At 36.8% G+C, this 127334-nt stretch overlaps 6 protein-coding genes and 1 long non-coding RNA gene across 8 annotated transcripts in view; 4 read left to right on the top strand and 3 right to left on the bottom strand.

The window, feature by feature from the left end:
- LOC138319042 (protein FAM98A-like) overlaps window positions 1-2782 on the bottom strand; it is a 14855-nt gene extending 12073 nt beyond the window's left edge. Inside the window, exons 1-2 of the mRNA XM_069261927.1 lie at window positions 2703-2782; window positions 1-146 (exon numbers count right to left, since the gene is read on the bottom strand). The exon at window positions 1-146 is cut by the window's left edge and continues 3 nt beyond it. Of these exons, the coding sequence (XP_069118028.1) occupies window positions 1-146; window positions 2703-2740 (184 nt within the window). The 5' untranslated portion in view covers window positions 2741-2782. The remainder of the gene's footprint in view (window positions 147-2702) is intronic.
- Window positions 2783-6805: 4023 nt separating this feature from the next.
- On the top strand, window positions 6806-17334 carry LOC138319041 (26S proteasome non-ATPase regulatory subunit 8-like). Its single transcript, XM_069261926.1, has 8 exons — window positions 6806-6961; window positions 11278-11350; window positions 11569-11671; window positions 13654-13747; window positions 14040-14138; window positions 14518-14591; window positions 16351-16462; window positions 16806-17334. The coding sequence occupies exons 1-8, from the start codon at window positions 6854-6856 to the stop codon at window positions 16941-16943; spliced, it is 801 nt and encodes a 266-aa protein (XP_069118027.1). The 5' UTR covers window positions 6806-6853; the 3' UTR covers window positions 16944-17334.
- A 3936-nt stretch (window positions 17335-21270) lies between these two features.
- LOC138319040 (microtubule-associated proteins 1A/1B light chain 3C-like) lies at window positions 21271-33474 on the top strand. Its single transcript, XM_069261925.1, has 4 exons — window positions 21271-21468; window positions 29960-30015; window positions 31258-31364; window positions 32705-33474. Exons 1-4 carry the CDS (start codon window positions 21423-21425, stop codon window positions 32862-32864), a joined length of 369 nt encoding a protein of 122 aa, XP_069118026.1. The 5' UTR covers window positions 21271-21422; the 3' UTR covers window positions 32865-33474.
- A 4793-nt stretch (window positions 33475-38267) lies between these two features.
- LOC138319039 (uncharacterized) lies at window positions 38268-41777 on the top strand. The gene is made up of 2 exons (XM_069261924.1): window positions 38268-38483; window positions 38865-41777. Exon 2 carries the CDS (start codon window positions 38875-38877, stop codon window positions 40393-40395), a length of 1521 nt encoding a protein of 506 aa, XP_069118025.1. The 5' UTR covers window positions 38268-38483; window positions 38865-38874; the 3' UTR covers window positions 40396-41777.
- A 10987-nt stretch (window positions 41778-52764) lies between these two features.
- On the bottom strand, window positions 52765-126500 carry LOC138319035 (TALPID3 protein-like). 2 transcript variants are annotated; one of them, XM_069261921.1, is made up of 30 exons: window positions 126383-126500; window positions 123103-124076; window positions 122516-122718; window positions 120010-120152; window positions 119619-119793; window positions 119103-119315; window positions 117991-118249; window positions 117109-117199; window positions 80460-80568; window positions 79943-79984; window positions 71137-71205; window positions 69306-69532; window positions 68697-68769; window positions 67248-67538; window positions 66714-66894; window positions 66285-66395; window positions 65707-65936; window positions 64642-64803; window positions 63737-63951; window positions 62768-62904; window positions 62265-62512; window positions 61690-61915; window positions 60148-60317; window positions 59469-59653; window positions 58943-59175; window positions 58653-58735; window positions 56331-56721; window positions 55835-56062; window positions 55459-55584; window positions 52765-55169 (listed from the first exon to the last, which is right to left on the bottom strand). In XM_069261921.1, the coding sequence occupies exons 2-30, from the start codon at window positions 124067-124069 to the stop codon at window positions 54715-54717; spliced, it is 6243 nt and encodes a 2080-aa protein (XP_069118022.1). In that variant the 5' UTR covers window positions 124070-124076; window positions 126383-126500; the 3' UTR covers window positions 52765-54714. The 2 variants fall into 2 exon arrangements, with proteins under 2 accessions (XP_069118022.1, XP_069118021.1); XM_069261920.1 differs by having other exon boundaries at window positions 126335-126479.
- LOC138319038 (uncharacterized) lies at window positions 70475-91481 on the top strand. Its single transcript, XR_011207944.1, has 3 exons — window positions 70475-70828; window positions 71140-71265; window positions 91134-91481. It is a non-coding gene; the product is annotated as an uncharacterized lncRNA (long non-coding RNA).
- Window positions 97223-102396, bottom strand: LOC138319037 (probable E3 ubiquitin-protein ligase IRF2BPL). The gene has a single exon (XM_069261922.1). It carries the CDS (start codon window positions 101905-101907, stop codon window positions 100042-100044), a length of 1866 nt encoding a protein of 621 aa, XP_069118023.1. The 5' UTR covers window positions 101908-102396; the 3' UTR covers window positions 97223-100041.
- Window positions 126501-127334: the final 834 nt, after the last annotated feature.

The following is a 127334-nucleotide window of genomic DNA, read 5'->3' as shown; positions in this document are numbered from 1 at the left end:
TGATTGGATTAGCACACTCCTCCAGACCACAGAAGTCACGGAGTTGTCCTGTTAGCCAGGCCACCAGCTTAGTGTATTCCACTGAAGCAGGGCCATCATCAACAGCGTCGTTGAAAGCCTGTTCTTCTAATAACGCTCCATCATACCTATGGTTTTTCAGAGGATCACTGTCAGTACAAACTCAAACAAAGACTTCAAATCTACATAACGTAACAATACAATGTTAGTAATCGACTAGATCCAAAACCATTACATTCTTCCCTTACTTTTTAAAGTCTCCACCCTGAAGAGTAGACTCAACACAAAATGCAAACCAGGTGATTAAGTATGTAAAATGTTTATATTGTACCTCACCTGAAACAAAGTTTGGTGAGGATACCAGATGTTAGAGGAGTGGAAAGATGCATGGTCAGTGCCAGCTACAAATGTAGGATTCAAACCCAGAGACAACACTATCTGGATGTTAACAATGATTAGGTTACCCGGGTGGTGCCAGCTAGGGTTCAAACCCAAGACCTTTCAGGCTTATAGCTAGAAGTCTATAGCAAGATGATCAGAAAATTTAGAATACCGTACTCGGACCCAACCAGTTGTCAGACGGAATAGCAGTAAATAACCTTTGTTGGCAAATACTTCATGATGGTGTTGTTTTGTTTATGTGGAAATAAAATGTTTTTTTTATTTTTTTTCCTTTTACGTGTCGGTAAACCTGGGAAATTCTAAACCTGTGGTTGGACCTAGTTGTTCGTTTATGAATTAAAGACGGACCTCGTGATTTTGTATCGTTTTCGGACGAGCCTTGACAAAGCCCTCACAGGCCTGTGTCATGAACTGCAGGTCCAACAGGATTATACTTGAAATATGACTTTTACAAATGGTCGAACCGGTTGTTCCGAATAAACGAAAACGGTTCTATTTACCACACCGACCCGCTCCTTTTACTTGTACTATAACTATAAAAGTTCTTATCAAAATACTGAAATAATTCGTAATTAACGTTTCAAATGAGTAAATCAAATACAAGTTTGTAACAAAACATCAACCTCAGAATCTTTCCAACGAGTCTAGTATATCGTTTTCCATGTTGTCAGCACGTTCATTACACCGGCTCCCAACAAAAACAATTCATAACACCTACTTCCGGTGAAGTTATCGACTTGTTTAGACTTTCGATCGTTAAGGAGTCAGGTGCCGAGTGTTCGTTCATTCGGAACAACCGTCCTTCCGTCCCGTAAACATCAAGGACGTACATATGAGAAGGATAAGTCACACTGGGTTTTTGGGAAATACAAGGCAGGAGCTTTTGTGTTAGGTTTGGGCACTGACCGTGACGTTGGGTGACGACTGATTTTCGTTTGATATTCACTGGCGCAGCCTTTGATGTAGCTTGCGGGTGCGAGGGTCACCGTCTTACTTTCTGAAGCGGGCCGTCATTTCATGAGCTGTCGTATTTTTCTAACGTAAATTTAAGGCATATCCTCTCAATATTCCGTTCTTAAAGCAAGTAATAAACGTTGTGAAATTTAAAAAAAAACACTTTACATTGGTGTTTCGATTTACTCGATAAGACAAGTATTTGTTGAGAAAAATGGTTTATATTCCCGGTTCATAGGCGTCTCGCGTTGTGTTTAGTAATGTAAAGAGACCGTCACGAATCCTTCTCACTTATAAATCATTGGTTATTATTTATTGTTTCTGCAATTCCTCAGAAAGTACTGAAGGAATCTGTCTCAAATTTCATATACAGGTTCCCCTTGGGCCCTACTGATCACAGGGATCTGGCACGATTTTTTTTAACTAACAGTATACATATATATATATATTATAGTATCAAGGGTATGAACTCGGCGGTCGAGAAAAACGGACCTATTTTCTTGAAACCGTGATTATTTTAATAAATGGGTTCTATACAACATTGACGGATATATCTTACCTTAAAGAGAAATAATTTATCTTTCCATTGAGTGCTTGATGAATAAAATTGGCCAAGTATTGACGAAGTTATGGCTTGATTAATCGGGAAATTTGCTAAAAATATGCTAGGTAGACATTTCCCTGTCCGGTCGAAATGTCGTCTCGGCTCTAATGGGTACCTCAAAAAAGCCAAGCCAAAATCACAAACGAGGTACACATCTACGTGGTGGGCTAATAAAATTCGCCCATAATCCCATCATATCATATACCATAGTGACCAGTAAGGAATTGTCTTCAATGTAAGCTAAAAAATATTCAGATCGGATGATGTTTATGGTGTTCAGAGCATTTAAAAATTAATTACCAAATTTTCTGGAAATGGGATACAGGGCTAAGTAAACAACCTTTCAGGATTTTGTAGTATTTTTTTTTTTTCTTTTGCGCGTCGTAAACCTGGGAAATTCTAAACCTGTGGTTGGACCTAGTTGTTCGTTTATGAATTAAAGACGGACCTGGTGATTTTATATCGTTTTCAGACGAGCCTTGACAAAGCCCTCACAGGCCTGTGTCATGAACTGCAGGTCCAACAGGATTTATACTTGAAATATGACTTTTACAAATGGTCGAACCGGTTGTTCCAAATAAACGAAAACGGTCCTATTTACCACACCGACCCGCTCCTTTTACTTGTACTATAACTATAAAAGTTCTTATCAAAATACTGAAATAATTCGTAATTAACGTTTCAAATGAGTAAATCAAATACAAGTTTGTAACAAAATATCAACCTCAAATCTTCCAACGAATCTAGTATATCGTTTTCCATGTTGTCAGCACGTTCATTACACCGGCTCCCAACAAAACAATTCATAACACCTACTTCCGGTGAAGTTATCGACTTGTTTAGACTTTCGATCGTTAAGGAGTCAGGTGCCGTGTTCGTTCATTCGGAACAACCGTCCTTCCGTCCGTTAACATCAAGGACGTACATATGAGAAGGATAAGTCACACTGGGTTTTTGGGAAATACAAGGCAGGAGCTTTTGTGTTAGGTTTGGGCACTGACCGTGACGTTGGGTGACGACTGATTTTCGTTTGATATTCACTGGCGCAGCCTTTGATGTAGCTTGCGGGTGCGAGGGTCACCGTCTTACTTTCTGAAGCGGGCCGTCATTTCATGAGCTGTCGTATTTTTCTAACGTAAATTTAAGGCATATCCTCTCAATATTCCGTTCTTAAAGCAAGTAATAAACGTTGTGAAATTAAAAAAAAACAAACACTTTACATTGGTGTTTCGATTTACTCGATAAGACAAGTATTTGTTGAGAAAAATGGTTTATATTCCCGGTTCATAGGCGTCTCGCGTTGTGTTTAGTAATGTAAAGAGACCGTCACGAATCTTTCTCACTTATAAATCATTGGTTATTATTTATTGTTTCTGCAATTCCTCAGAAAGTACTGAAGGAATCTGTCTCAAATTTCATATACAGGTTCCCCTTGGGCCCTACTGATCGGTCGATAAGATGGCTGCCAGGCAGCCATCTTGGATTTTGATAGTTAAATTTTGTTACCGCTATTTCTCAGAAAGTACTGAAAGTATCTTTCTCAAATTTCATGTAGTTAAAGTTTCAAAAGCAGAGAAAAGATCCCTCCTTCCGTTGTCAGACGCAGATCATTCTTTGGTGGGCGCAAAGATACCACGCCAAGATCCCTCTGGGATCTCTTGTTTTATATAGGCATGTGAGGGCCTTACCAAGGCTCGTCTAAAACAATATAAAATTACCTGGTTCGTCTTTAATTCATAAACGAACAACTAGGTCCAACCGCAGGGATCTGAGAATTTGTAACAGATAATTATGGACCAAACAGAATGCCAAGACCATTTTTTGGCGTTTTACATGTCTAAATAAAAAAACTAGGTAAAAATTATACTCTACATAGTACTATATATACGTACATAATTATCTGTAACTAACTCTAAGATCCGTGTGAATCCAACCAGAAACATTGGCTTTTGGTCAAACCAGTCAAACCGTATACTGGGCCGTTTTTTTTATTATACCAGAAGCATATATAATACATAGAGATTGGAAACTCCTTCTTTGTCTTTGTTGATAGGCAGAGGGACCTCCGGTTTATAAGCATTTTGCCTTGGCTAACTACTTTTAAGTGCATTCTTTTAAACATGATATTTTTGCATCAACACAAAGTTTAAACATTATATCATGGTTTGATGTGATCAGTTTTTCCGATTGATGTTATTTAATATGATTTTTGAAAGCACGAAAATAAGCAATTTTACCTGGTTTTATTGAAAATCAGGCATTCAAAACCGGAAGTGCGTTTTGTTTTATTAATAAATAAGTTAAAATATTATTTTTTTCTATCCAAAATCGTACTCAAACCAACTGAAAATTACTGAACTTTTACAACATATCAAAGTTATTCTTTTATATTCAACTATTTAAGAGTTTATCTAAAAAACCCTAAGCACATACAGAGGTACGTCTGCCGATCGTAAAATTGGAGGAGTTGCCAATCTCTATGTATATATGTTTCTGATTATACGTCAACAGGTCTGTCTTTAATCAAAGTTGTATTTCTTGTAAATTTCACCATCACAAACTCTCATAAAGCATACAATGTGTGAATATGAATGCTTATATATGATTGTTCAGATCCATGAAAACACCAATATACTATTGACATGGCGGTAAATGTCGCATGAAATATCACACGTTTTGAAAGAACCGTCACAGTCAACGCCATGTTTCAAACTTTCGGGTAATATCGGAAAACCGAGTTGGTTGCATCACGTGACCGACATCGGCGATATCCGTATAGATCGGAACCTCCCGAGCCGTATCACGTGCTCAATGTCGGCAATACCGGTACAGATCGGAAAAGATCGGAACAGTTAGGATATTTCCGAGCTATTTTAAACGTGTACACGTTAAAAAGATTTTTCACTTTTAAAATTAAAAATACTTCCAGTGCTGCAACTTTATAAAAAGTGGTAAAAGTAGAAAGTTTAAACCTCGGACAGACGGAGAAAAATGTGTATAACACTTAAAGAGTTTTCACTATGACAAAAAGAGCGAAAGTGATAGACCATACAACTTTAATAAACTAACAACTAGGTCCAACCTGTCAAACCGTATAATCGAAAACGGCCCTAGTTGTTACTGTGGGTACCCATACACCGGATATTGGTATCGACGAGGCGGCGGCCTGTCACTACAAGGTTAAGTTTTGCAATATACTCACAGTTTCAATGTAATTAATGTATCTATAACTATTGGCCATTTCAAGTTTATTATTTATCGCGTCCGTATGCGATCTGTCAACCCCAAGCGTCATATATTTATTGAGGAATAGACAGGAATTGTTAAAGATACATTAATTACATTAAAACTGTGAATGTTAAATTGCAAAACTTACCCTTGTTGTAACAGGCCACCGCCTCGTCGATACCATTATCCGGTGTACGGGTACACACAGTAATGAATTAAACACGGAGCTGGTGGTTTTATATTGTTTTTAGACGGGCCTTGACAAAGCCATCCTTGATACTCCTTTCAATCTCTACACCCCTGCACTATCTCTAATAGTAAAACTGGAGACAACAGAACAGAACATGTAATTTAGTGCTTTGGTGCACATCAAAGGAACCGTACAACGGTACACTGTGGTCGACCGTATGGCTCATCGCTCTCTCTGTAGTCTTCAAAGGCTATTTTTGCCGGCCTGTGATTGGTTCAGATTTGTCCCTCTGATCTCTGAGCTGCCTACAGTTTTACTATGAGATACATGTAGTCCATGGGTATCGAGGATGTGACAAAGCCCTCAAAGACCTGTAAAAATATGCGTGATTGTCTCCCTTTCTAATGCAATGCTAAAAGGAATAATTGGGTAAATATATTTTTCATTTGGTACATTTAAATTTTTCATATACTTTTTAAGTCCGTGATACTGCTATAAAAAAACACAGTTGTATATGTTTGAATAGTAACGGCGAAATCCATTATATAGATGTACAACGTCCCGAGAATAGAGACTTTTTATAGCCGGCCAATGAGATTGCAGCCGAAGCCCCGCTCATGCATGTTATATCGGCCACACAGACAGTATGAATTTTAATTAGATGATTTTCAGGATGTTTGTCATAAGGGCCTTATACCGTCTTAATGACGGCATCTTGTATATATGTGTAGGATGATTTTGAAATGAAAATTATCGCTCTTTCCAACGGTAATAACCGTTTTATGACGATATACTAGAAATGTGTTTTTATAGCCGCTAAAGGTAGGCAGGTTAGAAATTTGGAGTCTGTGTGTTTCCACCCTTCTCGTATACAGTGCCATGTAGAGTACATGATTTTTTATCGGTTTTTTTTTATCTAGACCTCTGAAACGTCTAACAATGGTCTTAGGGCACTCTGGTGGATCCATGATTACATTGTAGATAATCTGTACCGTAACTAATTCTCAGATCCCTGTGTTCGCTAAATGAAGAAAATTAACTTTAGAATTTAGAATCATAAGCCATTTACCATTAAATCTAAACATTTGTTCTCATTCAATATTTTCTAATGAATCTATAAAGGCTGCGAGATTGATAATTTTTAACCCTCGACCATTCTTGACCATCTACATGTATATAATGTCTACATTTAATATTTTTTGTTATTTCTAATACAAATAGCTAAAACGTCAGCACCAAGGACGTAGATGAGAATAGATATTGATATTCCTTGTGCACTTTTCCATGTGTCATTTCTAATCCTTGCTGTACATAGCAAACTATGAAGCTTTAACATTCACGCTAAAGGCACAAATAATCGATAAAAATAATAATCGCAATGTATAGATTTCCAGGTGAAAGAATTTTAACCAATCAGAACATGTCAATTAAATTTCTTCGGGTCAGCGAGAGACAACATGTCTTCCTTGAAAGAAATTGTTATGATGTACCAAAGTTTGAAGAGAGAATGGGACAAGAAGCCTCCGAATTTAGACCGATGTGGAGAATTGCTGGCAAAATTGAAGGTTATTTTTTGTTATTCGACTGCATGGAAGTGACTTATCGGATGACCTTGTAGCTGTATAGAGCACATGCCGGTTGTATTGCTTTTCAATTTTTTGCCACTTGCTAAAAATATTTGCAAGCGCGAGACTTTTCCGCAGCATCATGGCGGTTACAAGTGATAAAAATATATTTTTTCGTGTCGGATGTAACTGTCATTATTCTAAAAGTGCTTTAATTCAAAACATCTAATTTAGACATGTGAACAGATTGGGTAAATAAAAAATCATTTTTGAATAACGCCGCCATCCTTTGTTTTTTGATATTCACTCACTCGTAAATTTAATAATTAGAAAGCTTTTAAATTAACATGACACATATGAAAACTGAACAAATGTAAGACGCAAACATTTTCAAGTTCATTTAAAAACTTGTAGGATGTTTCGTCAACACTGTAAGCACTATCCTCCATAATAAGGTAGCTAGGTGCCAAAATGGGAGGCGAATCGTAAGCTCTGACGATGGACCATGCCTCCACTCCGGTTCCCGGCAGGGTATGAATTCCACCCCGTTGCCGCTAGTGTTGCAAGCCCCGATGTGATCCACATCGGGCACTTTGAGACTGATAAAAAAATATATTTTTCGGGTATTATCCTTATGTAACTGTATTGTTCTGACAACTATGATCAATATTCAATTCACAAACCTTTCGATTATAATCTTTCATCAACTATTAGTGGTAAAATCCAAGGCAAACACAACACATATATAATTCTGTTCAAATACGCCGCCATGTTTGATTTACCGGAAACCGTGACGAAATGAAACACTCAACAGGTAAAATATGTTTAAAAGTATTAAAAAGCCAACAAACTAAGAATAAATATGGTGAAAGTGAACAAATGTAAGTATTAATAAGAATTAAGCAAAAAAGAATTTTAAAAACTTTGTAACATTTATTTCTTTCGTAGTGAAAATTTGTAGGTCATTCCATATATGGTACTAGGTGCCATATTTGGAGCGCGAGACTTTCTAACGAGAAGCATCATGGCGGCCAAGTGAGCCGTGTCGGAGATGTGAGCCATTCAAAAGTGCTTCAAAACATAATTTAGACATGGAGGTGGGTAAATAAATAACCATTTTATGTTAAAAATCTTTGATATTGTTGAATTTAATTAAAAAATTACATGACACACATGAAATGCAACATTTTAACCGCTGGATGTTTTGCAACACTACGGGCAATGGGACGGAATCGTAGCTCTGACGACGACCATCTGTCAGAAATCTTCCGTCCGTCGTTCAGAGCTACGTCATCGCAGCTATATAAATATCAACAACATTACTGTAAGAACTGGGCCCTCACAATCATTATGCCATTTTTACAGTTGTCCCTGATAAAAACCACTTGCTAAAATAAGCAAGTGCATATTTTTTTCACTTGCTATTCTGGTATATCTACTGGCAAAAAGCAAGTAAAACAGCCTGAAATTCGAGCCCTGTAGTTACGAACTACACAGAATTTACCATAGTGACTTTAGTCGGAAGGTATCAGCCTCGGGTAGAAAATCAAGTTCGTCTGTGTGATTTTCAAAAAAATCAGAAAGATATTAATAGACACAAGGAACATTGAAATATATCTCGAATAATTGTATATCCATATACTCAGTAGAGTTAATGAACAATGAATTCAAAATTTTCCGATAGGCCGATGCAAAACCCAGTTTTTGTTATAAGCTTAATATGAATTTAAGACAAAGCCTCAGAAGAGCGTAGCTACATGTAAATAAAAATAAATATTATATTTAAGATTATAAGTATATTTATAATGGTTAACCTCAGAACAAGATTTAAATTATTTAAACTTGTAGTCCGTTCACTGAATTAAAATTTTCAAATGCAATTCTACAACCCTATTGATGGATGAAAGAAATTTATTCAATTGGAATTCTACCATAGGCGGATTGATTGTTTGAGTTTTATGGCCCATCAACAACTAAGGTCATTTAGGGGCAAACTACACAAGACCAAAGGCAGAAACCTTTGCAACATGCCATATCAAAAATGTGCAGGAATATGTGCAGTCATCTTTGGCATCAAGATTCATGATGTCACTACTGCTGTTTTTGTATATAGTTATCTAAAACTACTTACAGTAAAGTGCATCCTTATGACACATTTTCATTTTGTCTATACAGAAAATTTTAAATCTCATTGTGCTGATTAAGAGAATTAAAACATGTATATGTCTGCCTACATTGAAGCACAAGACTTTTCTCGCAGGACACAATTTCAAAGTCCAATGGGGTACTAGATCATGTATTTGAATCTATATGCTTACACAGGTTAAGGTTAGTAGACCTTTGCTCTACACCCGTTTGCATGGTTGCCTATGCGGCCTTTGATCGCATAGAGAGCTGCGCTCATAATAAATGTATATTAATAACCAATTTGTTTAATAAAAACTCATATTTTACAGTCAAAATTGCCTTAGCGACCGTCTGAATTAAGCGACCGCCTGTTTTAAACGACCATAATTTTTCCTCCCGACGTAATTACCTATATAAATCACTCCAATTAAGAAATAGTGATTTCACAAGTAATAGTGATTTCACAAGTGTTTAATTTTTGTGGAATATCCCAGGTGCTGGCATTGCTAAGGGCTTCAGCCAGAATTCACAACTAGTTAAACTATATAAACTAAATAGTTTTATTGTTCTTTTAAATTTCAATACTACACTGAAAAAAGCTAAAAATAAATCACTGTAAATTAACTCCACTAAATCATAAATCATCAGTCTTGACGATATCAAATTATAGGATTGAAAAAGTTTATATAACCGCGTCCAAATTGCAATCCTTTAGTTATTCAACATTAAAATATGTTTCAACACATATCGCAAAAGTTAAGAAATATGGCCAGACATTAGGACCGGCAAGGACTATGAACAAGCCAGACCGAACAAGATTTTGCCGGACCGGACATTAATGTGAATTTTTGAAGTAAACATAACTTCTTGCTATTAATATCCAGGCAGCTGTTTTCATGATTATCTTAAATGCATTTTACGTTTTTGCCAGGTTCGGCACCTGCGTAATACTTCAGAAGCCATTTCTACCAACTTTCGGTTCTATGATGCATTATTAAGTTCATAGGTCTTCAAAGGCTGTTAGAGGCAAGCTTTGCTGTTTGAAATTACCATGCAGCTTTTGTTATAATGTTATTTCCACATTTCAATATATAGTTTCGACCCAACATCAATACGCCAATTCCGGGATACAAGGAACTCTTCTGGGTAGGAGGTAGAAAACATTGATTCGATCATGTGACTGCGAAAAATTTAGGGCACATTTTTCCGTCATGGCGGTGACACTTATAGGCAGAGCATACCAATATCCGAGTAAAGGTCATTATCGATAACACTTGCTCGATAACTAAGATAAATTGTTATATTTTGTGTTTTTTATTTGTTATTGATTTTTGGAAAAAAGTAGCCAGGTGAGTGATGAAATATTTGTGAGTGAGATATGTCAGATATGCTGATTTCCAACTACTAGGCGACAGCTCCATTTGATGCCGTAATTTACATGTCATTTCCTTGTAAAGTGTCTAAATTCAATTTTCGTGCATATTTAGATTATATTTGATACAATATGCTTTGATAATTAATTTTAAGCGTTCTGTCATAATATGACAGAATAAATATGTAATTTTCCACCCATGTACAATCATTACATATATGTCGCCATTTTGTTTCAAATGTGCCCTAAATAAAGTCACATGGTAATGAAAGTCACATGATTGTGACTGAATGTTGTATTCAGGAAAACGGCATATTTAAGCCAAAAATCATTTATTCAAAGCTTCTCTGAAAATTAAGTTTCTGAAATATTACAAGTTTTGGAAATGAGACATGTGCAAGCCACATTACCTATAAACACTGTAGATTGAATTTCCTTATATTTATGAATTCTTATTCTACTGGTTGTTTCTTCTATAAACATTGTTTCGATGTGAAATAATAGAATCTTAAGTTCATAGGGTTATTTCAATTTTAGTGCAATATTTTGATTTGGCAATATGAGGCTTTAATTGCTGAGTGTTGAACAGCCTAAATTATTACATGCAGTAATATACCCACGTTGAAATATCCCCTGTCCTTTGACTGTCCCATGGTTGATTATTTTCCCCCGTTCTTGATAAAAAAAGATTAAATTTTAGTTGTTTATAAGAATTTTTACCATACCTTTATTTGTTTTACAGGATTAAGTAAGCAATTACCACTGCATGCACTACATTTTGTACTGTCTTACACCTTTGACTTATTCTGATTTACAGGTTGCCTTGACAGGTGTGATGTTTCTCCCTACAGATGATTCAGCCCCTACCAAACAGGAGCTGCTTGTTGCACGTACGTCAATCCTTTTTATTTATATGGTAGTAAATCTACTAAATTTTAATAAAACTACTAACAGAGCCTGTTCCTTTTAATAATGATAACTATTTAAGTGTTATAGGTAAAGTTTATACCTGTTGTTTCTAGATTTTTATTGTGGCTATAATATATTTGTATGTGCGCCATAATTTACAGTACACATATTTTATGTACACTTTATTTTTTCATTTTAGGTGATATATTAGAAATCGGAGCACAGTGGGCTATCTGTAAACATGATATACCATCTTTTGAGAGATATATGGCACAGCTTAAATGTTACTATATGGACTACAAGTAAGTTATTTTCCTTTGATAAAATCAAACTCGCTGTCAATTTAAATTACTTATAAAATACTTGGTATCTGTAAACAAGAAAAGAAAAAGACCATGAAAAAGTGTAATTCACTCCCTAGTTATCATATGAAATAGTCACTCTGACCTATGTATGTTTGACTTTTGATACTTATTTAAGGAAAGGCTTGTACATACTACAAGCTCTTCCTGATCCACTACATGAGGAGGCTGTGATTAATTGGCCAGTATTGTTTTGTGTATCTGATTTTGTATATCAAGATATATTTCTAAATCAAAATTGTTTCTTTTTGAATTTTGAAAATTTTTATGATCCCCTAATAAAATAATGTCTAAATTAACTTACTTCAAATATCTTTCAAGTTTGTCAATCATTCATATTACAAGTTACAGACCAAATACTGGAATCCAACTTTAAATGACTCTGTAAACATGAAAAACAACAAAATATATGATGAGATAGAAAAAACTATCCATGTATTATTGACGGTTCATCATTGGTTAATCAAATCACCACATGACTTTGCATTGTGTATGCTCTGACATGTACATATTTGCGTGCAAGCATAGGGCGTGGCTAAATAGTTAAATACTGTCTGCTGAATGGTCAATTCACGGTTTATGCCATCACAATGTTTTTTTAGCTCACCTGGCCCGAAGTTCCGGTGAGCTTATGTCATGGCGCGTCGTCCGTCAACATTTCCTTTAAATCGCTATCAGTCATAGAGTCCTGCATGGATTGTAACAAAATATGGCCTCTAACATCCTTGGGGGAAGGGGAACAGAACTTGTATAGATTTTGGCTCTAACCCCCGGGGCAGGAGGGGTGGGATCCAACAGGGGAAATAGAGGTAAATCCTATAAATCGCTACTTGTCCTAGAGTTCTGCATGGATTGTAACCAAATTTGGCCAGAAATATCCTTGGAGCAAGGGGAACAGAACTTGTATAAATTTTGGCTCTAACCCCCGGGGCAGGAGGGGCGGGGCCCAACAGGGGAAATAGAGGTAAATCCTATAAATCGCTACTTGTCCTAGAGTTCTCCATGGATTGTAACCAAATTTGGCCACAAAGATCCTTTGAGGAAGGGGAACAGAACTTGTATAAATTTTGGCTCAGACTCCCTGGGGACAGGAGGGGCTGGGCCCAATAGGGGAAATAGAGGTAAATCCTATAAATCGCTACTTGTCCTAGAGTTTTGCATGGATTGTAACCAAATTTGGCCACAAAAATCCTTGGGGGAAGGGAAACAGAGCTTGTATAAATTTTGGCTCTAACCCCCGGGGCAGGAGGGGCGGGGCCCAATATTGAGAATAGAGGTAAATCCTATAAATTGCTACTTGTGTTAGAGTTCTGCATGGATTGTTACCAAATTTGGCCAGAAACATCCTTGGAGCAAGGGGAACAGAACTTGTTTAATTTTGGCTCGGACTCCCTGGGGACAGGAGGGGCAGGGCCCAATAGGGGAAATAGAGGTAAATCCTATAAATTGCTACTTGTGTTAGAGTTCTTCATGGATTGTAACCAAATTTGGCCACAAGCGTCCTTTGAGGAAGGGGAACAGAGCTTGTATAAATTTTGGCTCTAACCCCCGGGGCAGGAGGGGTGGGGCCCAACAGGGGAAATAGAGGTAAATCCTATAAATCGCTACTTGTCCTAGAGTTCTGCATGGATTGTAACCAAATTTGGCCATAAACATCCTTGGGGGAAGGGGAACAGAACTTGTATAAATTTTGGCTTTTAACCCCCCAGGGGCAGAAGGCAGGCCCAATAGGGGAAATAGAGGTAAATATTCAAATTCCTACAGAAAAAACCCCAATGAAACTGTATTCATAACAGTACGTGGCATTACAAATCAGGTGAGCGAAACAGGCCCTCTGGGCCTCTTGTTTCAAATGTCTGTGAGAAATTTGTTACGACAACTTTAAACTGCTTCTGAATAATTTTATTGTTAATGTTTAACAGAGACAACCTGCCAGAATCCACCTATAAATATCAGTTACTTGGCCTAAATCTCCTCTGTCTACTAGCTCAGAACAGGGTAGCAGAATTCCACACAGTAAGTCTGACCATTATCTGATTATCTCCCTTTGTACAGCAGTATATCTTCACGATATTGCAGGGTATCACCAGCACTGTCATAACATAAATTTGACCTGTGAAATATTAAGAAATGATTGAATTATAAATAATCCTATAGCCTGAAATATTGATTACCGTAGCTAAGATTGAATTTCTTCCTTGGTGAATGTCACCAAAAAATTTATTTGCCAAATTAACTGGCTATGGTAATTTAAAGAAAGAAAGATGCTAACTTGAAATAAACAGAGAGTTTGTGTGTTGTGATTCAGGAGCTGGAGTTATTACCTGTAAAAGAACTACAGAACAACATCTATATAAAGCACCCAGTGTCTATGGAGCAGTATCTGATGGAAGGCTGTTACAACAAGGTGGGTTCTATTATTGTGGACAAAGTTTAGAGCTCTTATCGTTACTATAGAATCATAATTCAACCTTTGAATTACACAACTATGCACTATATGTTTATTCTTTAACATTATCATACAAAATAAGTTATTTTTCAAAGACAACTTTAGTAATTTGCTTATTATATGGTCAACAAAACTTGCTAAAAAATTGTTTTACCTATATAATGTCACTCACTCTTGCTGACCCAGATGAAATGTGCAGCTTTTCACTACAGTATACATTCCATTGTATGATCTTTGAATTTCTTCCATCTTGATAAGACCACAGTGTCATAAGACTTCTTAATACTTCTATATACTATCTGATGCAGTGCTAATATGTATGATTTCTCTTTCACAGGTATTTTTAGCCAAAGGAAATGTACCAGCAGAAAACTACACATTCTTTATTGATATTTTATTGAACACTATCAGGTATGCTACAGTTGACTCTATTATATGGAATACAGTTTTTAGGTCATCTGACCCGAAGGGTTAGGATGACCTATAGTCGTCATATTTCGTCTGTCGTCGTCCGCCGTGCGCCGTGCGCCGTGCGCCGTGCGTTAACTTTTCACATTTTGAACTTCTTCTCAAGTTCTACCAGTGCGATTTGGCTGAAACTTGCATGAAATGATCCTGACATGGTCCCGACAAAGTGTTGTTATTTTTCGGGTCGATCCGAAATCCAAGATGGCCGCCAAAGCCGCCATCTTGAAAACACATTTTGAACTTCTTCTCAAGTTCTACCGGTGCGATTTGGCTGAAACTTGCATGAAATGATCCTGACATGGTCCCGACAAAGTGTTGTTATTTTTTGGGTCGATCCGAAAAATCCAAGATGGCCGCCAAAGCCGCCATCTTGAAAACACATTTTGAAATTCTTCTCAAGTTCTACCGGTGCGATTTGGCTGATACTTGCATGAAATGATCCTGACATGGTCCTGACAAAATGTTGTTATTTTTCGGGTCGATCCGAAAACCAAGATGGCCGCCACAGCCGCCATCTTTAAAACACATTTTGAACTTCTTCTCAAGTTCTACCGGTTCGATTTGGCTGAAACTTGTATGAAATGATCCTGACATGGTCCCGACAAAGTGTTGTTATTTTTCGGGTCGATCGAAAATCCAAGATGGCCGCCACAGCCGCCATCTTTAAAACACATTTTTAACTTCTTCTCAAGTTCTACCAGTGCGATTTGGCTGTGAAACTTGCATGAAATGATCCTGACATGGTCCTGACAAAGTGTTGTTATTTTTCGGGTCGATCCGAAAACCAAGATGGCCGCCACAGCCGCCATCTTTAAAACACATTTTGAACTTCTTTTCAAGTTCTACCGGTTCGATTTGGCTGAAACTTGTATGAAATGATCCTGACATGGTCCCGACAAAGTGTTGTTATTTTTCGGGTCGATCAGAAATCCAAGATGGCCGCCACAGCCGCCATCTTGAAAACACATTTTGAACTTCTTCTCAAGTTCTACCGGTGCGATTTGGCTGAAACTTGCATGCAATGATCCTGACATGGTCCCGACAAAATGTTGTTACATCTCTGGTTGATCCCGAATCGAAGATGGCTACCATGACACTATATCTAATTAATTTCCTACATGTTAAGGCCCTTTGGCCTCTTGTTTGAAATAAAATTTGTTGAAAGAAATTGAAAATGATCCTGACATGGTCCTGACAAAGTGACACCATATGAAATTAATTTTACTATTGCCAAGGTAGTCAGATGACCGTTAAGGCCCTTTGGGCCTCTTGTTGTATGAGTATGGTATTTATTCCAATAGTCTGTCAACTAGCTAGTTTAAATGTAGATAAACATATTTGTTTTTGGAACAGATTCTCTTTTCCATATTGATTGAAACTTTGATTACTTTATAATGTGAATAATGTCAATAATAATTAGGGGTTTATTTGAATTAATATGGTATGCCGTTTATCTAGTAAATTAAAGATATATCTATTTGGTTTAAAATGTCTTTCAACAACAACCTGCAATGGGAATTTGAAATATAATTTCTCTACTAATTTGGAACTTAATATTAATGCATTCTGTGGTGTTTGTTATTGAATTTTACTCTTATTGGGAAAGTGTAGAATGATTTACAGGAACAGCTATTAATATTATTCTATCTTCTCCTCTACAAATTGAATTTATGATATTTTAGTTGTATTTGCTCTTTTGTAGAAATGAGATCGCCAGCTGTATAGAAAAGGCCTATGAGAGAATAGCTTTGGGAGAAGCTGCCAGAATGTTGTTTTTTGAGTCACAAAAACCAATGAAAGAGTATGCTATTAAGGTTAGTTATGACAAAAGAATTAAAATTGAAAAACAGAACATATAAACAAAGTCTCATCAAAATAAACAAAAAAAAGTTAGATTTATTTACCATGATTCTTTGTAATGATTGAAAATGTATTGTTTTTTCCTCTGATCCTCAGAGTTTGATCCAAACATACAAGTGAATGAGCTGTTGTATAGAGCTAAGGTATTAACACAGTAAGGAATTTCTGATGTAGGTTTTCTTTACATGATAACATGTGTTGAGTAGAAAATATAACTACACTACATGTATGATTTGCAGTGCCAATAGCGTAATGTGACTAAAGCTATTTGCATCATTTGAATTTATTTTTTTCCAGAGAGGTTGGACTGTCTCCTCAGACAACTTCTTCCATTTCGCAGTATATGAACAGAAAGAGGCAGATGAATCTATACCGGCCATGCAGCTTGCGGAACAGACGATAGAATATGCACGTGAACTAGAAATGATTGTATAGTGACTTCTGTTGGCAAATAACAAACATGTATCAATGAAAATCTGTGTTCGACATTATACTGGTGTCGTTGCGGGTACATTTAAAGAAGAAAGCAGGTCCACCATCACAGCAGGCTAAAATCACTTGTTCCCTGTCCTGCCCGAACTGTCTGTAGCAGCTACGGCCAACCATTGTGATTTTACAATGTACCTGTGTTAACTGATGGAAACTGATAATCTCAATGTGGTAGCATGATAAAATACAACAGACAAAGGCATTTTAAATGACTTACTTTCTCTGATAGAAGAGTAAAAAGAATTGGAAATAGTAGTTGTGTATGTGAAATGTTTATATCATATAAATGTATGTGTACGAGAGAGACAGAGAGAGAGAACAGAGAGAACGAGAGAGCGAGAAAGACAGCTAAGAAAAGAATAGTGATAGGAAAAGTATGTTCTTTGTATTTACAACTTGTACTAGACAGTTGTTCATATTTGATTGCACTGAAATGCAGTCTGAAAAAAATATTGTAATATTCTGATGTTAATGTATGACATGTGCACTTTAAATGATTGTAAACTACAATGTCAACTGAAAAGTGATATGAAGTTATAAAAATAATCTGAAAGTGCTAATAATGCATGTCCTGTTTGGTGCATTGTTGTCAACTGTTTGCACTTCATCAATTAAAAGTATTTCTAAGATATGTGTTTTGTTCTGTATGAAGAATGTCCAACTTTACTTCATCAGGTCATCTTGGTTTCCAATTGTTTACAGATTATTTCTATAATATAAACACATGGTACCCCTGAACAAAAACTGGTACTAGAACAATATACAATTATGGCCCTCTATGGAGGGATATATCTAGAATTGTCTCCCTGGAAAGTTATTTTTCTTGAGGGCGAAGCCCAAGAGAAAATAACTTTTTCCAGGGAGACAATTCTAGATGTATCCCGACACATAGGGACATAATTATTTTATTATGCCGAACAAAAAAGAAATAATATTTGGTAAAAGAACTCGTGAAGATATTTCCCAACATTGCTAAATTTGTTGGGCTGCAAAAAATAAGTAACAGCCTGCCATTGTTGGCTGACGTTATAGATGACATCAACTTCCAGTCACGTGCTGAGCTTCCAAGGGGATATTTCCCTGAGGGGTTATTTTCCTCGCCTTCCAATTCCAGGGAAATATTTAACTTTTTCAATGTCACGTGATCGAGTTTAATCCAATCAGAACATTCTAAATGAAAGCGAGGTATAATAATAGAATTTACTGGAGTAGCTGTAACAACTACACCTTTATCTACAATTATAGTCAATGATTTTTTCTAGCCTTCGGCGCCCCCAAAAAAATGTCTGTTTAGGAATACCCGACCGACCCTAATTTTTTTTTTTCCACTTTTCTACGAAAAAATATTAAAAAGTCAGGATTTCGATATCATACTCCGGTTCCGGCCATCATTTTAGAGTGAAAAACATTGAAAAAAATCCTCCCGACCGACCGACCCTAATTTTTTGCCAATGTAACCCTAATAGTAAACAGACAAAAAAAATTTGCCTTATGAATCAGGTAAATATGGAAAGGGGAAGCCATTCATGATTCTACACCGAAATTCAGAATAGTTCCTGTCAAAAAGAGTGATCTCCCTTACACTAGTGACGAGCCTGACAATTATGTTAGCTTCCATAATACATTTCTAGCTGTCCTAGTGTTCATTGGTCCTACCAATTGGTGCTATAGATCTAATATTGAATGTTATCATGATCAGATAATGTTATCCCTATCCATTGTGGGTCATTGAAGATCTTATACATTTGACAGTTTGTATCTATTACATTATTGTATGAATTCGGTCCCAACAAACAAATATAATTGACTTCATGAATCTTGCTTGGGACAAATGCTCAACTTGAGTTGCGTGACGGTCCCATTTTCTCGTGCTTTACTTTTACACTGATATTTTTGAAAGTGTTTTGTGAGCGAACCTTCATGTTCCAGTACTTATAATTAATGTATGTACTTACTTTCTGTTTAGTACAAAACTTAAAAAAAATGTCTCATTCTAATTAGACAGATGCAGATGTCAACTCCGTGTGCAATAAACCTACGAATAATGGTCTTATTATGACTCGAGGCCCCATAGTTAAGGGACGGGTAGTTGCCAAGTTATTGTCTTTTTAGATATTTGTGTTCTGGAAAAATAGGCAACACGGTTGATACGAAGGTGAATAAGGTGTATATCGAACATTATATCTTATCTAATTAAAGATGCTCCACCGCCGACAGAGCATAAATGATATTCATCATTTGAACAATAATTGGTGTTTAATCGTGTATATATATGCCTAATTAACACAAAAACTAACATGAAATAATTTGTTTTGCCTTTGGTGCATGCGTAATCATTACTTCATTCTATATAAGATATAGTACCACGGAATTTTTTTCGAGATGCAATTAATTATTTTTCATATTTTTAACTTGAAGTAAAATTAGAAGCTCAAACTTTTCAATGGTGGTAATGGTGTAAAATAAGTAACTTTTTTAACTGAAGAAAAATACCAAATCGTCTGCTCCTGTTTTTGATAGTGTAAAAATAACATTTGTCAGCGGTGGAGCATCTTTAACAACAACTTTAATCTATATTTGTACAGACATTTCAGGTTTACATAAAACATAAAAAACATAAATAGAACTTGATGATTAAAAAGCGTAAAGATTTCATTAGTAAAGCCTCCTTCTGAACTAGTATATTTGCTTTTCTTACTCGTGACAATGCTTTATCGTCCTTATCAACCAACTTTGTAGACTGAATCTGGTATAGTATAATGAAATAAGATGGAATGAGATTGACGGAGACGTGTATGTTATTAAGCGTGTTTTAAAGACCGAAAATGCCTATTAACGAAAATTAATAAATAGGAATACATCACATCGTTTAACGCTAAAATAATTGAATACTAAACTTATCACATTCTGATATAGAATCAGTGACGTTTATGTCCTTTGTGATACATATAAAGTACGTCCGTATAGCTATTAGATTTTAAAAGTTACAGTACACGATATAATAATCTTAATCTATTTCCTGTCGAATATACATATCACATACAAATATGTTATATACATGAAATTAAGTAAGTTATCAATTACTTGTATTTCGGCAAACAAGACAGGTAAATTTAATTAATTGCACATGTAGACTACGTACATCAGTGTTACTGTATTTAAATTAATTCTATACTGTATGAAATATTGTATACATGAGAAATTAAAATGTTGCGACTTGGCCACATCAGAAACATCCCTGAGTCGACTGTACCGAATTCCGGGCTGTATTACGCACAGGGACCTGGCACGAAAATTTTTAACCAATAGTATACATATATATATATTATAGTATCAAGGGTATGAACTCGGCGGTCGAAAAAAACGGACCTATGTTTTTAAAACCGTGATTATTTTAATAAATTGGTTCTATACAACATTGACGGATATCTTACATTTAAGAGAAATAATTTATCTTTCCATTGAGTGCTAGATGAACAAAATTGGTTTTAAAAAAATTAGGTCAGTTGTTCTAGACCGCCGAGTTCATACCCTTGATACTATAATATATATATGTATACTGTGAGTTTTAAAAAAATCGTGCCAGGTCCCTGTGGTATTACGTATAAGATTACCACAATCACTCCAAATCCCATGCGGGGCAGTTGCCAGGTACTGACCGCTGGGCGGTAGTTTTTCTCCGGGTACTCCGACTTTCCTCCATCAACATCCTTTCATGACTCTGGCTGTTAATAGGGCGTTAAAATGATACAACCAAAAACCAAGAGTATTTACCAAATTGGGTTTGGATATCAGTCATAGGCACACTTCATTTAGTTACCGGTCCACAAAGACGAAATGCTTATATTTAGAATATGCAAGAGTCACATTCTATATTTAGACATTCGTGACAATACATTTTGAAACTAAACACGTTATACTAGCTATCGCTTTGAACGAATGTTGTAATTGCGAATTAGGCCTACATACAATGTACATTACAATAGCATTTTTCTAAATTGTAAAAGACCTGGAGTTAATATAACTGTCCTAAAGGTCGATGCCAACTATAATGATGAACTCACTTTAACTGCTAATTACATATGAAGACCCCACCACTATTTGTTTTTTTGTTTTTTGTTTTTTGTTTGCACTGTATAAATTCCTAGGTTGGCACGTAGGTAGTCGCATAAACAAACATTTTAGAAGCAGTCAACCCAGGAAACACGTGGTAGTGTGTTTACAATCTGTCATGTGACATAAAAACTTTTATCCAATCAGAGCAATGTATTCAAGCTGTGACGTCACCATTAGTGCGCCGTCGAACTTCCGATGTGAGTGACAGAAAGTCAGCTGGAAAGTTGTCAGTTCTGAACAAAGATTTGAGCTGTGTAGTTGTCCGAAGATTCACCAAACTCCATCCGTACATCAGGGAACGTTATAAACATGCCGGAGAACTTATCAAAAACTTTTAAGCAGAGAAAAAGTTTCGGTAAGTATACTGTGGTTCAACAGGTGCTTGTTGAGTTGATGAGTTGTTGTTGATGATCACAGATCCACACTTTGAAGTTGGAGAAGTTAGCTGAGTAACAGTATTGTTGATTTGCGCCAAGTGTTCTGTTTTTCTCTCCATTAATTATATCAGATCAGTAAGAAAAAAGTTAATATCTTGCATTTTCTGCCGTTTTGAAAATATAGTTCTCATATGACACTAGAACGAATAATTGAATTCAGGTCGTTTCGGTACTGAGTACGTTCGGTATAATTAAGGCCATTCCAATATAATTTCTTGTTCTTCGGATTATGGAATTTTAAAATAGGAGCGAGCGATTTTTTTTTAATTCTAAAAAAATTTTGAAAGCAGAAAAAATTGGAGCGATTGAATATTTTTTTATTAGATGGTGGGCTATTCAAATCGCCTTTCGTCCGTGGTCCGTCCGTCCTTCCATCTGTCCGTCCGTCCGTCCTTCCGTCCGTTTGTTAACAATTCTTGTTACCGCTATTTCTCAGAGAGTACTGAAGGGATCTTTCTCAAATTTCATATGTCAGTTCCCTTAGGACCCTCGTTGTGCATATTGCATTTTGGGACCGATCGGTCAACAAGATGGCCGACAGGCGGCCATCTTTGATTTTGATAGTTAAAGTTTCTTACCGCTATTTCTCAAAAAGTGCTGAAGGGATCTTTCTCAAATTTCATATACAGGTTCCCCTAGGACCCTAGTTGTGCATATTACATTTTGGGACCGATCGATGAACAAGATGGCCGAGAGGCGGCCATCTTGGATTTTGATAGTTAAAGTTTGTTACCGCTATTTCTCAAAAAGTATTGAAGGGATCTTTCTCAAATTTCATATATAGGTTCCCCTAGGGCCCTAGTTGTGCATGTTGCATTTTGGGACCGATCGGTGAACAAGATGGCCGACAGGCGGCCATCTTATAATTTGATAGTTAAAGTTTGTTACCGCTATTTCTCAAAAAGTACAGAAGGGATCTTTCTCAAATTTCATATATAGGTTCCCCTAGGGCCCTAGTTGTGCATGTTGCATTTTGGTACTGATCGTTGAACAAGATGGCCGATAGGCGGCCATCTTATAATTTGATAGTTAAAGTTTGTTACTGCTATTTCTCAAAAAGTACAGAAGGGATCTTTCTCAAATCTCATATGTCGGTTCCCCTAGGACCCTTGTTGTGCATATTGCATTTTGGGACCGACTGGTCAACAAGATGGCCGACAGGCAGCCATCTTGGATTTTAATGGTTAAAGTTTGTTACCACTATTTCTCAAAAAGTGCTAAAGGGATCTTTCTCAAATTTCATATACAGGTTCCCCTAGGACCCTAATTGTGCATATTGCATTTTGGGACCGATCGGAAACAAGATGACCGACTGACGGCCATCTTGGATTTTGATAGTTAAAGTTTGTTATCAATATTTCTCAAAAAGTACTGAAGGGATCTTTCTCAAATTCCATGCATAGTTTCCCCTTGTACCCTAGTTGTGCATAGTACATTTAAGGACTGATCCATAATGCCTTTCGGCACTGATTGGTAAACAAGATGGCAAACCGGCCGCCATCTTAGATTTCATTGTTGAAGTTTGTTACCACTATTTCTTAGAAAGTACTATAGCGATCTGTTTCAAATTTTATATGTAGTGTGTTTGAACAAGTTTGAAAAGCAGGGAAAAGATCCCTCTTTCCATTGTCAGACATAGATCATTCTTTGGTGGGCGCCAAGATCCCTCTGGGATCTCTTGTTAGACTAATTGTCACTTTTATGTTTATTCGTAAAATAAAACTTATTAACCATATCAATATTCAAATTGCCTTTTGTCCGTCGTCCGTCCGTCCTTCCGTCCCTCCATTCTTCCGTCCTTCCATCCGTTAACAATTCTTGTTACCGCTATTTCTCAGAAAGTACTGAAGGGATCTGTCTCAAATTTCACATGCAGGTTCCCCTAGGTCCGTAGTTGTGCATATTGCATTTTCGGACCGATCGGTGAACAAGATGGCCGCCAGGCTGCCATCTTGGATTTTGACAATTGATATTTGTTACCGCTATTTCACAAAGTACTGAAGGGATTTGTCTCAAATATCATGTGCAGGTTCCTCTAGTGCCCTAGTTGTGCATATTGCATTTTTGAACTTATCGATGAACAAGATGGCCGACAGGATGTCATCTTGGATTTTGACAATTGATATTTGTTACCACTATTTCACAGAAAGTACTGAAGGGATCTGTCTCAAATTTCATGTGCAGGTTCCCCTTGGGCCCTAGTGGTGCATATTGCATTTTCGAACTGATCGGTGAACAAGATGGCCGACAGGACGCCATCTTGGTTTTTGACAATTGATATTTGTTACCACTATTTCTCAGAAAGTACTGAAGGGATCTGTCTTAAATTTCATGTGCAAGTTCCCCTCGGGCCCTAGTGGTGCATATTGCATTTTCAAACAGATCGGTGATCAAGATGGCCGTCAGGCCGTCATATTGAATTTTGATAGTTGAGGTTTGTAATTGCTATTTCTCAGAAAGTTCTGAAGCAATCTGTCTGAAATTGTATATGTAGATACCCCAAGGGCCCTAGTTGTGCAAATTGCATTTTTTGACCGATCGATGAACAAGATGGCCGACAGGAGGCCATCTTGGATTTTGACAATTGATGTTTGTTACCGCTATTTTTCAGAAATTACTGAAAGGTATTTGTCTCAAGTTTCATGTGCAGGTTCCCCTAGAGCTCTTGTGGTGCATATTGCATTTTTGGACTGAATGGTGATCAAGATGGCTGACAGGCCGCCATCTTGGATTTTGATAGTTGAAGGTTTGTTACTGCTATTTCACAGAAAGTACTGAAACAATCTGTCTCAAAATGTATATATAGGTTAACATTCCCTTAGGTCCCTAGTTGTGCATATTGCATTTTCGGACCGATCGATGAACAAGATGGCCACCATCTTGCATTTGGTAGTTGAAGTTTGTTACCGCTATTTCTCAGAAAGTACTGAAGGGATCTATCTTAAATTTTATGTGCAGGTTTAACGTTCCCCTAGGGGTTTAGTTGTGCATTTTTGGACCAATTGGTCAGCAAGATAATCGACAGGTAGTCATCTTGGATTTTGATAATTGATGTTTGTTACTGCTATACATCTCAGAAAGTACTGAAAGGATCTAAATTTCATATATAGTATGTACTAAATTTGAAAAGCAGAGAAAAGATCCCTCTTTCTGTTGTCAGACATAGATCATTTTTTGGTGGGCGCCACGATCCCTTTGGGATCTCTTGTTATGTTAAAATATAAGTCTTGCTGTTTTCTTCAGTGTTATCAACATTCATAACTGTATCAAAGATGTAAAAAAACAGGAAGTCTAGTGCACCCATTGAAAACATGCTCTTACACAAAATGCTTTCATTGCATGGTATATTTCAATTTTAAAGATGCTCCACCGCCGACAAATGTATTTTTTTCACTATCAAAAACAGGAGAAGACGATTTAGAATTTTTCTTCAATTAGAAAAATTACTTACTTTACACCATTACCACCATTGAAAAGTTTGAGCTTTTAATGCTACGTCAAGTTAAAAATATGAAAAATAATTACTTGCATCCCGAAAAAATTCCGACGCACTATATCCTATATGGAATGAAGTACTGATTGTGCATGCACCAGAGGCAAAATGAAAATATATATATTATTTTTGTGTTGTCAGACATAGATCATTTTTTGGTGGGCGCCACGATCCCTTTGGGATCTCTTGTTATGTTAAGATATAAGTCTTGCTGTTTTCTTCAGTGTTATCAACATTCATAACTGTATCAAAGATGTAAAAAAACAGGAAGTCTAGTGCACCCATTGAAAACATGCTCTTACACAAAATGCTTTCATTGCATGGTATATTTCAATTTTAAGACAAATCATGACAATTTTAACATTGAATAGCAATGTTTAATACTAAAAAGAAAATAGTCAAGAAAGCTTTACTTATTGTCAATGATTTCAATAATTAATCTGCTGGTGACAGAGCTATCAGCAAAAACCAACGAACTAATAGAAACAATCAGCGATTAGCATTAATGGAAAATCTTTTAAACCAATATAGCCTCATCTGACATGCGCATTCTTTTTTAGATGACACATAATATTGTATGGAAATGACTATTTTTGTTTAGCATGTTACTTATTTAGCTGATCATGCTTAAAATGAGATAATATTTATACATGCATATGTAACCACCAAAAATATTATATAATTAACACAAAAAATATTCATTTTAATATCATTTCTTAATTGTCTAGTTTTATGGTCTATCATGCACTTTCGCTCTTTTTGTCATAGTGAAATCTGTTTAAGTGTTATACACATTTTTCTCCAACTGTCTGAGGTTTAAACTTTCTAATTTTACCACTTTTTATAAAGTTGCAGCACTGGAAGTATTTTTAATTATAAAAGTAAAAAATCTTTTTAACGTTTACACATGAAAAATAGGCCTAGAAAGATATTGAATCATTCCAAACTCTTCCGAACATCGTCGCGACAATCTCGAAGGAACACAAGAGTTGTGAAACCAAGAGAAAATGTCAACAATATTTCATAAACAAAACGTGTGGTCGACCTCAGCAGACTGGATCTACAAAGAAAATGATGCTTGCACATTACAATATTTGATACACACAATATTGTACGGCATTGTGTAAATTAGATGTTTTAAATACTCATTCTGTGGACATGGACATACCAGCATGATTTGCTCATAATAGCCAGAAGTAAAACGTAAACAAACACATGTGCGCTTTTCCTAGTTACCTGGCTCACCACGTGCAGGTCGTGTCAACGTCGGTCACATGATACAATTAAGAATTCCGACAAAACACAAAGGTATATATATACTTAACATGGCGGTGATTGAAGGTGCTTTATTCAAAAACCAGTAATATATGATCCCTAGATTTCGGCTCTCTTATAGACCGACATATGCTTTTGGGGAGCTAAGTCATCAAGTTACATGTCAATGTTCAAATATCAAATGTTTAAGCGACATATATATCGTTACATTGAAATTCGCAGGAAATAGAACTTTAAAAAGTATATTTGTATAAAAAATATATGGACAGTATGGCTCAAAAGTTTCACCACATGTATATCAGCATTCATGAAAGAAATATTCTAAATTTATTTTTTATGATTTTCTCATGAAACGCTTTGGGTAAATCAAACGCAAACATACATAACCAATCAACACAAAAATGAAGGCAAATCTATGTCATATTTTTGTAGAAGTCAAGATGAAACATAAGTAATACTACGTTTGGATCCCAGTAAAGTGTGTTGTTTACTACCGATATGTGACTGAATAGCAGACGAATCGTCACTTAGCTGTTACTAAGTCACGCAGTCAAAACATGTTGGCAAATACAAGCTATGTGGGCCACCTGTCAAAATACACACTGACCGGGTCTTAAGATAGATAACTGAGGTGTTAATTAATTAGCGATTGCCATAAAATAATTGACATGCCTGATAACCATTTTTCGTTCGTTAGTCGGCCAGTCAAATCACCCGTCATGGTCGCCATTTTTAACGTGACATCGAATGCAAAGTCTTTTAAAACAGTTGCAGACATCAGCAAAAAAAGACTGAAATCGGGACACGTCCTATTAAAAAGTATGCGTCTCTATCTCTAAGTACCACTCTGTCTACACGTGATGGTGGAAAAACTTGACATTTAGGTATGTTGTTGTAAAGGTTTGTAAGACGCTTGCATGAAGCAATGCACGAATAATTCAAACATCTGGGTGACCAGGAAACGGTACTTGCAGAAGTCGTTTCGGTGCTTGCAGAAGTTGTTTCTGTACTTGTGATAATAGATTCGGTACTTGTACATTAAACATTATTAATGATTATTGACTAATAATTACCTACATAAAAAGTGTATTACATACCCTACCGTGCACTGGCATAGCAATAAAACAATGTACAATATGTATGTGTTATCAAAAGGTGTCCAAACAATATAGGACATTGAAGATACCTATATCTAGTAGGCCTATAGATAATCAGAACTCTGACAATGAACAGGACAATGCCTCAAGTGATCATGATCTGCAAATCTACATATACAGCTTCCCCATCTATATTGTAGGCCTACTCAAATTGTAGGCTACAATGTATGTACTTACAGCTCTTTAATTGTTTCTATATAAACCATTTGAAGTTTAAAGAAAACTAAATGAAATTTGATCGGTGATAAGTCTGTGCAGTGTTAGAAACAAACATGTTTTGGCAGTGTCTGAACTCATGTTTTATGCCCGGAAATGTACATGTAACCCTTATTAGAATAATTGTACCTACATGTGCACATTTTATATAAATATGCATATGTTTAATAAACAATTTATTGTTTCTATAAAAGCAAGGAGAAAACTGCAATCAGGATTGATAATTTGATATTTGTATTTGTACAGATCACCAGCTGCAGAGTCGATTTATGATTTGTTGTTAAGTAATTAATTAGATTAGTTGTTTAAACTATTTCACATATGTACATCAGTAAATGTAGTACATACGTACCAGGTTACTGTATCATGTATTGTCATGCTCCTGCTGGATGGTATCCAGAGTAGTGATTTATACTGACAGAGTGGATAAATACAGAATCGATCTTATACCAGTATGATACATTCAGTGTGGTCCCCAGTACTGTCTGCCTGTGACAGGTGTGAACCTCAGACAGACATACGACCGATCACAATACTGTGAACATATAGCATCAGTGACTAGTTCCTAGTGTCCTCCAGATTCAATCTGTTGTATTTTACAGTACATGGCAATACTACTAGTTATCACCCCTAGTTTATGGTAAATTATGGGTGAAGTCTAAAAGGTGATGAGGACAATTGAACTGTATCCATTATAGCTGTACAATATATGTTAATCTTTGACTATACATTGTAGGCTACATATTCCTTTTATTCATCTACCATAAATATATACACAACACTCTATAGTGACAACAATGGTTGACATGACAAGAGAAGCAACTTTTTGTGAAATACTGTACCTGGGTATTTTTTTTATGCCTCAAAACGGTGGCGAGACAGGGAACATATACTTTGTCTGTCCAAAAGTATTGCATTGAGTTATGTCATATCGGTCCCTTCATGATATCTGTCTGACTTTCATTTGAAAGCCGTTAGCAGGAGCATTAATACCGATGAAAACTTTAGTTCATATGAAAAAGTATGTAGATGAAGCAGAAGGAAGACAAAAGGAAACTCATGATGGAAATTTCTGACAAGTTGTCTCATATATATATATATATATATATATATATATGAATGGGCAGGGCATGAATATTAGAAATATAAATCATTATTTTTGAAACCCAATTCACAGATACCACTCAAAAACAATGCTCAGAGGTATGACTCTAAGTATGTATACGGTAATTTAAAAAAAACCAAATACATTGACCAAGTTTTAATCTATATTTATCTACTTCAGAGCTTGTCTGAGTATGATATAATATGTAAGATTATCAAACATCAATATAAACCTGTACAAGTTACATAGGGATCGACATACAGACGAAATAACAGGATGGCTCAACAACCAGGTACATCTATTATTATTAAGCTACATTCAAATTTTAGTAACTGTCATTTCTTTCATATATTTAATACTTTACTGTATTTCATGTTATATAGATCTCCTCGTAACAACACTTGAAACATTGTGTTGTGTCTATATTACTTCTGATGATATGTTGGCTAAATAGTTTTCTCTCGCGTTCTTAACCCGACATGAAGTTGGTATATATTGGAGAATAGATGTAGGATGATGGGTGTAATTATCAGACATTTAATTGTTGAATGTATTAATCAATAATAGTTGTAGAGACTTAAAGAAAAGAAATAGAAAAGTTTGTTTGCCTATTTCTTTTGCATACCTGGATGTGCCCAATGATAGTCTATAGGTTTGTTTTGCACATGTCCTCATGAGAAGTCAACTGACTAGTACGTGTTACCATCATCTTCATGTGATAATGACTTTTTTTATAAGATCAAGTCTTGGAATATTTTCAAACCTTTTAAGAATGGATTGTAATGATGTTTGGTTGAACATATTTCTATTATGAGCCATGGTCATTTCAGGATGTACCAGGTTCAGGGGTGGAGAACGAAGATATCACCTTCTCACTTAGTCAGTCAGAATTATAGAGGAACCATGTACTGACTTACACCACATGAATTTAAACTGGTGTTTGGACATCATTTAACCCCTTGGCCACCATCGCCCTTATTAAGATGGAGATAATTCTTGGTGTTAATCAGAAAGAGGTTGTCATATAAACTGTATACTTACAAATTGGAAAATTGGTTACCTGAGTAAGTCTACTCATAGTAATTATATATGACTATGTACATATATATGTGACACAACATTGAATATTTCTAATGTTTGATTTTAATTATTTATAATTATAGCGGTCAGAAAAGATGAAGTGGCCGGAATCCGGACAAAGTTCCCAACCAAAGTCCCGGTAAGTTTTAATCCCTTATGTCAATACATTGAAAAATGTACAGTTTGTAAGCACATGTAGTCATTTACACTGTAGCCTTAAACATGTATTTACTTTATAATGTAGCTTTGTGAAAAATACAAACTTTTACTTTGTCTATTATCATATTTATAAAAACTTGGAAGTAGTTTACCTGTGATTTAATGTGTATACCACCAGCGGAGGAAAATAATGTTTCAATGCTTGTATTCACTCAAATGAAAACATATTGCCTGTCCTGCATACCTAATATGCAGCATATATATGTTTTGAATGTCCTGCAATAACGTTTTATGCTTGGCCTGTAATATTACCCTGAGTGGAATAATGCATATCTCTGTTACAAATAATATGTATTGTGTTTTATTCCATGACACTTCATCTCATCCTCGCTAAGACTGTCACACTAATGATCACCTTTACACAACAGTTGTTATATTATTTATCATGTATATTTTGCATTTGGTTACCGGTACCAGTACTAATGATCTATGACTTCTGCATATTTATACACGCTTGCTGGCTTAAATATTAAAAGTTATTTGTATCTCTTAATGTTCATACTTGCTTGGTCTTTATATACCTGTTATTACTCGGAATAATATCAGAAAAAGAAATTTGTACAATACTAGAAGAAGAAACTTGACACAGTATCAAACCATACAGTACTTCTACAGATCATAATACATATATACTGCATATGGCACTAAAACATCACACTGAATTGAGAGGAAGTCGCATGTGTGCTTACTTAGATTTATGGATTTGGTATTTTCATTGACATTCTGTGTAAATGTCACTCTACCTCAGGCTACATTAAGTAGCTACTGTAGTATCTGTAGCTACATATGGTGGCGACATCTCATTATTTTTGCTGTTATCAAACATTTATTGACAACAGATAGACAGCTGTTGGGTAATCTAAAACATGAATACACCTATGTATTATTATGTTTTCATTAGAATATATGGTCAGTCATTACATGGTTTATTGACAACTTGATTTTAGATCCAAATTAAGTTAATAATGGTGCATGGAATGTGTGTCTCTTTGCTGAATTCTGATATATTTATACTAGAATCTCCACTTAGTTTGTTCTACAATCTGCTTACTTTATATATAGTTAATTAAGGATAAATTTCATTCATGTCTTGATATATTTTAGAGACTTGAACTTACATCAGAACACTGAACAAATTTGTTTGTTTACATGTATATTGCAGGTGATAGTGGAAAAATACCACAAGGAAAACCAGCTCCCTCTCTTAGACAAAACAAAGTTTCTAGTCCCACAGGAACTCACCATGTCACAGTTTGCTACAATCATCAGGTAAAGCTACACAAAATTAATGATATTTTTATTTACATATGTAAACTGTTAAATATATTTGTAGACAATAGTATTTCAGAAATCTGAGTCTGTCAGTCTGACCAAGAATGGTATGTAATAGGTCTAATAGATAGAATACTATGCTGCTCCCTTTTCTGGAGGAGAGTTGAAGTTGTATAGATGCCCCCATCCTATAGATTTAACAATGTTTTACAACATGTGATGCCTCTAAAATCAGCATTGTATCCCATATTACCGTATTTTTCCTATTAAGAGCACCTCCTCTAATAAGGGCACCTCCACGCTTTTTGCTGAAAAAAATCAACTAATTTCATACAATTTTTGTGCCAGATTGTGACGATTTGTGCAGATGCTAATAAAATACTGTTTCACATCATTTTGATGCTTAACGTATATGTGATCATTCTGTATAAGAACTAAATTTATTGCAGTGGACAACTTAGGATATCTTTGCCAAGTGTTTACTGCAGTACACATAGAAACAGTGAGAACACCATGTTCAAAACAAAATGTGTCATTTGAACGTCCCACACACGTATGTGGATGAAGACTAAATATAACTGTTAACTGGCAACAACATTTTAGCGATGTCTATACAGGTTGTATGAATACTTACTGTATATCTATGTCTGCCATTTTGTGTATGCATGGTAAACAAACAGGCTAGCATGAAATGCCAAAATTCCGTCGTGAAACAGACACATTTAATCAATGTTAAATACTTCTGGTGCATACATATCTTCATAATCATGTAATTTCAATACTTATTTGACTTCAAAACGTCAGTTGGTTATAGTAAGTTTCAGAAAAATATGAAACTAAAAGCAAGATAACTATAGTCCGTTTCAGAAAAAAAAATCCAAAAATGGTCTCAAATAACGGCGCCCCCTCGGCCAATTACCCACGCCCAGCGCCCTTATTAGGAAAAATACGGTATATGAGCATGCAAGTGTTTTACATGTGAATCATGACAAGAGAATGTGTTTCAAGGCATATGCATGTTAATGTAATAGATTAATGTACCATGAATACAGATAGATTTAAAATATGATTGACCTTTTTGGTCCACAACTTACATTTTGGTTTATTAATAAGCAGCTCCCCCCTTTTTTACAACTATTTAAGTGCCCTGGGTACTAAGTATTGCAAATGCAGTAATATATCTACCCCATTTCTAGTAGCTTCATAAGTTAAATGCAGTTATGCCATTTATATAATTATGTATTCAATACTTATCAAATTTTCAATAGATTTGTTATTATAGCTTTGTTATTATCTGAATTGAAAAAATATGACGATTTTTTATTTCTGAATTTAAGGAACAGGATGTCACTGAATGCCAATCAAGCATTTTACCTGATAGTGAATAACAAGAGTATATCAAGCATGTCAATGACCCTGGCTGAGGTATACCGGGACGATAAGGATGAGGATGGCTTTCTCTACATGACATACGCATCACAAGAAATGTTTGGTTGATCTCTATGTGGACATCTATCTCATTGTTTTACTTGACAAAATTAATTTCTGCTGTGTCAATGTATCAGCGGTCATTGCTCATAATGATTGCAATACTTTTGATTGTTGAACAGGAATAACTTCATGGCCTTTATGAACAACTTAATCGCTGATATGAAACAATGTGTGCCAAAATATAGTATGGGACTAGAAGTTAACCTTGTTTGATGGAGAGACAAGACTAGTGAGCAGAATTATACAAACTGGTATCAAGTGTAGTGATACTAATGGACATATACATGTGAAGAGCATGGATGTGAAAGGTTATTTCGCTGCTGGTACAATGTAGGATCTGAACGATTAACTGTGACCTTAACCAAAATTAAATCAAAAGGTCAGATGATAATGATTGATGTTATCAGTGATTGTATGTGCTGTGTGTGTATCGGTTGCAGGGAATGCAAGGTCTAATCTGGGTAGGAGGAACTGACATCTTCATACACAACTAAATACACATGTACCTGGTTGTATTTTATCTGCCATGTACAAAATGCTGCTGAAATTGATTTTGTTGTACTTTTGTGTATTTTGATTGTAAGCAAGCCTGTCCAATAATATTTCTACTGAAATTGATCATGTTAAAGTTCTAAACCTACCAGGTATCATATCGTACCTATTTGAATAATAGGATGCATATGTATTATGTATTACAATCTAGGATTTTGTCAAGGCTTCCCTAGAGGCTGAAGTAAGGAAAGAAATAGCTGATAGGCTGACATTTCTCTAAAGGAAAAGATCTAAATTTAGGTATTGGAGAGAGGATAAAGAGTGAGGACTTTGATCAGGGGGGATGTTAATGAATGATTTAGTTCTTGAGAGGGATCAACCGAGAGGCAAAAATTGGATACAACATTTCACAAGACTGAGGGAGAGAAGGAGGGTGACATTTCACACGAGGGAGGGAGAGAAGGAGGGTGACATTTCACACGAGGGAGGGAGAGAAGGAGGGTGACATTTCACACGAGGGAGGGAGAAAAGGAGGTAGACATTTCACACGAGGGAGGGAGAGAAGGAGGGTGACATTTCACATGAGGGAGGGAGAGAAGGAGGGTGACATTGCACATGAGAGAGGGAGAGAAGGAGGGTGACATTTCACACGAGGGAGGGAGAGAAGGAGGTAGACATTTCACACGAGGGAGGGAGAGAAGGAGGGTGACATTTCACACGAGGGAGGGAGAGAAGGAGGGTGACATTTCACACGAGGGAGGGAGAGAAGGAGGGTGACATTTCACACGAGGGAGGGAGAGAAGGAGGGTGACATTTCACACGAGGGAGGGAGAGAAGGAGGGTGACATTTCACACGAGGGAGAGAAGGAGGGTGACATTTCACACGAGGGAGGGAGAGAAGGAGGGTGACATTTCACATGAGGGAGGGAGAGAAGGAGGGTGACATTTCACACGAGGGAGAGAGGAGGGTGAGAGAGAGGGAGAGAGGTGACATTTCACACGAGGAGGGAGAGAAGGAGGGTGACATTTCACACGAGGGAGGGAGAGAAGGAGGGTGACATTTCACACGAGGGAGGAGAGAAGGAGGGTGACATTTCACACGAGGGAGGGAGAGAAGGAGGGTGACATTTCACACGAGGGAGGGAGAGAAGGAGGGTGACATTTCACATGAGAGAGGGAGAGAAGGAGGGTGACATTTCACACGAGGGAGGGAGAGAAGGAGGGTGACATTTCACACGAGGGAGGGAGAGAAGGAGGGTGACATTTCACACGAGGGAGGGAGAGAAGGAGGGTGACATTTCACACGAGGGAGGGAGAGAAGGAGGGTGACATTTCACACGAGGGAGGGAGAGAAGGAGGGTGACATTTCACACGAGGGAGGAGAGAAGGAGGGTGACATTTCACACGAGGGAGGGAGAGAAGGAGGGTGACATTTCACACGAGGGAGGGAGAGAAGGAGGGTGACATTTCACACGAGGGAGGGAGAGAAGGAGGGTGACATTTCACACGAGGGAGGGAGAGAAGGAGGGTGACATTTCACACGAGGGAGGGAGAGAAGGAGGGTGACATTTCACACGAGGGAGGGAGAGAAGGAGGGTGACATTTCACACGAGGGAGGGAGAGAAGGAGGGTGACATTTCACACGAGGGAGGGAGAGAAGGAGGGTGACATTTCACATGAGGGAGGGAGAGAGGAGGGTGACATTTCACACGAGGGAGGGAGAGAAGGAGGGTGACATTTCACACGAGGAGGGAGGGAGGGAGAGAAGGAGGGTGACATTTCACACGAGGGAGGGAGAGAAGGAGGGTGACATTTCACACGAGGGAGGGAGAGAAGGAGGGTGACATTTCACACGAGGGAGGGAGAGAAGGAGGGTGACATTTCACACGAGGGAGGGAGAGAAGGAGGGTGACATTTCACGAGAGGGAGGGAAAAAAAGTGAGAATGACATTTCACGAGAGGGAGGGGGAGAAAGTGAGATGACATTTCAAGAGAGGGAGGGGGAGAAAGTGAGTGTGACATTCATTAAATTACATGTATACGTAGCTAGGTTTAAAGTAGTGTGGATACAGGGACTTAGATAAGCACATGTTTTTTTGTATGTGATGATCCGACACAAGTTGTAGTTAATGAGCTGTCACAACAACAGAAAATTCTATACAGGTTTGAAATACTCTGTCAACATTGATCTATTCGGTTTTTTCCATGGGTCAAATTTTGGTGTGTACATGTGCACGTGTCATTGAATTGTGTATTGAAATTCACCAGCGAGATACTATTTTGAATCATTAACATGTGTGTAAAGGTTAAACTTCCACTGCCATTTTGTTCATTTTCAAACTAGATTAAATTCCTTAACTTTAGAGTCAATTGATGTGTTAAGTGCTGTTATATAGTAAATCCGGTCAGGTATTTATCATCCTATATTTTGTTTTCATAATCTTTGAGATAAAGAACGGATATCTAACAAACGTTCAATAAAACCTTATGAATATGTTTATGTTAATTATATATATATAAATAAAGAATGATTTTAGCTGTTTATTGAAATGACAAACAAATTCTAAAGAGTTTATTTCAGAATTGTTTCGAGAAGACAATCATATAACTAGAGAGCTTACATAATAGAATAGTTGTTATGCAAATTGCTCAAGGAAATTTATAGGACATAATATGGCTTTATTTTTTAATTACCACTTGTTGATTTCATATACATGGCCCAATTGTGAGTTATCATTTAGTGCTATAAACATAACAAAGTGCTTTGTTTTACACCTATCTATTGTTGAATGAACTTGTCCATTACTGTGTTATTTAACATGAACAATTTCAATTGTGGTTGTAGAAGTAAATGAAGAGTATGACATAATGTAGCTTGATTGTATGTACAATATTGTACAAAGTGATGCCTTATTGATAACAAATTTAATATGCTTTCTATAACTGTAAACATACTAATTTCATCGCAGTCGCATTTCAGCGCAAATGTAAAAAATGTAAATGATACTTTATTAGTTTTAAATTAGCTACGTTTACAGTATATGTACGTGCAATATCAAACTATCAGTATATTACTAAGAGTAGTTTGACCATCATTGTGATATTATTTAGGACTGTATTGTTTAAATTACTGTTACTAAAACTTTGTTGGTTAGTTCTACAATTTAAAAAGAACTTCTACACAATGATTAGAAGGGAAGAATGACACAGGACTATACTGTATACAGTGAAACTTGTCTATTAAGGTGGGACAAAGAGGTGTCCTTTACAATTCAAGTCTTCTTATATATAATTATAGGGTAAATTATCAGGTAATTTATCAGGACAACCAGATCTTGATAGACAGATGCTCTCTATCTGATTTAAACAATTTGACAGAATTTACAATATATAAGAATAAATATGTTGTAAACCTTTTTAAGAGAGTTTAAGTCATTTGAGATCCCTGATGTGAAGGGTTGTGATGGTATTCATACTGAAAGTTTTCTTTGATTGCTGTGCACACTTTAATACTCAAAATATAGGACTATGATGGTTCATTTAGAAACTTGATAATTAATTGATATTAAGAAAGTTGTTTTAAATTTATATACATATATAAAGCCTACACCCAGAATTGAATGTAATTTTCTGTATTGGTACCTTGTTTGAGAATGGTCATTGTCAGTGTGTACTGTTTTCTATGTATGAGAGTCTATATAAACACTTTGTAATCGTCTATAACATGTCACTATGTCCTACTGTCATACATCTTTTAGTATGATTAAAGTGTATTTTTCTACAGCATTTCATTTTGGTTGTTAATGATATAGGACGTAAGAGAAGTTTTGTGTCATTTACTTTGTTCATAATCAAACATATACAACCCCAAATCAAACATAAGTACAACCACAAAGTTGTGATTGTGATAAGTAACCGTCCAAATGATGATGGGGGCGGGAAACATTTGGTAGAGTATTGTTGGTTAGGGGCGGGTGAAAGCCAGAGTGTCCACAGGGATCTGATCTGATCTACTTTGTACATATGTAATAATATGTAGCACAGGGATCTGAGATTTAGTTACAGTTGATATAATTATGGACCCACCAGAGTGACCTAAAACCATTTTCTAGATCAAAAATCGGTAAGAATCATACTCTACATAGTACTATATACGGTTTTTGATATAGATCACTAAAACGTCTAAAAATGGCCTTAGGGCACTCTGGTGAGTCCATAATTATACAAACTAAGTAATTCTCAGATCCCTGTACTATGTAGATATGATGTTACCCGTTTTGATCTAGACCCACTAAACATCGAAAAATGGTATATAGGCATTCTGGTATGTCCATATATTGATATAAACTGTAACTTATTCTCAGATCCCTGTGCGACTGACGGACCTCGCGATTTATTATGTAGCTGTTTGGGAACTTGATAACAACCTTGCAACCAAGAAGTTAGAAATGTAGAACTCCTTGATCCGCTCTTTTGACCAAGTCGCTGGATTTACAAGGTATAGTCAGCGGGATTAAAACGCGCAATACTGCAATCATGATCTGTGCTGAATTAATTGCGACAAAAAAGTGAGGAAAAATTACGAATTATTTTGAAACGATTACATAAATTTCCCAATGAAACTTTGAAGGTAAAAAGACGTGCAATACTGCAATCTTTATCATTTCTGAATGAATTAATCGTGACAAAAAGTGGGGACAAATGAGGTAACGTTTTGTACACAAAAATCTCAATGAAACTTTGTAGTACAAAAGTAAAAAGAATCTTTTTTTTTTAGCATGAAAAATTATCTTAGTGAATTTGGAGAGGAATGTCTTCAAACATCTCAAACCATACACACGCACATCGTTTATTAATTACCATATTATCAAACTTTGTCTACACACCGTATGTACTTTCATTTTAGCACGTGAAAAAAATACCATCGGGGGAACCCCCCTTTTTAAGCGGGTTTGTCGGTAACGCGACAGGGTGCGTTAGCTGTCGCGTGTCCCTCCATACCTGTGTCTTTGGGGGGGTAAGACCTAAACCTAGACTCTTCTATTATTTTAAATCATATCGCAGAGCGTCATTGTAAGATAAAGCCACGACTTGGACCCGTCTTCATGGAGTTTGTCTTCGGCTACATTTAAGGTTAGTACTACATGTTTACTGAAAGAGTGTGTATCATGTAAGATGAATGAAAGCTTGTCTAGTACGGTATTAAATTAGGATATTTTTATCAGCAGTTTTTCATCAATCTTAAATTGATTTGAATTTATTATACATTCAAGTTAACATTGATAATGAAAGGAAACACGCCATATTGATTTCATCACGATTCAGAATAACAATATCTAATTTTAGCACCAGGCAAGAGTTTTCTTGATAAAACGAAAGTAAATTTTTACGCACACACATATTAACACCAAATGTATATGGATATATATGCGTTTATCAAAACAAAATAATCCACAAATTTCTTGTTTTATTTGATAAGTACGTAAACTTATATGGCGGTGGCGCTGATTTCAGATGCGTGGCCATGATGTCCACAAGTAGAGTGTCCGAGGACTCACCTGTACTAAACGAATCTGATATCAAAAGGTTCATTAAGGAAGCCGAAACTAAAGAGTCCATTTTCAATGAACAATTTAGAGAGATAGAACGCCAACATCGAGAGGATAGTGCCAAGTTTAATGATGCCAAAACAAGAATTAATCGGCGCAACGAAGAACTGAAGAAAGAGCACGAGCGAATTGCCAGCCGTCTACTCGCGTCCTGCGCTGAACACGAGAAAGCAAACGCTAATAAGCTAGATGAATGGAAAAAATTCTACGAGAGAAAACAACAAAACTTGAAATCAAAAATTCTACAGCTGAAGTCGATTTTAAGCTCGGGTGACTTGCAGAATGCAAAGGATATCTCCAAGAATTTGGGAGATTCTGATGAAAACCCACCTGTTTCTCCTGGGTTGATTATATCGGCAAAGCTAACGTACAGCACAGTTCCAATAGATGTACTGGAAAGATTGCACGGAGACATGTATATAACTGAGTACCGGCACCATACAGACGGTTACACCCTGGTAACTAGGACATGCGCATTACAATCCTCGAACGTACCCCAACACAGTATCAAAGACAAAGCCATTGTCACGTCCTTTTCGCTATCCTCGGAAATATCTTGCATGGCGTTGACACCAGACAGCGAGGCTTGGATAGCCTGCACGAAGAAGCCTCGTACATCACTCCTGAAGGTCAATCAAAACGGTGAGGTAACACAAACGTTACCGATAAAGTGTGACGTCATGGATATCTGTCTTTCGCCCACTACCGATAACTTGTGGATCTGTAACTCCAAGGACAAAGCGGCCATGGCTCTTCAAGACCTTTTCTTCAACACCAAGGTAAACACTTTGGACACGCCTTTTCGGCTATGCATTACCAAAGACGAAACGGTGGTAATGTGCTTCCAAAATAAGATTGAAGAGTTTCGACATCGCCAGTCTATACGAACGAATCCAGGCGGGAACAATATGAGGCCAAAAGGAAGCGTGAAGAATCCTGTTCGTATCAAGCAGTGTGGAATGACGGGAGATTTCGCCGTGTGTGATATGGATGACATTAGCCAGGGAGGTCAGGGGGTACCATCTGTTCTCGTTATGGATAAGAAGTTCGTAGAAAAGTTTAGATATTACGGTAAAAACATAGACACCAAGAGATGTCCTGGTGTTCATAGAAATACTCGGATTGAGTTTGTCCCTGTAGATGCTTGCTTTGATAACCTGGGTAATCTATTGATCGCCGACAGAATCACTAAATCCATACTGTTAGTCAACAGGGAGGGCGTTTACATTGATATTCTACACACAAGTGCCTTTCAGCCAAAAACCGTTTCTATGAGGAACGGGTACGTTTGGGTAGGGTACGAGAATAAGTCGGTGGAGATTCTAACTTATGAGTTGGTGACAACTCCACCTCTTCTTAATACCGAGACCAAGCGCTCTTGGTTTGAGGGTGTTTTTGATTTCTTTGCTGTTCTCCGTGAATACTACTCGTATTAAACCCATTGATAGAGTTTATTGTAAGAATACGTCTACCATTGCCATTCAATGTTTGATGGACGGGGGTTGACTTGATAACAAAATACAACAGATTGTGCAAAAGCACTTTATCTTGAGCAATTTGGATGGATACCAGTAGTCTTCCCAGAGATCACAACAAAGATAGGACTGAACAGTCCACTTAAAAGACCATCTCGAAACATAATAAAACTGGGGGTTGATTGTGTTGAAGTCAACGTTACCAACACTTATTAGTTTTCGCAATCCTAATTCTAAGATGGCTAATTCTAATTAGTATTTCAATTGAATATGTTCGAACAAAAACTGCAATTTCCACATAACAATCGCTGCCGATTTGTGTGATTAAATCAAAAGCTGAATTTTTTGTTTGGGAGTGGCATCTACCCTGTTATGGTCTCTCGTATTCAATAATTGGGCCGCGGTGGCCGAATGGTTTAGATGTCCCGACATATTACCACAAGCCCTCTGCCTTTGGGATGCGGGTTCGTCCCATGTGGGGCAGTTGTCAGGTACTGACCGCTGGTCGGTGGTTTTTCTCCGGGTACTCCGGCTTTCCTCCACCAACAAACCTGGCACGTACTTACATGCCCCTGGCTATTGATAGGACGTTAAACTAATAAAACCAAGCGCATTCAACAGAGTATGGAATACGTGAATGTGATGGATAAGTGTAAGGTATTTGAGCAAGGTTTTGTTCGAGAAGGCGAAAGAGGGAGGATTTTAAAACGAATATTTCAAAGTTGCCAAAAATGATAAGGTGTGTGTGAAGATATTCAAAGTTACGTATTCTTAATGTGTCAGAAAGAATTTTGACGGTAAGAGCAACTGTTTTAAAATGCCTAAATTCTTGCATCTAAGTTTAATATCCAAATGATCTACGGCACTATACAAATCCTAAGCTAGTTCTTATGTTTCTGAGCTATCTATACATACTCGCAGGCTTTGTTACTCTTGACTAACCTCCTTATTCACGAATATGTCCACCAAATCAGGATTTTATATGATAACGTTGCAATGGTACGTTTTACATTGGTAACACTATATTATTGTGTACGCATCTCTTATATCTCATATCATGAACAACCACTTTAGTGTTTATGATTTTGTATGCATTTCCACGAATTTTTATAATCTAATTAGCAATTTATCTATAAAAAACATAGAATTTTATATAATTTTAGACTAGTATATAATTTTAGACTAGTATATAATTTGATTGTTTTATGCCTTGACAATGCTTACTTACACATTCCTGTGGAGTATTACAGAGACAGTTATAGATATTAATACTCCCAGTGAAATAACCCCGCATTATATTGTAGTAATATCTAGTAATATAGAATTAAAGATAAACGTATGAACACTGTCTTTTTGTATTTATTAATCTAACGATATTAGAGTCCTGCTATTTGGTCAATGTAAATGTTCCAAGTGCAGGAGATCTAAGTGTCTCTGATGAATGCGTCAACTTGATAAGATCAAACGATGAAGATTTAAGGCATTTCGATGACAACATCATACGGTGGCTTAAGATCATAACGACGGGTTAAGGTATTTCGATGGTTGAAGATATTTCGATGACAACATTATGCGAAGGCTTCAGATAATACGATTGCTTAGATAATATGATGACACACGACCATACGATAACTTGAGATATTTAGGGGACAACATCGTATGATGGTTTAAGATCATGCATTGTAAAGACCACGACGATGTTGTACTGTGACGTATTAAGACCACAGATGGCATAAGATTGTACCATAGCTTAAGACCATATAAAGACCATACGATGACTTAAGACCATACGATGGCTTAACACCATACGATGACTTAACACCATGAGATGACTAAGGACCTTACGATGACATGAGATGACAAAAAAAAACAACATGCGATACATATAATACCGTACAATAGTGTAGGACCATACATATAATAGCATGAGGCCATACGATGGCTTACTAAGACCATACGATGACTTAACACCATACGATGACTAAGGACCTTAGGATGGCTTAAGATGACAAAAAAAACCAACATGCGATACATATAATACCGTACAATAGTGTAGGACCATACATATAATAGCATGAGGCCATACGATGGCTTACTAAGACCATACGATGGCGTAATACCATGCGATGACATCAGATTATATGATAGTATCTTAAAACCATACAATGACATAAGACAAGAGACGTTTGTAACTTGATATTTTAGAGATCTTGTTCGAACCCTCAATTATGTCTCTAATATTGTGAATACAGTTATCAACATGCGATGCAGAAATTGATATTACATGTATATATGTAAATCATTATACTGGTACATCATGAATCCATTGCGACGTCATATTATCATAATAAAATTTCGACACCAAGTATTAATAACACATGAACACGGATTTATAGAATTCGTCAGAAACAGTATAATATACAGAATGTATGATCCATAAGTTGATGGAACCTGGGAAAATAGTCCTACACTACATTGATAATACGTTTGTTAGGGATCGTTAATTTATCAGGCAAGTTGCATACAAATTATCAATGTGATACGAATGTTTCATGCAGCATGGCATTTTATTCCAACGTAACGGGATTTGGATGTTTATATAACATAAATGATCATTTAACGGAACAAAGAACAACAGGCAATGTCCTGAAGTTTATACAACTGACGACGACCTTTATATGGAGTATGGAGGATAAAATCTATCGGTTGTTTACACCCGGGGTTCACGGCCAACGATCTAGACATCTTATCGGAAGTAAACAAGTCTATAGATAGTCTGTGATTCAAACAGGTGCTTTAAAGTACAGCAAATTAAATGTCGAAGTATAGGTTACTTTAACATTACGCATCAACATGTAGATCTACATATAAATGTGAACCAGTACTATAATTAGTAATGAGTACACACTCTATACACAAAAAAACCATAAGACAATCAGCTGTAACTTAACAGAAGGCTCCAATACAACATCTCAATATTTTACAGTAAGCTTTCGTACCTACTTTCACAAACATTTTAGGACGATTCTATGACATTCAAAATAAATAAATGTTTCGGTCTCAGCAATCAGTTAAATGACCTCGATACCCCGATTCGATATCACTTCATAAAATATTTTAATATAATCGATAATTAACCAGAGTTTTGTTATTATGACCGTCCATTTATCCGCGAGGTCAGGAAACCTTGACCAAAAGGCCAGTGTACCCTACAGGTGTTTAGTAAGAGGATTGTGAAGGTCAGTATAAGATACTACATGTAGTAGTGTATAACCACCAAACACGGATAACATTTTGTTTGATCTGTACTGTTTTGTGGTCAGAGTTCTGACGTCATTATAGTATTTATAGCTACAAGAACTTCTCGTCTATATATTTCGAATTACACATCGCTTTTTGAGCCGTTCTCTTTGGTGTTTAACTAACCTTTTGCTAGTTTTTAATTGAATTTCTCAAAAATGATATCTTCTCTAGGATGCATGATTAAATTCGGTCATCACCCATAAGAGTACTCTGTATCCGCGGGATTATCATTTCTCGATTTCACGACATGATGCACAAAAGTGCTATTTCGGAAGGGTTACTTGCGACTATTCTTGTCATTTGGCAGTGTACTATTTTTTTATAAAACATGAAAAAGTTGATAACAATATACTAGTATTTCCCTTCAGTGATATTTCGCCTGGCCTACATCTTTGTTAATTTAGCAGACGGCTAGGAAAAAGAGCAACACAGAAATATACCATTGCAGTACATCAACAACATTCAGTTATTTTTTAGCTTATCAATATTATCGGGATGGTTTCGTCTCCACCATCGTGCAACCTTTACCTTTGTGAAAGTGGGCGGATCCGCGATCAGCTGTTACAGAAAAGTACGTCATAATCAATATCTCATATCTGTGGTGACGTCAACAGTAACGAATAAGGTAATAACACATGTAATACTACAGTATATCTTCAACGCAAGAGGCATTTGTCGATCGGGGCTTCTTAAAAAGGAACTAGATATAAGACGGGATGGGGACAATTGTCGCGTATAAATATCATTGGAATTAATTAAGTGTGAAGGTTGCTGAGATTTGTCCACATCTTTATACTATTCGGCCTAGTAATAGATAAGAGGAAATCTATATTGTAATAACTAATAAATACACATAAAATAATATAAATGTATGTCACAATCATACCTACCGTTCGGCATATCATCATTATCATCATTGTCGCAATCATTTGTTTTCGATGGTTTCTTTTTTCAGTCTTTACAGATACAAGGGGAGGACATTGATCAGGGGCAATATGTTTACATACAGGGGAGGACATTGATCAGGGGCAATGTGTTTACATACAGGGGAGGACATTGATCAGGGGCATATGTTTACATACAGGGGAGGACATTGATCAGGGGCAATGTGTTTACATACAGGGGAGGACATTGATCAGGGGCAATATGTTTACATACAGGGGAGGACATTGATCAGGGACAATATGTTTACATACAGGGGAGGACATTGATCAGGGGCAATATGTTTACATACAGGGGAGGACATTGATCAGGGGCAATATTTTAACATACAGGGGAGGGACATTGATCAGGGGAAATATGTTTTACATACAGGGGAGGACATTGATCAGGGCAAATATGTTTACATACAGGGGAGGACATTGATCAGGGGCAATATGTTTACATACAGGGGAGGACATTGATCAGGGGCAATGTGTTTACATACAGGGGAGGACATTGATCAGGGGCAATGTGTTTACATACAGGGGCATTGGACATATGTTTATCAGGGGAGGACATGATCAGGGGCAATGTGTTTACATACAGGGGAGGGACATTGATCAGGGGCAATATGTTTACATACAGGGGAGGACATTGATCAGGGGCAATATGTTTACATACAGGGGAGGACATTGATCAGGGGCAATATGTGTTTACATACAGGGGAGGACATTGATCAGGGGCAATATGTTTACATACAGGGGAGGACATTGATCAGGGGCAATTGTTTACATACAGGGAGGACATTGATCAGGGCAATATGTTTACATACAGGGGAGGACATTGATCAGGGGCAATGTGTTTACATACAGGGGAGGACATTGATCAGGGGCAATATGTTTACATACAGGGGAGGACATTGATCAGGGGCAATATGTTTTACATACAGGGGAGGACATTGATCAGGGGCAATATGTTTACATACAGGGGAGGACATTGATCAGGGGCAATATGTTTACATACAGGGGAGGACATTGATCAGGGGCAATATGTTTACATACAGGGGAGGACATTGATCAGGGGCAATATGTTTACATACAGGGGAGGACATTGATCAGGGGCAATATGTTTACATACAGGGGAGGACATTGATCAGGGCAATATGTTTACATACAGGGGAGGACATTGATCAGGGGCAATATGTTTACATACAGGGGAGGACATTGATCAGGGGCAATATGTTTACATACAGGGGAGGACATTGATCAGGGGCAATATGTTTACATACAGGGGAGGACATTGATCAGGGGCAATATGTTTACATACAGGGGAGGACATTGATCAGGGGCAATATGTTTACATACAGGGGAGGACATTGATCAGGGGCAATGTGTTTACATACAGGGGAGGACATTGATCAGGGGCAATATGTTTACATACAGGGGAGGACATTGATCAGGGGCAATATGTTTACATACAGGGGAGGACATTGATCAGGGGCAATGTGTTTACATACAGGGGAGGACATTGATCAGGGGCAATATGTTTACATACAGGGAGGACATTGATCAGGGGCAATATGTTTACATACAGGGGAGGACATTGATCAGGGCAATGTTTATACAGGGAGGACATTGATCAGGGCAATATGTTTACATACAGGGGAGGACATTGATCAGGGGCAATATGTTTACATACAGGGGAGGACATTGATCAGGGGCAATATGTTTACATACAGGGGAGGACATTGATCAGGGGCAATGTGTTTACATACAGGGGAGGACATTGATCAGGGGCAATGTGTTTACATACAGGGGAGGACATTGATCAGGGGCAATATGTTTACATACAGGGGAGGACATTGATCAGGGGCAATGTGTTTACATACAGGGGGGGACATTGATCAGGGGCAATGTGCTTACATACAGGGGAGGACATTGATCAGGGGCAATGTGTTTACATACAGGGGAGGACATTGATCAGGGGCAATGTGTTTACATACAGGGGAGGACATTGATCAGGGGCAATGTGTTTACATACAGGGGAGGACATTGATCAGGGGCAATATGTTTACATACAGGGGAGGACATTGATCAGGGGCAATATGTTTACATACAGGGGAGGACATTGATCAGGGGCAATATGTTTACATACAGGGGAGGACATTGATCAGGGGCAATGTGTTTACATACAGGGGAGGACATTGATCAGGGGCAATATGTTTACATACAGGGGAGGACATTGATCAGGGGCAATATGTTTACATACAGGGGAGGACATTGATCAGGGGCAATATGTTTACATACAGGGGAGGACATTGATCAGGGGCAATGTGTTTACATACAGGGGAGGACATTGATCAGGGGCAATGTGTTTACATACAGGGGAGGACATTGATCAGGGGCAATTGTTTACATACAGGGGAGGACATTGATCAGGGGCAATGTGTTTACATACAGGGGAGGACATTGATCAGGGACAATATGTTTACATACAGGGGAGGACATTGATCAGGGGCAATATGTTTACATACAGGGGAGGACATTGATCAGGGGCAATATGTTTACATACAGGGGAGGACATTGATCAGGGGCCATATGTTTACATACAGAGGAGGACATTGATCAGGGGCAATATGTTTACATACAGGGGAGGACATTGATCAGGGGCAATATGTTTACATACAGGGGAGGACATTGATCAGGGGCAATATGTTTACATACAGGGGAGGACATTGATCAGGGGCAATGTGTTTACATACAGGGGAGGACATTGATCAGGGGCAATGTGTTTACATACAGGGGAGGACATTGATCAGGGGCAATATGTTTACATACAGGGGAGGACATTGATCAGGGGCAATATGGGGCAATTTTACATACAGGGGAGGACATTGATCAGGGGCAATGTGTTTACATACAGGGGAGGACATTGATCAGGGGCAATATGTTTACATACAGGGGAGGACATTGATCAGGGGCAATATGTTTACATACAGGGGAGGACATTGATCAGGGGCAATATGTTTACATACAGGGAGACATGGACATTGATCAGGGGCAATAGCTGTTTACATACAGGGGAGGACATTGATCAGGGGCAATGTGTTTACATACAGGGGAGGACATTGATCAGGGGCAATATGTTTACATACAGGGGAGGACATTGATCAGGGGCAATATGTTTACATACAGGGGAGGACATTGATCAGGGGCAATATGTTTACATACAGGGGAGGACATTGATCAGGGGCAATATGTTTTTACATACAGGGGAGGACATTGATCAGGGGCAATATGTTTACATACAGGGGAGGACATTGATCAGGGGCAATATGTTTACATACAAGGGAGGACATTGATCAGGGGCAATATGTTTACATACAGGGGAGGACATTGATCAGGGGCAATATGTTTACATACAGGGGAGGACATTGATCAGGGGCAATGGTTTACATACAGGGGAGGACATTGATCAGGGGCAATGTGTTTACATACAGGGGAGGACATTGATCAGGGGCAATATGTTTACATACAGGGGAGGACATTGATCAGGGGCAATATGTTTACATACAGGGGAGGACATTGATCAGGGGCAATATGTTTACATACAGGGGAGGACATTGATCAGGGGCAATATGTTTACATACAGGGGAGGACATTGATCAGGGGCAATATGTTTATATACAGGGGAGGACATTGATCAGGGGCAATATGTTTACATACAGGGGAGGACATTGATCAGGGGCAATATGTTTACATACAGGGGAGGACATTGATCAGGGGCAATGTGCTTACATACAGGGGAGGACATTGATCAGGGGCAATGTGTTTACATACAGGGGAGGACATTGACCAGGGGCAATGTGTTTACATACAGGGGAGGACATTGATCAGGGGCAATATGTTTACATACAGGGGAGGACATTGATCAGGGGCAATGTGTTTACATACAGGGGAGGACATTGATCAGGGGCAATATGTTTACATACAGGGGAGGACATTGATCAGGGGCAATATGTTTACATACAGGGGAGGACATTGATCAGGGGCAATATGTTTACATACAGGGGAGGACATTGATCAGGGGCAATATGTTTACATACAGGGGAGGACATTGATCAGGGGGCAATATGTTTACATACAGGGGAGGACATTGATCAGGGGCAATGTGTTTACATACAGGGGAGGACATTGATCAGGGGCAATATGTTTACATACAGGGGAGGACATTGATCAGGGGCAATGTGTTTACATACAGGGGAGGACATTGATCAGGGGCAATATGTTTACATACAGGGGAGGACATTGATCAGGGGCAATATGTTTACATACAGGGGAGGACATTGATCAGGGGCAATATGTTTATATACAGGGGAGGACATTGATCAGGGGCAATATGTTTATATGCAGGGGAGGACATTGATCAGGGGCAATGTGTTTACATACAGGGGAGGACATTGATCAGGGGCAATATGTTTACATACAGGGGAGGACATTGATCAGGGGCAATATGTTTACATACAGGGGAGGACATTGATCAGGGGCAATATGTTTACATACAGGGGAGGACATTGATCAGGGGCAATATGTTTACATACAGGGGAGGACATTGATCAGGGGCCATATGTTTTACATACAGGGGAGGACATTGATCAGGGGCAATATGTTTACATACAGGGGAGGACATTGATCAGGGGCCATATGTTTACATACAGGGGAGGACATTGATCAGGGGCAATGTGTTTACATACAGGGGAGGACATTGATCAGGGGCAATATGTTTACATACAGGGGAGGACATTGATCAGGGCAATATGTTTACATACAGGGGAGGACATTGATCAGGGGCAATATGTTTACATACAGGGGAGGACATTGATCAGGGGCAATGTGTTTACATACAGGGGAGGACATTGATCAGGGGCAATATGTGTTTACATACAGGGGAGGACATTGATCAGGGGCAATATGTTTACATACAGGGGAGGACATTGATCAGGGGCAATATGTTTACATACAGGGGAGGACATTGATCAGGGGCAATGTGTTTACATACAGGGGAGGACATTGATCAGGGGCAATATGTTTACATACAGGGGAGGACATTGATCAGGGGCAATATGTTTACATACAGGGGAGGACATTGATCAGGGGCAATATGTTTACATACAGGGGAGGACATTGATCAGGGGCAATATGTTTATATACAAGGGAGGACATTGATCAGGGGCAATATGTTTACATACAGGGGAGGACATTGATCAGGGGCAATATGTTTACATACAGGGGAGGACATTGATCAGGGGCAATATGTTTACATACAGGGGAGGACATTGATCAGGGGCAATATGTTTACATACAGGGGAGGACATTGATCAGGGGCAATATGTTTACATACAGGGGAGGACATTGATCAGGGGCAATGTGTTTACATACAGGGGAGGACATTGATCAGGGGCAATATGTTTATATACAGGGGAGGACATTGATCAGGGGCAATATGTTTACATACAGGGGAGGACATTGATCAGGGGCAATATGTTTACATACAGGGGAGGACATTGATCAGGGGCAATATGTTTACATACAGGGGAGGACATTGATCAGGGGCAATGTGTTTACATACAGGGGAGGACATTGATCAGGGGCAATGTGTTTACATACAGGGGAGGACATTGATCAGGGGCAATGTGTTTACATACAGGGGAGGACATTGATCAGGGGCAATATGTTTACATACAGGGGAGGACATTGATCAGGGGCAATGTGTTTACATACAAGGGAGGACATTGATCAGGGGCAATATGTTTACATACAGGGGAGGACATTGATCAGGGGCAATATGTTTACATACAGGGGAGGACATTGATCAGGGCAATTTTACATACAGGGGAGGACATTGATCAGGGGCAATATGTTTACATACAGGGGAGGACATTGATCAGGGGCAATATGTGTTTACATACAGGGGAGGACATTGATCAGGGGCAATATTGTTTACATACAGGGGAGGACATTGATCAGGGGCAATATGTTTACATACAGGGGAGGACATTGATCAGGGGCAATGTGTTTACATACAGGGGAGGACATTGATCAGGGGCAATATGTTTACATACAGGGGAGGACATTGATCAGGGGCCATATGTTTACATACAGGGGAGGACATTGATCAGGGGCAATATGTTTACATACAGGGGAGGACATTGATCAGGGGCAATATGTTTACATACAGGGGAGGACATTGATCAGGGGCAATATGTTTACATACAGGGGAGGACATTGATCAGGGGCAATGTGTTTACATACAGGGGAGGACATTGATCAGGGGCAATGTGTTTACATACAGGGGAGGACATTGATCAGGGGCAATGTGTTTATATACAGGGGAGGACATTGATCAGGGGCAATGTGTTTACATACAGGGGAGGACATTGATCAGGGGCAATATGTTTACATACAGGGGAGGACATTGATCAGGGGCAATATGTTTACATACAGGGGAGGACATTGATCAGGGGCAATATGTTTTACATACAGGGGAGGACATTGATCAGGGGCAATATGTTTACATACAGGGGAGGACATTGATCAGGGGCAATATGTTTACATACAGGGGAGGACATTGATCAGGGGCAATATGTTTACATACAGGGGAGGACATTGATCAGGGGCAATGTTTACATACAGGGGAGGACATTGATCAGGGGCAATATGTTTACATACAGGGGAGGACATTGATCAGGGCAATATGTTTACATAAGGGGAGGACATTGATCAGGGGAGACATGATCAGTTGTTTACATACAGGGGAGGACATTGATCAGGGGCAATGTGTTTACATACAGGGGAGGACATTGATCAGGGGCAATGTGTTTACATACAGGGGAGGACATTGATCAGGAGCAATGTGTTTACATACAGGGGAGGACATTAATCAGGGGCCATATGTTTATATACAGGGGAGGACATTGATCAGGGGCAATATTTATTAATATGCTTATAACATTTGACAAGAGGCCCAGAAGGCCTGTATCGCTCACCTGGTTTTTTGTTAGTAATTATCACAAGACTCTGACAATTAGAAAAATAAGCAAAATTGACTCACAAAGTTTAATTTTGAATCACAACCAAACAATGATGCTAGTGATACCATACAATTATGCTATCCACTACATAGGTTCAGAGACAAAGTAATTTATATGAAAATAGTAGCCTAATTGACCTTTTTGACCACGTTTATAGTGCCGTTTAAGGCCAGGGGGTAAGCCCTATCATTTGTACAATTTCAAATCCCAACCCTATAAGGTTGCTACCATTGCATTATAAGTGCTCTTCCATTCTTAGTTGCAGAGAAGAAGTCGTTTATATGGAAATAGCTAAATTGACCCCTTTTGACCCAACCCTTCAGGCCCCCCGGGGGTCAGCCCTATCATTTGTACAATTTTGAATCCCCACCCTATAACGATACTACAATTGTTTTATGAGTGCTATCTCATGCTTAGTTTCAGAGAAGAAGTCGTTTATATGGAAATAGCCAAATTGACCCCATTTGACCCCGCCCCTCAGGCCCCCCGGGGGTCAGCCCCATCATTTGTACAATTTTGAATCCCCACCCTATAACGATACTACAATTGTTTTATGAGTGCTATCTCATGCTTAGTTTCAGAGAAGAAGTCGTTTATATGGAAATAGCCAAATTGACCCCATTTGACCCCGCCCCTCAGGCCCCCGGGGGGTCAGCCCCATCATTTGTACAATTTTGAATCCCCACCCTATAAGGATGCTACCATTGCATTATGGGTGCTATCCCATGCTTGGTTTCAGAGAAGAAGTCGTTTATATGGAAATAGCCAAATTGACCCCTTTTGGCCCCGCCCCTCAGGCCCCCGGGGGGTCAGCCCCATCATTTGTACAATTTTCAGTTAGTAGCCCATAAGGATGCTACCAGTCAAATTTTGTTGAAATCCGACCAGCGGTTATGGAGAAGAAGTCGATTGTTGATGGACGCCGGACGCCGGACGCCGGACGCTGCGGTATCCCATAAGCTCACCTCGGTCCTTTGGACCAGGTGAGCTAATAATATAATACACAGAAAGAAAAAAACATGACATATTCTTTATTCTAATAAACACCACACTACTTTATAATGCATTGTTAACATGCATGGGTATATACATGTAGTCCCCTTACATGCTTGGTGGAGGTGTTAGATAAGGGAGGTAACTCTTTCTATTATCTAACAAAGAATTCTGTAATGCTAAAACATTTGTCAATTTTCTTCATTATTATAGACCCGAGACATAAACATATATATATATGTGTTTCTGCTATATATTATTATTAGTATTTGAATATTTAACATATGAAAACATACTATACATTTCCTAAGATTTGTCATTTCAATCTACTAAAGAAAATGTATAGGGTATTGTGACAATCTGTCTTTTACACTATCATATACACAAGAGGCCCCTGGGCCTTAAAGGCCCACTACCTCGTCGGAGGAAAACATAAAGGTTTCTTAAAAACATTAACAACATCAGAAAATATATACCAATGGCCTAAGATGAGGTTACAACACCAAACATATGCAAGATTTCCTGCGTAATGTTTGATAACAGTGGAGAGTTATTTCGCTGTTTTGCCGTCTGGCGCAGTGATAGTCAACTACAGCGCGGTATTTAGGACGATGGCGGGAAACCTAAGACGACCCGCGTTATGAAAATTAACATTTTATTTGTTTAAATCAAATTGTTCAGAATGTGATGACACGTGTAGTATTAACGGTAAGTTAATAACTTTAGAGACTATACAAAAATATCGATCTCGTTTTACTTTCCCATTTTAAAAATTAAAAGCCGTTTCGGAAAGGTAGTGGGCCTTTAACGGTCACCTGAGTTCAGATACAGAATAAAACAAGGTATATAATCACTATATATTGACCCATCAGGCACTTAAAGTCAGTAAAAGTGATGATATCAATTTAACCTTTAAATCTTAATTTTGTATAAAGAGTATTTGTTTCCATTACATCCGTTACATTTCCTATGAAAATTTAGCAAATAATGCTCATAAATATGTTTTCCCTATATAAACTATAGTAAATTTGACCCCCTCCCTAGGAGAAAATCTGAGACCCCAGAAATTCACAAATTTTGGAGAGGGCCTAAAGACCTTTCAATCTATGAAAAGTATTTGATTCTACCACATCTGTGAGTGCAGAAAAAGATTTTTGAAATTTAAGCCATTTTGACCCCTTTTGGCCCCTCCCACATGTACAGCTCCTTGGGGGGTGGGGACCATATTATTCACAATTTTGATTTGCCTTATGCCTTAGAAGGTTGATGCAAAATTTCATTGAATTTGCTTCTGCAGTTTTGGAAAAGACGTCGAAAATGTAAATTGTTTACAAACACACAATGCATGACGGACAAAGTATGACGCACGACGGCGGACAAAAGGCGATTTAGAATAGGTCACCTGTTAAATAATAAATTGTTACTAGTAGATTTCCAGATGTTTTCTGTTTCTATGATGAATTACACAACAGTTATATGTGTTTTAACTTGTTCTGTAGAATTTAGAATAATGACTTCAATTGGTAAATATGTGCAAATATAAATATTGTGAAAATATATATCATGTCTAATCATTTTGAGTTGGACGGAAGATAAATGCTAAATCAAACTTTAAAAAAAAAAAATTAATATATACATTGTGCTGGTTTTTATTTAGGATCTGTCACAGATGAAACACTCTGTCAGTCAATTGGTCCAAGAGCTTGTGATTCATTTGAAATATCTATCAAACTATTTGGAAAAACAAAATTTTACAGGAGCCTACATGATTTTCTTTAAACTTGGACGGAATGTAGATTAAAATACTGCTTACCATAAAAAAAACTTTTCCATTTTGTTGTAAGCATTAAATGATTATTTATGGAAAACAAATTAATATTAGTTATCAAAATTAATAAATAGACCTAGATACACTCTGTGCATAGAAATGAGCACAAAAATATTATATATGTGTTTATATGCATATATGTCTATCACATTGTGTCTGTCATCTCAAACTCAGACTGTTTCTCACTGTCATCTTCCATGTCTCCTAGAGTAGGCATGCGTACTGACATTTTCAGAGTACCGGTGGTGGCCAGCTGTCGGAGCTCTGACTCGTCCAGGGAGTCAGTAGCAGCCAAACTTTCCTCCATCGAGTAGGTCAACCCCAGTGACTTCCCTTTGTTTATCTGGCGTGTAACATAGGAATCAGTGGAGTCCCTTGTTCCATTTCTATCGAGGCTTTGTGACATGGCACTTGATTGGTCATAACTTTGAGACAAGCGTCCTGATTGGCCAAAGCTTTGAGACATGCCACCTGATTGGCCAAACTCTCCTGACCTACTCATGGTGAGGTAACCAGACTTAATGAGGTCATCCATATTCATCTGGTCTGGTGTAAAGGTCCTAGTGCCCTGGTCACTCATGGTGGCTCCACCATCTAAACCTATACAAATACCAGAGAATAATCCATTTACATCTGGGAGGACACAAAATTCAGTGTTAATTGTGAGATTTTATGAAATAAGGTAACTTTTCCTAAAAATCTCAAGCTATTAATTTAAGCTTAATCACATTATCAATCAGACTTACATTTAGACAGATTCTTAATTTAAAGGTATTGGAAACATTCAAACCACTCAATGTCCTGTTAGTTCAAGTGAAATATTTATATATATATATATATAATTATATTTGAATTTTTAATTGTAAAAGTATACTTTGTGTACACATACTCTGTCTATTTTCCTGTTCGTCTGACTCTCTAATCTGTACACTGCGAGGAACGGTGGTAGATATAGTCTTGTTTGGAAGACCAGAAGATGGCGTCGCTGGAGGGGGTTTCTTCATGGCCGATTTACCTATACAGATAACCATAATTATATTAAGAATTTTAAATTAATTGCAAAAATAATTATAAAAGTCTGAACAAAGAAAATTTCATCTAATAGTAAAAAAATGTTTCTTTACTCTATAATTTGTCCCCACCAATCTTTTTTCTCAGTCATAAATTGCTAATGTCATCAATGATTTAATGGCGTCATACAGCAGTAAATTCTATTTCCAACAACCACTTGATGTTTAACCTCTATATCTCCATTCTGTATCTACCTGGAGAGATCCTGCCGGCTCCGAGTGATACCCCACCAGGTGTACCTCTAATCCCCGGGGACTGTCTGCCACGAGAGGATGAAGGTCGGGCATCCCTCGAGGGTGTGACTCTCTCACTCCTGGAATCGTCATGGTACAAATCGTCCCGTGGTGTGGGTTCTGGCTCCGATTCCTCCTGTATGGATTGGGACTTGAGATCTGTCATCCTCAATGGAGAACTGGAGATGTCTGGGATGTAAATAAGGTACGTAGTAATATAATCAATATATAAAATACTGATATAATCATACTGTACACAAACAATTAGCAATATTACACATATATGTGTGTGTTTGTCCTAGCTATCTCAACAGCCTTAATACGGTATTGGAATATCCTTTTCTGCAAATACAGTATAAATGAAAAGATTTTCTGTAGTTTTTGTTACCTATCAAAATTAAATACAATTGTTTGGATTTTGAAGTTTACAAATGTATAGCGAAAAAAGAACACCTACCATTAGATCGGCTAGTACCATTAGACTGGTTAAAACCATATTTAGATCGTACAGCCTGTCTGTTTGTATCTCGTGTCGGCTGGTCATAATCTGGAACTTCTCCCATGCTGCGTTGTGTCTGCATTACACGAATTACCTCCCCTTGACTCCTCTGAACAGATGCTCCATTCATGTACACCTCCCCAGTACTAAGGCCTGTGTGGTTGAGGAGGTCGTAAACCTGTTGTGAACTCATGTCATACTGACCAGCTGCTGGTATGCTGACTGGTGTCGGTTCATGGGGTTGTCGATGTAGACGAGACAACAATAGTAACATTGGATCCTTCTCTGGTTCCATATGACCTTTGTACTGAAATTCTCCCTCGCTGGCCTGCAGGTCAGTCATATCCTCCTGATAACAGAAACACAGTTAAACAGTAATGTACAAAAACAAGAGGCCCATGGGCCTTAACGGTCATCTGAGTACCTTGGCAATAATCATATAGGAAATTAATTAGATATACAACTGTAGTGTCATGCCTCATGGTTGCCATCTTCGATTGGGGATCAACCAGAGATGTAACAACACTTTGTTGGGACCATGTCAGGCTCCTTTCATGCAAGTTTCAGCCAAATCGAACCGGTAGAACTTGAGAAGAAGTTCAAAATGTGTTTTCAAGATGGCAGCTGTGGCGGCTATCTTGGATTTCAGATCAACCCGAAAAATAAGAACACTTTGTCAGGACCATGTCAGGATCATTTCAAGCATGTTTCAGCCAAATCGCACTGGTAGCACTTGAGAAGTTCAAAATGTTGTTTCAAGATGGCGGCTGTGGCAGCCATCTTGGATTTTGGATCGACCCGAAAAATAAGAACACTTTGTCAGGACCATGTCAGGATCATTTCATGCAAGTTTCAGCCAAATCGCACTAATAGAACTTGAGAAGAAGTTCAAAATGTGTTTTCAAGATGGTGGCTGTGGCGGCCATCTTGGATTTCCGATCGACTCGAAAAATAAAAACACTTTGTCGGGACCATGTCAGGATCATTTCATGCAAGTCTCAGCCAAATCGCACCGGTAGAACTTGAGAAGAAGTTCAAAATGTGTTTTCAAGATGGCGGCTGTGGCGGCCATCTTGGATTTCGGATCGACCCGAAAAATAAGAACACTTTGTCGGGACCATGTCAGGATCATTTCATGCAAGTTTCAGCCAAATCGCACTGGTAGCACTTGAGAAGTTCAAAATGTGTTTTCAAGATGGCGGCTGTGGCGGCCATCTTGGATTTTGGATCGACCCGAAAAATAAGAACACTTTGTCAGGACCATGACAGGATCATTTCATGCAAGTTTCAGCCAAATCGCACTGGTAGAACTTGAGAAGAAGTTCAAAATGTGTTTTCAAGATGGTGGCTGTGGCGGCCATCTTGGATTTCCGATCGACCCGAAAAATAAAAACACTTTGTCGGGACCATGTCAAGATCATTTCATGCAAGTCTCAGCCAAATCGCACCGGTAGAACTTGAGAAGAAGTTCAAAATGTGTTTTCAAGATGGCGGCTGTGGCGGCCATCTTTGATTTCGGATCGACCCGAAAAATAACAACACTTTGTCGGAACCATGTCAGGATCATTTCATGCAAGTTTCAGCCAAATCGCACTAGTAGAACTTGAGAAGAAGTTCAAAATGTGTTTTCAAGATGGCGGCTGTGGCGGCCATCTTGGATTTCGGATCGACCCGAAAAATAACAACACTTTGTCGGGACCATGTCAGGATCATTTCATGCAAGTCTCAGCCAAATCGCACTGGTAGAACTTGAGAAGAAGTTCAAAATGTGTTTTCAAGATGGCGGCTGTGGCGGCCATCTTGGATTTCGGATCGACCCGAAAAATAACAACACTTTGTCTGGACCATGTCAGGATCATTTCATGCAAGTCTCAGCCAAATCGCACTGGTAGAACTTGAGAAGAAGTTCAAATTGTGTTTTCAAGATGGTGGCTGTGGCGGCCATCTTGGATTTCGGATCAACCCGAAAAATAACAACACTTTGTCGGGACCATGTCAGGATCATTTCATGTAAGTTTCAGCTTAATCCCACTGGTCTAACTTGAGAAGAAGATTGAAATGTGAAAAGTTTACGGACGGCGCACGACGACGGACGAAGCATGATGACTATAGGTCATCCTGACCCTTCGGGTCAGATGACCTAAAAACAAATTCAACAGGAAAGCACATACCAGCATAAAAAGGTCATGGGGGAAATTAAGTATAGCCATAATTTCGTGAGCATTTCAAGTAGGTTGCTGAAATATCATCATGACTATATGTTTTATTGGTCTTAGGTACCTCAAGTTCGCTAGTGTCATGGACTGTACTGGCCATGCTGTCTCCTGTATGTCGGGCCTGCAGAGCCATCCTCTTCATAGCAGCTGTGTGGAAGTAAAACAGTCAAGGTGATCTTAATAAATCATTTTATTACTTTTATTTGGATATTAGGATAAATTTTAACAAGCGATTGATAAAAGAAACATTTAGAAAATTATAACTTCTAATCAACCTTAATTTTATGTCACAATTTGAAAATCTATTTAGTTATTACTTAATGTTTTTAGAACTTGTGCAGTTAAGAGTTTTACCTTCGTCAAGATTAAAATCTGCCATCTCTCCCTCAGACTTGGACAGAAGCCATTGCCCCTCGGACACACTCATGTTGTACGTATCCGATACAGACGACATGATAGAGGTTGTTTCTGTTTCGGAAGGACTGGGACTGGGAGAGCTGCGTCGTACTGGTGACTTTGGTGGTGGAGATGGAACCTGGGTCATAGGGTGGGGCAGGCTCTCATCCATAGGGGCAACCGACAGGGCACTGGTAGGGTGACAAATGAGAAACTCAGGCGTAATTTACATTTAATACACATAGACCTGGTTATCAGTTTATCAATCATAAAATAAATCTTTATATCTATGAGAATATTCTTAATATTTAAAATACAAATCTTATGTTTTATGTTGCTCTATGGTAGAAATCAGCTTGGCTTTTTGTAATGTCCAGGTCGATATGTGCCTTTTCATATAAACCTAACAAAATGTTGAGTATGAACTATAAATGTTTCATTGGTATTGGTCATTGCATTTCATTGGTCACCTAAATGTACTTACTAAGGTTTATGCTGGTTTGCTCCATCATCCATGTAGTCATCTCGGAAATCAGGGTTTTCCTCTGGGAGTGGAGAATCTGGATCACCCCAGGGCTGGGGGGTCGCCACAACAATGTCGGCCTTCTTTTCCTGTATAGGTGGTGGGACAGGTTCAGGTATTGGGGGCTCTGGTTCTGACATGGACACCTGGATAGTATGAGAAAGTAAAATAAGTTCTTCTAGTCACCAACAGATGGAAAAGGGAGGTAACTCTGAAATAATGAAGTGGTTGAATGTTTCACCAGCACTTGGTCTGGATACAGTAGAGTTTCTTTTGTTTGTGCCAGATGTATTTCACATAAATCAAATCCTCATTTCATATTTACATATCTGCTGTAAACTGCTTTAATTTTGCGGTTTTGAATCTTGAACTTATACACAGGGTCTAAAATTAGCACTACACTGGATTTTGTTATATATAAATACGCTCACTATGTATGAATTTTTGCTGGCGTTTTGAATTTGCACTTCGAAACAAATAGCAAATGTAGTAGAATATAAACTTCGGTGAAAAAAAAGAGCTTTACAGTATTTAAGTTTCAGATAATTACCAAAGTAAGTGGTTGTCCAATATAGAAATTTAACAACTCTTTAGTATATATACTCAGATAGTGTGTTATGGGCCTAGTAAATCCTGTTACCTGTAGGACAGGCTGTACTGGGGGTCTACGTGGGGAAGGCTGAGGTGGGGTCAAGGGTCGTTCCTCCTCCTTTTCCTCTTCCTGTGGCAACTCTGGAACTGGGGTAGAGATGGGAGTTTCCACATCATGTATAGTCTGATAGGGCTCCATTCCAATAGGTACAAGTTTGTCTGAAACATAACAAACAGCTGACACTCCGATAGGTACAAGTTTGTCTGAAACATAACAAACAGCTGACACTCCAATAGGTACAAGTTTGTCTGAAACATAACAAACAGCTGACACTCCAATAGGTACAAGTTTGTCTGAAACATAACAAACAGCTGACACTCCAATAGGTATACAAGTTTGTCTGAAACATAACAAACAGCTGACACTCCAATAGGTACAAGTTTGTCTGAAACATAACAAACAGCTGACACTCCAATAGGTACAAGTTTGTCTGAAACATAACAAACAGCTGACACTCCAATAGGTACAAGTTTGTCTGAAACATAACAAACAGCTGACACTCCGATAGGTACAAGTTTGTCTGAAACATAACAAACAGCTGACACTCCAATAGGTACAAGTTTGTCTGAAACATAACAAACAGCTGACACTCCAATAGGTACAAGTTTGTCTGAAACATAACAAACAGCTGACACTCCAATAGGTACAAGTTTGTCTGAAACATAACAAACAGCTGACACTCCAATAGGTACAAGTTTGTCTGAAACATAACAAAGAGCTGACACTCCGATAGGTACAAGTTTGTTTGAAACATAACAAACAGCTGACACTCCAATAGGTACAAGTTTGTCTGAAACATAACAAAGAGCTGACACTCCGATAGGTACAAGTTTGTTTGAAACATAACAAACAGCTGACACTCCGATAGGTACAAGTTTGTCTGAAACATAACAAAGAGCTGACACTCCGATAGGTACAAGTTTGTTTGAAACATAACAAACAGCTGACACTCCAATAGGTACAAGTTTGTCTGAAACATAACAAACAGCTGACACTCCGATAGGTACAAGTTTGTTTGAAACATAACAAACAGCTGACACTCCGATAGGTACAAGTTTGTCTGAAACATAACAAACAGCTGACACTCCGATAGGTACAAGTTTGTCTGAAACATAACAAACAGCTGACACTCCGATAGGTACAAGTTTGTCTGAAACATAACAAACAGCTGACACTCCGATAGGTACAAGTTTGTCTGAAACATAACAAACAGCTGACACTCCGATAGGTACAAGTTTGTCTGAAACATAACAAACAGTTGACAATGCTTCCTGTAGAGACTTTGTTAATGAAAAATACATAGGGAAAGAGAATCAAGTGCCACTTCAATCATAACTTGTGTTTCATGTTTTACACTATTGCACGACGTGAACATTTCTTTTGTTTTGTGGTTTAGAGCATTCAGTTTATTTTATGGTAACAAATTCATTCTTCATTGTATTTATGTTCAGTGTTCCTTAGTAAGAACAAGAGCAATAACAATTTCTATAAAGTTAACATTTAATGTTATACACTATAATATTAACTTACTTCTCAGTGCTCGGATTTCCTCACTGATATCCAAGGACTCGGAAATTTCCTCTGGCTCAGGCTCCGGTGGTGCCACACGTGGCTCCTGGACAAACTTCTGTGGTGAAGCCTTTACTGGTGGGGAGCTAGGAGGAGTGACAGGTGGTGACAGGATCCGAGCTGGGGACGAGATTGGGCTGGCCTTTGGGGTAGGTTCTGGGGTAGGCAGCATCCCAGCATACTCGTCCTGAACAAGGTATTTCATAATGTCAGCATATTTGTTACAAAATGTTGTATAATATTCTCACAAAATGTTTTTCTTATCTAAAGAGTATTTATGTTGTCTAGTCTTGTAGACCAAATTGAAATGTGACAATGAAACAATTTTTGAACTGAAATTCCAAATATTTTCTCCGCTATATTGGATCACTTAATTCATGTATAGTATCAGACAGACATTGTTTTTGCAATGACAGGAGACATTATTATTATTTTTGTTTTCAATTTTTCTTAGATCTCTTGAGTGAAAAAGCTTTTTCCTTTAATGTTATTATCTTTCTTCACTTTTTACATTTATACATGATACTAATCCATACCTCTGGTGAAACTCCTGTGGTCACCCGCCCAGTATCCTGACCCCTTGTTGAGGCCCCAAGTTTGGCCTCAGTCCGCCCCTCTGTTGCCTCTCTCTGTACAGTTCTCTCATCGTCTGGCCGCTGACCAAGCAGCGTAGTAACTTTCTCCAGCAGGACCTCTTTAACCAGAGCATCCACCAAGCGGCTGTCCACTGGTTGACCCATATCAACAAACATCTGAAGTCCATCTCGACCAATGGCATCCATCACTGTAGCATATAGGTGTTAGGCATCAAAAAGTTTGTACTTTATACAGTTAAATAACAAAACAGAGTTCAAAATTTTCATGTTTCCAAAAAGAATTACTGTAACATCAGTTTAGAATTTTCGCTGGTTATTCAATGTATATCTTTAATTAATAAATATTAATTTTACCCTATGAAATCAATATTTTGCTTTCAAAATAAAATATCCCATTTAAATGATGTATGTATTGTCACATATCTGTAAGCCTGATGACTTACTGAACATGGATTGTTCCCGGTCGTCAGCCAGACTGGTTTCCGATTCCTCGTACACCACATGTTCCATCTCTCGGGGTTTCTCAGGTTTAAGGGGATATAACTCTGATATGATGTGGGCCATTATCTCATGCTCTATCCTGTTACAGAATATTTAGTACAGTCACACTGTAATACTGTATAACCTCATTAAATACTATTGTAGGTTATAGTATAACTCTGGCTCTCTCTGATTACAACAGGCAAGTCAACTCTGTAAAGCTTATATTACTTATTACTTAATTACTTATTATTTTGGTTGTTTCAATGGCTTTCTTATTTTCTCTTTTTCCAAAACCAAAATATCAAACAAAGGAATGACAAGAGGCTAACCATATTGTGGTAGGTAAACTTATATATAGTAAAATATTGTATACTGTAAAACACAGTTATAACGAACCTCTGGGGACCAACAAAACTACTTTGTTGTAAACATAGTTCCATTACACACATCTTATAGTAACCTTATTGGGCAATGAGAATAACTACACTATAACCATGAATTTGTTAAGGGACATTCATTATAAACATGTTTCTGTTGTTCCTTTTATTTGCAGGGGTAAAATTTTGCTATATTGGGAGTCAAGTTAATTTCTGCAAACTTAAATACCTTTGAATACAATGGAAAGAATGATAAAAAGATAACCAGTACTACTGTTAAAACTGACAATAAGTGAAGAATTCTAACCATGACTCGTAACACAGAGAAAATCTCCCTGCAATATTAAACTATGTAGTAGTATGTTTCTAATTAACCCTTTCAAATCTGCAATTCCTATGTAAGTCTAACTCAGACATATTTCGTTTGATTTGTTTATAGGTTTTTTACTCGAAAAACTTTAACTCAGTAATACTGTACAATTCATACTATTGAATAATTCATGAGGTCAACACAGTGACAATAATATCTTGGGAGACTACTAGAATTCTTACCATTCTGAGGCCTTATTCTCCAGCAGGTCCCTACGCCTAATGTCTGCGGCAATGAGGTCAGAGGCCTGGGCCAGTTTGTCTGCCCCTGATACCATAGGAGGGAATGCTGGAATCTCTACTGGAGTTGGGGGTGGGGACGGAGCAGAGTATCCAGGTAGGGCCAGTCCGGGGGCAGTCTCCGGGGACAGGTCCTCAGAGAGATCATCCAAGGTCGCCTTGATACAGGATACGAGAACAATGGTGGTTAACAATGTAGGTATCACCCAATGGTAACCATTTACATCATAATAGTGACCCCGAACAGTCCTTAATACAAATTTCCATTAGAATCAGACAATTATTTTAATTCTGACCATTTTTGAGGCACCTGAGGTCATTTTAGTTTTCAATACCTCTTCAAAACTATAACCATAATATTCCCATAATCCCTATAAACAATGTATCAATTTTCATTGAAATAAAAAGATTCTAAGATTTAGATTTTTTTTATGGTCATGGTGACCATCTTGGATTTCTCGAGAAAAATTCAATTCCTTACTGTACATCTACATACCATCAGCTGTAACCATTTGGATTTCAATCTCTGAAAATAACTTGTGTACAGACAGACAAACAGAAAAGGTGATTACTATAAAGGGCTTCTAGCTGCATCTCTTTTGCATCCAAAACTGCATTATTACTTTGTATAAGACTATTAATAATGGTTGTTTGTTTAAATTTTTTTTCCGTCCTAAACAACCAGTCTTTAAAGAACATACCAGATTAGGATGTGGAGAAAAGATGGAGTGGCCGACCTACAGTCGGTACCTGGCAACAACCCCACATGGACTTCAAACTCTAACTTAGGTGTAGAGCTAGTCAGTTTATTATGTCAGGAAATTATATACAAGTTGTGTATGCTGTACCTGATTTCTCCAGTCCTTGGGTGTAGCTCCTGTTTGTTGGTCGTCATGGAAAGTTACCTCATAGTGAGTTTTCGAAGGTGATTTCATATGTATGTCTCCAGTCTTACTTCTGACTACCGACTGCTCCGATAGGTCTGTGTCAATATCCACAGGGGGAAGGACCTGTCAAGTGTTAAAGTCACCTCTGTAAACATTCAATCTGACACGCGAAAACTCCTGATGAATTTTCATTTTTCATTTCAACAAATTTTATTGCAAATAATATGCAAATGGATTTGGCAACAAGCAAAGCCTATATTAGCCATCTCCAAACAAATCCGGTATAGTACAATTATCATCAAAATATTATAACATTTAACATTACATTATAATTGAATATTATCATTAGTGTATCTCCAAAACCTATCATAGTAGAAAAATCTAAATAATTCTTTTAATTTCAGATATATATTCTGATATGCATTGCAATAAATATGTATTTTTTTCTTCATCACACTTGTCACAGCCATGCAGTAAAGTTTTTGTGTTAAAATGCGAGTGGGGAATATTAGAATTATGTATTTTGGTTCTGAGTGATGATTTTTGTTCATTTAATAAAGGACATATGAAAAGATAGTGTTCGGCTGTTTCATCACCAAGGCCACAAGAACATGAATTTTCATCCTAAATGAAATAAAACTGGAACAATATTAAAGTCGTAAAATAGCTATATCGATCCTGTTTAACACTAAAAGCCTTTGTTTTACCTATTCAGCCTATAAAGCCTTTGTTTTACCTATTCAGCCTATAAAGCCTTTGTTTTACCTATTCAGCCTATAAAGCCTTTGTTTTACCTATTCAGCCTATAAAGCCTTTGTTTTACCTATTCAACCTATAAAGCCTTTGTTTTACCTAGTCAGCCTAGAAAGCCTTTGTTTTACCTATTCAGCCTATAAAGCCTTTGTTTTACCTATTCAGCCTATAAAGCCTTTGTTTTACCTATTCAGCCTATTAAGCCTTTGTTTTACCTATTCAGCCTATAAAGCCTTTGTTTTACCTATTCAGCCTATAAAGCCTTTGTTTTACCTGTTTAGCTAGCTCTGGCTGAGGACTGATTTGTTCCTCCTCCTCCCCTGAAGGCACGGACACCAAGGCCACATTGTTGGAGGCCGTGACCTGTGGGCGTGACATGGGAGTAGAGGTCACAGGGCCAGAGGATGCTGGGTTAGAGGTTACCACTTCAGCTGCTAGACCTCCCTCCATACGAGGACCTCCGAGGGGGACAGCCATCGGAATCAACTGACCTTGTATAGGTGCTAAAGACAAATAATTCTTACTAAAGGAAAGCTACATAATATGATTAACATTAACAAATTCTTATTTGCATGAAATTTTTGTGTAAGGACGAAAAATGAGTGATCAGTGCTCCACATTTGTCTCAAAATATACTGTAATTAGGAACGTTACTTTAACAGTAGGTTATGATAGATTAATAATATAAATCGGCTTCAGGAATAAAGAAGCCACTGGCCCGACATTCAAGCCAACAAAACACTGACTATAGTCTGTGAGACAAAGCCTAGTGATAGGAGATGTCGTGTAGGCGATAAACCAGTAACTAACTAATTAAAGGCTAAAGTAGAACTGGGTAAGTTAATACAAACCTGCTGAAGCCACATCAGCTACAGGTATAAAGGAGCCACTGGCGGGACTGAAGTAGAACTGTTTCACACCGCCTTTTGTCTGAGATTTGGCTGATCTCACTTCTATACCTCCTACAAATAAAATATTCTTGTTATCATTTCTTTACACTCTCACTAGGGATAACAAAATAAGTAATAAACAAATATCTATATGACATATCAGGAACATATCTGTTTTTATATATTACAGAGTTATCTTTCTTGGGGATAGGTACTGATTGTGATGTCTTTGTGAGCAAAAACTACATTATTTTCTCTGAATACAGGATACTACTCGTCAAAATGTATAATTTTAAAAACAGGACATTGATTACTTTATTTTCTGTAAGATTTTCAATTAATAAGTTAAAACTAATGATATTCCAGAAATTGATTGGAATAAACTGATACCTGAAATATCTGCAGCACGTGGAGGAGAGCGCCCTGGGGATCGTGGTTTAGGGACGTTCCTGTTTTGGTAATGTAGGTATGGATCTTTTTGTGTTGTCCTCTTGTTGTCATAAACAGGCTTGCCATACACCTTGTACATGTTCTCCTCACTGACAGGAGGGGGCTGTCTTGGAGGGGGACCCTAATGTCACAAAATCTTCACTCAATTATCAAATCTTTCATAAGCTAATCAATTGTTTTGCCATTAAAATTGATGTAATTGGTGATGTTTGCCAATAAACCTTAAGTAATCAAATATTATGTTTGGAATATAAGTGTGATATTACTGTTGATAATTATATAGTAAATATTCTATACTATATACCACGTAAGTAATTTTCCTCAGATGGAATTGTTACTACAATATCATTTAAGAATTTGATTGTCTGTCTGAATAATGTTGGGAAAGCAAAAGACAAATTAAAACACACTACTTTAGTGATTATACCACATTACTCCTCAAATAATTAGGTAAAATTCAGGCGATACACTAACCTTTATTGGTGGTTTGCGTACAGTAGATGTAATTTTTGTTTCCTTCTCTGTGAATCTTGGGGCCTTGCCCATACTAGGGCCCGGAATTCGGCCTACACTAGGACCAATGGCAGATTTGGCATTGTCCCGCTTCAGTCCTGTATCTACCCTGGCCCCTTGGGTGCCTCTTGTTGCCATCCTATAGGACTTTTTAGGACCAGTGGGAGCCACATGTGGTTCCTTTATGGGAAGTGTTGGTCGTTGATGTTTCTTTTGTAGCTCCCTCAAAACCACTTCATCTGTGACCTCTCTCTGAATTTGAAAAACAATCATTCCCTCTATATCTGAACTTCATTCTGTGGTCAATGGCCATGTTACAGATAGATCAATGGCACATCTGCTGATACAGAATCACACCCTTTCTCAGGTTTCATATGCTTGAAAGTAGGTAAATGGAAATTGGTTCTATAATATATATCATGGAATCAAAATGCTGTATTGTAAATCACCACTTCATTGTGATTAAACTTATATAGGTTATAAAAGATTGGCTAAAACTGTAGTAAATCTCAGGAAATACAAAACTTACCACTCAACAAACTCTAAAGACACGCATAGTCAAAGTGAGTACATGTGTCACATACCACCAAATTGATGTATTTGGAGGAATAGGTCTATCTATTACTGACCTTTGTTGAGGTAATGTTGTTTTATACTGACCTGGTAAAATCAAATAATGACTTAGGGGAGAGTCAATATAATTATTTTAGATTCTTCTAGTTTGATTTGTATTTTAATTACAGGGGATCAGTTCACCAACAACTCCAGGAGGAATCCAAAGTTGGAACACTATGACGACATACAATACGTGTAGTACTTAGACCATTTACTCTGTATGTCACCATGGAAAATAACAGCATTTTATATATTTCTCTTTCAGAGTCCTTCTATGTGGCATTGCTCCTTTGCATTACACAATACTTCAGATTTATTTTCATTTATTTACTATGGTATATGTCTGCTTAGCCTATGGTGTAAATGATAAAGTGTTATTCTGTTTGTCACCACAACACATCAGTGTTTCACACAGTTTTCTATTTAAGCACAAGTTTCTCATGATTATAACACACACAACACAAACTCTAATTAGAAACTGTGATAAATAAAAATCCATAACTATTCGCCTGCCAACTTGACAGTTTGTTTTGAACTTTAACATTGTAATTATATCAAAAGCTACAATAACAGACATGCTCAAATGTTAAAAATTTATTCAGATGTTATACAAACGATGTCTAAAATTCCAATCAAGTATTGTTTCTCTCAATAATCTATAATTTTACAGTTCTCTAACAAAATAGATCTTAATTTTTAAAATTGTAATCGGGATATATTTCTGATTGCAACAATAGCATGTAACATGTGATTGTATGATGTAACCTGGCCAAGACCAGCACCTGATTTACTTACATCCACTTGTCTGCGGAGATCAGCTACCCAGTCATTCACCTTGTGCTGAAGTCTGGCTTTCTCTGTGTCCGAGCTGAAACACAGATATGAGTTAATGGAGGGAAAATAAAGATATCTGCAATATTGAATTTTTTTAATAATCTTTGTTGTTTTGTAGGATACCAATAATAACATTTTCTTTCTAATGGTATATAATTCCTGCATGTCTTATCTATCGTTTTAAAATGCAGAACATCATTTTGGTATATATACTTGTCGTGTACAATATACACGTAAATGTTAAATGTATTAAATATTGAAAGCTTTTGTGTATTATCTTACATTTCATAACAGTTTACTCACTGAACATTACCCTGATACCTTCAGATAATTGAAATATACTTAAATTTTTAAGAACACAATGTTGTAAAGAAGATGATAATTAAGAATGATTGGAAGACTGGATTAATTTTTAACCAAAATGCATTGCATATTCAACCCCACACTGAGTTCAGAAGAATTAATGATAAATATAACCTATGTCCCAATTCATTATAATGCAGTTGGAACTCATAGTGGATAATTGATAGAAAAAACTTTTTTGAAAAGGTAAATCAGCGCCACCCCCACCTTTCCTGGTAGAGATTTTCCAGTATGCTGTAGACCTCTGCTTCCTGTCGTGTCCGTAGCACACTTTCCAAGTTAGCTTCCAGGAACTCCTTGTTCTTCCCTACTTGTTTCAGTACTTGACGAGCATCTTGAAAGACTGTTACGGTATGGACAGGGGCGTTGACCTTATGAGAAGCAAGGTCAGGGACGTATTTGTAGGGACTTGTTGGTACCACATCAGGCAATACCTATAACATCCAAACAATTAAATCTACATTAAGACACTAAAGTATTGTCTCTCATGAAATAAGTAAAAGTTATTGTACAATGTCTATAAATAATTGTATTGAAATTATAATGACCTTTTGATTAAGCTTTAACCTTAAATGATCTCAGCTATACATAGAACCTGGTAGGTAAGGATGATCAACCTACTACCTTATCATTTCTGCTAATTATCTTACCTTCTTTTTCATCATATTGTTATTCTGTCTTTGCATATTACCTAGTTATTTGCCCTTGGAAGTAGATATTAAATGTGATGTCATCCTTTTATGAGCAAAATTACATCTATTTTTAGTAGAATAATGTGAAGTTACTTTCAAAAAAGTATGATGTAACAATAAATATCTACTCACAAGAGTAGAATATTTATAACATGTGAAATATTACACCCTACTGTTTCATATATCAGAGGATGATGTTAAAAGTGGGAACATATAAAATTTCTTTCAGTTGATTTTCATTGTGAAAATAGCTTGAATGTTAAAGTTTGAAATACATGTACTCGGAAACTACATAAATCTGTTACCACAGGTAGATTATAAATTCAGAATAACTGAGGATTGGCCTCCCCAACACCAGAACATATAGTAGATATTGCTATCAAGTTCTCCTAATGACAACCACTAACTGTGTGGTGGCTGTCTTCTAACAGTAACTACAACAATATGGAGAAACAATAAAACCCAGTGAATCCCATTGAATCTGAAGCTTCCCTAGGGAGAATAAAAGAGAAATTGATGACTGTCATCAAACTCTCCATTTCCATTTTGCATGTTATAAATTCATCAATGTGGAAACAGTAACAAAAGTGTTGGACAGCGGCAAGGTACAGGAAGTGCGTCTTCCAATAGCTAGCCTTCATTATTTGTTTACGCGTGCAATAACTGAGAATGTGCGTGATCGTGTCCCACAATGGGATGCCTGCTCACGAAATGTACAATGTCTCGACATGCAATATGATGTTTCTCAGTGGCACAGAGAAACACTGGTGAGAGCAGACGTTGATGACCATAAGACAGGGAAACGGTCCATCCCACACTCCGTCCATGGTCCCATCAGTACCAACTAAAGTGGCAATTTCCTGCCCAAGCTCTGTGCTGGTGCACAACACAGCTGGAATTGTTTTGTCTCATGCAACCTCTCAATAATAGATCTCTTACTCGGGTCCAATCGGTACTGATCACCCCAACAACTTGCCATCCTTGTAAAACTAAACGGCTGCTTCAATGCAATTGATTTCTGCACAGTTTTTAAAAGAGGTATGGAAGCCTTTAAATGTTTGATTATTTATTTCAGTTTAAGAAACGGTTTATTCTTATGTGTTTAATGTGAGTCTCCTTGTACCGGAAAAAGGGATTTGTATATGAAGCTTAATTCAATGCACATATTACAATCATCAAGTTACAGTTTGAAGTATTCGTTTTTAATAGAAAGTCGAATAGTGAAGGGGCAAGGATTAATTAAATTTGCAGGCTTTGCCTTTGAAAGTAAACTAAATATTTGTTTACAATATTCATTTCTTTTACAAAGAGCTTTTGAAACAAGTGTTGTTGAAATTATAATTTACCAGATATGGGTCGAGTGGGGATGGACCCAGGATTTCCTCGGCAGTCTTCCCGTGAGATGGTGGCTCCACCTTCAACAGCAAAATTACATAATCAGCTACCAATCAGAACTAGAATGACCATCATACAAGGTATACCTCAATACATCACATCATACAATGTTTACCTCAATACCTTATACTCATACATACAATGTATACCTCAATACATTATAAAATACATTGTATACCTCAATACATCATATCATACAATGTTTACCTCAATACATAATATCATACAATGTATACCTCAATACATTATATCATACAATGTATACCTCAATACATCATATCATACAATGTTTACCTCAATACATTATATAATACAATGTATACATCATACATTACATAATACAATGTATACCTCAATACATTATAATCATACAATGTATACGTCAATACATTACATCATACAATGTATACCTCAATAAAATAACATCATACAAGGCATACTTCAATACATAACATCATACAATGTATACCTCAATACATTATCATACAATGTTTACCTCAATACATAACATCATACAAGGCATACCTCAATACATCATTCTCAACATGTTACAATACACATTATACCAATACATTATATCATACAATGTATACCTCAATACATTATATCATACAATGTATACCTCAATTCATTACATAATACATATTAATTACAATGTATACCTCAATACATTACATCATACAATGTATACCTCAATACATTATATCATACAATATACTCAATACATTATATCATACAATGTATACCTCAATACATATATCATACAATGCTCAATTATCATAAATGTATACCTCAATACATTATATCATACAATGTATACTCAATACATTATATCATACAATGTATCCTCAATACATTAATCATACAATGTATACTCATACATATATATACAATGTTCAAATACATTACATCATACAATGTATACCTCAATACATTATATCATACAATGTATACTCAATCATTACATCAATACATTTGTATACCTCAATACATATATCATACAATGTATACCTCAATACATTACATTATACAATGTATACCTCAATACATTATATCATACAATGTATACCTCAATACATTATATCATACAATTATACCTCAATACATTACATATATATCAATGTATACCTCAATACATTATATCATACAATGTATACCTCAATACATTATATCATACAATGTATACCTCAATACATTATATCATACAATGTATACCTCAATACATTAATCATACAATGTATACCTCAATACATTATATCATACAATGTATACCTCATACATAATACATATATTAATACAATGTATACCTCAATACATTATATCATACAATGTATACTCAACATTAACTCAATGATACCTCAATACAATGTATACTCAATACATTATATCATACAATGTATACCTCAATACATTATATCATACAATGTATACCTCAATACATTATATCATACAATGTATACCTCAATACATTATATCATACAATGTATACCTCAATACATTATATCATACAATGTATACCTCAATACATTATATCATACAATGTAAACCTCAATACCTTATATCATATAATTTATACATCAATACATTATATCATACATGTATACCTCAATACATTCTATCATACAATGTATACCTAAATACATTAATAATACATTGTATACCTCAATACATTATATCATACAATGTATACCTCAATACATTATATCATACAATGTATACCTCAATAACATTATATCATACAATGTATACCTCAATACATTATATCATACAATGTATACCTCAATACATTATATCCATACAATGTATACCTCAATACATTATATCATACAATGTATACCTCAATACATTATATCATACAATGTATACCTCAATACATTATATCATACAATGTTACCTCAATACATTACATCATACAATGTTTACCTCAATACAATATATCATACAATGTATACCTCAATACATTATATCATACAATGTATACCTAAATACATTACATCATACAATGTATACCTCAATACATTACATCATACAATGTATACCTAAATACATTATATCATACAATGTATACCTCAATACATATATCATAAATGTTTACCTCAATACATTATATCATACAATGTATACCTCAATACATTATATCATACAATGTATACCTCAATACATTATATCATACAATGTATACCTCAATACATTATATCATACAATGTTATACCTCAATACATTATATCATACAATGTATACATCAATACATTATATCATACAATTTATACCTCATACATTATATCATACAATGTATACCTCAATACATTATATCAAACAATGTATACCTATCAATACATTATATCATACAATGTATACCTCAATACATTACATCATACAATGTATACCTCAATACATTATATCATACAATGTATACCTCAATACATTATACATCATACAATGTATACCTCAATACATTATATTATACAATGTATACCTCAATACATTTATATACATACAATATATCAATTCATATATCATAACAATGTTATACCTCAATACATTACATCATACAATGTATACCTCAATACATTATATCATACAATGTATACCTCAATACATTATATCATACAATGTATACTCAATACATTATATCATACAATGTATACCTCAATACATTATATCATACAATGTATACCTCAATACATTATATCATACAATGTATACCTCAATACATTATATCATACAATGTATACCTCAATACATTATATCATACAATGTTTACCTCAATACATTATATCATACAATGTATACCTCAATACATTATATCATACAATGTATACCTCAATACATTATATCATATAATGTATACCTCAATACATTATATATCATCCAATGTATACCTCAATACATTATATCATGCAATGTATACCTCAATACATTATATCATACAATGTATTACCTCAATACATATATCATACAATGTATACCTCAATACATTACATTCATACAATGTATACCTCAATACATTATATCTCATACAATGTATACCTCATACTATGTATACCTCATATCATACATATGTATACCTCAATACATTACATCATACAATGTATACCTCAATAATTATATTCATACAATGTATACCTCAATACATTACATCATACAATGTATACCTCAATACATTATATCATACAATGTATACCTCAATACAATATATCATACAATGTATACCTCTACAATACAATATATCATACAATGTATACCTCAATACAATATATCATACAATGTATATCTCAATACATTATATCATATAATGTATACCTCAATACATATATCATACAATGTATACCTCAATACATTATATCATACAATGTATACCTCAATACATTATATCATACAATGTATACCTCAATATTATATATCATACATGTATACCTCATACATAATGTATACCTCAATACATATATCATACAATGTATACCTCAATTATATCATACAATGTATATCAATACATTATGTATACCTCAATACATTATATCATACAATGTATACCTCAATACATTACATCATACAATGTATACCTCAATACATTATATCATACAATGTATACCTCAATACATTACATCATACAATGTATACCTCAATACATTATATCATACAATGTATACCTCAATACATTATATATCATACAATGTATACCTCAATACATTATATCATACAATGTATACCTCAATACATTAATCATACAATGTTACCTCAATACATATAATACATGTATACCTCAATACATTATATCATACAATGTATACCTCAATAATTATATCATACAATGTATACCTCAATACATTACATCATACAATGTATACCTCAATACATTATATCATACAATGTATACCTCAATACATTATATCATACAATGTATACCTCAATACATATATATCATACAATGTATACCTCAATACAATATATCATACAATGTATACCTCAATACAATATATCATACAATGTATATCTCAATACAATATATCATACAATGTATATCCTCAATACATTATATCATACAATGTATACCTCAATACATTTTATCATACAATGTATACCTCAATACATTATATCATACAATGTATACCTCAATACATTACATCATACAATGTATACCTCAATACATTATATCATACAATGTATACCTCAATACATTATATCATACAATGTATACCTCAATACATTATATCATACAATGTATACCTCAATACATTATATCATACAATGTATACCTCAATACATTATATCATACAATGTATACCTCAATACATTATATCATACAATGTATACCTCAATACATTATATCATACAATGTATACCTCAATACATTATATCATACAATGTATACCTCAATACATTATATCATACAATGTTTACCTCAATTCATTATTTCAAGCATTGTATACCTCAATACATTAATATCATACAATGTATACCTCAATACAAGTACATATTCATCAATGTATACCTCAATACATTATATCATACAATGTATACCTCAATACATAATATCATACAATGTATACCTCAATACATTATATCATACAATGTTATACCTCAATAACATTATACCTCAATATATATATCATACAATGTATACCTCAATACATTATATCATACAATGTATACCTCAATACATTATATCATACAATGTATACCTCAATACATTATATCATACAATGTATACCTCAATACATTATATCATACAATGTATACCTCAATACATAATATCATACAATGTATACCTCAATACATTATATCATACAATGTATAATGTATACCTCAATACATTACATCATACAATGTATACCTCAATACAATATATCATACAATGTATACCTCAATACATAATATCATACAATGTATACCTCAATACAATATATCATAGAATGTATATCTCAATACAATATATCATACAATGTATACCTCAATACATTATATCATACAATGTATACCTCAATACATTATATCATCACAATGTATACCCTACCATCAATACATTATCATATATCATACAATGTTATACCTCAATACAATATATCATACAATGTATACCTCAATACATTATATCATACAATGTATACCTCAATACATAATATCATACAATGTATACCTCAATACATTATATCATACAATGTATACCTCAATACAATATTCATTCAATGTATACAATACATTATACATCAATATATCAATACATCCATACAATGTATACCTCAATACAATTACATCATACAATGTATACCTCAATAATTTACATCATACAATGTATACCTCAATACATAATATCATACAATGTATACCTCAAATATTATATCATACAATGTATACCTCAATACAATATATCATACAATGTATACCTCAATTCATTATCTACACATTATTACAAACATCACACACAAAATGAGAGTATGAAATCAGATAAATGTCTTACTGATATAAAACCTGACTCAGTCTTTTTAACTGCTTTATTTTCTAATTTACTTTCTTATTTACTTATGGTCATACAAATTTAATAATATATAAACTATGTAAATCAGTTTTCAATAATCCCATGGTTATTTCAATGTGGTATATATATGCTGATAAAAATCATCATGTACAAACCTATCAGGAGGTTTTAGATATAGATAGGTGGAAATATTGTAGGACATCACGTAATCTCACTTAGCGACACAGATGATGTAGGAGGGGACGATAAAGCTGGTTGGACAGGTGACCTAGATATTGAACTTAGTGATGGAGATAACATGCTGTCCAACAACTGGGCTAAAATCTGAATTTCACCTCTAGGAAAACACCTATTTGGAAAACCATACTATAGTGAGTTTTTGTAAAACAAACAGTCCTACATCCTTAAAATCATGAGTTTTTGTATACTGTCAAGGTACTGACTGCTGGTTGGTGGATTTTCTCAAAGTATTCCGGTTTTCTCCACCAAGCTGGCTGTTAATAGGATGTTATTAACCTAATCAAACCAAACCAATTTTGAGCTTCTGCAGTTGTCATGTGCCCTAGCATACATATCATCATTGGATATGTCTGCAGTTGTCATGTGCCCTAGCATACATATTCTTGGATTCTTGGATATGTCTGCAGTTCTCATGTGCCCTAGCATACATTTTGTTGGATATGTTTACAGTTCTCATGTGCCCTAGCATACATATTTGATATTCTACAGTTTCTGTGCCCTAGCATACATGTTTGTTGGATAATCTACAGTTCTCATGTGCCTAGCATACATATTCTTGGATATGTCTGCAGTTCTCATGTGCCCTAGCATACATGTTTGTTGGATATGTTTACAGTTCTCATGTGCCCTAGCATACATTTCTTGAATATGTCTGCAGTTCTCATGTGCCCTAGCATACATGTTTGTTGGATATATCTACAGTTCTCATGTGCCCTAGCATACATATTCTTGGATATGTCTGCAGTTCTCATGTGCCCTAGCATAAATGTTTGTTGGATATGTTTACAGTTCCCATGTGCCCTAGCATACATATTCTTGGATATGTCTACAGTTCTCAGGTGCCCTAGCATACATATTCTTGGATATATCTACAGTCTCATGTGCCCTAGCATACATGTTTGTTGGATATGTTTACAGTTCTCATGTGCCCTGCATACATGTTCTTGGATATGTCTACAGTTTCATGTGCCCAAGCATACATATTCTTGGATATGTCTACAGTTCTCATGTGCCCTAGCATACATATTCTTGGATATGTCTACAGTTCCCATGTGCCCTAGCATACATATTCTTGGATATATTTACAGTTCTCATGTGCCCTAGCATACATATTCTTGGATATGTCTGCAGTTCTCATGTGCCCTAGCAATAATATGTTTGTTGGATATGTTTACAGTTCCCATGTGCCCTAGCATACATATTCTTGGATATGTCTGCAGTTCTCATGTGCCCTAGCATACATGTTTGTTGGATATGTTTTACAGTTCTCATGTGCCCTAGCATACATATTCTTGGATATGTCTGCAGTTCTCATGTGCCCAAGCATAATTCATGTTTGTTGGATATGTTTTACAGTTCCATGTGCCCTAGCATACATATTCTTGGATATGTCTGCAGTTCTCATGTGCCAAGCATACATATTCTTGGATATGTTTGCAGTTCTCATGTGCCCTAGCATACATATTCTTGGATATGTCTGCAGTTCTCATGTGCCCTAGCATACATATTCTTGGATATGTCTGCAGTTCTCATGTGCCCTAGCATACATGTTCTTGGATATGTCTACAGTTCTCATGTGCCCTAGCATACATATTCTTGGATATGTCTGCAGTTCTCATGTGCCCTAGCATACATATTCTTGGATATGTCTACAGTTCTCATGTGCCCTAGCATACATATTCTTGGATATGTCTGCAGTTCTCATGTGCCCTAGCATACATATTCTTGGATATGTCTGCAGTTCTCATGTGCCATAGCATACATATTCTTGGATATGTTTACAGTTCCCATGTGCCCTAGCATACATATTCTTGGATTCTTGGATATTCTGCAGTTCTCATGTGCCCTAGCATACATGTATGTCTTGGATATGTCTACAGTTCTCATGTGCCCTAGCATATATTCTTGGAAGTTAATGTCTCATGGATATGTCTGCAGTTCTCATGTGCCCTAGCATACATATTCTTGGATATGTCTGCAGTTCTCATGTGCCCTAGCATACATATTCTTGGATATGTCTGCAGTTCTCATGTGCCCTAGCATACATATTCTTGGATATGTCTACAGTTCTCATGTGCCCTTGCATACATATTCTTGGATATGTCTACAGTTCTCATGTGCCCTAGCATACATATTCTTGGATATGTCTGCAGTTCTCATGTGCCAAAGCATACATATTCTTGGATATGTTTGTAGTTCCCATGTGCCCTAGCATACATATTCTTGGTCTTGATTCAGTTCCATGTGCCCTCATACATATTCTTGGATATGTCTGCAGTTCTCATGTGCCCTAGCATACATATTCTTGGATATGTCTACAGTTCTCATGTGCCCTAGCATACATATTCTTGGATATGTCTACAGTTCTCATGTGCCCTAGCATACATATTCTTGGATATGTCTGCAGTTCTCATGTGCCAAAGCATGGATATGTCTGCAGTTCCCATGTGCCCTAGCATACATATTCTTGGATATGTCTGCAGTTCTCATGTGCCAAAGCATACATGTTTGTTGGATATGTCTACAGTTCTCATGTGCCCTAGCATACATATTCTTGGATATGTCTGCAGTTCTCATGTGCCCTAGCATACATATTCTTGGATATATCTACAGTCCCATGTGCAAGTAGCATACATATTCTTGGATATGTCTGCAGTTCTCATGTGTCCTAGCATACATATTCTTGGATATGTCTGCAGTTCTCATGTGTCAAAGCATACATATTCTTGGATATGTCTGCAGTTCTCATGTGCCCTAGCATACATATTCTTGGATATGTCTACAGTTCTCATGTGCCCTAGCATACATATTCTTGGATATGTCTGCAGTTCCCATGTGCCCTAGCATACATATTCTTGGATATGTCTGCAGTTCTCATGTGCCAAAGCATACATATTTTTGGATATGTCTGCAGTTCTCATGTGCCCTAGCATACATGTTTTTGGATATGACTACAGTTCTCATGTGCCCTAGCATGCATATTCTAAGAGTTTCCTGTCCTTTACAATGTATTATCTTCTACATTGTATTTACAACCTTACCATTGTGAGTTTGTCTTTCTTCCCAGCAGAGTTGTTGACATCCTGTGTTAAATATAAGCAGGTTGCTAAGTAACATATATGTATAGTTAAGTTACAAAATATGATTAGTGCTGGCATTCTCTTTTTCCATAATCAATATCATTTTCACACCATTACCCAAAGTATCAGAAGTAGATCTCAAATGACGGGTGTACAGAATCATGAAAAATGTTAACAGATTTTCTGCTCAGCAAGAATCTAACTATTTATAGTTATTGCACATTAATCTACTTAAAGATGCTCCATCACCGACAGACTATAAACGATACCCATCATTTGAACAATAGCTGATTTATAATCGTGTTTATATGTGTCTAATTAACACAAAAATGCATTCAGTTTGCTTTTGATGCATGCATAATCATAACTTAATTCCATATGGGGCATAGTGCCATGAACTTTTTTCAGGACGCAATTAATTATTTTAAAGAAATATCCTCATTCAGAACACTTCATCGGATCACAGCTCGATACTTACAAAAACAAGATCTGTCATCTGGTCCTTAAGTTCTGATAACTCCTGCACCAATTTCTCTGCCTTTTTGACATTAGGGGATTTTGACCTTGACCTTTCATGATGAGCTTGCCTGAAGAATACCAATCAAATCAAGATTAAGTAATTGGATAATGAATAAATGATAGTGATCACCACAACCATTACAATACCAAATCAAATAAATTTGTAACTACAAACAAGCAGCAGCAAATGGGACCCAGAGCAAGTTTATATCAAGATATATAATACACATATGTGATGCAGTGAAGTTTTTGTCCCAAGGACCATTTGTAACCATACTGCAAGATTATCAATGGTTGTTAAAGATGCTCCACCATTGACAAATGGTATTTTTTCACTATCAAAAACCGGAGCAGACGATTTAGTATTGTTCTTCTTTTACAAAAGTTATTTACTTTACACCATTACCACCATTGAAATGTTTGAGCTTCTAATTTTACTTCAAGTTAAAGATGCTCCACCGCTGACAAATGGTATTTTTTCACTATCAAAAACAGGAGCAGACGATTTAGTATTTTTCTTCAGTTACAAAAGTAACTTACTTTACACCATTATCACCATTGAAAAGTTTGAACTTCTAATTTTACTTCAAGTTAAAAATATGAAAAATAATTAATTGCATCCCGAAAAAATTCCGTGACACTATATCCTATATGGAATGAAGTACTGATTGCGCATGCACCAAAGGTGAAATAAATTATTTTATATTATTTTTTGTGTTAATTAGGCATATATGTACACGATTAAACACCAATTATTGTTCAAATGATTTATATCATTTATGCTCTGTCGGCGGTGGAGCATCTTTAAAAATATAAAAAATAATTAATTGCATCCCAAAAAAATTCCGTGCCACTATATCCTATATGGAATGAAGTCCTGATTGCGCATACACCAAAGGCGAAGTAAATTATTTTATATATTTTTTGTGTGTTAATTATACATATATATACACGATTAAACACCAATTATTGTTCAAATGATGAACATCATGTATGCTCTGTCGGCGGTGGAGCATCTTTAAGGAAAAGATGAATCTGTCATTCTCTTGATGGTCACACAGGGAGTCACAACCCAGGGATAAGATATTTTTTTCATGTATGGAGAACTAACTTGTAGTTCCAATTTTCCTTAAACTTATTTTAAAAAGGCGGGATATCATAATTGTATAATAGCAATAAAACTTCAAGGAACAAGAGAAAAATACTCTTTCATATGTGGATATGAAGGATAGGGATATTCTACCATCAAGATCACAAAAAACCATTGGAAACTTGAAGAAAACAAAATGTATTTCATGCACATGCAAACAAATTTAAAATTCATAGTTGTAATGACAATATCCATTAGTCTTCAGAGCAAAAAGTAATGTCAAGCAAGTACTTAGAAGATGGCCTATATAAAAAAAAGAAATATAAAGTGTTTGGTTTTAATTTTTTATCAACATGAAATCCATATTGGGACTGATCTTTGTTAAACCTGATATTAATATTCATACAAACATATTTGTGATAAGAACACATGTGCCTGCATATAATAAAGGTGGAGTAAACAATTAATGTCCAGTCTGTGAATTTTTTTCTGTTAAACATACCAACTCTGTGTGATAATACATAAAATAAATGACTTAAACAGAGGTGCATGACCTGGAAATAATATATTTCATTTGTTTTATTATCCTGATGGTATTTAAGAGGGAATGTTCCTTCAGAATTAACCAAAACATAATCACACACTGTACTAACTAATGTCTTATACATCTGCAGGATAAATCAGACAGCATGTAACCTACTAACTAGTAAACTTTTCAAAGTAATCATGCTGCTCTCAAAACTTCCACCTTCAGACACTCATACAAAACAGGTATTTTGTCTTGTCAAATATGCTCTTGATGGGCATTTTGGAATGCAGAAATATGTAGACCTTAAAAGTCAACCAAAATTATTGACTTATTGCAACATGCAATCTGAGTAGTATTGCTGAAGCAATGCATGTCCTTTGCAGATCCATAAAACAATTACAGTGACTATAACCTTAAGCCTTGACCATCAAACTCCAACTAGCCCCAGATCCAATGTACAATTTGCAACTACAATCTGAGCAGTGAAAATAAATTGAATAACTTGACAATCATAACATTGGTGACATCCTAGATATTTAAATACTGAAAAATATGCAATTTGGTGAAAAAATAAGAACAGAAAATGATTTGACCAGACCATGATTTTCTATAAATAGCAACAATGACATTGACCCAACAATTCTGAAACTTTTATCATAAAGTTATTTCTATGCTTTGCATGTGTTTTTTGTTTTGTTTTCAATAAGTCCATCTTCAAAGGATTTGACATACTAAATTGATTTTAGTAACAATAATCTTTGAGGTTGAACTTCTGATCTCAAATTCGATAGTTTGCGTTATCAATATGTGGGAAAACTGATATATTTTCAGTAACAGTGACCAGTGTAGTTGGCCTTAATCCCCATATTCAATCCAAAATTGTATTATCCCATACGCTAAGACTGTATGAAGTGTCTACAAATTCCATCCATCCTTTCTCAAGTTATTGTCGGGAAACCGCAGTTTGGAAAAAAAACATTTTATTTTTAGTACAACATTGACCTCTTTAACTGACTTTTTGAACCTAAATTCAATCCCAAACTATATTATTTCATAAACTACGATTGTATGAAGTTTCAATAAAATCGACGAATCCATTCTCAGGTTATTGTCTGGTCTTCAACAGACAAACAAACGGACGGACGGACGAATAGACTTCATTCCAGCATACTGCATGTGCGAAGGAATTGGTAGGCCTAGCACTTGAAACCCTAAAAGTCACAAGACTATATCTTCAAACGTGTCGCTGTCATTTATTTCAATGTCGGTTTTAAAATAACATTTCATTCAAAATATAAAATACGTAGAATATTTTGGTTGCAGCCCGACATAGGAGCGTTCTGTAATAGTTTTTTAAAGAGTCGGAGATGGAATCCATCATCTTTGATACAGACAGCATCCACTCACGTGCTGCAAATCATGACAAATGTCTAAAATAGCATCTTCACCGTGATGAAGATAGGTACTAATGTTACACATCGTTTTAACAAAGACACAAGTCGCATGGTCATTGTTCTGTTACCCGGCAACTCAAAATAGAGCGACGGAAGTGAAAGGGGTGGGACGAGAACAATAACACGGGCACGGGAAGGTGTCATCGCTTTAGATTGTAATATAACATCTAGGACAAACTGAGGAAGTCCACAAATCCGAGAGGCCAAACATCCTAGTCTGTCAGGGATCAAAATAAAGGCTCGGATGTTTGTGACAGTTCACAGAAATAATGTATCGGTCACGATCTTTCTTACGAATACCCATACAGCGCGGCTTAATAGTATTAAAAAGGTTTAAAACACAACTTATTTCAAATAGAAAATTTGTACATGAACGTGAGCGGCAATGACCATGTACAAACGTCGGCGTGACGTTACATAGGCCTATAGGACGCGTTACAACTAGCTTGGTACCCCAGCTGACCTATAATGTGCGCGAAGCATTATGGGTATACCAAGATACCAGGCTAGCGTTACAACCAACATTCATCCATTTTTTGCTGAAACACCTTGCTTGTTGCAGATATTAAATTCGGGCTACATTTTACTTCACTTGATATAAAGAAAATCACTATTTCGATATATCGCAAACACCACACTACTCATATATTGAAATATCAGCAAACCTCGCCATGATAAAACCAGACATATCGGTATACCCGCCAACATGCAATGGGACGAAATTCGTCATAGCGACATGAAACCATTGGTTCGTAAGACCTGCCGTTAGTAGTGGAAAGAATTTCGTTACAGAAACATGGAAACGCAATTAGTCAGATGGCCAGTTAGTTTTTGCTGTTGACGTATTCTTACCACCATAAAAAGTCGAATCGTGAAATAGGTACAAAAGCAAACCCAGATACACATAATAAGCATAAGGCTTAGACCTAAGTTGACCTTTCATCGAAATCATTAATAAGCTGATGAAGTAAAACAGTTTTTTCTGACTTGCGTGTTTATTACACAAAATGGTTCGCCTCATTGCATTGGCAACAAAGGATTACATAATGTACTTTTGACATATTGCCCCAAAGTGTTGCTTAACATCTCGCCATTCTCCTGGCAAACCTAGTCGTCATACGTGCCATTATAGTGACATTTTGACTTATTTCAGCAGTACTTTGATGACTTCTTTGCGCTGAAATTTGCAATTTATTTATGACTGTCAGCTTTAACAGTGTATGAAGTAAACGGCCAATGCCTTTTAAAGTCCAAAATGATACGTATCTGGTCTATCTAATCCTTGCAAAGACCCGAACGGACGTACACGTTACTGACGGACAACTGGCCCGGCGGTTAGACGTTTGGCTCCGCCTTACTACCAACCAACGGAAGTGACTATCTACTGTAAACAATAGTAAGCCATGGCTGATACCGTGTCCACTTGTACCTATAACACATAACACCTGTCCCAGATCTCAATTCAAGTATCGCCAACTGGTTGCTAGGAAAGTGCTCCGTTCATTTAGATCCTAAAATGTCTCTTTATTTGAAACTATTTATATGTTTGCTATTGACCTAACGCCCGGGGAGGTCTGGGATGGCCTTGTTGCCTGGCAGAACTAAACTCTGTGGCATGAATCACGCCAAACCGATGATAATAATACTTTATTTACGCAAGTGTCAATACCACATTTTCTTCTCGTGGCGAACAGATAACGATGCCTATATCAAAATGACCTGTAACGATAGCATAATAATTCATTGATTACAAAAATAAAACATCGATGATGAAATGGTTTTCTCGAAAGAAAGCACATATTTCCAAAAAGCGTACGTAGTTTCCTTGTTTCGTCATAAAGCAAACATCATGTAGTTTTTCTTAGCTGTGGGTTCAGAATGTGGTTATATTGAAGCGGTCAAGGGCTCAACAGTTTAATGACAGACGATAAGTACAATAAAAAATTTGTAGAAGAAAACCCATACAGGGAACAGTATGTGACTTAGTTCAGTAAAGATAAGGATTTGATGTTATTTTGTTTAAGTAGAATCTGTGTAGCTCTAATTTTGCGTCTCCTGAAATTTACCCGAACTAACCTCTATTAATAATTTTGTATATTCAGGTTATTCGTAATACTAGTGTTTCTTTGTCAAAGTGTTGTCGTCATACGGATTTCATTCATATATTCATTAAATGATTATTTTCCATCAACAATTATTGATATTGAATCGCATGTTTCAAACCAGTAACAGGATGATTTAAAGTACACGTGTACGATAGCGAGAGTGACATATGGCGCCTGTCCATGGGTGTCCGTCCCAGCTAAGATTACTGCACGTGACGTTGTTGCCCGTTACCCGGAGCGTGTATCCATGCGAACACCGCCACATCCGGGGCACGTCCTCGCCACTACGACACAGGAGACTCCGGAATCTAGCCTACAAATTCACCACCGACAACCCTGGAACGTGACAGCGCATTAAATGTTGTGCTGGCCCGAATCAGTACATCGATCGAGTGTCCCGAACTCGCGCCCTATCTATACCATGTATTGACCAATATCCGACAGCAATCAGCTGATAAAAGCCTTGGAATATTAATGATCAGTTATTTGACGGGGAAAATCCGTAACTAAACACCCGTCAAACTAGACATACCAGGGTTTCCGCGAACCCATCACACTCTCGCTTCTATTATCGCCCTCGTCGCCCGTTTGATCACGCGCACTTTGTTTATCGACAATATTAATTGCCAACTTTCTGTTTTACTGTCAATTGAACTACAAGACAAGCACGTGATTTACGGGAGGAGTTTGGAACCCTGGAAATTCTGACATCATGTTAGAGATAAGACAGAATGACAATCAGAATCATTCTGAACAAAAAGTTTCGATTCTCGATGATTTCGCTGTACTTGCACATTTAAAACTGATAATAGAGATATGCTCATTTTTATACGCACCAGACACGTACGTGTACTACAAACATAGCTTATTTTGTTAATATCAACATGGAATTCAGCATGGAATTATTCATTTACATTTTTGGTATTTTTCGATTTATATCCCAGTAATACTAATAGGTAGCAAAACCGTATTTCTGTAAATTCTGGGTATTGCCATCTCTTCACATTCCATGTGCGCTGCAATTAGCGACCAGTATAACCACGGAGTCAAGACAAAAGTAACGAAGACGAAGGTACCTTCAATGACCTATATGATATCAATGACCCAGATATCAGTCATGACCTACATAATATCGATGACCTGGATGTAACAAATGACCCAGATTACACTGATGACCCAGCGATATAACCAAATTGATAGACAATGTCATCGACTTAGAGGGATACAGTCAATAGGAAGCCTTACAAATTAACAAGGCTATAAAGGATCTCTGTAACAGGAATATTTAGCATCCAGTCAAGACAGCCTGAAGCCATTGAAACGTTCAGAGAAACGATTATTGACGCTGCCGAACAGGCTGCGAACGTGGCGCGTGGGTGGCCGTAGCACCTGCGTCCATCAGGCTCGTTCGCTTTCATGTACACATGCGTCTGTTTGACGACAATGTCAGATTCCCAGACATCCTTGACATATTTCAAGCTTTACAGACTATATCAGTAACATGAAGATTCTATTGGTTAGTGTTGCGTCATATGTAACTATAAAATACAATTCGTGGTCGTCAAAGTAGTGGTAAATATGGGTTCCTCTGTATTCGTGAATGTATATTTTATCGTGTTTATTATAGGGCATGTAATAGATGTACTAAACAGTTAAAATAATTAACTGGAAAGACAAGATATCACTTCACGGTTGGTTGGATGTTCATTTATAACTAGGATCATCCAATGAATGCTTGTTCTATTATTAACTAGCGCCATCTTATGCTTGCTATGTGTTCCGTGTGAGAATGTCTGTATTTCTGGGTATTTTCTCTGATGCATGGTACCAAAGACACCGAACAGCACGCTCCACATTTTACTAACAACAGATAAACATGAAACAGTCATCCCTCTCCATTTCTACTGAACGCCAATCCACAGGGGGCCAACTCAACATTCTATTTAGCTTGATAACTTGAAGGTATGTTGTGATGAAGAGTTCACTAAAACACTTTCTCAAATGGACCTATAAGATGCTCCGACGTAGGTGGTCATTTTGAGTCCTATTTTGTTTGGTGTTTACAGTGAGTGTTGTCGACGTTTTATCCACACACAAAAATATAAATGAAACGACATCTTTTGAGCCATTCAGAGGCCGTGATGGTCATGTTGGATGTTTTGTCCGGAAGGAAAGAAAAATGTTCAGAGCGAAAAATATGTATATTACGTATTTTGTTTAAGCTTAATAAACCTGTATTATGTGTAATATATTTAAAATATTTTTTAAATAACCATAATGAACAAGATGCTCTGGATATCGAATGGTTGTGATTGTAGTGGCGGTGGCATTCCACGCCTTGCTACTCGGGGATTTATTAGGGGTGGTTTACGTAGATGTGTATATAGCATGCCTGGATGTGATTTCCCTGTACAGAAGGCCTCCGTCGGGAGGAGCGCTGCCGACACTCATTACACGGAATCATAGTAAGATGTGACAGCGCCAATTTACGCAATCATGTCAACGTAGTGTTGCGTGCTCTTAAGTCTTCGTCGTCAAACCAGAAGACGAAATGTCAAAGTGCCCTACCATTTCGTTCTGCTTTGCACATTGGTCAGTTAACAGTAGGTATATTTGAACATGGCTGGGCAGGTTCGAATAATGAACTTGAACCGTTGCTTGTTTACCAGAATTGGGTTAGTTATATAGTATACTTAACAATATTTGTTTGCACTTTTACAATACCTCTTTATATTTCCCCATCAGTATACCTGTATATCAATATTTAAGAGTTCCACATGTGACGCCATCGCCATAGGTGTACAGCAGTAAATACTATATCTTAGTTCTGCAAGGTTACCACAAGCTGACTGTAAAGTTTGAAAAACGTACGAAAAGTACGCTATAATAATAACAAGAGATCCCAGAGGGATCTTGGCGCCCACCATAGAATGATCTATGTCTGACAATGGAAAGAAGAATCTTTTCCCTGCTTTTCAAACTTTTTCAAATATACAACGTATGACATTTAAGACAGATTGCTTTCTTGCTTTCTGAGAATCAGCAGTGAAATCCAAGATGGCGACAGGTTGGCCATCTTGTTGACCAATCAGTCCCAAATTTGAAGGTACTACACACAACTAAAGCCCAAGCGTAATTACGCATGAAATATGAGAGATTACCCTTCAGTTATTACAGACAAATAGCGATAACTATCAAAATCCAAGATGGCTGCATGGCAGCCATCTTGTCGGCCGATCAGTCCAAAAATGCAATATGCACAACTAGGGTCCTAGGGGAATCTACATATGACATTTGAAAAAGATCCCTTCAGTACTTTCTGAGAAATAGCGGTAACAAACTTTAACTATCAAAATTCAAGATGGCCGACTGGCCGCCAGTCGGCCATCTTATTCACCGATCAGTCCCAAAAAGTAATATGCACAACTAGGGTCCTAGGGGAATCTACATATGACAGTTGAGAAACATCCCTTCAGTACTTTCTGAGAAAAAGCAGGTAACAAACTTTAACTATCAAAATCCAAGATGGCCGCTGATTGACCGATTTGTCCCAAATTGTAATATGCAAAAGTAGGGTCCTAGGGGAAATTACATATGACATTGGAGAAACATCCCTTAAGTACTTTCTGAGAAATAGCGGTAACAAACTTTAACTATCAAAATCCAAGATCTTGTTGACCAATCGGTCCGAAATGTATTATGCATAACTGGGGTCCTAGGGGAACCTACATATGAAATTTGAGAAAGAGCGGTAACAAAATTAAACTATCAAAATCTAAGATGGCCGCGGGTCAGCCTTCTTGTTCACTATGCACAATGCACATATGCAATATGCACTACTAGGGTCCTTGTAGAACCTACATATGAAATTTAAGAAACATCTCTTTAGTACTTACTGAGAAATAGCAGTAACAAATTTTAACTATCAAAATCAAAGATGGCTGCCGGTCGGCCATCTTGTTGAGCGATCGGTCCCAAAATGCGACATGCACAACTAGGGCCCTAGGGGAACCTACATATGCATTTTGAGACAGATCCCTTCAGTACTTTCTGAGAAATAGCGGTAACAACAAGAGATCCCAGAGGGATCTTGGCGTCCACCAAAGAATGATCTATATCTGACAAAGGAAAGATGGATCTTTTCTCTACTTTTTAAACTTTTTCAAACATACTACATATAAAATTTGAGACAGATCGCTTCAGTACCTTTTGAGAAATAGCGGTAACAAACTTCAACTATCAAAATCCAAGATGACTCCTTGGCGGCCATCTTGTTGATCAATCGGTCCCAAATCACAATATGCACAACTAGGGCCCTAGGGGAACCTACATGTGAAATTTGAGAAAGATCCATTCAATACTTTCTGAGAAATAGCGATAACAAACTTTGAATATAAAAATCCAAGATGGCTGCCTGGCAGCAATCTTGTTGAACAATCGGTCCCAAATCACAATATGCACAACAAGGGCCCTAGGGGAACCTACATATGAATTTTGAGACAGATCCCTCTAGTACTTTCTGAGAAATAGCGATAACAAACTTCGAATAACAAAATCCAAGATGGCTGCCATCTTGTTGATCGATCGGTCCCAAAATGCAATATGCACAACTAGGTCTCTAGGGGAACCTACATATGAAATTTGAGACAGATCCCTTCAGTACTATCTGAGAAATAGCCATAACAAACTTTAACTATCAAAATCCAAGATGGCTGCCTGGCGGCCATCTTGTTTTTCCGATCAGCCTCAAAATCTGTACACAATATGGACCAAGGGGACCCTCCATGTGAAGTTTGAACAAAATCCCTGCAGCAGTTTTTAAGAAATAGTGATAACAAGCATTGTTTACGGACGGACGACGGACCACGGACGCAGGGCGATTTGAATAGCCCACCATCTGATGATGGTGGGCGAAAAATTGTTAACGGACGGACGGACCACGGACGAAAGGCGATTTGAATAGCCCTCCATCTGATGATGGTGGGTTAATAAATACACAACTAGCGTGTCCCATAAGAAATTGAACCAAATGACCATGCCAGTTTGCCAACAATTATTTATAATCTTATAGAATGTATATTTTTGTTCGACAATGACATGCAAATTATGGCTTTAAAATATATCTTATAAAGGTATCATAGGAAGGCCTTACCATCGATACATAGTAAGAATAATTTCAAGAAAAATAGTGAAGTTAAAGTTTGAAATATTTTTCACAACGCTGCCTCCAGCAAAGTAGCTGAAAATTTCTCCTAAATCATTCTTCTCGTCGCGACAGTGGCTATTTGGTGCAACACTGTTATTTGCCAACATTTACAAACAGGAAAAGTGTATAAATGACATATAACTAACGATGATACAGGTAGAACAAAAAAAATCAAATTGCACTAAAGTAATGTTTAAAAAGCTTGCAGAAATGTCACTAGATTTGCTCATTACATGAAGCTTTATTCAGTTCCAGATCCAACAAACAAAAGAACGTGGAGGAATGTGGAGAGTAGTCCGGATTGTGATGGTCACCTGTCGGTACCCGATAATGGAGATTTAACGCGTGTGATCACACGGCACACCGGACGTGTCCTTAATTCTCTGTCAGGTATTATGCAGATCCAGTCACAAAGACGTGCCTCGTAATTCCCCAAGGACACCCCTGGCAACACGAGGATAAAACGACCGTTGATCCGCATCTTCGCCTCTCCATAACAACACTTTTTTGACATCTTTTAATACAAAAAAAGTCACATCTGTTCAGCCAACGCATCCTCCTGTCATCACCGTGCTTGTAACTTGGTGTTTGTATGCATGGGTACTAGAAAAAATTGTTGCTTAAATAAAAATTCTGACTAAAAATCAATGTAATCTGTGTTAGATTTCCTATTCTTTTCCTGAAATAACGAAGCACATGACAAAACAGGGCGGTCGTGTTTTCTTATATTTTAAACCATACGCGTATTATCCATGTTCCCATTCTCCTGTCCTTCGAACATAAATAAGTCGGAGGGGTAAAATGAAAAAAAAAGTTCTGTCCATCGCACACTGAAATACTTATCAGATATTTTCATTAATTTCATCCCCATTGGCAGCAATGTAAGTAATGGATATAAGGTAATGTTTTGTGCAAGTAAAAAGATCAAACGTTATATGAAATAAAGCTAATTTGGTAAAAATGATATAGTTGCAATGAGCAATTCGCCTAACCTGTTATGCATGTCAAAAGTCTATTTGATAAAAGATAAACACTTCTTCATAACATTGATCCCATGTATGTAACGAATAAGTAAGCATTTTCGTCAATATTTTTCATTGTGTTCATGGATGTAAAGAGTATCTAACGCGAATTCTCAAAATTCTGGATTTTAATAACTTACAATCACCATAACTGTTTTTTTAAGTTTAAACATTTTTCTCATTCTTTGTCCATGTGTTCTGACCTATGCAAACGATAATTTGACAAAATTTCATTTCAGTCGAACGTGATTGACTATGTGATAATTTGATTTTAACGCAAATGATGAGACCACCGCAGAAATGCAACACCTTAGTCTTGCCTTCCAAAACTATCACTCGTGGCGTGACAAAAGACAAAAATACAAGGGATAAGAAGTGCCGTGAAATTGATCCCAGACAAGATGACGTACTGCAAGACAGATTGACACAATAGCTGCATGCCTCCCCGTTACGAGGACGAGCGGATAAAATACACAGTGCAGCATACTGGTATGCATACATACTGCCATAAGTCACACGGAAGTTTGCTTCATAGCATGTAGTCACTTCATGAAGATGGTTACGAAGGAAGTGCACGTGCGATTACATGTGAGGTTCACGTGTACAAAATGTAGAGTCTAAATACAGCTTACATGAGTTGCCCCCATTCATAAGATATAAGAGTTGTAAGTATATTTAGTAGATGTTATGTTCTCTCTTACGTCATGCATTCTACACAGTACGTTTGTGTCAAACGCGCATGCACGTGTTACAGTCGGAGAACAACTGGTACACCTGTAGTCAGAATAGTCGTACTGTAGAGTTGTTAAATATCGCGGCTGTAAAAGTTCTCGATTTGCTGATTTGGCATTATTCGTGGGGGTTTGATGTTGGTGTGCATACATATTCTCAGTAAATACTAAGTTTGCCCAAGATTGCACTATATTATTTCTTACAGATACAAAATATACACCAAAAATTACTAAATTTACAAATTCGCTTAATTAATGTATATCTCGGATACGAAGTAGTTATCATGACAACTACAGCTTCTATAAAAGAAAATTGCCATCATAATTGAATTAATAATACACTTTAAATATATCCACTTAAATGCTGTAAATGTTTGGTAAATCTGGAACAAAAGGCACACAGTACTTTCATTTTTTATGTGATAAAAGATTCTTCACAGTAAAGTAACACTACTTATTCTATTTGGTAATGTTTGAATGCAGTTTCCTTCTTTTCCATTCGTTTAGTGGTGTCTTCTTTGCAACGTCTCTCATCTTTGATATGTTTAATCCAAAGAATGCCTTCCATCCAGCACCTCCTAAATGAGTACATATGAACATATAATAGTGAATCCATGTAACTTACTAGTACTTGTTTTTTTCGCCATTGAATACGATACTTGTAATACAATAGAGGGGACGCTCAAACAATGACCGTTATAGATAAAAGTTAGATTGCTTTAGATCTGCAATATTATAAATGTTCTGCTTCGTGGCTAGGTCCTTTGGTGTCCAATTGATAATTTTTTATGGCTTAAGCGCACAGACAAAAACGGTAGCTAGTCTCCATTTCCAATAAATGTTTATGCTTTAGCAAATTGAAAAAAAAATCAAATTTTAGTTGGAATAGTATGTTATTGGCAGTCAGTTGATAGTTTATATTGTTGGAGTGATGTCAGAGGAAGACTTCTGGCATGAATATATATACATTTCTATTTTGGGGTCTGAATACTATTTTGTATACCCGGTAGTCCGATATTGACCTTGTAATTGACAGCGGGGCTAGTGTGCGGTGGAGTTTGAACTCGTGATCAACATGCCGAGTTAATGATATTACCTGTGTAAGTCCTTGGTTCCGTGCTAATTATAAATCGTGATAGTAGGATTGCATGATTTACACATCGGTAAATATATATGTAAGTCGTACGTATGTCCACCAATAGACCCACCTGACGCCAGCAATCTCTCTGCGCGCGTGTCGTGGCCTTTACATCACAATAGAGGTATTGATCAGCTCTCGTGCTCCAGCGACCTCCTTGATACTAATGAGAGAACACAGAGAGCAATGTACCAACAAGGTGTGCCAATATAGTCTATGACACGGATACATGTCAATGCAGCACAAGGTGCGCCCACAGAAATGTATAGTTCGTTATCCGAACTAGACGGGGAATTAAAAATCGCGTGCTTGTGGTGCGTTTATGGATAAAATGGTACCTGCAGTGCACCAGCCGTCTCTATCGATGCATCAGCGATCACGAGAGCGGTAGCTCTCACGAAATGGATAAAACAAACATGCTTCCTGCAGCCAGCCGCAGCACATTCAATTTACATTACATGTAATTTGAACGATTCTTTTAATAATCAGCCCCAACATATCTGCTTTGCACGCATCTAAATGCACTGAATGCATGCATACTATGTTATTGTAGTTATACATTACAGTCATATGGAACATTGCACGAAGCCAATACCTTATCAATCCATTCCCCATTGTAGACTGTCAATGTCCACTACACTTCGAAAGTAAAGTTATATACACGCGTAACAAATGAACGAATTGCCCAATTTAAACGTTTATGTGCCTCGAACGTTGAACACTGAATTAAAACAATTTAGATATTTTTCGTCTAAAAATAGTTAATTTGTCTCCAATTTTCAACACACTTTTAAGTAAAAATTAAATATAAACACTCGCCCGACTTTGTCCTTACTTTTGTACAGACAGGAAGTGATGTAATCAAAGTAGAGACACGTGTAATACACCTCATGAGGTCGTCTGTATGAACTCAATTTTTAGATAATGAACATAGACCGTCGACAGATAGGGATGGTATATCTGCACTATTCCCGTTCAGGCGTGAAGATCAAGATAGACGGTCGACAGATAGGGATGGTATATCTGCACTGTTATACTATAATTAGTTCAGCTGGATTTATATAAAGATTTGTGGTTGTTTGAGCTCATTTGCTTGGACCTACATTACTTAACGCGATTACATTTCCACGCGACGTCGAGATAAACATACCGATATGCCATTCGGTAATAGAATGTCGCCATCTCTATTCCGTCACGTACTGACAAGGATGGTCTATCTGTGAAATAAACTGTTTCTAGCTCGTAATAAAGGTCCTAAAATGGCTGCAACATACGTAATTTTGAAATGAATTTTTAGCAGATATCTATTCCTATCTCTAATTTTAGTCACACAATGACGTATTAACAACAACCGCAAAGCATAATAAAATGTCAACGATCGCCCTCCGGATTATGAGTGCACAGCCAGTGTCAATTATACTGCCCCACTTTAATTTCACGAAGCAAACTCATCATCAACTGTCGACAGTTATGCGATATAAATTTTTGGAAAGCTATTTTAAGTCATATCCTGTTTCATACAGCAAGTTTGTTATAAAAACTGGCTATATCTACCTTGCTGTGAGGAAAACTTATCAATTTAGATATAGGTTACAAAATCTTAAAAAGAAACAATGTCATCAGCAAACAAGATTAGTCACGTAAAATGTCGGTCAATTAATGGTTTGGGTTACTCAACCGGAATTCCTGGCGGCGTGTCTATACCTGCACGGGCGCGCGAGCATAGCTTTGATGATATGGTAAAATAATTATGAATAATCAGCGTTGTGTAAATCTTTGTTTGAAATTACTTTGTGGCAACACAAAACCAGTCATATTGCAACTCGACGGATTGTCTCTTGATATAATTGCTCTTATCAAAATAAATTAAATTGTTTCGAGACACAAATGCTAAAACATTCCTCAAATAGCTGAAACAGAAAAGTTAAAAGTTTCCATTCTAGTTAATATTTTTGCTGTTAAGCAACCCGTAATTTACATTGACGCTTGCAGAGGTGTTCTTTTGGCTTCATAAACACCCTCGCCCAGACTATAAATAAATATCCAACCCATTCTTTAAAGATTGAAGGTGGTTTGTTTTTATTCGAATTCAATTGACCCGTTGAAATACTACTCATACAGCCTCATTATAACATTCAGGGAATATTTGACCTATTATATTTACATAAGTGGTCTACGTGCTTCGCTTTGTATCTAACGACATGTGCAAATGATTTATGCGATCGAACAACCGTGAGCAGACGATACGTTCTCTTTCTGTGTGTGTATTAGTCGATTTACAACATACATATGTACTTGACTAAGAATAGACTGTTACGTCACCATCATACAACGGCGAATATTTAATGTTCTCTTAAACATAAACACGGGCATATTTTACTGACTGTACATCATATCTATGCATTAAAAAATCTAGGCATGCGTTACTATACTGGAGACGCCAACAGAACAGTCTCCACACGAGAATGGTTGGATGCCCTAGTTCCGGTGACGTCATTTGCCAGACATGCCTTCGGGCTCCGTCATCATGTAGACGCTTCACCTAGATTGCAGCGAAGCGCGTCGAGTATTTCATTGACAAAATGTATACTAGCGGAAAAAGTTGGCTGGAAATTTCTGTCACTACAATTAGACATGGGTGTACTATACATGTAACACGACATGCCATACGTGTGCCGCACTAAATACAGCCAGGCCATATGTTGCGCTTTATAAGTAGGCTTATATTTTGTACAGAGGTTCACTGAGAACTGATGGCACATTGCCAATATTACAGGAAACTAAAATATATGTGTATAGATAATCTACGCTTGCATTTGTGTAATGCCACTGTACAATAAATGGGTTGAAAGCCGATAACGGGTTTTCAAAGCATTTATAGGGTTATGACGTCATCACTGATCTATAAACGACAATTTTACACTGCCAGGCCAGCCCGCCAACAGCCACTCTCCCCTATGTGTTCTGTCTACGCTCTTTGATCCAGAAAGTCTGAGAACTAACAACCCCTGCACTTTATATAAACTAAAAGTACTTTCGTTTTTCAATGACACGAGTTATACCCATCACGTTTTGTTAACATGGTTTAACTTGTACCCAAACTAGTGATTCAAACTGTATAGGTGTTTTGAAGACAACTGCACATCTGATTTGTAACTTTTAGAGCAATTGGCATTTCGACTAAAAGGTACTGATATGATGTCCATATACTCCAACTCCCGTGATAAAACGGAGATAAAATAATGCGAAGAAAGACTAACATCTTGCCAGTGACGACGGTTTAGATTCGTTCCGATATAATCTGTACCACAATGGATATAGAAATATCAGTCGCAAAACAGATGATGCGAATGACAATATTTTTAAAAGACTAGAGTCGCCTTTAGACAATATTTACGTAGTGGAGTAATGGATGAAGAATTAGTACAAACGACAACATTTGAGTGGTTTCTTTTCGCTTAGTATGTTGTATTCTCATAACAATAAACAGTTTTCCCAATACAAACATTTTTGTAAACAAATTTAATATAAAATGACAATACATGACGACCACACTTAAATCGTATGTAGTTAGTACTAGTAGTGTTAGCACTTATGTCATATGACATGCGCCATATACCAGACTCGGGTTGGTATTCACGGTGTTAAAACGAACAGAATCTTATTATGCAGGTGCAACTTGCCATTAATGAGAAAAGGTACCATGCGGCACATTAGGACCAAATCTTACGTGCAAGCACTCTTACCACAAAATGGTCAGATACATACCCGTGTCTAGTACATGGGGCATGTTACAATCATGATACATACTTAATACACTTAAAAGATATACATATTTATATATAAGCTTGTGTAACAGCAGTCGTGTGGTCTGACAAAATATATCACAAACAGCCCACGACTATTTACAGACGACAAGAGTTGCACGAGTCCCCACGGAACACAGACGTGTGGACACGTCCTGGTAACCTCAAAGGTCAGATGTCACCGTAATGGACAGAAAGCAATTCTGATAGAATTAAAACAATTTCAGATATCATAAACAAAACCACTGACGCAATTATGTTAATGTCGACAAATTACTGTAAATTGTACAATAAAGCCGTCATAAAAATACCAGTATTATGGGACATGTGTAAGTCTTAGACCATAGTACAATGAATACGCAATACAGGCATATGTATTGGACCATGCATGGCTGAGTCAATTTACAGAACACAATACCATAACGGGTCAAGTTAAACAGAACCGCTGACGCTGTTCGGGCATGTTTAAGTCCACAGTTCTTTGCATGCTTATCGGTCAAATAGGATAGTCTTCTAAATCGATAATTATGGAACCCTGCCAGCACAAAAAAGTCTATCAGGTGAACTTGACCCTTGGGGACAAAGGTATCTCTATGTCGTACATATGATGTGTATTCCATCAAATATATTTATAAAATTGACCTAGTTCTTGTCACATATTGATTTATCCGAAGAGTAAATAGACGAAGGAGATGTTTGACGGGGTTGCCTAACGAAATCTCCACGTCACTTCACACCAAAGACCACTACAAACTTGACCTGTTAATTTCGTGAATGTTAGCAAATATTTCAATGTTCTGTAAAATGCATACATCGATAAAATGGTAGAGCGGTAAGGGGTATTAGTTAATAGTTAAAATGTAGTTTCTTGATTAAAACATATTGGGAAAAACTTTGGTTCCAAAGGAGATAGGTTGGCATTTCTCTGAACCTCTGTACATTAAAGTACTTATATATGGTAAACTAACGCCATGATCTTAGTATGGCTGTAAAATAGAAAACACCCGATGTATAAATTTGTCTTCTCTAGATCCCATGAAGAACAGTTCATCTACCAGTTCTCATCTAGTCAAAATTTTGTACCAGGTACGCACGATCTCTCACTTTTCTTAAGTAAAATCGAACAAGGATAAAAAAGAAAAAAAATAGTGATGAAAATGGGGTTTGGCATGTGTTAATAAAATGTATCTAAAAATCATTTTGTTATAAAATACTTTAACCATTAACAGCGCTCTTCAACAATTGATCTCTTTTCAATGTAAAAGAAAGCTCATTTTGTCCATACTCGCTCAAAGACAGAACTTGTTGTATGGAGATTTTAAACTATGGTGTTCTCGATTTAAAACTTCATTCCTCATGCATTTATTTTCCTTCAGTAAGACAGAAAGTGCTAGACTGTCTTGCTGTCATCACATACTACAGTAACAGTTAAACGAATACAATTTGTAAAATATGATAGAGAAATGTGTACCTATAGCATACACTCGGTGCTGACAGGAGTTATTATAAACAAATACCTTTTTTCCATGTTCAATGTTATTACAGCAATCCAAAGGCTCTAGTCAAACCAAAATATTCATAGAATCATCAAAATGTTAGCTTCAGTATAAATTTTAAATATAACAACCTGCTACGTTTATCAAGAAATAACTTTTTGCTTTGACCAAACTTTTCATATCGTGAAATCAAAATAAAAACGATGAGGCTTGAATTATGAATTGATGAGATTTACAAGACATGGACATGCATTCAAATGCATAATATGTAACTAGCGATGAAACATGGATCAAACAGCGGCTATATTCCACCGATCTCAACAACAATGAACAAGACTTTGAATCACTACATTAAAATAGCAACGTACCAAATATTGTATTTGGTCGAAATCACCTACAACATCAGAAAAAGAAAAGATGTTAATTTCTCTAATATCAAAAACAACAAAAGAATATTAAAAATACAATCATGTCGAAACCCAAATTCTATTAAAAGCCATCAATTTCCAATCGCTCTTGAGAATATGATACTTATTCAAAGCTTAATACCATTTAAAGCCATCAGTTTTCAAACGTTTTTGAGAACACAATCCCGAGTGCTAGTCACGTTTACTGTTACCGTAACACGTTTAGGAGCTATTCCGTGACATGTTTGTCACTTTTCGTCTCTCTTTAGGGTCAGGACACCTGTCGTAAATATCCCGCAGATAACACTTCTGTCTGTCACAAATCACGATCATCATTATAATGATATTCTCTCCACGTGCCGCGACTGGACTTTTCAAGATGGATCCAACGAATTGTTCCATTCAAGTTGCATCAATCTTCATGCGAAGGCGTCTGCATACAAAATCCAGCATTCCGGTTTCAAACACAACCCCGATTTCATCACCTTCATGCACGTTTAGTACTAATCCAATATCACGATTTAATGTAAAATGAAATCATTTTTTATGGAAATCGTTCAGGTATCGCGCTCTTTTTTTATCTTCATATCCTTGTAATCATCGCCAAGAATAGTTGCTATTTCTCCTTGCATAAAAGCCCACGGAACATTTGAACCGACGAGGGGACACTTTTTTCCGCTTGGACAGTACACCTCTGCCCCTGCTCCTTGACGTTTAATGCTGTCCCTGGAGCAAGGGAAACAAAATTTGTGATCCCCTATCGAAGGACATTGCACAAAGTGGGTATCTTCTAGACGCTCATGACAAAGGGTACATTTGAGAGATTCTGAGGGTACTGTAGACTCTGGCATTGTTGACGTACCCTCTCCTGTTTGACTAACTGTTGGTCTAACTCCACGTAATGTCTGTTGTTGTGTGCTTGATGGGGAATGGCTGTTGTGTCGCGCTGATCTGTTTCCATCATTTCCGCTACGAATCGGCGAACCGGAACCGGAAGCTAAATTGTCAGTTACATTCATCAATGCCGCCATTGGTGATGGTCCCGTATGGACGGGTCCGTTTGCGCCATCCGGCGGTGTTGGAGTATGGTTACTCAAAGGCGATACTGATGTAGAACTGGCCGACCCATAGCCAGCAGAATTGATTGTCAGCTTGAGTGCTTCTGTTTGATTTTGTATCCACTGTTGGCGTTTCCGTTGTTCCCCGAAATCGCTATCAGGTTCTGGCGACGCTTTTCGTTTTTTCCCTTGTCCATCAACCGAGTTTTGACCCACTGGTCCGCGCGGATGTCCACCGGGTGTCGCTTGCCGGAAGCAAGTGGACGGTGAAGGCAAAGGCGGTATATTGTGGTGAACGTATGGTGCCGGAAGTAGATCCTGTTTGACAGGTTCTTTGAAGAATCTGACAGTCTCTGACAAAAGTTCACTGAGTATCTTCCAGTCGCCGAGACCATGTTTCATTTCATATTCCAGGTATTTGTACCCGGAGGAAAGGCCTTTGCCAACATCCTTACCACTGTCATGATGCATTTGTTTAGCTACACTTGATGCACTGTTGTAAATATTCCCCGAGCCTAATGGATATTCCATGAACACCTTCAGTTCAAAGTCAATCCCGTTCTTTGATACAGCATCAAAAGCAAACACACGTCCCAAAACATTATGATCTTTTTTAAATCTGATTTCAAATGGCACTGATGATGACAACATTGAAACAGTTTCTCTAACAATCTGTGGTCTCTTTGACATTTCCTCTGGAGAACTGAATTTGAATGGATTTTCTTCATTGTGATGCGTGTTATGTGAATCGCCTTCCTCGCCATCATGTTTACCGTTATGTAAAATGTTTGGCGGGACGGGAAGGTTTGGCCCGGGACCTGAACCGTACCCATGACGTCCTGGGGGTAGGATACCAATACCAGCTGTACTGTGAATCAGGGGATGATGCATTGGAAATACAGTTCGTGATGTTACAGGGATAGTTGGGGTCCTGTGGTGGTCCGGCCCGGACTCCTCACTCCTGCCATGAACTCCGTTTGGACCCGAGGGTGGAATACCATTTGTAAGTCTCTGTGGTGAAGCATTGTAGTCACCAATAATGTTTCTATTTCTATTTTCATACCTTTCTATTTGTCCCGGAAGTGGTCTCGGGGGATCCATAGGTCCATGTTCCGATGAATTTCTGTTTGATGATAAATTTCCATGCGGTTGATGCGATTTTATTGATGGTCTCGATTCATGAAATCCGTGAGATCGTTTCATTTGTCGTGCAGCATCAAGAACCATTTCAATACGATCCGCTCCTTCATAATTAACACAACCACGACACACAGGTTCAGTAAAATCATGGACCATCGCCCAGGGCATTCTAGGCAAGTCACATAGGTAACATTGTTGTCGGGGCGCCCTGTGCGGCATTGACATGGTGCCGAACGTACGCCTCTCACAGTCAGCCACACATATAACCAAACTTCACGTTAGACGTGTAGTAGAAGCACAAAAATTCCCGATACGCCTTGAATTGATTCATAACCGAGTCACACTACCGCCATCCACTTGAAAATTTACGATATGTATGCCCCGTCTGCGCATGCGTTTGTATTTGTAAACTCGATCGACCTCCGTGTGTGATGTGTGTACGTGTGTGTTGATATTCACGTTTGCACAGAGTTAAAAGCAATCACGCAACCGACCCAGCTGAATTACAGCGCTATTCGATATCTCAATCACCAGGGGATACGCCAATGTTAACCTGCATAGTAATACCGGCGGAAAATCCTTGCAAGCGTCTATACACACACGCAAGGGTGAATTGTCTGTACATTATGTGTGCTTATGTCGCAAACAAGAATAGGTGATATACGTCACAGATAAAGCCTGTGTAGCAGGCCACGGCTGTCCCTGGATACCGCACTCTATTCACCGACTCGTCAATGGGAATGCTATTCTCGACCACCACTGTTGTTAGGCATTGCATGGTATTTTGGTATGTCATTTGACCGACTCATGTGAGTTCCTTTGTAAACCAAATAATAAAGTAATTTTTGCTGTGAAGTGTGTTGAGAATTCATGTACACTGATTTTTTTTTATTAATTTATACAATTAAAGACGGTTTTCCCCGTGGTTGTTATATCACTCAGAACCCTAACTGTTTTAAAAAATGGAATTTATGCAATCTCAGGAAATGTATAAAAAGCTATTTTGATACTATGGCATTCTCGCGTGCCATATGGAACTTATTCTTCACATTCTGATTAAAGAGTATTAATTTACTTGCTTTCGTGCCTTGAATACTTCGTAATACATTAGGCTCGTCGAGATTTGAACGAAGTAAATGATGAACCTCGCAAAACACGTCGATAGTACTAGATTAAAGGCCAGATCTTAGGTTTGCAGGCAAACACGACACAAAAACGTTTATTTGTCTGGGTTTCTCTGAGGGAGAGGAAATCGATAGAAAATCTATCAGACTTCATGTGGCTTCTGCGTGTCTGCCCTCGTTTTCCCGGCCATGGAAACAAATAGCCTGACAGCGCTAATGACGTCACGCAAGCAGCGTAACTTTGGAAGCAAGCCAATATTTTTTTTCCTGACAAATCATCAGGTCTCTATGTACATGGGTGCTTTATCAGACTATTTCCCGGTTCTGTCAAGCATAGCAGATGTGGCGTCTGCCTCCGCATGTTTGCTCTGACCCATTTGCTCTCGATGACGCCAGGGTTATGTTGATCTTCCTCAGGACTTATCATAGCTAACACATGTTTATATGCTTAATGTGTATGAAAGAGACACTTGCAAAATCGGTATATAGATGTATTCTCTGTGCATCAAAATATCTAGTTTTACGTAAAGTAAATGTATCTTGACATCCGTTTCATCACACAGCACATTAAAGTCAGTTTATTGACTAACGGTTACGTTGCATTAAGAATGGTGTCTATTTTCATAACAATATTCTCTGTTCATAACTTGCCCTACCGCTAATTAAAACAAAAATGATTCCATTGTTATCGACAGTATGTGTGAAATCGATGTAACCTTGCTATGTTTTACAATTGGTTGTGGCGTCGGGCGTAGGCGATCCTCTTTTGTTTACTTTTGGTGATGGTGTAAACCTCTATTGTGATAAGGTAGATAATAATAGCTCGGCCAGATGGTGGATGGTGTAGCAAATATTACCGTTATCGTCACCAAGTGTGTAGCTTTATCATGTGCGTTTATTTCCGTATCAAAGCCGAGTAACTAGGTACGTGCAGCATCTCTGTATGACGTCATTGGTCGAACTATTTTCGTGTGTGTGTGTATATATATATATATAGGCGAGTGATGAGATCTTTATATAAACCATGTTTACCTCAAATGTTACCGATTTGATTTATGCAACAATGCTCAAGTCGTGACAAAATAGCTCTATGTATGTTGTGAACATATCACTAGAAATGCTATGTACTAATACCGATAATATGAAGTTAACGGTGAATTGTTAAACCACTCAGACTCCTTGCTAATGCTCGGGTGACCTAAATACTGAAGTCCTTGTAGAGCACCGGAAGCAATTTCACGTGACGGCTGTGTTAGTAGAACGTACTTGTTTAAAAACAAAGCTTACTAATAATTACCATCTCTACGCAGTATTGCTTAAACGTAACTAAATTAGAAGCATAAAGACATTCTACAAACGTTTACTTCTAATAATGAATATCAATGAATTATTTTCTTTTCAAGAATTAAGCAGTATTGAAAATAGGAAATTAAAAATAGCATCTTGAGAATTAGAATTGAGATATCAAGCTCAAAGTTAATCGTAGTTTTCTTGTTGATAGAACACAAAATGAAACATTTTATTTTAGATAAAATATCTTGGACCGGAACTAATAAACATAATTGTTTACGTGATCAATAGTTATAAACCAGAACACACGAATGTCCCATACCATATGAGCCCAGACGAACATGCACACCATCGCCGTGTTGCCTCCGACCATCAAAGCGAATGTAACGGGGAAAGGAGACGTTGGAGGGGTCGCCATACAGTTGGTCTAATCACAAGCCGTTTCATAATCATCCTCGCACGCAACAACGCCTAACGAACTATCTGTAAGGGCTTCCTCACACACCCAAAAAACCTCAATCATCCCTAACGTTTTACTGATATCATATTGATTAAGTAATGTCCAAAATTATGCGTTATTAATCAATTTTCAATATTCCGATGGCTACTCGACACGAAATGTCAAATGTGAGAATAGCTTCCTAGCTTTAGAGAACAGAGAAGTTCATAAAAGATTGCTTGAAGATAAGCCAGTCACGAAACCGTCCACCTCGCCTTTGCCGATAACGTAATTGTATATTCCATCTTTTATGTGGTGTGTACATAGATCAACAAAACTCTTACAGCTTTTGACACGCAACCAATTCCTACTGTATCGGAATAGCCATCGGAACTTTATACCAATAACGTTTCTGTCATGCACAATGCACTGAACGCATACGTAAACACAATGTTCACATCACCAGGTTTCCTTCATATAGAAGTTGTCTTTCCATATATCAGGGATGATAGAAAGCAAAACCTTCATGCACAAAAACAATAAAGAAGAATCGTTTCATTGTTATCATCAGACATTATTATCAGTGTAATTATAACGTTATTGTATAACAATTATGTTGTCAGGGTCTGAAATCAGATGCTGTATTTTTGCGATGGTTAAGAAAGAAAAAGTGGTGACTCTTTATTTTTAAGATATTCATAATCTATTCTTTCCATCCTACACCATTCATGAAATTCCAACCATAAGCTTACAGATGTCAGTAAATCTTTCAATGTTCACTCCGATGTATGTCAATCGAATCTTAAAAAATAGTTATACTCCCGGTCTGTCAGTAAAAAAATCTGGTAGGTATACTCGGACAAAGGCATTGCTGATTGTAGGATCAATCTATTTGTATATAAATCTAAGGTTCTAAAGGGTTTTAAAATGTTTTTTTTTTCATTTTTTAAAATCATTACATCAGTGTGAACATTTTTACATATTCACTGCACAGTACAATGACTAGCTGAAACAACAGAACACATTATATAACAGCATGAAGTCTCGTATATTTATGACGTCATAATTGTGACCTTTGAGGTCGCGCGTCTCGGATGTCAACACTTGGTTGTTCCATGTGTTCATTTACAAGGACGTTAAACGGTTAAAAATAGTATGTCTAAAATTTATTCAATTTCATACTTCATACGCCAAAAATGTAATTTATTAAACGTATTGATTGCCATATTTTGACTTCATGCATTGGCATATTCAACACGGTGTTCTAGCGCGCAGTATTACAGAGAAGAATTCCACGGAAGTGGATGTGTCACCTGCACAGCATCACAAACATAGTTATTTACAGTTGAAAATATTGTTAATAATTAGGTGAAGATATCATGTCCCATAATTCTTGCAAATATTGAACGATTTTGAGAAGTATTGAACCCATCTAAGATCTCATTGATATAAAACAATATACCAAATTTGGTTGAAATCGGACAATACTATGGATTTATCTGTTTAGGCGTTTTTAAAGTCATGTAACTCTTGCAAATATTGACGGATAATGACCATTATTGAACTCATCCGAAATCTCATTGATATAAAACAATTAATAAAATTTTGTTAAATCGGACAGTAAATACTTAAGTTCTCGCACGGAAACCGTTTCCCGGACGCCGATGCCGACACCGCCGCCGACACCATCGCCAAATGGTGATACCTAAGTGTCGCTCTTGCGTTTTGCAGGCGACACACTATAAAGCAAGTGACGTACCAAGGCATGTCAAAATTTGACAAGCACAATGTATTGCAAAATTAGTAAATCCCTACTAGCTGACATTCTAAAGTTCTTTGGACCACTAAACTAACGTTTATGGGAGTGGTATTACTTGAACTTTGTTACTAATGGATGTGTATACACAGTTGTTGAACTTGTGTAATTACCTCAACTAGAAGTCGACCTAAAAGCTTTTTATCAGCTTAACAAAGACTATGGTGACGTAAAATGTTGTTGGTAATATAAAGGAGATTGATATGCAAGATTTAGATACATTACACCTATTATGAAAATATGACATCACGTATTCAATGTAAGTATAGCAAGTGTTGACATTTAAATATGTCTAATGACCAAAATACCTGTCAGCGCAAATACCAGATCTATGATGTAATACACAGCGTCCGGTTGTCAGAAAACGTTAAACGAATTAGTTTACATATATGACAAGTTTGAAATGCGGATAATGGATGACATTGTTTCCCCCGTCACGTAAGACTCACGTCATTTACAAGTTTTCCAAGGTCACCTGGAACACAGGTATATAAATCGCTATAAGGAAACTAACAATAGTGACTTAAAAACATGACCGGTATTCAAATGTCTTCTCAAGTCTAAAATAAATTTAACACGTTGGTTAGAAGTCACAAATAGACTTCCCTTTTAACTAAATATATAAAATGTATTATTAATTTCGCCTCCATCTGAAGATACACGTGTACTGTAAGTTTGTAGTTTATTAATCAAAATAACTACAGCGATGGTCTTTGCATTGTCTAAATGTGTTCATGGTTTATGAAATCGAAGTACTATCTCGTTATCCTATACAAGGAATATGTCTTACGTATGCTTGTATCAGAGGAAAATTTGATAGAAACTAGAGATTTGTTACTAGAAGTTTTAAACAATATTTTATTCATCACCGTTGTAGACAATTGCAATCTGCAAAGCAGTTCATCGTGATTTGGCGCAATACAATAATATGATGCCACAACAGCTTGTTGCAGGATGACTTATTTCTGGCCTCACCACCAACAGCATATTGTACTTTAACAAGTGGACGACATAGTTGTGGACACATACGCGTGTCGGATTGATAGTCCAGGATCACAGACCAGTGTGTCACGTGGTGTCAAATGACTCATAATGAATGCAGGAGATAGACGGTATTGGTGTTTGCTCTACATCAATATGCTAAGTGGAAGTCTAACCCCTTCATTAGCATTCTACTCACAGTTTGTGTACATGTTTTTCTAACGTCTCCAATTATGCAAACTTGGTGAAAAGTAAGGTTAATGACAGGATATTCAGATTAGAATTCCAAGCACACAACTACACAACAAGGAATAAAATAAGCAGATTTCTCTATAGTTCAATTCATGAATAGTAATGATTTATTTACCGTCACTAGCTGGAAAACACTGTGTCTGACAACAGTCATGATACAATTTTAAACACAATCGTGTGAGAACAAAGTCAAAATAAAAATGATGTACAAAAGGCTTTTTCCAATAATGTATTCTGTTATTTGATATCCCTCGTTATATTACCGTTATGCAGATGTCAGGAACTAAGGTCGTGTACGGATTACACATTTCGAATTCAGCTTTGGTCACTAACTGCAATCGACAGAAAATGTCTGTTTTCATCTGCTATAGCCTACGGTGTGGTCAAATAGATCTCCTCTGTGGAAGTAATGGGTGTGGTGATTTGGGAGACTGTTGTAAACGTAAAAGTCCCGACGAAAATAAAGTGAAAGTTGTAACGAAAAATGCTTTATAAATTCTTAACCTTTGTATTCATCAAATTATAGAACTTAGCATCAAGGAAATTGATCATTTATCAGAATTATTTACTTACAATTACATAAGGATATATTTACATTTTGGCTTTCACACTGTCTACAAGTTTTTATTTAAAAGGCAAATTTCGTTATATGTGAAAGTCGTGAATAATAACTATTAAGAATTGTTATAGTTTCCTTGTTAACATTTTAATATTTGTAAAAATATTTGTGAAAATCTGAGGAGGCGTTGCAATATTTGCTTTGCAAGATGACATGAAGTAGATTAATGACAAAGCTCCACAATGACAAGCTCTACACGGTGGAGGTTCATGATTGTCATCTTTTAGATCATACACATCTAATTAAATAAAGAGAATTAATTAATCAAATATAACGATGGACACCATTACGATAAAGAAGGAAATACACATGTAATACACTAACAGAAACCATTGTATACTCAGTTTTCACTACTTAGGAGTTACAAAAGTTTTGAAAATGTGTGAATACAACTCATCAGCAAAAGATACAAGACCAGAATACTTCTTCTTTCCTTTACTAAGAAGGTCATACGCGGCTTATGGTTGAAATGCACGAAAGACACTGGCGATTAAATCAATGCAAATAAGAGTAATTTGATTTGAGCACAACTTGCCAGAGCTATATTGTTAATTATCAGGTATGTCGCGGCCACAGTTACACCGCCATGGCACATCGCGTGCTTTGACGAACAGTTAAATGTATTCCATACACGGTAATTTAACATTACACGGCAAGAAATCAAAATTCTGCTTGAGTCTTCAAAGACAATGTTATGTTTTAGCGAATAAACTTGCGAACTAGATTTTGAAATAAATGACATTCAAACATTAAAGCCTGAAATGATTGCATTTCTGTTAACAAACCCAAGTCATTCATTCAGTTTTCATTACTCCTAACTATATATTTTTTTATCAGATATTGTTATCCTTCACAAACAGCGATCAAGGTGAGCAGTGACGTCATGGTGTCCAAGATAAACTAATGATCGGGATAACAAGAAATGTGACACATTCTGGACACTTTTTAAAGATAAACTTTCTACCGAAATATACAAAGGGATTCTAAAATCCCGTTTCATTACCACATTTCCTTATATGTCTTCACAAGTAATTGTGTTACATATACATATATCAATTAACTAATTAATGTAGCAAGATAAAACCCATGATTTGGTGAAACTATTAAATATGGTCATGTGGTTTTAGGAAATGTCTTCATTTGCAAAGCATTCTTTTTTTATGGAATCTCCTAACAATTCCAAAAAGTAGGACATATTCTAGATCAAGACATCTAGTTTCTTCAAGTGTTCTTTATTTAACATTGATAATCAAAGAACAAATAAACTGAATAACGGACATCCTAAATATATACTACATCTTTATCTGCATCTTTATCTGCAATGTCAAATATGTAAGTTATCTACATTAAGTAGCCTAGTTTTATCCCCCAATCATCCTGAACAGCATTACGGTCATGTACCTGTCCTGTCAGGTCCTCTATAGATATGGTACTGATGGGACTGATCACCCTTATGTATACCAGTCAGTAGTGTTTACTGATCACCCTTATGTATACCAGTCAGTAGTGTTTACTGATCACCCTTATGTATACCAGTCAGTAGTATTTACTGATCACCCTTATGTATACCAGTCAGTAGTGTTTACTGATCACCCTTATGTATACCAGTGAGTAGTGTTTTACTGATCACCCTTATGTATACCAGTCAGTAGTGTTTACTGATCACCCTTATGTATACCAGTCAGTAGTGTTTACTGATCACCCTTATGTATACCAGTCAGTAGTGTTTACTGATCACCCTTATATATTTACATATGTCCCTATATAGTCAACGGGAGGGGAGTTGCGTTCAAATTAGCGTAAATGCAATGACGTATGAATAAAAAATCAGTGCAGGTTCGGACTACTTCTAGTTCACGCTTCGATAAGATTTTGCGTCATAAGTTGACGGATTTTAAAATAACAATAAAGAGTTTTTATTACATCCAATTAGATATGTATTTGACATCAAAACAAAATATGTGTTCAAGCATTGTAACGGTAATAAACTACAAAATGAATCGCTGGTCAGGGCTACAACCGGGGACTTTCCTAAGGAATGTTCGGGGAATCCCATAGTTACGTCAGTTGTACATGTGTATACAGAACATCTTATTGTCGGTGAACAATTCTGGGAGCGTCTAAGCGAACAATAGGTTAACAGATCATATACAGGTTTCCAGAAAAAAAAACAACATTACAGGTAGCCTATCCGAAACAGTATCATCAGCTTAAATGGGGGCGTCTTGGCATTCAAAATAGGCCTACACACACGCAAACACTTGTCTATCCTCCGTACAATAAAATAAAAGACATGACTATGAAAAATTTAGTCTAAATCGCGTTCTTAGACCGATACATACATGACAAACATTCAGCAGCTCAACGGTCATACCATCAAAAGGCTAAATCACAGTCACTTTCTTCGGTTGAAAATCAAATATGGCGGCTCGCTCCACTTCGGACCGCATCCCTACCCTGACAACGATACATACCGGTAGTCGTTCCGTCTTGGTTATCTCAATTTTTATTCGAAATGGACATTATTGATATATTATCAATAGAAAAAGAATATATGTTGAAAATAATTGAAAAGTGTCATTGTTGTATTTCAAACCAAACTGCAGCTATAACATTCAACAGTCGGAACTATATCTTCGGTCATCCTGACTACCGTAGTTACCCAACTTAGCAACCATCATCACCGTTTTAAATTTTACGTAAAAGTAAATTTATTTATGTAAATATATAGATTGAACAGTGTTTTGATTGCGTTAAAGGTGGTATGAACGCAATGGGATACAGACATATTCTACATGTAGCGCTAACGCGCTACATTGAATATGTCTGTATCCCATTGCGTTCATACCACCTTTAACGCAATCAAAACACTGTTCAATCTCTATGTATACCAGTCAGTAGTATTTACTGATCACCCTTATGTATACCAGTCAGTAGTGTTTACTGATCACCCTTATGTATACCAGTCAGTAGTGTTTTACTGGTTACCCTTATGTATACCAGTCAGAAGTGTTTTACTGATCACACTTATGTATACCAGTCAGTAGTGTTTACTGATCACCCTTATGTATACCAGTCAGTAGTGTTTTACTGATACCCTTATGTATACCAGTCAGTAGTATTTACTGATCACCCTTATGTATACCAGTCCAGTAGTGTTTACTGATCACCCTTATGTATACCAGTCAGTAGTGTTTACTGATCACCCTTATGTATACCAGTCAGTAGTATTTACTGATCACCCTTATGTATACCAGTCAGTAGTGTTTACTGATCACCCTTATGTATACCAGTCAGTAGTGTTTACTGATCACCCTTATGTATACCAGTCAGTAGTGTTTACTGATCACCCTTATGTATACCAGTCAGTAGTGTTTACTGATCACCCTTATGTATACCAGTCAGTAGTGTTTACTGATCACCCTTATGTATACCAGTCAGTAGTGTTTACTGATCACCCTTATGTATACCAGTCAGTAGTGTTTACTGATCACCCTTATGTATACCAGTCAGTAGTGTTTTACTGATCACCCTTATGTATACCAGTCAGTAGTGTTTACTGATCACCCTTATGTATACCAGTCAGTAGTGTTTTACTGATCACCCTTATGTATACCAGTCAGTAGTGTTTTTACTGATCACCCTTATGTATACCAGTCAGTAGTGTTTACTGATCACCCTTATGTATACCAGTCAGTAGTGTTTTACTGATCACCTTATGTATACCAGTTATGTTTACTGACCAGTGTATACAGTCAGTAGTTTTACTGATCACCCTTATGTATACCAGTCAGTAGTGTTTACTGATCACCCTTATGTATACCAGTCAGTAGTGTTTTACTGATCACCCTTATGTATACCAGTCAGTAGTGTTTTACTGATCACCCTTATGTATACCAGTCAGTAGTGTTTTACTGATCACCCTTATGTATACCAGTCAGTAGTGTTTTACTGATCACCCTTATGTATACCAGTCAGTAGTGTTTTACTGATCACCCTTATGTATACCAGTCAGTAGTGTTTTACTGATCACCCTTATGTATACCAGTCAGTAGTGTTTTACTGATCACCCTTATGTATACCAGTCAGTAGTGTTTTACTGATCACCCTTATGTATACCAGTCAGTAGTGTTTTACTGATCACCCTTATGTATACCAGTCAGTAGTGTTTTACTGATCACCCTTATGTATACCAGTCAGTAGTGTTTTACTGATCACCCTTATGTATACCAGTCAGTAGTGTTTACTGATCACCCTTATGTATACCAGTCAGTAGTGTTTTACTGATCACCCTTATGTATACCAGTCAGTAGTGTTTACTGATCACCCTTATGTATACCAGTCAGTAGTGTTTTACTGATCACCCTTATGTATACCAGTCAGTAGTGTTTACTGATCACCCTTATGTATACCAGTCAGTAGTGTTTTACTGATCACCCTTATGTATACCAGTCAGTAGTGTTTACTGATCACCCTTATGTATACCAGTCAGTAGTGTTTTACTGATCACCCTTATGTATACCAGTCAGTAGTGTTTACTGATCACCCTTATGTATACCAGTCAGTAGTGTTTTACTGATCACCCTTATGTATACCAGTCAGTAGTGTTTTACTGATCACCCTTATGTATACCAGTCAGTAGTGTTTTACTGATCACCCTTATGTATACCAGTCAGTAGTGTTTTACTGATCACCCTTATGTATACCAGTCAGTAGTGTTTTACTGATCACCCTTATGTATACCAGTCAGTAGTGTTTTACTGATCACCCTTATGTATACCAGTCAGTAGTGTTTTACTGATCACCCTTATGTATACCAGTCAGTAGTGTTTTACTGATCACCCTTATGTATACCAGTCAGTAGTGTTTTATACTGATCACCCTTATGTATACCAGTCAGTAGTGTTTTACTGATCACCCTTATGTATACCAGTCAGTAGTGTTTACTGATCACCCTTATGTATACCAGTCAGTAGTGTTTTACTGATCACCCTTATGTATACCAGTCAGTAGTGTTTTACTGATCACCCTTATGTATACCAGTCAGTAGTGTTTACTGATCACCCTTATGTATACCAGTCAGAAGTGTTTTACTGATCACCCTTATGTATACCAGTCAGTAGTGTTTTACTGATCACCCTTATGTATACCAGTCAGTAAGTGTTTTACTGATCACCCTTATGTATACCAGTCAGAAGTGTTTACTGATCACACTTATGTATACCAGTCAGTAGTGTTTTACTGATCACCCTTATGTATACCAGTCAGTAGTGTTTTACTGATCACCCTTATGTATACCAGTCAGTAGTGTTTTACTGATCACCCTTATGTATACCAGTCAGAGTGTTTACTGATCACCCTTATGTATACCAGTCAGTAGTGTTTACTGATCACCCTTATGTATACCAGTCAGTAGTGTTTTACTGATCACCCTTATGTATACCAGTCAGTAGTGTTTTACTGATCACCCTTATGTATACCAGTCAGTAGTGTTTTACTGATCACCCTTATGTATACCAGTCAGTAGTGTTTTACTGATCACCCTTATGTATACCAGTCAGTAGTGTTTTACTGATCACCCTTATGTATACCAGTCAGAAGTGTTTTACTGATCACCCTTATGTATACCAGTCAGTAGTGTTTACTGATCACCCTTAAGTGTATATACCAGTCAGTAGTGTTTACTGATCACCCTTATGTATACCAGTCAGTAGTGTTTTACTGATCACCCTTATGTATACCAGTCAGTAGTGTTTTACTGATCACCCTTATGTATACCAGTCAGTAGTGTTTACTGATCACCCTTATGTATACCAGTCAGTAGTGTTTTACTGATCACCCTTATGTATACCAGTCAGTAGTGTTTTACTGATCACCCTTATGTATACCAGTCAGTAGTGTTTTACTGATCACCCTTATGTATACCAGTCAGTAGTGTTTTACTGATCACCCTTATGTATACCAGTCAGTAGTGTTTACTGATCACCCTTATGTATACCAGTCAGTAGTGTGTTTACTGATCACCCTTATGTATACCAGTCAGTAGTGTTTACTGATCACCCTTATGTATACCAGTCAGTAGTGTTTACTGATCACCCTTATGTATACCAGTCAGTAGTGTTTTACTGATCACCCTTATGTATACCAGTCAGTAGTGTTTTACTGATCACCCTTATGTATACCAGTCAGTAGTGTTTTACTGATCACCCTTATGTATACCAGTCAGTAGTGTTTACTGATCACCCTTATGTATACCAGTCAGTAGTGTTTACTGATCACCCTTATGTATACCAGTCAGTAGTGTTTTACTGATCACCCTTATGTATACCAGTCAGTAGTGTTTTACTGATCACCCTTATGTATACCAGTCAGAGTGTTTTACTGATCACCCTTATGTATACCAGTCATTAGTGTTTACTGATCACCCTTATGTATACCAGTCAGAAGTGTTTACTGATCACCCTTATGTATACCAGTCAGTAGTGTTTACTGATCACCTTATGTATACCAGTCAGTAGTGTTTTACTGATCACCCTTATGTATACCAGTCAGTAGTGTTTTACTGATCACCCTTATGTATACCAGTCAGTAGTGTTTACTGATCACCCTTATGTATACCAGTCAGTAGTGTTTACTGATCACCTTATGTACCTTAGTGTTATGTCACCATGTATACCAGTCAGAAGTGTTTTACTGATCATCCTTATGTATACCAGTCAGTAGTGTTTTACTGATCACCCTTATGTATACCAGTCAGAAGTGTTTTACTGATCATCCTTATGTATACCAGTCAGTAGTGTTTTACTGATCACCCTTATGTATACCAGTCAGTAGTGTTGTACTGATCCCAGAGCCCATTTCCGGTTTTGAGATTTTGGAGTTGGATTTCGATGAAAATTAGTGAGTAGTGATTATTTGGCACACCGAATAACATGGCAGCATTTTCGAAAAGCTCAGTTGCCATGGTAACGAAATAAAGGTCTCTGATTGGTCAGAAATTTAGATGTTGTCAGAATAAGCTGATAATTGGTACATGGGGGTTTTGAGGTATGCTTATCAACATGGAATCAGGTTTGAAAAGCTGTGCTATCATGGTTACCCAATGGAGGCATCTCATTGGTTGAAATTTAGATTTTGTTAGATTAATCTGAACACAATGGTTATGAGGTATAATGAACAACATGGCATCACTTTTGAATAGCTGTGTTGCAAAGCTCTTTTACCATCGTAACGAAATGGATGCATAGGATTGCACAAAATTTTAAAGCTTACAGATTAAGCTGAATAACAGGAAGATTAAGCTGCCATCTTTGAACAGATTTGTTCTGACAGTAATCGACACATTATCTTGCGTAATTTTCGTAATTTCTCTCCGAATGGGATTTGATGGCCATTCCCAGCAAGTATGTGTAAGTTAACAATGATAATATTAATTTGTTCATATATCACACAACCTGATCTTTGTGATCATTTCCTACGTCACAATTCCGATCCTGACCCTCGGTCTCCAGGGACCAACCAGCCACACCAAATTTGGTTGTTATTCACTAAAGGATTAAGGAGTAGGATTTGTAAACAAAATTTGAGCAATGTTCCATATTTTGGGCCTTGTACCTCTGTCTCTGGGAGATGTCAGACCAGACTGTAATGATGTTTCACACCAAATCTTGGTGTAACCCATTACAAGATCAGAAGGAGTAGGATTTTTAAGCAAAGTTTTAGCAGTGTGTTATGTGACCTATTTGAGGCCCTGCATCTTTACCCCTGAGGATCGGACCAGGCTCATAAATATAAAATATGACTGTCCCCAATGACATTTCATTCCAAATCTCAGTGTAATCAAATCAAGAGTTATGATTAAGAAGAAGTAGGGTTTTTAAACAAAATTTTAACAATGTTTCGTGTTTGGGGCCCCATCCCTCTGCCCCTGGGGGTTGGATACTGGTTATTGATGTAAAATATGACTGCCCTCCCTGAATGGTGTTTCACCCCAAATTTGGGTGTAATCCATTTAAAAGTTAAGGAGGAGTAGGATTTTAAAACAAAATTTCTGCAAAATTTCCATCTCAATGATTCTCCAAAGTAAATTTGGTTGTGATCTGCACTGGAGTAAACCAGGAGTAGGCTTTGAAAGAAATGGTTTTACGTAAGAGGAAGATGTACAGCGGACGGCACACTACGGACGAAACATGATGACAATAGTTCATCCTGACCTAATTTATGACATGACCTAAAAATAAGCTCCCTCTGTATAATCCGTATGGACTTTCAGAAAAAAGTGAGATTCTTTTCATTTTCCTTACTTAAATAATGATATGGGGACAATGCAAATACAAACCCTGTGATGGAATAATATTATAATTAAAGATATCATAAAAGCATTACACATATTATGATGTTTGACAAATGGTCATGTTACAATATTTTAAGTGCATAAGATAATCAGCCTAGATTTATTCTTGTTGTTAAATCATTGTGATATATGTTCTATATTATGTTGCTGAATAAAACCTGTGTACAATCAAATCTAAATGTCTTTTAAATGGAATATCTGAAAATCAAAATACTTAAAAAAAAACAAAAAAACCCAAAACATGAATACATGAATAAGCAATAAACATCCTTGTATTCCCAACTATGGCCATAAAACCTGGAACAGGACTGCAGATAAATAGTCATAATTCACCAACACACATTATTAAATTAGTCTCCAGCCCTGTTTTGTGTTATAGGACCATAACAAGTAACAGAATAAAGTTCAATGCTTAAAAATACATCAAGCAGGTCAGGTATGTGATGAGTTGTACTTCCTTGTCTCGTGACAGAGATCAGCAGAATCTACATGTATACACATTTAACAGGCAGATTTACAAAATATGTCCTGCTCCATTCTGTACATACTTACCTTGTGTAGACAGGCTGGTGGATAGTGATTTCTTGTCCAGAACGTGTTGGAGAGCCAGCAGAGTCCAAAATCTCCTCAAGTATACCTTTCGCTGGCAAAAACAAAATATAGTAAGTTATATTACATGTAGCCACATAATTAACAAATATATCTTTAACAGGCAGCATAAAAATAAAATAAGCTGCCCTTCATGTAGCACAATAATCAGGTGAAAAAAGAGTAAATCTTAATATTATATAATATAATAAATATATAATATTATATAATATAATAAATAAAGCTGCAATTCCCATTTACATCATACATCAAATATTAAATATGCTCCGCCGCTGACATGGTATTTTTCTCAAAAAAAAACCCAGGAGTAAGTATTTTTCTTCAATTACAAAAGTTACATACTTTACACCATTACCACCATTGAAAAGTTTGAGCTTCTAATTTTACTTCTAATTAAAAATATCATAAATAATTAATTGCGTCCTGAAAAAATTCCATGGCACTATGTCCTATATATGGAATAAAGTACTGATTGCACATGAACCAAAGGCAAAATAAATTATTTTATATTATTTTTTGTGTGAATTACACCAATATATAAATACATAATCAGCTCAAACTTTTCAATGTTTCTCCTGTTTTTATTGAGAAAAAAATACTATTTGTCAGTAGTGGAGCATCTCAACAAAAGAACATTAGTCCAAGGGAGGCAACTGTGATAACTGTCTAAACTAGTACATGTATTCATATCATTAAAGGTAAAAAGTGTGAAAGTGCATTCTAAAAATGAATCTGACCTAAATGAAGAAAACCGCATTGGTACACTTTAATATCACAAGAGCTGTTTGAGAACAACAAAGCTTCCTATTTCTTGACAATACTTACACTGCTGAGACTGTGTATCTGCCATGACTGAGGGATCATAAGCTACAGGGCGGGGTGCTCTGGACCGAGGGGCTGGGGTGTCTAAAGATGACCCCTTAGGGGATACAGAAGTCCTGTTCACTGTTGTCTTACTGAATGCTCTCCTGGGTAGGTCCGATCCAGGTGAGGGAAATTTCCTCTGTTTGGGCGGTGTACGCTGAGGGGAACCACCAGCTGATCTGGGCTTGGAAGTTTCTCTGGTCAGTGATATCAGTTTGGCCTGACAGAGTAAAATCAATACACTTGGTCATTTTGTCTCTCCTTATACACAGAACCTAGTTTAGGTACAGTGACCTACCTACCAGATAATCCTAATGAAGGGTATCCTTAGTGCTATCTCACCACAATATCATCATTTACACAGGCTAACTGTGATTCATAAGAATTAAAATTTCTCTTCGTTTTCATTTGGATGTGAAAGCATTCATCAATAAAAGATGTATTAAAGTTATATGTGCCATATTTTCCATACTTACAAATCAAGAAGAGAAAAGCTTCTAATATGTTATTTACAACCAAAAGGTACATACTTTTTGAGAATTACAATACTTTCAATGCATATGTTGTAATTTTACAAGTACAAATAAGAGCTTAAAATGTAATTTTACAAGTACAAATAAGAGCTTAAAATGATTTTTAGCAGGACTGTCAAAATTCATTATATTTACATCTACAGTGCAGTGAAATCAGTACATAGGGTGAGGGTGAGACCATGCAGCCAAACTGTGGTCTACAATTTCATTTTACATTTATACAGTGTCATAAGTACAGTAAATGCAAGAATTTTACAGTGCATTTCGTCGGTGTTACAACAACATACATTTATATCATATGTGTTACAACTAACATTTATATCATATATATATGTCTGACCATTTGAATGATTTTCACAGATCAATCTTTTAAACTGATTTTTAAAAAATAGCTGAAGAAAAAATAACATGTGAAAATTCTTGCCCAGTTACAGCACATATAACTTCTGAGTATACATTCAACTACAACTAATGCATTTTGTCAAGCTGTGAACTTTATTATTTTCTGAATCAGTCTATCGCAATGGTGATAACACCTACCTGCATCTGAAGTTGGTGTTCCTGTAGGCGTTCTAGGTGTTCTATCCTCTGGTCTGTAAGCTGTGTTAACTGTTTCTCAAGGGCCATAACTCTCTGTGATTCCTGCACTGCAGTCTCAGTCTCTGACACCATCTGTTTGGCCGAGCCATTGTTTTGAATCACAGCCATTTTTTCTAAAATCTCTGTCATCTTAGATTCTAAGTCCTGTTGAGCCTAAAGAAAAAACAACACACATATTACAGGAAATTTGTTATAAAAACAATATTTTTGCTCTGTTTATCTGTCATGAAATATAGAACAAATGTTACTTTAGAGATTCAATGATAATGTTTATCTAATTATTTTCTTTAACAGTTTTATATTTCTGTATGAACTGATTTAAAATATTGAATAAATAGCACATGATTTCCATCTGTCATTTTTACAGATATGCTTTAAAATTGATTATGATATCAATATTACAAGTGGACCAAGAAAGTTTAGGATTGATACGGACAGATCCTTGAATATTCTTACTTTCAGAAAAGGTTGTGTAGCAGCTACAGCTGCACTAGCTGCCACGGCAACAGCAATGGCCTCACTTGTCTGGCCAGTCACCTTTGGCCCTTCCCCTTTGACCTCTGATGCTTTTCTGTCTGCACCAACTATTTTTGGTTGGACAACCCTCTTCACAGGTCCTGCATGTTCATATCTATCAAAATTGATGCAAAGGTTTTATGAAACATATATTCAATCTCATATCAACTTGCTATTGTGTGTCTATTTTAAAGCAACTGTTTCACAGAGTGTATGAACCTTTTGCAGTACAAAGCTATACAAAGACATTTGGAGTATTTGGTAGCCTTAATGATTTTTTATTAGCTTTTTGCATAGCTTTACATTGGATAGCCAGTTCTCACTCTCTTACCTCTTAGCAAATGTCTGTCTTATAAGTTTCTGTTTCTCTGACATTTTGAAATTGGAGATTTTAACTTCAGGTGACTCTTTCCTTTTATCTAACCCACTGGAACCCTCCACTGGAGCCCCTTGTTGTAAAACTCCACCATTCATCTGAAAAAGAATGACAACATTTCATGGGCTGAACTTATCTGCATTACCTGTTACCAAGATAAATTTTACCCAGTATGAGATCACATTCATATAAATGTGACTGATATTTTCTAGTTTCTATGATTCATCATAAAATAAAGATAAAAACACTCAAAACATTTACATTCGTGAAACTAGAAATGTGAACTGATATTTGTACTGCTGTTTCACTCTGACAACTGAAAAAGGATTAGCTACAAGGTCATTTTTTGTCAGCCATCATGTGTCTGAAATATTGTGTGAAACAAACACTGTGATTGTTTGCTTGTATACATATTTGTAATTAGCTGACAGCGTCAAACATAGCCTGGTCACTAGCCTAATTATTAAAATGAAAAATAAATCCTCTTTCTGCTATTTCTATTTGAAGTTTACTTGGAATCTTGAACCTGAAATATGACGGGTTTATCCCCACTCAGAAACTTCTCTAGATTGTGATTGTTGATCTACCTGCATGTGTTTAATGCTACATATACGTGTACACAAACGACTCATTATAGCATTTGATTCAATCAATAATTTGGATAGACCTATGTGACAACTGGCAAAAGTGTTCATTGTGACAAATTACCTCACCTTTTTGATGGAGCTTTACAGCAGTAGCAATTTCCTAACTTATAACATTCACACTTCTGATTTCATGGGTCTAAAATAATGCCCTTTTACTAGGCTTGTGTAATGCAATGAAAGCTGAGATACAATATTGTTCCATATTGTAATAGACGTGCAATACAATTATGAATGTTTACAGTAACTACATGAAAACTACAAAACTTTATTTTGATTTTAAGAAGCAATAAAAACTTTGAATCCTTCACCTTCCAAATTTTAGTCAGTATGAGAATTGTAATTATAATTTTCATGACCCTGTTATTGAATTTTTGTAATATTGGAAAATGAATCTTTAAAGATGCTCCACCTCTGACAAATGGTATTTTGTCACTATCAAAAACAGGAGCAGAGGATTTAGTATTTTTCTTTAGTTACAAAAGTTACTTACTTTACACCATTACCACTATAGGAAAGTTTGAGCTTCTAATTTTATTTCATGTTAAAATTGCAAAATATAATTAATTGCATCCCAAAAAAAATCTGTGGCACTATATCCTATATGGAATGAAGTACTGAATGCGCATGCACCAAAGGCAAAATAAATTATTGCATATGATTTTTTGTGTTAATTATACATATATATACACCATTAAACACTAATTATTGTTCAAGTGATGAATATCATTTATGCTCTGTCGGCGGTGGAGCATCTTTAATTTAAGTGTTGAAAGAATGAAACAAGATATCACATGGCTGTAGAACTGTTGTATCAGACAAAACAACTGCTGCTGATATAATATGTATCACAAAATACTGTTACACCACAGGCGTTCATTTCTAATATAAGTATAATACTGGGTCAAGCTCTATAACTTGGCTGGCCATATAACACTACCCAATTTCAGAAAAAGTATGATTATTAACCAACCGTATAGGATATGACAATAGGAATACTCTCAATTGACAGCCAGATAATTTATCTTTAATTTGGTATATGATACAAAAGATACCATGCCGTATAAATGTCACTAGGTATCCAGAAACATAGGAAAACAGCCAGATTTCAACTGGTCGGACACTGTGGTGTTCTACGATAAACACGCCAAGGCTCTAATGGGTAGCTCAAAAACCACTGCATGTCAACACTTCAGCTTCATAGGAATTAAAGTTTGGTGAAAAAACAAACTTACCGGTATGTTAGTGTTTATCTAAATACCATCCATTTGCTCAATACAGCCCTTTGAAATTTCCGATTGAAAAAAATGTGTGTCTCTAGCCGCCATGTTGATATGTGTGTAGTACATTTGTTTTTATTGGCGTTGATTGGTCAATTAATTTTCGAAAGGGCTACTTTAGGCAAATAGATGGTATTAAGACATGAACTTACTAACCGGTAAGTTTGTTTTCTTCCAAACTTTCATTCTTATGACGCTGAAGTGTTGACATGCAGTGGTTTTTGAGCTACCCGTTAGAGCCCTGGCGTGTTTATCGGAGGACACCAGTGTTCGATCAGTTAAAATCTGGCTGTTTTCCGATGTTTCTGGATACCTAGTGACATTTATACGGCATGATATATATTGTATCATATACCAAATTAAAGATAAATTATCTGGCTGTCGATTGAGAGTATTCCTATTGTCATATTCTATACGGTTGGTTAATAATTATAATTTTTCTGAAATTGGGTAGTGTTATATGGCCAGCCGAGTTATAGACCTTGACCCAGTATTATGCTTATACATTAGAAACGAACACCTGTGGTTACACCCTACCTTTGACCCTAATTGGTATCTGGCAGATAACATTGGTGGGATCCTCTTTTCATTCTCCTCCCCTGGCCCCGTGTCATTGAGGGAGGCGTCAGTGGAAAGTGATGTACGTGCAGATACAGTGACAATCCTCTCTGGAACTGTAAAAATCTCAGGCTGACTACTCTCTCTGCTGCCCCCACTCATATCCATACAAGGGGAGGTAACTGCAAAATAAAAACAACCCTGGTACAGTAATATCTATTAGAATCGATTTCAAAAATGGTAACACTAACCTAAAAAAATATAAAGTCGATAAGTATATGCCTTTATGACCAAACCATTAGCAAAATTTTACAACTTCCTTGGTTAACTTAATATGCATACAAAAATGGATGATAGAAAATCCGAGCATAATTGTGTGAAAAGATCAAATGTATGATTTTAAAACTTCATATTCTGTCAATATTTATTTCTACACTTTCTGTAGAATGAATGTGATATGTTCATTGAGATGTCTCCTGATTGAGAGCATCTCATCATAAATATGCTTTCATCTTTAAATTTTGAACAATAAGATAATTCTTACCTAACAGGAAACAGGTACATACCTTCTTTTTCAGGCAAAAGATCAACACTTCCACTAAGATCTAATGTTGGATCTTTTCCATGATCACTCTGAGATTCCTCAAAATATCTTTTCCTGTCAGGCTGTGTCATCTTCTTTGGTGTATGCCTCTCCACAAACACCTCTGCTGCCTTCTGTTTACTCACTCTGTAGGAGTCTGGAGTGTTTGATGGAGTAGTGTATGCACTACCAGTTCTTTTCCTTTCTATTAACTCCTTGCCATCATCTCTGGGAGAAAACTCATCAAAAGTTTCAGATCTTTGGGTCTGCATAGGTGAAAAGAAGTGATCAGTTTCCTTGTCATCCTTTTTTGAAACCTCGCTAAGACCTCTGGGTGCAGATTGTACTTTGCTAGTTTTTGAAACCACTGGTTTTGTAATAGCATTTTTACTTAAATTCTTGTCATCACTATTTATATTTGATGTATGAGCACTGTCTAGAACTTCAGTAGACTTACCAGCTTTTTTAACAGCTGAAACACTATCTTTCACATTTTCCTTAATTTCTCTGCTCCTTGTACTTACATCAAATGGGGACTTTATCTCTCTTAGTCTTTTCGTTGAAATTTTCACCTTTTGTGCACCAGAAGTATTAAAATTTTCTGATCCAATAGAGATTTTGGAGCACTTTGAAACATTACTTAAATTTTCCCTATCTTGTAACAGAAAACTTCTTTGGTCAGCAGGATCAACAGTGGTAGATGTTATCAAAACATCACTGGCTGTAGTGCTTTCATCCGAGTCGTGAATGATATGGCCACCAGTTTTGTCTGTTACAGTATTGGTTTTACAAATACCGCTGTCATGACTTGGGTAGTCATGATATTGAGATTTCCTTATTGATGCCCTTGAAGAATGACTGCTAGCAGAGGAAGACCTTGTTGATTTGTCCAGACCCTTGACTGCTGCATCTGTCAGGGCAAGCAACTCTAGCATACTAGATTGTGCCATGGCAATTCTACAATTGAAATTAAGGATATTAGAGGTGAAAGTAAAAATAACTAACTTTATCAACATTATGCTCTACAGTGCACTCGAACATGCAATGAATAATCAGGGGAATGTTGTAAAACGTTGTGCCCATCCTCTTGCTCTTGGAAGGTAAATAAAATAAATATGTTTAAACTAAACCAATAATCATGCATAATTATAATTTGCAGTAAAATATAAAAAAAATATATTTATATTGGTTGTTTTTTTATAGGCAAAATGATCAGACCTAAATATACCCTTTCAATATATTATTATATCACAACATAGAAATTAAATTGTTTTATTGTTTATGCCTAATACGTCATCAGAATTCGACGGTCACATAAATGTGCCAATATTGGTTATGATGGCCCATAAGTGTCGTAAAAAGACATCACGTCTTTATATAAGTTGAAACGATTATACACACGCAAAAATAACTCTTAAATCATTTTCAAACATATAGGAACAAGTTTTAAAATAGGCATGTTTTGATACCAGCTAAAATAAATTATTGTTCTCTGCTGCTTTTCTCGTTTCCTTAACAGCAATATACAGTAGGTATCCTATATAATTCCTCATGATCATATATTATGATCGCAGCTTATAATCCGACGTCTGTGGGTTTTTATATGCTTTTCTTCCCGACAGTCTCCGCCCACTTCCGTCATGTGATATTTATGGCATGCGATGTCAACAAAGCAGACGATATCTTTGTGTGTGATTGGGGGTCTATTTCAGTAATTTTATGGGTCTTAAAAAGGGGTTATCAAAAGAATTATAAAAGAATCCAAAAAAAATCACGACAGTTACGCTAAAGCGCACTGGCATCAAAACATGAACTAGTCTATGACGTCACGTTTGACCATACGTATTTGATCGTCCAAAACTTATGACCGTCGAAAACAAAACACACTGGGATAATGCTTTATCAATTTGCATTAAAAACAACTTTTAACTGATTATAAGAAATAAACAACTAAAACTTCTTTTTGAAACATCTTATACATACTGTATGTAAATACTATATTACACGACCTTGACAATGCAGGACAATGGGAACACGACTGGCTAATGCAATTTCACCCCGACAAGTGCAACGTCATCTCCACTACCACCAAACGCAACAAAATCCACCAAAACTACACTCTCCATAACCACTCACTTGAACACATCAAACACAGTAAATACTTAGGCCTCACACTACAAAACAACCTCCAATGGGACAAACACATTAACAACATCACCGCAAATGCAAACAGAACACTAGGTTTCCTAAAACGAAGCCTCACAATCAATTCGCCACACATAAAAGAACACGCATATAATGCACTTGTTAGACCCAAACTAGAGTACTGCTCCTCTATCTGGGACCCACACAATACTGGCCAAATACAACAAATAGAAAAAAACTCAACGCAGAGCAGCAAGATATGTACACAACAGATATCATAACACTTCTTCAGTCTCAGACATGTTATACACACTCCAATGGCCAACACTACAAACATGCCGTCTACAATCACGACTCATCCTCTTATATAAAATCACACACCATCTCGTTGCCATCAACCCAGAACAATACCTAACACCTGTAGACACCCGCACTAGACACACACATCCCTATGCATACAGACACATCGCAGCCACAAAGGATACATTTAAGTATTCCTTTTTCCCACACACCATCACACACTGGAATCTCCTCCCTGTGGCAACAGTACAAAACACTACACTGGAGGGCTTCAAGGCAAACATAAACAACGTAGCCCTTGAAGCCTCCACTCACAAATAAACACCTCTTTTTTATCATTTTTTTAACCTACCTACTTTTATCTATTCCAGCACCAGAAGAGAAAAAAAATGCACTGTATATAACCCCTTCCCCCACGCCACTGAGCCGATCACCTCACCTAAAATCGTCAATATTGACGAATGGTGATACACCAAAGAAGAAGAAGAAGAAGTATTTGGATGTTATATTCATGCATGAGATATGAATATTGTAGCTTATTTATCACAATATACAAATTCTGACTTTTGTTTTAAGCAGTTGGATATACAGGTAAATGCATTCAAATCTGTTAAATTAAATAGCCTATTTTAATGTATTTTAATGAAAACTAGGTAAGAAGGCCTATTTACAAAATAAATATTTTAGGCTAGCCTACTGTAGGGTCCCGCTGAGTAATGCGATTGGGTAAATGTTAGAGATAAATGTAGGTTTTGTTGCATAGAACCTACTGCTATACTATATCTCCATTTCTATAAAGAACTTTGTTGATGATCTACCTGAAATTCTATGCAAAAATATGCACATTACTAACTCAGTAGCGTCTATTCTGCTTCAATACAAAATAAAATCCATTTTTTTCCAAACTCCCGCTGCCATTTTGTCAACAATGTCATCGCCAAAGGTCTCGTGTAAGGAGTAATTTGATTGGCTGGATTCTTCGGAATTTCATTGCTGTAATATTTTATCTTTTTACATCTGTTAATTTTATTCATAATAGTTTCACATTTTATTAAAGACATATAATAATTACACGGATAAATTAAAAAAAAGTTAAATATGTTATTCGTTGAATCATCTTTGCATTTGCGACATTAGAAATTTGGTATAAACCTATTTCTGGCGGTGTATGTGTCTGTGCTTGACTTTTATTTGAACCCACGTGCGTATGTCATCTTTTCATGGTTACAATACAGTTCCGCAATTTTTTTTTACCATGTGCACATAGCAAAACTTTTTCCTTTTCTTCGGTTTTCAATTGATGTATAAACGGAAAAGATCCTACGTAAATGCCGTGACACGGTGTTCATCAGAAACACGAATGCTACATAACATTTGTGCTCACATGTAACGTTACATGTAAGCTATCATTGGACCTGAGCTGCCAGAAGACGAAAGCATATATAAAGTCGATATAGCACTAGGCCTATAAAAAGGGCAACAGTTCAAGCATAGATAAGACTTGCTTAAGCCCTTAAAAGATATTTGATGCCCAAATTGAATATAATGAAACGCTTAGGCCTAACTATATAATAATATTCGATAAGAATAATTACAAGTAGAATAGAAGCGGATCTTATTCTGCATATAAAGTTTCAAATATGTACACGAATTATAGTGTTCACAATTGCTAAGGACAATAACTAATACAAATAAGAAATAGAATTACTGTCGGATAATTCTGATTTTTGAAATTATTCGTATTATTAATACTTAGTAGGCTGTATACAA

Source organism: Argopecten irradians, chromosome 3 (genome assembly GCF_041381155.1).
Source record: "Argopecten irradians isolate NY chromosome 3, Ai_NY, whole genome shotgun sequence".
NCBI lineage: Eukaryota > Metazoa > Mollusca > Bivalvia > Pectinida > Pectinidae > Argopecten > Argopecten irradians.
The sequence above is the reverse complement of the archived record's forward strand: the minus strand, read 5'-3'. Positions and strand labels throughout refer to the sequence as shown.

What these genes read in the sequence shown, in the direction of transcription:
- LOC138319041 (XM_069261926.1), top strand. Translation starts at nt 6,854, where the DNA reads ATGTCTTCCTTGAAAGAAATTGTTATGATGTACCAAAGTTTGAAGAGA. An exon ending in TGGAAGGCTGTTACAACAAG is followed by an intron (nt 14,139 to 14,517) that starts GTGGGTTCTATT and finishes TCTCTTTCACAG; the next exon opens with GTATTTTTAGCCAAAGGAAA. An exon ending in TGAAAGAGTATGCTATTAAG is followed by an intron (nt 16,463 to 16,805) that starts GTTAGTTATGAC and finishes ATTTTTTTCCAG; the next exon opens with AGAGGTTGGACTGTCTCCTC.
- LOC138319040 (XM_069261925.1), top strand. Translation starts at nt 21,423, where the DNA reads ATGCCGGAGAACTTATCAAAAACTTTTAAGCAGAGAAAAAGTTTCG. An exon ending in TAAGCAGAGAAAAAGTTTCG is followed by an intron (nt 21,469 to 29,959) that starts GTAAGTATACTG and finishes TTATAATTATAG; the next exon opens with CGGTCAGAAAAGATGAAGTG. An exon ending in AGTTCCCAACCAAAGTCCCG is followed by an intron (nt 30,016 to 31,257) that starts GTAAGTTTTAAT and finishes TGTATATTGCAG; the next exon opens with GTGATAGTGGAAAAATACCA.
- LOC138319039 (XM_069261924.1), top strand. Translation starts at nt 38,875, where the DNA reads ATGATGTCCACAAGTAGAGTGTCCGAGGACTCACCTGTACTAAACGAA.
- LOC138319037 (XM_069261922.1), bottom strand. Translation starts at nt 101,907, where the DNA reads ATGTCAATGCCGCACAGGGCGCCCCGACAACAATGTTACCTATGTGAC.
- LOC138319035 (XM_069261921.1), bottom strand. Translation starts at nt 124,069, where the DNA reads ATGGCACAATCTAGTATGCTAGAGTTGCTTGCCCTGACAGATGCAGCA. An exon ending in TCTTTTGCCTGAAAAAGAAG is followed by an intron (nt 122,719 to 123,102) that starts GTATGTACCTGT and finishes TTTATTTTGCAG; the next exon opens with TTACCTCCCCTTGTATGGAT. An exon ending in CCACAGGAGTTTCACCAGAG is followed by an intron (nt 61,916 to 62,264) that starts GTATGGATTAGT and finishes TACCTTGTTCAG; the next exon opens with GACGAGTATGCTGGGATGCT.